Source organism: Lutjanus erythropterus, chromosome 2 (assembly GCF_056507025.1).
Source record: "Lutjanus erythropterus isolate fLutEry1 chromosome 2, fLutEry1.hap2, whole genome shotgun sequence".
Lineage (NCBI taxonomy): Eukaryota > Metazoa > Chordata > Actinopteri > Lutjaniformes > Lutjanidae > Lutjanus > Lutjanus erythropterus.
Genome location: NC_139318.1, coordinates 29,422,703 through 29,566,881, shown reverse-complemented (window position 1 = coordinate 29,566,881; position 144,179 = coordinate 29,422,703). Strand labels below are relative to the sequence as shown.

At 39.1% G+C, this 144,179-nt stretch overlaps 2 protein-coding genes across 4 annotated transcripts; both read right to left on the bottom strand.

Moving 5' to 3' along the window:
* Positions 1–22,417: 22,417 nt before the first annotated feature.
* On the bottom strand, positions 22,418–29,204 carry park7 (parkinson protein 7). The gene is made up of 6 exons (XM_084736623.1): positions 29,005–29,204; positions 28,364–28,465; positions 28,108–28,167; positions 25,167–25,236; positions 23,292–23,378; positions 22,418–22,927 (listed from the first exon to the last, which is right to left on the bottom strand). Exons 1-6 carry the CDS (start codon positions 29,092–29,094, stop codon positions 22,767–22,769), a joined length of 570 nt encoding a protein of 189 aa, XP_084592749.1. The 5' UTR covers positions 29,095–29,204; the 3' UTR covers positions 22,418–22,766.
* Positions 29,205–70,075: 40,871 nt separating this feature from the next.
* pax7a (paired box 7a) lies at positions 70,076–132,325 on the bottom strand. 3 transcript variants are annotated; one of them, XM_084736635.1, is made up of 9 exons: positions 131,852–132,325; positions 130,272–130,507; positions 128,921–129,065; positions 128,417–128,545; positions 106,597–106,796; positions 93,587–93,752; positions 91,582–91,775; positions 75,568–75,817; positions 70,076–72,689 (listed from the first exon to the last, which is right to left on the bottom strand). In XM_084736635.1, exons 1-9 carry the CDS (start codon positions 131,937–131,939, stop codon positions 72,574–72,576), a joined length of 1,524 nt encoding a protein of 507 aa, XP_084592761.1. In that variant the 5' UTR covers positions 131,940–132,325; the 3' UTR covers positions 70,076–72,573. The 3 variants fall into 3 exon arrangements, with proteins under 3 accessions (XP_084592761.1, XP_084592770.1, XP_084592778.1); XM_084736644.1 differs by having other exon boundaries at positions 128,936–129,065; XM_084736652.1 differs by lacking the exon at positions 128,417–128,545.
* Between the last annotated feature and the right edge of the window lie 11,854 nt (positions 132,326–144,179).

Here is a 144,179-nt window from a genome sequence, read left to right as displayed (position 1 = left end):
CTGGACAACCCTGGAGCAGAACAGACATAGCCTGGGTCTGTGTGAGGGATATGCATGTGCACAACACACTGAACTAAACCAAATAGAGTTAGCCTAAGGTGTATCATGTCAGCCTAAAATAAACAGTTGGCACATTTTGGGTGCAAAAGTCAGTGATTAGGATGCTAACCAGGCAATACAGCGCTGAAGTTTCTCAAATGTAACAGTCCAGAACCAGCACAGAAAAATCCCACACAGACAGTTCTAAGGCTTCAGACTGAGGCTTTCTAATCAATCTCAAGTACTTGCAGCAAATACTGACATGACCCCAGTAACTCAGCCATCACGAACAGCGAAATGTCTCATAAGTCACATACACGTCAACAAACACAACAGTCAGTGCTAAATTGTTATTCACACCTGAAATATTGTTGCCATAATTCACATAGGCTGTACACACAGTGTTGCAGTATATCATGATAAATGTGGTTTGGTCTTTGTCAATCACATCTACGCTTGCAAATCACCACTGACACATGCATTACTTAAACAGAAACCCTGAAAAATGGACATGGCACCATAAATCATGATGATTGCACCAAATCTGTGTAAGATCAAGGATCATCAGAGAAACAAATCAGGTGGGGGGGGATACAGCTCCACTGCCTGTCAGCACTGACCTATATGATCTAAAAGTAGCTTGTATGTGAGAAAACATGAGCTGTGCTATTCAGGACCATCAGCTTGTGATGTTTGTGGTCTGTGTTGAGAAGGAGGCTACATGCAGACAGTAGCTCCCTCTTCCTTACTTGCATGTGAAGATTTTCTTGCTTTTATAGCGGAGGCGGGCCTCCTCCAAAATCAGCTGATGCCAATACACCTTTATGAAATAAAACCTTTGGAGGAGAATTGCAGAGGCAGTATTTACATAACATATCCAGTGAGGGGAAGCTATATTTCAAACAGTCATCTTAAGGATTTTGAAAAAATATCTAATTAAGATTATTTTGACAGATATTGCAATTGCCATATAATTAGTGATATTAGAGGGAATTATATTTTTTACATTATTATTTTAATTTATATTGAAAAATCATTATTATCATCATTAAAATGATTATGGTGTAATTTTTGCTCAGTTCTATACTAAAAAAATGTTTTTATAAGTCTGCAGAATATGATGTGTAGGCCAGGACATCTCTGTAGCACAATTCTGTTTAATTTAAAATGGTATTTTGACACATATTATGTTTGCTTCGTGGTGATGAGTCAAAGCAATAAATTGCAGTTAGGTCACCAGGAGAACCATTTGAATTTTTGCTGTCAGATTTTACATTTGCTTTGGGAGGTGGTGAGGTCAGGTCATGGGTGGTGGATCAAAACTAACTTTTTTTTAATAGAATAAAAGAATAACGGACACCATAGTTTGCAATATACAGACAAGAAAACCTATATTCCTGGAGTCAAAGAAAGAGGGATCATATTTATCATATTGATAAAATTAAGGTTACAATATTTGTCATTAAATCATCTCAAAATTAACTTACAAGTAACACAACTCGTGCAACTGACTTGAATCATTGCCCAGCTTTACTTAGGGTTTTCCTTTTTCAAACCAGTCAGGTGACAAACTTTTATCCTCCAATTGCCTGTATTTTTCCATGCTTTGGGACCATATGTGTGACTGAACAAAAGACATTTCAACGCAAACAGCCATTACAGTAATGCTTAAGGCTGTAAATTAAGCTCTTTGTTAGTCAATTTACAAATTATCCAGCATTGTGTGGGAATATTTCTGGGAGTTTTTACCATTACAGTGATTTATTAAGGTCCAAGAACATACAATAGACTACCTGCCAGTCAGAACAAGGGCATGGTATAGTAGTTAGGACTGACCACTAATTGTTCATGGAGCAAACAGATAAAATTAAATCAGCAGCTGTTTAAGCCTGATATTGTGTACAAGAAGAGACTGGAACCGGGCGGTTTTCAGCATGACCAGCCCTGACCGGTGACCGGCTGGTCAGCATTATATCCGATTCTGTGTCCATTATTTTCACACACAAGTTCTGCACGATGGTCACGTCATGCACGCAGCAGACAAACTGACCGTGATATGACACCCACCAGAGTGCTGATCTCAACTACACACTCATACACATGCTTGCATGAAGTTGGTATCAGCGACACATTCTGAGAATAAGATAAGGAGAAGACAGAAAGTCTATAACAAGACAGAGCAGCTGACAATGTCGCAGAACAGCCATAAACTTTGTAGCTCCTCAGGCTAATGTTAGCCTGCAACAGACTGCTGTTCGCAGAGGGACAGTTAAAATCTCACCTCCTGTTCTGGCTGAAGAATAAACAACCTGTGTTGTTGCGTCTCCTCAAACATTTTCTCATCCAGACTTATTTAACTTCTGCATCTGTTTGCCTCACAACAAAGTTTTACTACAGCAAACTGTTGCACCGCGTCAGTCTCGGGTTTGTTTACATCTGCTTCCACAGGAGATCACGTGAAATCACGTCCCACAAAATCCTGTGAGATTCCATGATCTTGCGAGATCACGTTCCCCCTATTCCTAATCTTAATATAAAACTATAATAAGGCCTGGTTGTAACCTGGAGGACTTTGGAGAAATAAAAGTTGCAAAAATGTTTGTGAATGCTGTCAATTACAGTTCTAAGAAAGACTGAAAATTGGAATCGACCAAAATTGGAATCGGCAGGTCAGACCCTAAAAAAAAAAAAATAAATAAATAAATAAAAAAACAGAAATAGACAACAGAAGAGCCAAGTGAATAAAGTATATTTCTGATGGAATGTGTGTGCCCACCAGTAACAGTTCAAGCTCAAGGATGGATCTGTACTGGCTATCCATGAACCAACTTCAAACTAAAAAGCTGTAAGTTTCTTCCATGCGCTACACTATGTTGTTTTACTGTTTATTTTGTAGGTGAACCTGGTGAACTTCATGTTAGAATGTTGTTGGGGCTACACTGGAACAATGTTATAGTCTTGAGGGACAGATAAGTGAAACTGTGTGAATGTTAAGACTCACGTAAAGTCAACAAGAGTAGTAAGTTAATGCTCTTTGTGGAAGTTTATACTATACCACTAACTCATCTAGCAATAGTTTTGCTTTTTTTTGTTTTACGGAAGCTACTCTGTGATCCTTGCCAGTATGTGTCTGTGTGTTGTTAATTGATGTAAATTTGACAGACTCTGACAGACCCCAACTTTGATTAGTGTCCATTAGTGGCAATATTGGCATGCAGCCTTTATCTTGTCTGTGATCTTCTCACCTTCTTCATTTTTGAATGCAGGGGGACCTATCTTACGCTGATCTAAAGCGCAAGTAGAAAGCATGAGGCACTATGGATTTAATTTTTTCAAGGTGTGTCCAAATCCACTTTTGCTGTCTTGTGCCAGGGGTGCAGGGGTAGCCTGCCCTGTCCTGCCCTTTGTACCACCAGCGCACAGTGGGATACACCTATCAGATGTGCCCAAGTGCCCTCATTAATTCACCAGCGAGTTTAGACCGAACGTGCAATAAGCCCACCAGAAAGTCGGCTCTCATCACCTTTAAGAAGCAGGTGTGCCAGGAGCACAAGCGATGGCAGCATGATGGCGGAGGAGACAGATCTCCTGATTTGAGGAGTGAAAGCACGAGAGTGCGCAATATATCATTCGCATTTCCTCTTCCCATCGTCACTCCTCCGTCTCACTCTTAACACTACTGTGAGTGTAGGAAACAGAATTTCTTAAGTTTGAAGTGCACAAAATTACGCATGGTATATCCAACCAGCTCTGTCAGAAGCACACATACCTTTTTCTCTCTGGAACGGGCTGGTCTCATGCAGTCTTATGCATTCTGCTCTTTAGAAATGGCATAGCGATTCATTTTTCATCTCACCGATTTCAGTCATCACACGTCTGTATTGATATTTTACTGTGTCACAATGCATTGTTACATCCCATTATTTTGCTTTGGACGACCACAGGCCTATATATCAACATGCAGAGAGCATATTAACCACAAAAAACAAAACGTTTTTTGTAGTTTGACCAACTGGTGGAATTAACATTAATTAGTTACAGGTAAACTTGCAATCAAGATATGTTGATATAAAGTTGATGGTTGCAAACTAAACACCCATAAGATTAAAAACCAAGTTGTCAAGTACTGTAATAATGTCTTGAGTTGTAAAACTCAATATAGTGAGACTTCTAGACCTAAGTTCAGTTTAGTCTTTATTGTCCTGCCTGGAATTTGGCTTGTAGCATAGCAAAAGTGAACAGTTTCTGGACCTTGATCAGCAATGTGTGTAGGTTCTTATCTAATATCCTGCTTTGTGTGCTTTGGGCTTTTTTTCTTTTCTTTTTTTTGCCATGGCTTCGAACGAGGTATCAAGTATAGTATTTTTTAGAGATGTACCGATTTCAATTTTCTTGACTGATTCCAAGTTTTTTGAAGGGTCTGGCCTGCCGGTACTGATTTTGGCCGATTCCGATTTTCATTCTTTCTAAGAACTTTAATTGACAACATTCACAAACATTTTTGCAACTTTTCTTGTAAAAATTAAATTGGATGTTCATAATAAGACATTCACTATTATAGTTTTATATTAACATTATGAATCTGGTGAATGTGATCATCATGGAATCTCGTGGGATTTCGTGGGACATGATTTCATGTGATCTCCTGGGGAAGCAGATGTAAACAAACCGGAGACCGACGCGGTGCAACAGTTTGCTGCAGTAAAACTTTGCCGTGAGAAAAACAGATGCAGAAGTTAAATGAGTCTGGATGAGAAAATGTTTGAGGAGACACATCAACACAGGTTGTTTATTCTTCAGCCAGAACAGGAGGTGAGATTTTAACTGTCCTTCTGTGAACAGCAGTCTGCTGCTGGCTAACATTAGCCTGAGGAGCTACAAAGAGCTACAAAATGGCTGTTCTGCGACATTGTCAGCTGCTCTGTTTTGTTGTAGACTGTCTGTGTGTGTGTGTGTGTGTGTGTGTGTGTGTGTGTAGCTGTCATCAGCGCTGTGGTGATATCGCGGTCAGTTTGTCTGCTGCGCGCATGACGTGACCATCGTGCAGAACATGTGTGTGACAATGACCGGCACAGAATCAGATATGTGCCGATGACTGGTCAGTCACCAGTCAGGGCCAGTCATGTGAAAACTGGCCCGATTCCGAGCATTGCTGATTAATCGGTGCAAGTCTAGTATTTTTAAACTTGTGTTGTAGTTTCAAATTCTGGTATCATTACAACTCTACTTCAAACCATTACATATTCCTGACTAAATAAGAATCAAAGTTAAAGAATAAAAACTTAAAATGTAGAAGATTATGGCAACTACGGAGAATGATATCACACCTGCTAAACAAATGTGTGATAGATTCACTGAGTTCTTGTGTGTGTGTATGAGTGTGTGTTTTTGTGCGAGTGTGATGCCCCTTGGGAGCTCCAAAACAGGGCTAATGAAGCTAGACAGGCCGCTAAAACTCAACTGCAGAATGATTACTGAGCTCAGTTTAGGAAACACCCCCACTGGAGCATCCAGCAGACCAAGCTGCAAAAACTGCAGAGAGTCAGGACCTACATTAGTGATCAGGCTGAGTGAAATGTCAAACATGAAACAGATACACACCCCTACTTTAAAGCTGCAGTTCAGAATGTTTCCATTTAAATGGGAAAAGTCACGCACAGATTTGGGCAATATATCAATATTATATTGTATCGCAATATGAGATTTGATATTGTGATAGATTTTGGATATTGTCATATTGTGATATGTAATAAATGCAGCTTTTAAAGGCTACATTACAGTAAAGTGATGTTATTTTTTTTTTTAACTTACCAGACTCTCTAGCTGTTTTATTATCTGTCTTTACCCACTTAGTCATTATATTAACATTGCATTAAAAAAAAATAAAAACTCATTGATTGTAATATTTTGTAAATGCACCAATAGTCATCCTTTCAGTATTGTCGCAACATGAACATATTAAGTCAAAAATATTGTGATTTTTACACATTTTATCACCTTGGCTACTTCCACCTTGGAGTACACAACATGTCGTCAGCCACAACCTACACTATCAATAATTATCAATATCGTTCCATATGAAACTTCATTATCATGATAGGTTTGTCAACTATATCGCCCAGGCCTAGTCCTGCACTCTGTTATATTCTAGTCCTTGCCAAAGAAGTTCCCAAAATTCCACCAAATAAATCTCTCTATATTTCACAGAACTGAAGGGGGAGCAACTGTAGCAACAAAGTGGGCTACAGTAACTAGGACCATGGCCAAGTCTATAGTGGAAAGAAGCATCCAAGAAAAGTTTCTGAATCTCTAGATAAAACATGACAAACATGTTTCTGCAGCAGAAAATGCTTTCATGGGGCACCCCTGTAGCTCAGTTGGTAGAGCGTGTGTCCCATGTACTGAGGCTACTGGTCCTCTGCAGCAGCCACTGCAGAGAGAAACTTGAATTCAGAAGGCAAGCAAGTGTATTTCTCTGCTTATATAAGAGAACATTCCATTTCTTGGCATTTGTGAGTTTATTTTGTTCATTGGGCGTAGTGAACGGACGCTGCATATGTAACACAGTGAATTTGCAACTTGTGCACGAGCAGATGGGGGGAGGTGGGAAGGGGGATGAAGATATCGCCAACTGCCGATGGATGGACTGATAATGGTCGAATGCAAAATTTTAACATATCGCCAAGGGAGGTGGGGGCAAGCTCATGTGTAGGAATATGCTGCACCAACACTGTTTGTGTAATTATTGTCATTGCCAGAAGGTGGAGACAAAACTGTTCTGGCTGCTTGGTGACTTGTGCCGCACTACTAATTACCTGAGTAAATCACTCACAGTGATATGCTAATGCTTCAGGCTAAACTTAACCTTTTGATTTTCAATTATCATTTGTCATTTTTGTAACCAACAAAGCCACGAATTCACTGTTTTAACCCTCTCAAGAAAATATTGTTTTTTGTTCTAGTAAAAAAATTCATGTCATTTCCTCTGAGTGCTTTTTTTTTTTTTTTTTTTTTAATTTTGGGGTTTGAAGATAAAAAGGGTTTCTGAGTTAATCAATGATCAAAATGAAGTTGTAAATTCCTCATTTAAAGTTTAAGCATTCAGGGAGGGTCGAGTTACACTGTTTAGGTGCTGACTGCAGGTATGCTAATGTTAGCTGCAGCTGCTGTGGGAGACTGGCTTTGAGTCAGTGAAAACGGTGCAGTCTTTAGCTGTTAGATGTACTGTATTTTGTGTTTGCTAGATACATTACCCTCGCCATCTTTGCATTTCACATTACATTTACTGCAGCAAATGTTGTCTGTGTTGAGTTCTGAAAAGTGTAACCACACCTGTGACTGCTTTTGGCTCGCTATTGTCCTGACTCACTGTGACTTTGCTGCTTGCTCTAACACCACTCCCTCTTTCTCCTTTCTTCTATGCTATCTATTACTCTCTCTCCCAGATGTGCTCTCAGGTACCAAAATGCTGCATAAATTGATTTTATGTGAACTGGTACTCAATAGTATTGACTTCATTCAGTCAGCACCCTTTGGCACCCAATCCTAAGGATGGCATAAGAATCATGTATTATTTGCTCTCATTTACCCTTAACCCGGTGCATAGTTTATTTTGTGATGAATAATACACCTTCATTAATGAGATAAACCAACTATTCATCAAAGTGCCATCTAGTAGGCAGTGGTACAGCCAAATGGTTAGATTTTTTTTATATTTAAATTGTAATTTACAAAGCTAGTTATTTTTATATCTAAAAGTGCCAGTAAAAGCACATGGTGAGTAAATATGACCCCATATACTTTAAATTTGGATTCATAATGGCAGGCACTAATGCCAAGCCAGCAGTGTGCTGAATGCATGAAATCTTGTCACAGACGCAGTGTATTTTTTCTCCTTTAACTGATGCTATGTTTTCTCATTTCTTTTTTCTTTTTTTTTCTAACAATCAGTGGTGGAGTTACAAAAGGTTGAGAACCCCTGCTATAAACTAAAGCAGCACTTGGCTTCAACTAGTTTGTATGCCAAATCTGGCCAATTCCCAAAAGCATACAACCTCCGAGGAATTAATTGACGTGACTGCCATCCTGTTTTTTTAATGTTCAAAAGATAGGTCTATGGTTCACATCCAGCATTTAATTGCACCATCAGAGAAGTAGGGTGTCCTTTATATTTCATACCAGCATTCAACCAAAGGACTTTCCAGATGAATCTATCTTGCCTGTTGTCATGGAATGTCATATCATTTCTTTGAAGACATTTTATTTCAAGTATTATTGGTTGTATTCTTTGTGGTGTCTTGCCATTGCCTTTCCGTAAAATACAAGACAACAAATACAAAATAATAAGAAACCTTATTACTGTGCCAGCATTGTCACATTAACACCTGTCCCATCGTAAGCCTATTTGTTATCAATAAGTTAGGTCTTAGTATTAACAAAACAATCTAACTTTGTAAAGAGTTTGGCCCTCTAATGACAAATTAATTGCAGACATTTCCGAAAAAGCTGTGCGTTCTGCAATATGGATGTACCAGACTAGTCAAAGGACACACCGGCACATGAATCTGCCCTTTTCTGCTCGTTACAGAGCATTCAACAGCTTATTGCACCAAACTGAACCCCTGCAGCCTGCCTCTCCTGTGCTTTTGTCTTGGACCAGAGCCCATGGGCAGGCAAACACACATACTGTATGCAAAGCTGCACGCACACACACACTTATATGTACAAGCACACACAGGCATGCAGAGATACTGGCCCACAACAATCAGCCTCAGCATGAACACCCACACACAAACACACATTTAAATGACACAGTAACACATTCGGCCAGGCACAGATGACTGTCACAACCTCTCAGCAACACATATCACAACACTGGGAGGACAGTTAAAGCGTGGCTGCAGGGTGTTGCTGGCTATGGTGACTGCAACAGATGGAACTGCAGCAGCAGCAGCGGGGCAGGTAAGGTGAAAAAGACTCAAACCTCCTGCATGAATGCGCATGTGTGTGCATGTGTATTTCTGCGCCAGCTTGCACAAGTCTTTCACCCTGGCTATTTTAAGGTGGTTAATTCAAAACGACAGAGCATGCATTAAACATGACAGACATTCAGACAGAGGAGAGTAATGGAGTAGAGACAGAAGACAGAGAGGAAGAGAGCGCAAAATACATGCCAGTATAATAAGGTATGCAAAGATGGTTTTCAATGCAGCAGCGGCAGCACTATCTACTGCACTGACAGCTCTGAGACAGTCACAGAGATCTGGAGAGGTAGATAAGCTACCTCGCTAGCATAATGTGTGACAATGTTAAATGCTCCTGCTTAAAGATAGTATGGCATTTGGTCCCCTGTAGGAACAGATGAGCATGATCATCCCGACTCTCACTGACAGAGCAAAGTGACAAGAGGCAGGAAGAGAGAGGGCTCAGAGAGAGGGAGAGATGTAGCCTCAGACCTAGCGCGATGAGGCTCTTAAAACACCCACCTCAGTCTGCTGCTGATTCCTGACGCAGTGAACACAACCAGGGAGTAAATGCAGAATACAGTAGCTGTGATGGAAGAGCAGCAGCCAAAAAATCCAAGATACTGAGCAGGAAAACGGAGAGAGGAGAGGAAGAATGATACAAGACTGGTGAATGTGAGATCCTGTTGTGACTGAGATTATATGCCTGTGTGAGAATGAGCATGTATGCCTGACACGAGAAGGACACAAATACAGAAAGGACAGAAAAAAAGTGACACAAAACAGACAAGAACAGGGACAGTGAATGGGGAGAAAGAAAGAAAGAAAGAGAGAGACAGAGAGAGAGACAGAATAAATGTGTGAGCTTGAGAGTCACTGAGCAGAGCAGATGCATTAAAGGAAATGCCCCTCCCTCTTTCCTCCACACACACACACACACACACACACACGCACACACACACATGCACGCGCACACACATACACACACACACCTCCCTTTGCACTGTCAGCATTCGAGTAAGCATGCATTCAGTGAATCAGAGTGAGCTGTAAATGGTGAAAGAGAAGAAGGGTGGGCCAGAGGAAACAAGCAAGCAGCATGTATGTTCATTTTAAATTCAATGACGAGACACTCCTTTCTCGCACTGCAGAATTTGTGGTTCCCAAGCAAGCTGGCTGTAGCTCACAGAGAAAGGGGTATACTGTGTTACAATCCTCTATCATACCAAAAGGTAAAACTGAAATGCACAGTATGTAATCTTCACTGCAAGCAAAGATATCTGGCAGGACCTGGTCCAAGATCCAACAAGTTGCTCCTTACATGCTGAACTGTCTTTGAGCATGCTATAAAATACCCAGCAGGTACAGGTCTGTTTACTGGCAGTGCTCCCTCACCTTCATGCAGAAGAGGGTCAAGTGAGAGGATAACTTCCCTACAAAAATCAATAATTTGCTACATAATATGTGCTACTGTACATCAAATCTAATGAACGCTTGTATGAGTAAGCTGTCTATTTCACTCTACAGTTTAGTTTAAATCAAGATTCAAGATCAAGACCAATGACACTTCCTGCTAACCAATTTCTATCTTCAGCAGGCCCCACCTTGCTGATAGTATTTGCAAGTATGGCTAGGACAAATCAATGAGCTGTGAGACTGCTGCTTTCACACAGCAGGTATGGAGATTCCACCTAATATTATTGATGTTAAAACAACATTTATGGAACTGAATGAAATGGTGGGCAGGGCAGAAAAGGTAAAGATAAACTGAAATGTCTTTTTCATGGAATTCTGTCATTCCTAGCAACCCTAGCTGACTTTAATGCTAACAGAAGGGTGATTATGATGGGCGCAGAGAATTCCAAATTTGTTCAAAATGGTTTTCAGTACAGATTAGTCTCTGCATCAGGTAACTGAAAAAGTGTGATGAGCAGGTTGGTGGGCTCAGAGATGATGCCTTTGAGTGGAACACAGCCCACATCCCATCATGGGTTTCTGACAAGGGATGTCTAAAAAAACTAAGTAATTTAAATGATTAAACATTGACCCAGTATCATTGCCATTTATTAGAAATGGACAATATGAGAGCCCCCCCCAAAAAAATGAAGCCAAAGCATCTCAATTGCACCCTGGTGGCTAGCTGCAGTGCAGGTCATAAATCCTGTCTCTCCAATGTTAATAGATAGGACGTGGGCTGAACTAATACATATTAAAGTACATATCAAATAAATGGTTCCCAAAAACAGTGTCATTTTAGGTAGCTCTTACCATGCTGATGTATGTTCAAGTGTTCATTTTTCATAATAGTTTGATTTAATTACTTATTTGATGCTATAAAAGGCGGGTTTCAAAATTGACAACTGAGAACTGCTTGCTTTTGAGTCAGATGGCTGTGTGGGCAGGAATAGAAAAAATGTGGCTCCAACCACACTCACTAAGGGCAGGCTTTGGCTCCAAATGACATCACCAGGACAAGATAGCAGCGCTCACATCTGGGATATTTTGGCTTGAATTTTGTACAGTGGGAGGAAATGGAGCTGTACATCGTAAAATCAGCATGATTTGGCAGTATTTTGATTTAGAAAATAAAAATAAACTTCCAATTTTGCCTGGACAATATAGCTGAAAAGCCTATCATAATAGTTAAATTTAAATCGGTAAATATTGATAAGATTGATATGAAGGAGGAGCGGCTCTACTCTGACCTCCCTCCTAATGTCCAAGGCCCTCAATCTCTAATAGTTGTTGTACAACTTAAAAAATAATAATAATAATAATAATTAAAAAATAAAATAAAAAAGCTGCCACACCAACTAGCTGTCCTGTAGTTTTTTATCTGCACTCATTTTGCATGCTGTTGTCTCACATGTCAGTCATGCGGTTTGTTGTCTCACGTGTAACTCCATGCTGTTACATGTCGATGGGGCTACCGAACAACACACCTGTTAAATCAGGCATGTCCAAACTGTTCCATAAAGGGCCATGTGGCTGCAGGTTTTCATTCCTACCAAGCCGGAGCACACCAGGCTCGACTCATTTAATCAACTGATTTCAGTCTTCAAACAGCTGATTAGTCGAATCAGGTGTGCTGTAGACTGGTTGGATCAAAAACCTGCAGCCACTCGGCCCTTTATGGAATAGTTTGGACATGCCTGTGTTAAATGAATGGGTGTCTGTGTGTCATTCTTAGCATACACGAATATGACAGGCTGTTTGCGAGCCAAGGCGGGAGCACCAAATTTTCATTTCTGGGTTAACTATCCCTTTTCCACACACAAAATGTTTCACCTTATAAATTAATAAATTGTGATAAATTTTGACCATTTTCAATTTTGACTGAAGCATAGACATGATTATCTGAAAACATTTTCAGCAAAATTTAAAGAACAAAATATATGAATGATTGTAATGAAAAACTATGAGAACTACTACTCTGCCTAGCTTGTGGCAAGTGATTTCTAAGCACTTCTACTCCTAAAAAGCATTTGCAATTGTGATCTATCTCTTTGGTTTATGTTTGTTTTCAATGTGGTGTTCAGATCAGTTTCCTTTAGATTTGTATTATTGGATTTGCCTTACATGTGTGTGTACATGTTTTTGTGTGTTGCCCAGAGCCTGAGGGGACAGCTACAGCTTCACTGTTGCGCACCACTGTCCCTGGCCTTTCTCTCTGAGCTCAAGCCCAGTCACGGCATCTCCAACTTCTGCTTCCAGCCAGACTATGGCTCCACAGTTTGCTCCTCTCCAATTGTGACACCAAGCATGGTAGGGTATCTGCAAGATATTTTGATAGGCCACAGCAAGAGATCTTCACCCACATCCATAATAATAACTACAGTTGCCTAAGAGTTTCTGAGAGTTGAAGCAAACCAAAAGGAGTCCATTCAGTCCTCCCAAACAATACATCTAAAGCATTTAATGATGGCTTTGATTAAATGGCTAAAATTATGCTGGGTGACTGATTTTGCACCATCTGTGACTGGGGGTCAACAAAGAAAAAAATGAACATGACCATGAACACTGCACTGTACACTACACTACAAAGTCCACTGTTTCCACAGATCCACAGACAACAATAAACACACTTCCAAATATAGCCCTCCAAAATATCCTACCTACCTATGACTCCATGTTCCCACTGAACAATGTGAGGATTGGCTCTGTGCTATCAATACAGAACTGCAGTCTGCATGTGACACTTGTGTGGTGCTGTGCCAGACAGCTACATAAGGAAAGGATGATGCTCCTGTGATCATGCCAGGTGTTTAAGTGTTTGTCCTCCTCAATACCCACTGGGAAGTTTAAGAAGCAGTTGGGACATTTTTTAACCCATACCTTCCTGCTGCCATTGCAAACAAAATATGTTTGCCTCCACTCTATATTGCTGACATTTCTCAGGTAGATGGGATGCCACCTCACCAACTGTGTTGATGGCTACACTGTATTCAGACTCTCATTTCTCTATTTTTCCATTATTTTGGTCATGCAGGGTATGAAGAGAAGTTATTCACATTCTGTCCAGTTCTCTGTACCACAACAGCTCAACATTGACCTTCTTTATAAGCATATAAAAACTATGAGACACTGCAGACCATAAAACAGCAAAGTAATCTATCTAAAAGTTGTCAAGCACACTATATTTTGTTAATCATAAGATATTCAATGTCAAAAATACAGTATCTAAACTGGATTGACTTTAATAATATTAATGTATGACTACAATTATTTTAGATGTCCACTGTACAGCTGTCGTTTGTTATCCCAGTCAAATTGAAGAGGCAAATCCAGGCAGAGAAGAGGGACTATAAATTAGCAACATTACAGTAATATTCATCCTGAGTTCTGTCAAATTGAACAGGCTGAGCTCTGCTAACCTGTCCAGATTCACCTGTGTGAAAGTTTGACCTAATTTTGACTGGAACTAGGCAGGTTTCAACATTAACCATGGCCAGAAAAGTTGCTCTGAGGGCATTAAATATTCCATGTAGGATGCCCTGAGGCCACAAAACTTTATCCACGTGCTGCAAAAGTCTTTCCAAACACAATGTTACAGTTCCACAAACATCCTGACTCTTTTGCACCTTGTAGTTAAACATTCTTTAAAAACACCTAAAAACACCTAACAGTATTAATGTTACCAACTGTATTGATTCTCAAAACACTGTATCCTGATATTGTGAAACATGGGAAGATTTGTGACAGTGGTTCACTTTGTATTTAAACCCCAAACCACTGATTTTATAAAAAAGTAATCTTTTTAACTCAAATATTGTACATATGGTGGTTTGTTCTTTATAAAATGACAGTTTTCCTACAGTTAGATTTTTTAAAAATAGCAATATGTCACCTTGCTTAGTAGGGGTGGGAATCTTTGGGCACCTGCCGATTCGATTACGATTACGATTCAGGGGCTACGATTCGATTATAAAACGATTATTGATGCATCTTTATGTATATTGATGCACTTTTTCACAAACATTTCTTTTTGTCTCACTTAATAAGCATTCGTCACTTGCAATTTTTAAAAACAGCGCATTTGTAATAAGAATTCATTTCGATTATATTTTATTAAACTATTGGAAATATGTGCAAACTGGAAAGTACCAACAGTAGCCACTAGTAGCCGCAGCAACAGCAGCCTGCCGTCTCCCCGACTCCTCCGTCGGGTGGAATCGAGTTACGGCTTCTCATGTTTGTTGTGTTGCCAAAGTATTTTATTTTAGCTCGACACAGCTTACATATAACGTGGCTCTTGTCCAGTTCGCTTCCGCCGTCGACGTTGTAGAAGCCGAAGTGTTTCCACACGGCTGCTTTTAAATTAGAAGGAGCTGTTCGGACCTCATGGCGAGGTGGCTGCCTGTCGGCCATGTTTGTTTTCCGCTGTGCGCGTGTCACTCCAGGTGCGCGTCCCAAAGTGTCCCGGCGATGACGCGTACCGCGCTTCTTAGTTCCACATTATTTAGAAGCTTCTGTATCACTTTAATTAACAGATTTAAATAATCGAAATTTGGACGTTTGTGAATCGATTCAAATTCGTCCACGTCCGAATCGCGATGCATCTAAGAATCGGAAATTTCCCCCACCCCTATTGCTTAGAGTGTCACATTGAATCATAACCCATATAGTGATACATATTGGATCACCAGTCTTGCAAATACATAGCCCTATGTTTGCCACAAATCGATTTTCTATTTTTGGAGCTGTATACCCCTCCTTGGTCAAGTCTAGGTGGGAACCCTTGATTTGCAAAACTCTCACAAGATTTGTACTTGTTTCTGTTAAATCACTCAGCACAATCTTTCACGTCTGTGTGAGAAGAGTCAACCAGTTCAATCGGTTGAGAAGAGTCAACCAGTTAATTTGTGTCTCAACTAAACAAGATATTTTTATTTCACTAGAATTGCACCAGGTGTCCACAGTTTAAACCAGAGGAGCTTGCCTGCTATAATGCTTAGTGCTGAATGATGTCATCTTAGGCTTTTGAATTATGATCACTCTAAATCCAGTAGTACAACACTAAACATGCAGTTGGTTATACTTTCAGTCCTGTATTGAGTTGACTCTGAGGTCCTTTGGGTATTGCTGAGGAGAAGGCCATTAGGCTTTTAGTGCTAAAGTCTCTGCACGGTCTCACAGGGATTACCACACAGAGAACAGAGCCAGTGACAGGCATTAAGTAAACAAAATTACAGGCTCTAAGGAATTAGTCTGTAACTTCTTGTACAACACAAAAAGCCATACAATCCTCAATCAGCTCCTGACCTGGTAGATGAGAATCTAAAGGGTCAGTATTGACTGACATCTCAGACTGACAGAGAGAGTGGTAATGTTATCCTAATGCTAGAGCCTAGTTTTAGATGCCACTATGCTTAACACACATTCAGATAATAGCAAGACAATGAAAGCAGGGGAAAAGCCTGAAATGGAGAATTCATCAAGGACAATGATTATATATGGATCCTGAGTGGATCTGTGTTTCTTGACAACACAATTCTCAAACACAAAATTAAGATGAAGGCCTGAATCTTGTACCCACATAGCCCCGAGCCCTATTTTGTTTATAAAGACATTAATTACAAGAGCTGAGCAGACAACCTAATAACAAAATGATACGTGTAACTCTGGACAGCCAAGTTCAGCATTTCTCATTAACCTTTGCATTGAAAATGCTCCAGATTAAAAAAGCCTAAAGTATCTATGCAACTACCTTGTCATATTCTCCTCCAAAGATAAACTAACATAAATTAAGTCTGTACTTTGCATTTGCAGATGCCATCATAGCAAATTTCCAAGCCATGTCTCAAACAAAGTCCCCCAGAGTAATTAATTGGCTTAAAGTGGTTGCTAAAAACATAAACATTCATACTCATCAGTTTAAAGCATATGATCTAACACTGTCTTCTAAAAAAACCTGAGGCAGCAGTACCAAAATAGTACAGAATAATTCACAGCTACTTTTCTTCATAACTTTGGAGCAGAGCTTCAGGCTGATTTGATGGTGTGATTCTGTTTCAGTATGCCAATGAGCACATTGGTATAAGTGTTTAGGCAGTTCATTATTCAACCTTGACATTGAAGCTGTTGATTTAAAGAAAATTAGTTGGTAACTATTTTAATAATCGAGTAATCGTTTAAGTCATTTTCCAAGCAAAAATGTCAAACATTTGCTGCAGCTTCTCAAATATGAAGATTTGCTCTTTGTCATTTATGATTAGGGTTGAGAATAAAATCTCATGCCAATACAGCACTATGTCCCATTTGATCTAGGGATGCACTGATACTACTTTTTTTTTCAGACCAAGTATGAGTACAAATATTTACATTCAGGTACTCACCGATAGAGTATCAATACAAGTACTTAATGTCATTACAGTTCTTACAATGAAAGATTTAAAGACATATTTTATTTTCATCAGGTGTTCCTTATTTTCTAAATGTAGCAAATTTTGTTGCGGTTTCCCACTGCTTGTGTAAATGTGGTTATTGTTCACATACATTTGTTGGTTATTTGTATTAAATTACTGTTCTAATTTTGTGTTCCTTATTTAGCTACTCAGCTGACTGTGTAATTGACATATTTCAGTAGGAATAATTTTACATTATTTGCAGAATTAAGTTTACTGTTATATATGACGTTACACATGATAATTATTTATACTAATTAGCTCTTATTGCCTAAGAGCTAAAGTTCCTACCTGCCATTATTTAGGAGGGGCAGGTATGAGTGTAACAGTAGTGTGTTTACCCTTTTCTAGACCCAAAATAGTCAAGTTGGGCACCTGTGTTTTTTTCTTCACTTTTGGATTAATTAGCCAAGGCATTCAACTAGCTTATGCCTGGTGGGACTTCCTGGACAGCGGGTGCATCTACAGGTGCATTTTAAGAGTTTGCTACAGTTTTACATGAACTGAATTTTACAGGCAGCTGCCAAAGTCGCTGCAGTCATTAGTGCATGATGTTGAGAACAATGATTCTCTCGCTGACGATGACAGTGCGAACAAGAAAAGAGAGTAAGCATTTGCAAACTCTTTGAAATCTGCATTGTGTTGTTTCTGTAGATGTTTGCCTGTGTTGAGTGGCTACTTTTTGTGTAGTGGTGGTATTGATTGTGTAGTATCGGAGTAGTTTTCTGAGTATGAGAACTTGAGGACAATACTGGTCCAATAACCTACGCTGGTATTGGTATTGGTGCATCCCTAATACATCCAGTACCTATCGGACCAAATCGCAACACAGATTCATTTTGGTGTCACTTGCCTGAGCTGTCAATTGAAATAGTTGCACAGTTAAAAGGCCAAGTTTAATGACCTAAAGTGTGGCTGTATTTTACTCAAAAATTATTCCAACAGCAGGCAGGATGTTAAACTAATGTTTAAAAACAAAAAAACTAAACAATTAATCAATTAATTATGAAAAGAATATGCAGATTAATCAATAATGAAATTAATTGTTGTCTTATTACAAAGTTAAGTATAGGAGTCGCTGGCCTATAGTGGCTCCAACCGCACAATCATCAAGAGGTATAATTCAGATTCTACAATGGTTGAAGTGCCAGAGATTGACAAATCTATCCATTCATTGCTGATGACACGTAAAATGTTGATATCTGATGAAATCCCAATTGCATATTACCTTTTGAAATTTATCTGCCAAAGCAACTCAGGCAAGTGAATTCAGTCTTCATTGTCTGCAGGCCAATACAAGTAGGGGATCTAATCAGGAGATGCAAAGTGCAGCACTCTAATTGCATCATTAGCTAAACCAATGACTCAGTCACAGTGACTTCAGCCTCACCCTCCCCCCACCACTCCTTGCTCTGCCCCATCCAGAAATAGGGAGTCAAGCCTCAAGCTCTTTACTGTACAGCTGCTCAAGCAGAATAATTCTAACATGTTATGTGCAACAGCGCAAAATGTTAACGTTCCAGAAATATCCAACTGCAAAACATAGCATTAATGAGACTATGCTATACAACTGTCATCAAGACACTATTTAAGCACTGATCTCCATCTTCCAGGGAGTGGCAAAGATCCATTTTGAAACACAGAAATGAAATATATTAGCTCAGGCACACTATCTAGTGATGTTGCCTCAACATGACAGGCATAGCCCCATCTCAGATGTTGAAGACTGTCATAGGGCAAACAACTAGCCTGAACCATTTCGCAGTCTACCCACAGGTAACAGTCATACACAGGCGCACACTCATGATTTTGATTTTGATTTTGATGTAATGTGATTTTAAGAGTAAACAATGCTTTCATGATGCACTGTAATAGGAGCAGAGCCTCACAGTCTTTTTTGTCTCACTTTTGGTTGGTTGTACAATGGTGGATGAAAAAGCCACTTGAGTTGCCCTCCAATTTGGATGACCCCTCACTTGCTGTGGTTCTGCATGCTTTGCTAAGAATGACTAAGAGCCGGTTTCTCAGCAATTGAAAATGCAGCCTAGCAGAAAAGAACATGAGTTGTATTTCCTGTCTCCGTAAAGTGAAAGATGTGAAGGTGACACCTCTGGTCCTTCCTGGTTTAAGAGCTGAAATGAAAATGAGAGCATAATCTTGACAAGCCTCGTGTCAACGAGGATATTGCTCTAACAAAGACTTCACATACAGCACACTGTCATATTAAAATATGGCACTGAAGTCGGTGTTTATGGTTTTATTTAGTTTACTTTAAATGAGCAGATGATTATGAGCATGAGGAAAATGAGAACTAAATTCTGATTATGGCTTTTTGAGTATGAAGTACATGAAAATGCAGAGTAGTGGGATTGTGACCTGAACTGCTTCACAGAGACAGAATTCCTCCAAAAATTCAGGATATGAAGGGACACTTTTAACTACATCTGTGAGTGCCAAGACATTTCAGGTGAGTGAGTGATGTAAAAATCACATGAATGCCACTATGAGTGTTCACACTGAAGTTTCATTGCAAAGAAGTCTGACCTATGTCTGATTTAGGACCAATATTTCAATACTGGGCAAGACACATACTAACCAGGGATATTTTGAGCATCGACCACATTTTCCACATTCTGGTAAATTTTCATGCACCAATTTGTGCCTTCTCTGCATCGATTTATAGTGCACATTACGGCTGCAACTATGATGCAATGATTATTGTCATCATTGTCATGATTATTGTCATCATTGATTAATCTGATTATTCGCAGCCTATAAAACATCACAAAATTGTGAAAAATGCTCATCTCAAGTTTCCAGAGCCCAAACTGACATCTTCATATCACTTCTTCTAAACCTGAAACACTCTTAATTTACTGGGAAGAAGCAAATCCTTATGTCAACAAAAGTTTGCCTTTTGGTGGAAAATTACTAAAAAAGTCAGTCAATTATCAAAATTTTTGGTAACTAATTGTCTTAGTATTGACTGATCTATTTATCATCTCAGCTCTAGTTGAACCGTCTTCATTTAAATAAAGGAAAACACTTAATTCAGGCATCTGATGACAATTCAAAATATAATGGAATATAGTACAGTAAGGCTCTCTGACAGGTGGTTCATCAAAATAACAGTCATCTACCTAATATTGCAGGGTGCCTATCCCTCCACCCCACCCCAAAAATATATATATTGTGGACATTTGAAAGTGGCCCAAATCACAATCACAAAGATCATACTGCATGTGATTTTTACTGATCTGTATAGTTATGAAAAAACAGGTTTGAGTCACACATAAGGCACAGAAAAAAGGTTTGGGTCACTTTTGCACTTTTATGTGGACAAATCATTCAAATAATGACAACTATACCACCGTCACCTTAACTTCAAAATTAAGACATTTAGTGCTTGTGTTTTCTAAAGGGTATGCACAAAAAATCTGTCTTTGTTTAATATTTAGTTAGTTGCACGTGTTTGACAGTGTTTTTTCTCGTTGTCACGGTGACGCCTCGAACTGACGGAGGAATGAACCTGGCCTCTGCCGCACTGTGTTAGCTGCAGCACAGTCTGACTGCGGCTGCTGCTGCTGCTGAGGATGGAGAGCTTCTGGAACCGACGTCTCCATGTCGGGTCACATCTGCAGAACGATCATCTTTCAGTGTTAACATACAATGTACCTTTGATTTCACTGGCATTCGTGTGTTAGTCAGGCTGAACGCATGTTTGAACAGCGAACACGTAGCGAACTAACGTCACCCCAGGCGACCGTTACTCTGTCAATTTAAAATGTTGATGTCGTTGATGTCAATCTATTATGCCATGAATTGCAGCCAACTTGAGGCTCACCAATCACCAAGCTAATCACGGCTAACATAAATAATTCCTAATATAAAACGCCCACTGTTTTAACCATGTTTTAAGTCTTGCCCGCGCTGCAGTCGTGGTATTGCTGTCGTGGTAACGAGCGGTTAAAATGTCATGTTAATTTCGATAACCGTAAGTGGCTAGTTACCGTGATTAAACGTTGCGTAAACTGCTTTGCCAACATAAAATAGCTGACATCAAAATATCTAACCGCTATTAAACCCATTTCGCCAGAACATTGCCGTTGATAAAAGTGTAAAATACCCGACAGAACACTTAGCAGTCACAGGAATTGCTCTTACCTTTAGCGAAATCCTTCTCTTCCTTTTTGACTGTGAGAAGCCCCTCTGGATTTTGTTGCTCTGACACACAACTACCACGCGCTGCATCAGAGCCCCGCCCTGCTGGCTGCGGGAGGGCTGCCATTGGTCAGTTGGAATACAACTGCAGCCAAGCCGTGGCTTCTCATTGGCCAGACCGCTTGCCAATCTATTTGGATTCTGCTTCCCGCGTTCTAGGCAGAGCACTGCTCACAATACATTATATTATGCAGCCTATATTTAGGGTGTCAACTACCACTGCAAGCATGTGAAAACAAGTCACAGTGACCTCCAGTATTAATATACCCGTTGAATATAATACAGTCGTTTTCAAATTGGGGTCCAGGGATCAATAGGGATCTCTGAGAGAGTTTTAGGGGGTTGCAAGCAAAAAGAGGAATTGAATATCTACATTTTTATCGGGAGAAGCAAGGGAAGAAACAAGTTTAGCTGTTTTGATTGACTGTAATTTATAGTGGTCACAGCTGCATCTTAAGTCAAATTCAAGCATTTTTCAAGCATTTTCAAGGTGCACTTTGAAGCTTCACCAGCACCTTACAGTTGTGGTAAATGACACATTCATATACATATGTATTTTGCATAATAATTGGGTTCCATTTTATTTTTTAATCTTTCTCTCTCTGATTTATTTTATTTCTTTATCTAAAAAGCAAACTATTCAGTCAAGAGTGACTTATTACAAAGTTACTGATACACTTAATTATTGCACTTGTTATTGTGATAATGTAATGATTCCTAAAAGCACTGTAGTGATCTGCTGCATGCAAAGATTCGTTGCAGTGGGACAGTTTTTGTTGTTTAAACTCCTGAATGCTAGATAGCAGTGTTATCTATCTTCACTGTTCTGATAGTATAAACAGTAAACTCAAATTCTATGAATTTGGTGATGTGTTCTTTATACTATGACAGTTTTTTTTTGAAAATTAGATTAAAAAAGCAATGTATTACCTCTCTTACAATATCACAATATATTAAATATAGCCCCTGTAAAGTGATACATATCATATCTTGCCAATAAACAGCCCTAGTGTCAAGCAGTTTCAGATATTCTATCTAAAATCCATGCACTTTCAAACTTTGAAAACATGTCATAAAATTCATGTGTTTTCAAGGATTTCCAGCACCCACAGAATCCCCATTATTATCTTTAAACCTTTTTTTTTTTTTTTTCAGAAATTACCCAGGGGTTCATTAACACAAAATCCTCTCAAATTGGGGCATCTGTGATCTAATGTGTAACTATTGTTGCGGTGCTTGAAATTGGGGAACCCCTGTTATAATACATTTGTAATATAAGACAAACAAGAGTTTCATCACATTCATGTTTTAATGAGTGCAACACTGCAAGCAGTCAACAATTTGAGGAGTACAATGAAACAAAATTAATTTCATCTCATGTGGAAAGCCTGTGCAGTTATTATCCATATTGTAATCCAATGATAAATAACAGAAAGGTGCCTTTCACTGCCAACTAAGACAGACAAAAGGAAGACCACTACCTTTCAGGACAGAAACATCCTTATGTTCCCGGGGGAGAATGATTCGTCACTAGTGACTTTGACTCTTTGTGCCAGCTACATTGGGTTAGCTGTGTCAATAGTGCCAGACTTACATAGCAGTTAGTGCTGCTTGCATTTCAGTGAACATACAGCTACAGTCAGTCTTTCGTAATAAGAGGAGCTTTGACTTGAGTTGCAACCTCAGCCCCCATAAGTTCCTCTACGATCGTCAGGGCAAACTCGAAACTGGTTCCTGGCCCACGGCTGGTGATGTAATGTCCATCCTTCTGTACTCGAGCCTCTGAATATTTATAGTGGTCTAAAAAAAGACAAAGAGCAATACCATAAGGATAATCACAATAGAAGAGCTTCAAGCTACTGACTGAAAGCCTTTAAGCACTTACACATACTGTAGATAATCTATCATCATTTCAACTGACCCAGTTCTAGTATGTTCTGTCAAATTCACGCATCCGCTTTCACCTGAGTAGTGTGCTCTCCTTTACTGCATAGTGACATGATTTTCTATAGGCAAGAAAGAGCTAGTACAGCGCCATCTGCTGCCTGTTACAAGCAATTACAACTTCTCCTGTCCTGAGTTAGAGCTGCAAATGTTAAAGCCACAACATTTCAACAAATTTACCACACTTCTGTTTGCATTAAGTTTTTTTTCTCTTTTTTACCTCCAGCCATCATCTTCTCCTTCATGGCAGGATGTGTGGTGACCGTGCTGCCGTACCCGATGCCATGTGCCAGAAGAGCAGTGGGACCTGCAGAAGGGCAAAGCTTTTTAAGGCTCATTTAACAGCTTCCTGTTATAAACTGACACTTAGGAACATGTTCTCGTGCTTGTGTCAGTCCAGGTTTTCATCTTTATGCAGTTTAAGAGGGTTTAAAAAAAAAAAAAAAAAAGGAGTCACGGGTAAAATCAGGAGAAACACTGTATCCTTGAATCACTTCCCTGAAGCCAAATACAAATCAAAATACAGAAAATGCTGCCTTTAATATTAAGGATTACAGTTTGTACAAAAAATGAACATCGTAAGTACAAAATATTTGATGACAACACTATGTCCTAAAGGTGTCCTCTCAGCTGTACCATTGTTTCTAATAATAACGCACATACAGTATACAGTTTCAGCCTCTCCCCAAAGACTGTGCTGCACCACACTGAAAAGAGAGGAAAAAAAGGAGAGGCTGAAGACATTGACTGCTGCTGCATTAACTTTGGCAATGTCCTAGCACTGCAGTGAGCTCATCCAAAAACTGTTAATAAATAGAAAGTTATTGATTATGCTCCTTGGCTGCCTTCCCATGCAGTCTAAAGATTACACTTTCCCCTGGCAGAACAGCAGACTGCCCGTTAAAGCTGAGCTACTCTTGTTACAGCCCGTCCCCACCCAGAGGACGCCAGTCTGGGAGGAGGAAAGACCTTCTGAGAACCAGAGTCAGACAGCGAGGCAGAGGTGGAGAGAAGGGAGATAACAGCCATATTTCTAGCATCTGGTAAATCCTAAAAATAATGCATCTTTTATAGACTAAAAAAAGAGAGGCATATAATAGTAAACTTACCCGGCTAGTCTTTTTTTTTTTTTTAACACTCATTATTGTTCTGGATTTTAATCAAGTCCTTTTTGAACAGAACTTTTTCACATGCTAAGATAATACTTTTCATGTTAGGGCAGAATAATGAGCCTTGCAACTGGCCCTCTTGCTGGCAGGTTCATTAAACTGTATATTCCTGTGAGGATTTCAGTCATTTTCTAGGACACCCTTCAATCCACTTTGCCGCATTGGTCCCCGTCCCTATTCAGAATGTCCTTCCAGTGTCCTTTCTCTGCATACGGAGGCTGTCAAATGAAATGTCAGTACTCGTGGGTTCACTCAGGGACAGTTATTAATCAAACCCTCACCTTTTCATTAAAAATGACAAAAAAGGGGTCAGCCATGTAAGGATAAATTAATGAAGCATGTCAATGGTTAATAGTGTATATTTTTCAAAAATATGGTTATGGTGTGTTAAGGGCACATCCAATGACTAAAAATGCAAGAAAATCCACTGAAACCACTGCCATGTGCATATAAAAACTGCACCTTTTTTCTGTCCAAGATCTTTAATTCTAGTTTCCAGGCAAAATCCAAATCCTATTTACTGGCACAACATTAGCTTGGTATGTTTAAAAACACTATATCATACCTTTAGTGTTATTTCTAGTTAAAAATGGTTACAGGTCACATGGTAGCACAGTGCACGGTTTATTAATTTATGCCATTGGATTGTCAAACTGGTTTGATTTGATATGGAAAATGACTGTGAGTACATTTACTGCTCAATTACTTATGAAGATGCTATTTTAGAAAGCAAGCATGAGCGTGAACTGCACTGTGTAGGTTGGGTAATTTTCATCTAGTTGATTGAGAGCAAAAACATGGTGGTCAAATTTGAGGTCATGTCACATTTAAACTTTAACCCACAGAAAGACGTCACTATTAGAGGTTGGTCCTGTATAATTATGAGTTTTCCTGTTTTTTGGGTTATTTTTTTTCACAAACTGTACCTGCACAGATGGCTGCAATCAGGCCTTTTCTGTCATCTTGAACCTTCAGCACCTCTTTCACAGCAGGAGACTGCAAGAGAGCAAGAAAAGCAGGTGCACAGTGAGTCATTTGAGGCCATGTGATTGCACAGTGTACATGCTGACTGCGGTACAAGCACTGAAATAAAACAGCATTTTTTCAAACACATCAGAAATAACCATCACTGCTTCAATAAAAACACAGATTTATTACACAAATAACATTTCAATAAACATGGTGTTTCCTAGATCTATCAAATAAGTTTGACTTTCATAATATCAAATTTTACTTTCTGAGAACACTACACAAGTAAGCAGACATCCCTGTGGCACAGAGGGATACAAAATAATAAAGAATATGTCAATAATTTTCTTGTACTCTCAATTCTAAAGCCCCAAAATGTATTTTTTGGAAGGATTCAAGTGTAAACACTGATACCAAATAACAATACATGACATATGAACTAATCTCTTAATTATTAACGATGGTGACACATTGTAATATTGCTTTTAGGATCAATTATTTTCCATCCATCCGATTTCTATACCCTTTTATCCTGTTCAGGGTCAGAAGAACTGTAGTCTATCCCATCAGGCACTGAACAATAGGCCACTTTATCTATACAAGCTTATCCTTTGCAGATGACATTGAGCAAGAGGTGGGGGACACTCTGAACAACTGGCCAGTTCATCACAGGGCTGACATATAGAGGGAAAATAACCATTCATATTAACATTCACATGTATTAGAAATTTAGGGTCCTCAAATGTCGTTGGATTGTTGGACCGAGCCAGAACACTGAGAGAAAACCCACACAGACACAAGGAGAAAATGTAAACTCAACACAAAGAGGCTCCAGCCAGCTGACAAATTCAAATCCAGAACCTTCTTGCTATGAAGGATATAGCTTCAAATAAACCCCAACACCCCAAATTATAAATGCATGATGCTCACAACATAAAAATGTTGTATTCAGCTTTATACACTGTATTATAAAAACAAATACAAATATAAAATAATTTGGGTTATCAAATAATTATGCCTGATTCAGTGCATTACTGTGACAGGATAAATCAATTAGGGCCTTTTAATTACCCGTATTTTAGTGCATTGAGTGTTTGCAGAAACTCTCACAGGGATTGGCCTATCCAGCAGTTCTCAAACTGTTTTAGTTTAGTTTAGAAAACTCTGCTGTCCTAAAAGAGGCAACTTACAAACATTGCGTGTATCTTATGTATTACATTATGTGCTTACGTAGGTCAGTAAAAACATTGACACAACAATGTAGAACAAATATAAAGCAGCAACAACAACTAAACACACCAATAGCAATCCAACCCTCAGTCAAGGCAATTCAAATCATGAATAAATAATGATTTTTTTGACAGGTCTAAATAGTTTTCCGCAGCTTGTTCCTGTGGGTTGTTTTCGAGTTCCCATACCAGCAAACAACACAATAAGACAAGATGCTTTGAATGATGGACTTAGAAAACAGAGTAAGAATGACGTAATCAGCATTAAAAATGTCTATATTTCTGAGAAAGAACATTTGTTTCTGACCCTTCTGAAAAATAGCACTAACACATTGATCCAAATTAAGTTTATAATCTATTTTAAGGGCCATATACTTGTACTGTGTCACCACCTCAGTCTCCTCTCTTCCAATTGTGGTGGAGGTGGATGGTGTTTGTGCTACAGTGCCATCAGTGACTGGAAGTTGAACTGTGAGACAGGCATTGCTGAACAGACGTGATAAACCAAGGGAAACTGTAAATCATATCTAAACTCGAATGAGATAACAATAACAAGCATGCTTTTGTGCTAGTGAGGCTATGATAATGGTTAGAAAGATTTATCCATGTAAGTTAAAAGGCTCTGAAAACATACTTTCTCAATCAGTTTCTTACTATTAGGCTGGGATCCTACATGAATACAAAATGTTGCACCAAAGTTGGAACTTTTCATTTCTCACTGGTTTGAAGTGGATGGGTCTCAGTTGGAAGGTGATATTCTCAAGGATACAAGGTGATTTATATATCATTTACATAACAAGATTTTGATGTAGTTCCTTAGAATTGTTTGCAGAGATAAAAATATATAACAAACTGTTGGTTGGTTGTCACTTGCAGCTTTCAATGAAATCTGATCAAACCACACCTACACCGTCCTGAAGGTGGCAGTCTTTGAGTGGTAAACTCTTAACAAATTATACACCAAGATGTTTTTTATTCTCAGCTTTCACTTTGATTGCAGCATGTTTAGACAAATTGTTTAATTTTAAAGAGAAATAGTTAAAACAATTTAAAGCCTGAAAGGTTTTCAGTTGATTCATGATCTTGATATTGTTATTTAATGAAAATAAGATTTAACTTGGCTTGTTTTGTTGGTAAATTTCACATTATTATTAACTGTTTCTAAGAATATATCATTATTATTGCCTCTGCCAAGGAGGTTATGTTTGCTGGTTTGCTGGTGTTGGTTTGTCTGTCTGTCAGCAGGATTACAGAAAAACCACAGGCCCGGTTTTAAGGAACCATGGAGGAAGGGTGGAGCATGGGCTAAAGCAGAACCCATTATATTTTGGAGCGGATCCGAATGACAGGGAAGATACAGAAAGTATTTTTCTAGTTTATTAACATTGCGAGACAGGCCATTTAGACTGTGCTCTCTGAGTAACCTTCTAGTTTTACATGGCATTGCAGGCATGACATTTCTTCTACTTCTAAAAGTAGGCATCATGACAGAGAATGTTTGAGAACCACTGAGCTTGTCTATGGCCCTGCCACCAAGCAGGACCACAGCAGCAAGGTGTGGCACAGGTATCCCATGTTGTGAGGTTGCAATGGGAAACTCATGTCATCACGGCTTCAGAACATGACAAGACCGATCCATCTACATCCAGTTTGTCCAAATATTTCTCACCTCTGCCAGATTCTGGGCCCCTGGCATTCCTCCTGGCAGAAGCACCACATCATACGGCCCCTGAGAGACAAACCAAGATAAATAAAGTGAGACTGCAAGGTTTGAAATTCCAAGATATCATCCACCATAATTTAAATAATAGAGCTATTCATTCTGAAAGTATATAGATTCTAAAACACAAAATATGGCAATGACTGACTTTAGGCAACAATTTTAAATATAATGACGGTGTTAGAACACAGTTGCTGAGCCCAACCTGTTTGCTGGCATCCTCCAGACTGGCATCAGGGCAAATGACGACGTTTCTGCTGCACTGCACTGGCTCTTTGCCCGTCAGTCCTGCCACCGTCACTGCAATCTACAGGTTTGGGCATAAAAGTACAGCATTGGCATAAAGGCAAGACATGGCATCCTGTCTGTACTGTATATGGGAGATGGAGGCTTTTATTTTGAAAGCTATCAAATGGCGGAGAGGTGCACTGACGCTGGACTTTGACATTTAGCTTGGCCTCTCACTGCACTCACTTTACAGGTTGTGAGTGCGCCAACAGTTGACTAAATAACTTATTAAATAGCAAAAATCTTAAACTGTGAACTATCAAGTGGCGTAGCACCTTACTGCTGCTGTTACTTCGGCAAAGTTAGCAAGCTGGGTTGTATTAACGTTAGCGTTATTGCTTAACGCTGTGATTTCCATCATTAACTCAGAAACAGTAAGACTGCTGTACACAATTAAAACATTAAAATCATGATAGTGTCGTGCACTGACTGAGTGGGTGGCTAACATTTATATAAATTCAATTCAGGCTATCTTAGCTGGCTAAATGGTACTGGTCAGTGGTAATGTTAGCTAACGTTAGCTAACTGCTAACATACAGCACGCAGACAGTTACAAACCCCGGCTCTACGCATGATGTCCACTGGGATAACAGTTTCCATCTCTTCTGCACCTTTAGACAGGATTACTAACGCCCTCTTGCCTGCCATGGTAAGTTTGCAGTTATGCTACTGACAAGTGCAAAGAGGCTAACTTTAGTGCGCAAGTTCAGCAGCAACTGGCATGCTCTGCAGTGAGGTTTTGACAGGAGCCGGGTTGCCAGGTTGCGTTCGCCTATCCCCCTTATGAAATACGGTACTCCCACATTACCCCTGGAATCCATAGAGTGTATATGCTGCACATAATACTGCAAATACTCGACCAAAGTAAAACTCCTGCATTCACAACCAAAGTATGTGAGTATTATCAGCTAAATATACTCTTTGTCCAAGTTTTACTATTATATATGTTTTTGGAGTAATATTACTCTTAAAAGTAAAACTCTTAAAAATCACCTTTCTCAACCTGTAAAGGAACAATCTTCAGTTTATCACAGACATTCAAAATCAGCACATCTGAAGACACATGGTTTTCGCTGGTATTTAAAATTGCAATCTGAAAAGTAAACAAGTAACTACAGCTGTGAGACAGATGTAGTGGAACACAATAAAAGTGCAATAATTGCTCCTGGGATGTAGTATACTAGTGGAAGCCTATAAAGGTATATAAAATGGAAATGCTCAAATAAAGTACTTTAAAACTGAAACACATCAAGTATGATTCCTTACCTCAGAAAATAGTGTTCATTCTCAAAGCAGTTTTATGAACCGGGGGACATGAACTCTAAAGTTAATACAAATAACACACACCTGGACTTGGTGAGAACAGAAAACAAATTCACTATGTTCCTGCATTCTGCAGGGAAACATTACTGGAAGTTGAGCAGCCATCTCACAAGCCAGTTTGGGACTGTGAGGATGATAAATGGGAACAACTTAGCTCCATTATTATTTATTTGTTTTATTTTGTTTTCAATTGTACAGTAGCACTGTATCTACATTGTGATCTATGTAATGTTTATAAATAATGTCTTTTAATCTAAATTAGATACTGGAAAGTGGATTTTTAAAGGCTGTTGTATTAACAATAGTTTGGAGCAGGAAAAAGCTAATAGCCGATTCACTCAACATTAATCTGACACTGTTGGTTAAGAACAGTCTGACTTTATTAGAGACTGGATAAGTGTTGCGCTGAACATCCAAGTCAAAATAATAAAAACCCAAATAAATAAATGAATAAATAAATAAATCTGGATGGCATGAATAATGCTGTACAGTCTTATCCTCATAACTGATGAATAAAGCCGTCTCATATTACGTTAACTTTAACTTACTGTCAATATAAATTATCTAAGGTACATTATGACACTATGTTGTTTATGGAGCCTCCATGCATAATGGTGATGTACTTCCCTGTGTGACTGGTGGAGGCTGTACAGCCACCGGCCAGAGCGTTTTGAACAAATCCTATTAGCATAGATTAATCAACCAAACCCATTTATCAGTCGATGTCTAATCAAAACACTCTTTTTGTTGTTGTTGTGAATTTCATAAATACCTGACTCATGGTGACACCACAAATTCATTTAAAAGTGGCTAAATTTCTTGAGTAGATGTTTTCCAAAAAACAAAAAACAAAAAACCCACCAACCCTTAATTCAACTCACTGAATGACATTATAATTTTTCATAAAAATGTGTGATGCCATTTTCAGTGGTCATTTTAATAAATAATAAGCAAGGGACATCAGCTTTAAAAATTTATTTTCCAAACCTCACCAGTGTCTAAAGCCTATATCTGCCCCTTGAGAAAAAATAAGCACCCGTATAAGCTACCACTAGACAGCTTGTAGTTTGAAAATGGAGCAGCCTTGGGTTTTGGGCCATTTGGGCCATTATGTCCACGCTTATAAGATAATATTATCATCTATTATTATAAAAGGTTTTTCAGTCCAAGATAGTTAGGCTACAAGCTGCCATCAAAGCAAGGTGCTTATAATGGTCTTTAATAACAGATAGTACACTCTTTCATCCAGTAGGTGGAGGCATTAACCAAAGATTCTGGATGGGCTGTCAGGGGAAGCCTGAGAAAGAAGTTGACATTAAACAGTTAAGTTAAGCACTGACTTGAATCCAAAGGTAAAATGTTACTCAGACACTATGGAAATAAAACCAAAAAGCTATTTTTAAAAAAACATCCATGTAGCCTCCGAGTTAATCACAGGCTTATCATCAGCTGAAAGGTGCAATTCAAAGAGCTAATTCACTAACATGATAAATATGTTTTTGAAAACAACACCAAGACATCAGGTCACCAAGTTCATCCAAGTTCTTGAAGATCTGTCTGAGAACTTCTGCACCAAAACTCTTAAGACATTTAGGGAATCATATTCCAGTGTAAATCCTAGACTTAATGTCTAGGGCTTTAGTGTGCAGGCACCCATCCTAGTTAATGTGCCTCTGTGCATTCTGCTGCTGAGATTCACTTTCATATTTGTGCGACAAACTAGAGCCCAGTGAAACGGCATATTAGACAAAAGCGTAGGGGGTGCTGGCAGCAGGTTGTTTATTGCGTGCCTGTGAGTGAATCCAAGAGGCAGCGGTGATTACCAACATATGCAGCTGGGGATCAACTGAACCAGACCCGCGGTGGCACTCGAGCTAATTTCCATACATTAATTCACTTATGTACATTTACTAATTCCTCTCGGTATGTAATCATAAAGTGCAGGATCACACTGAAGAAATATTTCAAATTGACAGTAGCAAGGATGACAAGTGATGTCTGAGACACTGAAAACAAAGAGTCTGACTAACAACTGACAAATGAAATTATATAACTGTTTACACATGGCCTCTTTATACATAGATTTTTATACAATTAACAGCAGAATACTTTAAAACAATGACTGTAAATAAGGAAAACATATTCAATAAGACAGGCAATTTTCTATATTTTTATTATTGTCAACAAATCCCATGAAAAGACCAAAACCATCAATAAATGGATCCCACTAACAAGCATTGTCTGTGTAGCCAAAGCCTGATATAGCTTATTCCTTTGTGCCATAGAGCTCTATTGTTGTCCAAATACTATTAAAAACACATATATGTGTATTGCACTGACAAGTTCCTTTATTACAACAAACACGGGCACTGTAGTTTATTCAGTCACTCAGTCCCACATACACCATCCTGCTACCAGAAATACTCACCAGCAAATATTAATCCACGCCTGAAAATAGTCCCCCACAAAAGCACTATTTTCTCCTGTTCAAATAAAAATTGCTAAAAAAACAAAAACAAAAAAAAACAAAAAAACTGTCCTGCTCTTTTAGGAATCACTGAGCCTGGGTTGCATGAACAAAGATTAATTTTTAAACCTGTTTAAATCCATGGCTAAACTTTAAATTATGTTGCATCAAACTTTAAAACTAATTTAATAAGAAAGATTAAGTTCAAGCCTCTCTTTAAACTTCACTTTAGTTATTCCGCTGAACCAAGATCAAGTTTAATTGTTTTCCACCACAACTTTAAACTCCATTTGAAAATGTGAATATGATGGCAGCCCTTGCCAGTACAGTTCATTGAAGAAAGATAACTGATAGACTCAAACCAGTTGAGTTTTATTTTTGGATTGTCTTAGTTTCACTCCAGTTTATCCATTAAAACGGTCTACAAGTTGCTGACAGGCAGTCCCTGTTGTTTTATGCATTGTTTGGTCACACTGCTAAGTCATCATAGGAAGGCTAACAAGGCTAACAAACTTTTAGCTACTTAGCAATAATGTAATGTATAATAATGTAATAAGTTTTTATGGAGCTAGCAAATAATATAATGTTTTGTTAACTTTTCTAGCTAGCAAGTGAAACATATAGTGTTCTGTTGACTTTTTAAACAGTTAGCAAACAATATAGTGTTTTAAATAACTTTTTAGCTACCTAGCAAGCAATCTAAGATGCTGTTAACTTTCTAGCTGGAAAGCAATTGATAGTGTCTTTGTTCATTTTTTACATAGTTAGCAAACAATATAGAGTTTTGTTAACTTTTTGGCCAGCAAGCAAACTGTAACATTTTGTTAAGAAATACAGAGGCCTTTTATATCTACTAGGACCCAACAGCACTCAAATTTATTTACGTTTACTTGGGTAGGCAAGCATCTCCATCTTATTTATTCTTATTTAGTTATTATTTATGTCTTAAGTTGGAAACAAAGCTTGGGGCTGACAGAGTAGAGAAGTTGGAAAGTACTGAGAAACAAACAAACACTTTTGGTTTTGCTCTTGATTTGTTGACAATGAGGAAAATGTAAAATAATACCAGACGTATCTTTAGAACACTGCAGAAGCATGTACAAGCATGCACAGTAGTAAATAAGCAGAATATACAAGCTGGCGTGGTCCATAAGTGTGGAGTGATAGAAAACGATCATTCAAAATATGTACATGATAAAGTATTGTCTGCTTGTTCTCTCTGGGATATGTGAAACTGGCCTGTGGAGTAAAATGGTGCACATCAGTGGATTCCTTTGCGTATTATTATTTCTCCTGTGCTCCCTCATGCCTGCATCAGCCGGCCTTGCTCTGCTTTATCTGGCCCTTGACAGAGGTCTGCTCCAAAACCTGAAGGGCTTCTGGAATCGAACCTCTGAGGAGATGAGGATACAGAAACTTTTTTTTTTTTTTTTTTTTTAAGACAGGGACAGAAGAAAAAAGAAAATCCTCAAACTGAAATGAGGGAATTCCACAAATTACCATTTGTCACAAAGTAATCCTGTTACTATTGCAAAGAATATGGAGCTGTGTAAACATGGAAATAGACTGCTAATATGGATGTAGCTTACAAGCAGAGACTCTGTTCAGTTGAGATATAGAGCTGCAAGCCCTGTTTCAGATCCCCAGTAAGGAAGAGAGCCACAAAATTTAAAGTGGTTACAGAAAATTTCCTTCTATGGGGAGAGATTAAAATTTTTTAGATGTTTTTCTGTATTTATTCTTTGCATTGCTGCATTTCAACTCATTTTGCTTCCTAACCGGTTACTCTTCCCAGTGATCTAATGGCACCATTCAGAGCTTACATCGCTGCAGTCAGAAAACTGATGAATATTTAGGAGCATTTTATCTTCCCATCTGTGCACAGGGCTTTATCTTGTGTCTGTTTCACACATTGTAAGCCACTGAGTGCATGGATTGAGTGACAAGCATATAATCTTGATTGCATCTTGATGCTATTACCTTATGCTGCCAAGTGCTCAGGTGACAGCTGGGGGACAGTGAGGAGATCTGGGGGAAAAGGTGACATTGGATTTTATGCACCTGTGTCGGCACTAGTCAAGTCAGCGGCCGCACGCGGACACAAGATGGCGCCAGTTGAGTTAGTTCAACTCGGAGCAGGAAAGTTCAAAAGAGAAGCCAACTGTATGTGAGAGAATATTTTCAACAATAATCTCTGAAAAATAATAACAAAGAAATAATACAAAACAAAAGTTGACTTTGTAAGGCTGTAACAAAGAAAATGCTCTTTGTTAAATCATCTCAAGTTTTTAAATAATAATACATTTTATACTTTACAGGATAAAAACAATCAACAGGAAGCATGGAGGTGCTAATCATAAAATATTAAAACCAATGGCACAATCAATAAACAATGAACAGAATAAACAATTTGACATAAATTATAATAATGAAACATTACAATAAATGAAAATAATAGCTAAAACAATAAAAACAGTTGGTCTAGGAAAGGTAAAGTGTGAGATTACAGGAAGGTTAGCTAAAAAAAAAAAAAAAAGAAGAAGCTGTTTTAAAGGTGGAATCAGTATGATTGATCTGAGCAGTTTGTAAACACACCTGAAAGAGTTTCATTTATCGTTGAGTCTCATTGTTGGGATGTCAAATATCACATTCGGGGTTGGTAAAATGTCTCGAGCACAGCAAAATCAAGGAAATACAGGGAGACGGAAGGGTGTCTGCAGCAGGGAATCAGGTTTCAAAATAATGGCACCATCAATAAATTGAATAAGTAATTAAACATAAAATACATTGCTGAAACATAAAATAAGTAAAAATAACAGGTAAAACAATAAAACAGAGATAGACTTAACCATCTTGATCTCTGGAAGGTTGTTCAAGGGTAGTGGAAAACACTCTACTACCTTTTGTTATTAGTTTTGATTTGGGGACCACCAGGAGAGAAGCATTTGATGACCTGTATTGTATATATCAGTGGTTCTAAACCTGGGGGTTGGGACCCCCAAAGGGGTCACCAGGTATGGAGAATTAAATAAAATATTGTGTCTGCACCAAATGAGAGTCAGGAAGAAACCCTTAATGATTTTCAGTGTAGGTAACAGGCACTAAAAATGTACATATTACACACTGTAAATTCTAATAAGTTAAGTTGACTAAAAAAAAAAATAGAAACTCATTAGCTTGTGACAAGAAAGTGAAAGAAGTTTACTGTGTCAATTTCTGAATTACTGCCACCAACTTACTAAGAAAAGCCAAATAAATATTTGTGAACGAAACAAATATGAGGACAGAAAGTACTGGGAACTCAATGTAAGCAAGTGGAATTAAAATACTCATATAAATTAGGTTAAAGGTACCACTCAGTTAGTAAGGACAGTGTTTGCATTTACAGAGCAGCTGGCTTCAAGCAATGTAACAGCCACCACATTAATACGTAAAACTATAAACCAGCACAAAAATAACAAGTAACAACATAAACCACCAAGTTCTGAGCTAAAACAAACACTAACTGAAAGTAACACTTTAATTTTTTTAGCATAAAATAGCAAACTTAAAGGCATAATATTCAACTTATTCCTAAAAAAAACCCCAATGCATAGACTCATAAACATAAACCCTTTCAATCATCACTTATGACCCACAAGAAATGTGTAGCGATGTCAGTATCTGCAGAGACCCTGCATGCCCTCTTCCTCTTTTTCTTTCTCACTATTTTGCTGTACTCAGGACACTTCACCAATCCAAACCATCAGTATTTAACATCCTGAGAATGAGAATCACCTATCTTTCTGGTGCGCTTACAAATAGCTTGGACAGATCCTACTGATTCTACCTTTAAACTACTCACTCCAGCATGCATGATGGGAAATGAGGGCCGTATTTTAGATAGGGGAATGGTTTTTACATTACATTGTCTGTACCGGTGATATAATTTGCCTTTATTTATGGAGTGTAATATGCAATATGGATTTTTTTTTGTGCTGGTTACGAACACCAACCTGATTATTCTGGGGGGTCGTGGCTTGAAAAGGTTGAGAAGCAGCGGTATATATTTCCAACTAAACAGATAAACTGGACAAAGATGCGTTTGGATTTAACAATTTGAGTTAAATGCTTTAGAATGATCCAAAATTCAACGCATGACAAATTGTTTTCAGCTCCAGAAGCAGACTTACAAATTAAGGCAGCACGTTAATGTGTTGTTTAGATTATTGAGTATGTGTAACAACATGAACCAGAATTGCCTCACAGTCATTTTTCTGGTTGCAATAATCTGCCTATCCTCAAATTATGCCCCCACCCGTACACTATTTTACGGGGGAAGGGGGGGCAAAAGTGACTCTCCTTTTTCTTTATTCTCCGTCTCTGTCTCAGTGAGTATCAGCCTGTTTTGCTCTCAGCCTGCCTCTATTAGATGCCTTAATGCTGTACAGCGTGGCCTATCTTCAAACAGGAATGCTGATGATACTGGCCCTGCAGCGGTGCTTCCCCCCCAGCCCCGGCCCCGGCCTGCTCCTCTACACAGAGGGCAATAAAGACACAAGGAGGATTAGTGTTGTGTGCCTAACAAAGTGGTTGCCAGAGAGTGAGAGGGCCATGCCCATGGGCTCAACTGCAACCCCGCTCAGCTCAGCTCCGCTCCGCTCAGCTCGGCTCTGTCGAGGTCCCCCTCCTGCTCGGGCTTCCCTAAGGTCCGCTCTCTCTCAGGGAGCTCTGTGGATGTGTGATAGACTCTGAGTGGGTGAATTCATGTTGATGCTAAAGAGGCAGAGGACGCAGACAGATAATCCATGGCTTAAGCAGCGCTGTAGTAACTTCTTTCCCCCTTAAACAAGGGAACATATGTGCAAACAGTTAAATTTAATTCAATCACATACTTCGTGCGCTGTGCATATTTTTCCTGCTAAAGACTTTCCCACAGTGAACTCAGACAAAAAGTTACAACTCTTTGACTAGCAGGCAGTTTAAAATCACCATCTCTAAACCCACAATCATGTAGTTTAGCCTACACTGTAAAAAAAATCAGGGGTTTAATAAAATCAACTAATGCTTTCTCATTAATTTAAGTACACAAATTTTACTTATTCAAGCTAATTAAACTTAAAATTTCTAGTATTTATTTTCAGAAAACTTATAAACATGAGCTCTACACTGTAAAAAGTGTATTTCATTAGTAGTTGGAGTAATGTAATGTTCATAATGAGTCATAGCATGGCTTTCTACTTGAAATTACACCCTGTTCCTTTAACCTGCTATTCATATTTTAGTAGCTGCATCAGTTAGGTTTCCTTCATTATTTTCATTTTTTTGCATCTGATGTCATGATGTTCACGTGTTTTTCGAGATTTTTTCCCCTTAAGTGGAGCCGCCACAATGCACGACAAAATTACATTTATAAGATTAATATAAATATGGTCCACATGAATTGGTTAAATTGTGATGTTTCAGTTTTTGTGAAACAAACTAGCTACCATTAAGTCATGGTAACATTTATATTAATTACGTTTTATTTTTAAGAAGCTAAAATAATACATTATGGTTGTTTGGGTAAAGCAAATAATTTAGATGGAAAACTGGAAGGTTTTGACTTTGACTTTGCCTAAAATTTAAGTTGGATTAATGCAAACCGAAGATTTGAAAGCAATCAGATTATTAAGTACATCTGACTTTCAGCAATTGTGTTAATTTAACTTCTTAACTTGATTTGAAAAACATTAATTCATTAAGTTGAATGAATGTACTGTACTGAGCTCACCCAACTCATTAAATTATATTTCCAATGAAAGATGATCAGCAAACTTCCCAGCATGCATTGCTTGAATGTCAATCACTGATATTAGTAATGTTTGTCAGTGTGACTGAGGAGTTGTTGGTTAAATTACAACAACTAGTTATACAGTACAGTGTCCTTTAGATGTGCACAGAGACATCATTATTTGTATCTGTATCTGTTCAGCCAACAAAATGATCTGTCTTTATATTTGTATTCAGATAGAAGACCAAAAGTGGGTGTGGCTTATACCAGAAGTCAGCTTTAATCTGGCAAATGTTTTATTTTATAACGTAATATTCATTGGCAATGCAGCTATTGTGCCCACAAAACATCAGAATGATTTAATATTGGCATATAACTAATTCTGAATTATATTTTTTATATTATACGTTTTATGAACTGCCTGACACCCACCAAAAACTCTAGTAAAGGATATACAAGTTTAAAAAGTGGAGGTGAATAATCTTGCATTAAATCAGTGATTGATTAAGGTAGCTGTAACCTTTTTTTCTGCGATAATAACAACATTGAGCAACTTGAGATAGAAGACTTATCTGTTTCCATCACATGATTTGTGCTTTCCCAAATAATCGGGTTCAGGAGCATCCCTGGTGTCTTTCTGTGTTGATCTGTACCATTCAATGGCCAGTATACAGAGCATATGCAGGATAAAAGGCCTTACAGTATGTTTATGGATATCTCTCCCACTATAACCAGTGTGCTTATACAAATGGAATACCATATAATTGTACAAGTGTGATAAACAGAGGTGCTGTGGTCTTGTAAATGTTGTCACATTAGATAGGAGTGTTACATCTGAGATTACTGTGGAGGAACACGTCCATGTGGGCGCAGGCCTGCGAGGACAGTAGCCTCTGGTTTGATGGAGAGCCGTGTACAGGACAGGACAGGTGAACCAAACAGCTGCTACCCCCGTTTTTCCTTAAAAACCCCAGCGTGACCGATCAGACCATGGCTCTCACACATAACGGCCCCGCTTTTCACACGGTAGCTGTCTCAGGCCACGTTACACACGTCTTTTAGATGGTCCATTTTGTGTGTTGGGTAATGAAATTTACGCCGGAGACCCCCAGAATATGCAGACATATGGTGGCTATTAATGCTCCTTTCTGCCTTTTTTTCAGCTGCAGCAGCCCCTCTGCTGCCAAACAGTATGGTCTGTTCCCGCCTGTCTGTTTTGGGTCCTCTTCACTCCTCAAGCTGTTTGCCTTTTACCTCTGTCACGCCAACCAGGATTCACACAGCAGCATGAACCGCTGTGTGCAGAAGAAAGGCCAAGTTCTGCTAATACTTGGCTAAGTTTACATGTTCATTCACACTTGATTATGGGGGAAGCCCTGCGTTCTGAATGGTTTCAGTATGTCAGGGAGGCACCAACAAGGGAAGGGCTTCCCCTTTAACAGTAGATACACAATGGGAATCCAATGCTTAACAGAAATATTGTAATAATATTTTAAAAATTTAAACTACTATTGCAGGAATTTATACCAAAAAAGAGCAGTTTATATGATTTTTAGGGAAATAAAAAGGAAACTTCTACTGTTCCCTGTTGATAAAGACTGCTTTATAAACTTATCACACCTTTATTAGAGCAGTTTTATTCCTCTGTGGTATTACCTCATGTATTTACAGCTCAGCATAATTCACGGTGCAACAAATTTAGCAAAACATCCTGATTCTGCTCAGGTTTTTTCCCGCTCAGGCCGCTGGATTGATGGCAGCAGTACGCTTCATTCTTTGAACAATGTACCGAAGCAACACCGCAAACCAGTGGTAAAATATCCTTTTTCCATTCCTTGGTAATGGAAATGGATGCTCAATAGTCTCCCTCTGCAAAGTATTATGGAGGTAAAAAGGCATGCAGGTGTAGTCTATTTTTACCTGCATAAGCCTTTATAGATTAACACAGTTTACCAGTCCCTGCTCAGCTTCCCATACACTACCCTAACTCTGAAATTAACCGGATTCTACTCACTTAATCTCCTACTTTTTTATATAAATGCATACTACATTATCTGACTCAATGTCTGAGACGTTTCCAAACAATTTTCCTTTAAAACTTCTTCAAATTGGTATGAAAACATTCCCACGAAAATGATGGCTTCTTTATTGTTGTCGAAGGGGGTATTTGCAGCTCTCGGAGTGTAATTTTTCAGGGTTTGTGGAGGAGACAAACTACCTATAAATAAATCCTATGCGATCTCAATTATGTCTGTTTCCCCCCCCCCCCCTTCCCACCATTCCCACACTTTTGATTTCCACTTTAAAAGCAGGAATGATATATCCCTATGATTGGAAATGTTCAATGCACTTCTGGAAGTGGGTGCACTGTCCTGTGCAGATAAGGTTGCGAATGCAAGATCTGTCTCTCTGAAATAGAAGCCTGACAAACAGTGCTGTCTCTCCCAGACACAGTGGGAGAGGAGTGTGCTCGGATGGAAGCCTTTGAGACCAGCCTTTTTAATATCGGCGCCGCTGTAACATCAGTAAGGTGACATTTCGGCAGCACCATCAAGATCCAACAGTGGCCATGCTGCTTCGACAATCAATTATCCATGCATAACATCCCACCAGTGTGTGCGACATGAATCAGTCCTGGACCAGGCTTCTCCTCAGCCTTGATTCTCAAGAAAAGAGAGACCTTTCATTCGACCCTTAAGAAAGAGAGAAATGCTCTGTGTGCTGATAAGGGAGTGAAGAGAGGAAAGTAATAAAATAAAAAAAAAAACGGGTAAATCAGGGCTGATATTTATTTGCATTATCTTGAAAGGAGCTCAAATTGGTTTTATTCCAGTGACTGTGAATTGTGATCCAGAGAGGACAATGACCATCTCCAAGCAAAAGCCAACATTATGATTGAACGGGCAGAATACATTCTTTGTATTGCTTGCTGGACTACAGGGATGAATGCATATTATCTGTGGCCCAAGGAGAAGGAAATACATTTCACAGCACATATTGCTCATATCAGTTTTTGAGACCAGTTTAGTTGTTATATGATTGTTATCAATGTAGTGGCTGGACGTAATTTACTTCCACAAATATCTGACATGAATGACATCTACTCAGCGGACTGCGAGATCTTCCTGTGCTTCTGTTCTTCCTCGACTCACAATGTGTTGTTCATAACAGAGCGAATGGAGGGCATCTGAGAGGGAAAATAAATTATTGTGCATACATCAACAGGCCCTTTAGGCCTAAAACCATTGGTACTGTGACATTCTGCTTCATCATGGCATATAGTCAGGGATGGGTAGGAATGAGTTACAAGTAATGCACACAAGTAAAAAGTTTTAAGTTTAGTTTTTAAAGCAAATTCTTCCTTTTTTTTAAACCGTAGTACATTTTTGAGCCAGTAATCTACTTTTTACTTCGCTACATTTGCCATATACTTTGATTTCAACCTAGGGTGCGGGTCCATCACAATAAATTATGTCCATATAAATGAGCCTATGTAATTGAAAATATATATTTTAACAGAAATCAACTCCACTTTTAAGATACTTTGTACATAAACACAACACTTTGAGAAAGATTTGTTTATGTTCCACCTAAGCTGCTCAGTGATCTGGAATATACACATTATTTTCCTATTTTGGGGTAAAAACAAGCCCTGTAAAAGTGCAGGTGTTCTGTCGATTTCTGCTGCCTTGTTGGAAAATGCTACCATAGCATGAATCAATACCAGAGTCTCTATTTTTTGATTACAAACTCTATTATAACACCTTTATTTATGATTGCAGGTGTAGTGTACTTCGATAGACCAATATCCTTTATCAAATAATGCTCCCACTACAGAGTCATCTTATATTACACCACTACTCACTCCATGTACACTGTAAGAATATGGGGAGCATGATGAAATACTCTATTAACTGCTAAGCAGCACATCTTGATAGGTAGCACATATCATCAGACCATCGGGTTTATGTCTGTGGCAAACACTTCATCACAGATGAGTTAATACTGAATTTCACCACTGCCCCTCGCCTAAGTTGTTATAAGATCTGTGCTCTTGGTTACAACTAGTCCTCTGACCATGATACAATGATGACAGAGAAAATCCAGAACAAGAGGCAGAATTTCCCCAAGTGTTATTTAGGTTTGCTCAACAGCGCAGTGTTATCGCCATTCCTTAGGTTGTTTTTGCTAATTACTTCATTTTTGAGAAATGACGCAATTTGGTGCAGTAACACGCAGTCTAATGTTATCTGTTGATGTCACCTCACTGCCCCATGGGCAACTTTAGGGTTTGAGCAAGCTAGCTGCTGCACGCTAGTCACAGTTATATAATCTTGCAAATTAATTCCTGCAGTTTGACCATTTATGTTTCGCATGTAGTGATATCTTTACCTTCATAGCATATCAGTCAGGCAAATTTACATACAGCAGCAACACACACACACACACACACACACACACACACACACACACACACACACACACACACATACACACACACTGGCAGGAAAAGCACAGCAGAGCAGAACTGGCTGACTTCTATACAACAACAAAGCTAATGCAACAGAAAAAGCTGCGGTATAAACTTTGATATGATATGATGAAAAAAAGCAATACGAAAAAACAGTTACCGTAATCCAGCCTACTACTTTTTTTATGTAATTGGTTTGGCTTGACTCTTGACTGTCAATATTTGCATTGCTTCAGCCTGTGGTAGTAGTAGCCACATTAGCTGGTTAACATGCTAACACACAGGTTAATGAACAAAACAAACACTAAAATAACATAAAAGTTGGCAAAAGTTACAACTTCCTAGTTTGAAGTCAGGTCACAGACAGCTGGTATCGATCCATCATCGAGCTTGATAGACTATTGGCCTTCATGATGCATTGATTCATTAATTTAACCTGCATTTAAGCGTAACGCAAGAAGGGAAAAAGGAAAAACACATGAACTTGGAATATGGTATCTTGTCACTTCTTGCAGTTGGCTTGTCAATGTGTGCAGCATTTTAAATTGCAGTTATTGCAACAGCCTGACTGCTTATACTAAAGTGTTTCACATCTGTATGTGTTTAATGGCAGCAAATGGAAGTATAGGGATGTCATGATGTCTTGAAACAATCCTGTGGTAAAAAAGTGAGATTTCATCTGTCACTTTGATGGCTGTACCACACATATATCTTATAGTAATCAGATCATATTGAGTTCTGACTTCAGTCTGCATACAATATGTCTGATAACTGTGTTAAGTGTAAGATTTCTGGTGCTGAAACCTCACAGTGAGTGAAGTCAGAGTCGGAGGACCCAGTTTGGCACAGCAGTCTACTCCCTGAACCCAGAAGCTCTCTCCAGTGTTTGACAAACAGCACCATTCCCCCGCTCGCCTTCATTTCCATCTGTATGCTATCACTTGGCTGTCAGCGGCCGGATTGGCCTGTAGTTCGCAGGATGAAAGGGAGAGAGATCCTGTTGAGTGAATAATCTTGCCAGTTTACAGAAGAGAGTGGATGTCAACTTGACAGACTGTGAGTAGCACACAGATTTGGGATTCATGGGCAATCCCATAGTCCCTTTAAGTCCGGATGTGTGAATGTGAAATCAATAGTACATCCATACAACAGTTTGTTTGCTGGACCCTGGAACGCTTTGTGATGAAAATAAGAGTCATGGATCTTCACCTTAAGGATTGAGCACACAGAATAGAAGACTATAAACATGAGCTTTCAGCATGAAAATCCTGATCTTTTTTTTTTTTTACTGTAAATGAAAGCATGCACTATTCAAATACACCTATTTATCACAACACAATGCAATTTAAAAACATGAAACCAGTGTGAATGATCAGGTGCAGCGTTAGTGTTAATATGAAATCCCTCTTGTGTTAAATTCCTAATTATGTTCCCTGTGAGTGGGTTAATTTTAATTACCATATTCACCTGTAAGGCTTTAAATTAAGAGTGTCACATCCTGAAGGTAAAGCTCGCCATTTCCTCAGGACTTCATACACACCACATACAAACCACTTCATCCTCAGACACTATGTCACCATGATCTGTATCACAGGAGATATTCAGTAGGTTTCAATGGCACCTTTATAGACGTGTGCATCATCAGCGTGTACATATAACATAGCTGTCTGGGTTGGCAGCGCCATCATGCCCTGCTGTTTATTTGATATGCAAAGGAGTGCTGTGGAGCAGCTCCACGGTCTCTGCTAAAGTACTTTACTCCTCACATAACCCAAAGTGGCAGCAGCAGCATCAGGATGAGCTCCAAGAGCGAGGTGGCTCCCTCTCAGTAATTTATAATGCACTTAACTCCTCTACCCTGTTGATTGTCTGCATTACCAAGAATCAAACACGAGGCAAAACAAATAAAAAATGCCACTTTTTATTCTGCTTTAACACCGTCGAAAAGCACAAGTCTTTCATTACGTTCCCGCTCATTCACATCATGCAGGGTCTGTGTGTGGAACAGAAACAGGGATTACGGTGGCAAAGGCACACCACTTCAAACTGCTTCCATAAACACCATCAAAGAATGGTGTCCTGAAAAAGAGCGGGTGAAAAAGAGTGAAGAGGGGGAAAATAAACACAAACGTGTCAGTTTAACTGCGATTTGTTTGGAAAAATTCCAAAAATATCATTATTAAAACCACGACTGCTGTTGTGACTCTAACTAACCACACCCTTCATACCAGTGCGACAAGCCTTCCCAGAATACCGTGCTGCTGCCTCAGACCAGGAGTCATATGGACTGCCCACGGCTCGGGGTGGAGACCATTATTAAATGTGCTCTGTGGAGGGCCTGCAGGTAGCTCCCAGGATCAGACACAGGGAGAGCAAGAGGGGGCTGTTTGGCTTAAGTGTTTTTTATTAGGATAGATGGAGACCTAAGCTCCATAACAGAGCTTCAGCCCTTTCTCCCAGACAGGGGCCCTCTTTCCCTTCTCCACTCCACACAGGCACATATCAAAACAGCGGCCCCCTCGCAGACACGCCGCTCAAAAATGGCATGTTCTCTTTTTTCACTTGGCTCAGCTTTCTCCTTGTCAAAATACAAATGCTCTCTGATGGAATTCTGCAATTTCCTTTATCATCTGCAACAAGCCCATTTCTCCACTGTTAAGCCCATAATTATTGTCACTGAAAACAAAACTGCGCAGCGAGGATTGACAGGGAGACCATGTGTGTCCTCGCATGTGGGTGAAGTGTAAAATTAATTAGTTTATTAGGATCCCCATTAGCTAACACCATGACGTCAGCTAGTCTTTCTGGGTTCTGACACAGATATCACAAGTTTACAACAATTTTACACATAATATGCATTCAACAACATATTACCTATAAAAGAATTTGTAATGTGGACAGGGTTAAAAATCTATTTTAACCACTTTATAAAAGCTGCTTTATCGTACCATCACACATCCTTTTCTGATGGGAAGCCAAATATCGCTCTCTCTAAACCAGCCAAACTCCATGGGCAAAAACACTCATTTTACCTTGCCTCTACCACTGCCTTGATTTTTTAGTTTTTGTTTTGTATGTGAATACAAACTATCCTTTTAAAACACCAAAGTCACACAGTTACATAAGCAAACTAACAGGTTGAGTCAGGTTGAACCTGCACAGCAGTTCATTGCTTAGCTTCTATGATGGTACTCATCTCTGCTTCTCCAAACTGGGGGTGTGTTGACAGCCATCTACTGTCGCTAATACTCTGATTTTTCGATAAGTAGCTCATACAACCCTACAATAATTAATCCCAACTATCTCTTTAAGTGGCTCTAGTATTTGTTTCAATGATTTGGTAAAGCGTTCTGTCCTGTGACTGCTTTGTAATATATAGTAGATTTGAGGAGGCTGTCCTTGGTCTACACTGTGAAAGATATCCTCAACTGAACTGTCTGGACACATAGTTGTGTTTGCTTCTGATGTACACTACTTGGCCAGAGAAATACTGTGGTTTCTTCTTCTTTATTAAAGACAGCCCTGAATAGAAGATCAGGAGACTTGATTGTATCTGTTCTCCACATTAAGACGTGAGGGATGTGTGTGCATTTGAGTAACATTACTGTGCTCTGAACAGTGGAGAGCTAATCTGGGGGCTTTGTCTTGAGCGAATTGGAGGTTTTTGTCTTTCTTTGCTGTGGATGGCCAAATGACTGAACAGAACTAAATGACAAAACTAAAGGTTGTTACATACCAACAACATTTCCTGCTCTTACCAATTTTAGTTACGATATTATCCACATGTTCTGTCAATGTAAGTAAATGTAAGGGGGCAATTACAACACGGGTAAGGTGTAACATACTCAATTCCTGCAATTAGAAACATGATGACACTTACTCTGCATATGATTAGTATGGTTCTCCCTTTGCCTGCAGAAAAGGACCAAAATCATTTCACCTTGGTTTTCAACAAAAACTGATTTGAACATGTATAAACTACACTAATATAGGTAGGTACTAATACTACTAATAATAACCTAATACTAAGGTATAGGTACTAATATAAGTATGAAAAGATAAATATTTTGTCAGCGCTTCCTTCTCCCATGATGGCAATATGTATATATATAAAATAGAAATAGATACCTGAAATGCATATGATACCTGACATATAAAAGAATGTGAACCATACACACTGGGGTGGCCTCGTAGACAATGAGACTCATCCTCACTCCACCATTCATTTTTTATGATGATTCATTATTTATTCACCCATTTGCTGCCCATTTTGTGTGTAGCATAAAGGGAACTTTATGAACTAACATGTCATTATACAAGGCCTGTATAATAAATTAACCTTTAAAAAAATCAAAAGCAGGCTAAAAAAAAAAAAAAAAAAAAAAACAATGCACATTTTAAAATACTCTCAAACGGTTGGTTCAAACTAAGGTTTTGCCTCTCACTGGACAGACAGCCAATCATACTTGAGGATAGCACTTGGGATGGCCAAGAAATGTGAAAAATATTCCAATTGTCCCCGGCCTCCCCTACTTACGAGAACTTGCGAGACTCTGCTGCAGTTCTCTGACTGTGTGTCTGCACTCCAAACACAAAGCTAAAACACATTAGTGGGCAACTGAGCCAAATCTGAGTTTTGGCTCCACCCCTGCTCTGTATTTTTTTCACACAATGCTGCAGCACATATTAGAGCCAGCTGGCCTGATGACATAACTTCCTCTTGCAGTTGTAACGATATGGTGACATGTGTAAAGCTGCTTTTACACTGCCCATCACTGACACTGGAACACCCTGAACATCTGCTTCCAACAAGGATAGTAAGGTGGGGAAGAAGAATCTCCACAAATGCCTCCATCCCTTAATTTGATGACCAGGAGCAGTTGTTAAAAGTCTCTTTGATGGAAGAAATTCATGTGAATGTCTTACAGACAGCAGCATGTGTCTTTGTTACAGCAGGTTTATATGTATTATGTCTACAATCAAATGTATAGGTTGATATTTTATAGAAGATACCTTGTCTTGACCTCACTGTTGTCATCAGAGGAATTCTGTGAACTCAGATGACAAAAAAAAACAAAAAACCATCTGGCTTGCCATCACTCGAAACGCTGTTGTTATATGTGTGGGAACTACAATGGTCTCGCACTGGGCACAGAGGAGGAAGAAAAAGAGGGAGGAATAGTAGGAAAGAGGGATGGATTCACTTGAAAGATCCAGCTGTTAGGCCGTCCGAACCCTGGGAAAGTCTGATACTGTTTTTAATGTATGGCTGATCACCTCGCCAGCACATCAGGCTGACTTATAAAGCCTCCTAAAAAATGTATGGAACAGGTGGACAGAGAAGTTTGGCAAAGGGTGAAAGAGGCCGAATGCCAGGTCTGTTCTCTCTGCCAACATTATATGTTGCTTTGAACCCCCATTTGTTTAACCTCCTGCAGAGCAATAAATCACTTTTATTAGCACTTTATAATAACCAACTTTTAATAAAGAGAGTTAATTAAACTTCACGTTTTTAAAATCTTACTGTTAAAAAAAACTTTAAGATAGGCGAATGTTTATATTTCCTTATTAACTTTACAACTTACAATACAATCAGTTGCAAGTTTATAATGGCCATCCACATAAGTATTATGAACATGAGTTGCAACAATAACCATCCAGATAATGTTTATAGACAACACATTATCACTCCCAAATCTTCAAAAATGGTGGCTTGTTCATTGGCTCTATGCCCTTCAAACTATGGGTAGGTACACCTGTCAGTTCTGCACGTTCAGGGTCTCTGGTCAAGTTAGCAATTATAAATATGCAATGTCCGAGTAGACTCTTTTAACACTGGCACAAGACCTACTTGGGTAGGTTTAGGAAAATATTGCACTGGTTTAAAAGTTCATATATGTAATGTAGCAGCTTGATTCCACAGGGAAGGCTGCATCATGTTATGTCCGTGCCGCGGCCGCCGGAACTGATTGTGGTCTTTGTACACAATGCTCGCGATTCCATCAGAAGTGCTGAAATGCGCCTCAGGAGCGGCTCTCCGCCCTGCTTTGCAAAGACTACGCGCTGAATCTATTTTTGATGGATGCCGCAAGTAGAGCAGAGAGTAGATCAAGCGGGCAGGAAGTCAGACACAAGAATGGCATAGAGAATCAGGTTTATTTTCAAAATAAAACAGCGTGTGCAGACCTGTGATCATATAAATAAAAGAAGTAAGACAAAGACAGAAAAGAAACTATTTAACTTTGAAGCTTACTTACCAATGGTAGAAGCACAAAAATCAAGGAAAATGCTACTGGTGGGGCATGAAGGTGGAGTGGAGGGCGGATCAAATCTGTAGCGCAGACATGGCGTGCCCAGTCGAAAAAAGGAGTGATATACATGCCTTACATTCCTATACTTCAGGTATTATAATCGTCAGTTGCAACTTTAAAATAGCCATCCAAATAATGTTTATAGAAGTTTTACAAACTAATAATTTATCATTAACTTGATGTTGACTGATTATTTTATATTACTGAAATTTCACCTTGAAAATCGATGATTTGGCTCATCAGTCAGTGATAAAAATGATGGTGATGATAGGTGATGCGCTGTCAGGAACTTCCACCACCCCAGTACACCATGGTGTGTGCAGGGAACATGATGCGCTGCAGTAGCTCCACAGTGCGCTAGGATTTTATACCTGAACTAGTGGGAGAACGGACACTCGTACTTTCTCTGACTGTGGAAATCTGATGTTTTCACATCTCAGATTACATAAAAAGGCATTAAAATGTGAGTCTTCCTGGTAAAACATACTAATGTAGACTGATACTGGCGTTAAGTGTCATTTGATTTGAATCATCAGATCTTCATATTGAACAGCCAGATACGATTCAACTGACAGACTTTGGAGGCAGGTACAGCCTTATATATTATATAAACTACTAATATAATAACATGATTCAAAGCATTACTGATAATTAGTCATTTACATAATTAATTAGCATTTATTTGTTTGCTAACAGTAAAATAACTGTTAACAAGAGTTTGGTTAACTATCAATTTTCCATTTATTATGATGGATACTATAAAGTTCCTGTTAATTTGTCCACATTCTTTTATCTATTAAACAACAAACCGTTGACACATTTATTCCTTCACCTTTAATGCATAGATTTGTCCACAACTTGTCCCATGCTCTGTATGTTGTATGCAGTAGTTTGTGTCAGTGCAGGCAGGTAGATATGAAAAACTCATTCCAAAGCTTTAATGTGGTGCAATGCGGGTGAGGACTGTACAGCAGTGTGTATATTGACTTCTCTGTTTCTGTAATGTTTCATTGAATAAAACAAACAGCCAGCCCCTCAATCCAGTTTTATCCATAACCTCTGAAATGAGACTTTATGTTTCATACAAACGGCATCTCGGTTACATCAATAATCCTGCAAATGAAATCGATTTCCCCTCCCGCTCTTCCAATTCTGATCACAGCTGGGTTCCCCATATGGAGTATTAATGGGGTGGAGCACCCTGAGCCTGATCTAAAGCTGGAGAATTCTGGGCACACCACAACATCAAATCCCACTGTAATTACCTTCATGCAAACACAGGGGCCCTCTCAAACACAATATGGGTTGAAGATTGGGATTTGTGTGCATTGTTTTTGACGCTGGAATTGATCTTGAAAATTGTTTGGTGCAATTTACCAAGATGCTTAAGAAAATTGAAGAGCACTGACTGTGCGGCATACAAATATCTTGTTGTGATGAGCACAATGTACGAGCTCGAGGTGGCTCATCTACATTTCTGACAGCAATGACTTTCTGGTACAATTCAACAATGGCTCAGCATTGTGTTTTCCATAAATTCAAATTACAGAGATCATGAATCTTGACAATCGTCACTCATCTTTTTTACTTAACAAGAAATTCTCCAAATCGAAAATGAAACCATTTTTTACACATGCAGATGGCTAAGCAGCTGGTTCTTCTCAATTAGCTTACACATGTATTTGAGCCCAGTTTTGGCACAGCAAATGAAATGCCATTTTGTCACTAGATTATGCTATCTGACATAAGGCTATTGTCTTAATTCCCTTAGGCTGTGGTGGAGGGAAAAAAATCACTAAACATTCAGAGGGGCCAGGCTCTATCCTGTCTTACAGACGTCGCTATCCCATCATGCACACCCCAGCCTTCTCTCTCCAGCAGGTGGGGGTGGTCATGCACCACGCAACACGGTTATGGGTTTAAGTCTGAAATCTACATACTGAAATGACTTCAGCTCTCTCGCACAATGCCAAACTTGCTGGAAGTCTGATGAGTTTATTTCATCAATTCCAGAAATGCTGCAGAGAGAGACAGACAGAGAGGGAGAGACGGACAGAGTGAGAGCAGAGAGTCTATTTCTACATACAATAGCCTCTGTCCATCATCCTCCGAGGATGTGTGTGTGTGTGTGTGTGTGTGTGTGTGTGTGTGTGCATGTGCACTTACATCCCCTCTGCATACACAGATGTGTGTGTGGAAGTAAGTTTGATGTGGATCCTCTCTGCCCTCTGAGTAGCACAGTGACTGCTGTCCATCTGCTCCGGGGTCTCAGGTGTGTGTTATCTCCTCCCGTGCCCCTGGGAACTTTCAACAGATATGCCAGTCAGCCTGGGTTGAACTGCTCTTGTAAATTACTCACTAAACAGCCCTGCCCTGGATTCTGCATTCGGGGGAAAATCAATTATTTGACCCCCCCTTACATTTCACAGTCCATTTTCAGCATGCTGGGGCCAATTACACCCAGCAGAAAGACTACTCTTTATGTCATTCCCACGATGACCTCCATCTTGCAGCTCCACACGGAGCACTGTTAATGCACCAACTACAAGCACTTGTGCCACGAAGGAGCGTGCTAATGCACTGGTTACCCACACTTTAGCCACACCAAGCAGCACACAAATACAGCAGCTGAGAGGCAGCAGCACCGCAGCCGCACACAGCCGGCTGTAGTACTGTCTCTCGACTGGGAGGTGATCATCCCGTGTCCAGTGCACTGAGCGAACGCCACTGACGGTTTGACAGCCCTAATGAAAGCTGATTACCAGGAGGCATCTATTAATTTGTCCTTAATCATGACAAAGAGAGTCTGTGGCTAACAGCTGTGAAATGGCAGCCGCCGCGCGGAAATGAGGCTCAGGGAAAGGCCGGGGACAAGGGGTTAGGCCCTGCGCTGTCATTAACTGGCTGCCATTGTGTGTGCTCGCTCAGAGCTTAGCTACAGGTAACTCAATAAGATAACACAGACCGCGCTCTGCCCTGCTCTTTGTGAAAGGCTATTGCTGTGAATCCTGGGCGGCTGAGCAGAGAATGGGAAGATATTGGTTTGCATGCTCCGAGCAGGAGTTCTTATGATCCAGGTGAGAAGCTGACAGTAACAGGTTTAAGCTCTGTTCCTTCATCTGCTGGAGGGGCGCCGAGGGAAAAGTCAATCACGGACAGAACAGGCTGCTGAATAAGGAACTGAGCTGGCTTTTCAAAGAGACACAGTGCAACAAATGTACGCTCAATCAAGCCCCTAATTTTAGATTTCTGAATATGAAGACATAAATGACAAATCTGTCCTCTGTTGGATATTGACCAAAAATAAAACAAAAACAAATACTGACTCCAATAAACACAGATTTCATGCAGGGAGGGCACATCATAATGAAATCATCATATTTGAATATTTACAGCTGTGTCAAATCCTGGATGAAGCTGCAGCTTTGGCGGGTTGGTGGAATGATGCTCAGAAGAGGAGGCCTCTCATATGAATGATCTGCCTGCCCAGAGTGGCAAATGTGGTTTATAGGACCCTTATGAGGCTTTGGGAGGGAAGATAATTGTAGTGTGGGTTACAAAGTCTGTGATATAACAACACCACAGAGCATTTAACCCACAAAATGATTTATCATGACACTAATGATCTTTGAAGTTCTGTCCCGGAAATAAAGACAACACAAACACACACACAAGCAACTGGTGAGAGCACCTGAAAACCAAATGTTTTTCTTTATTACCTAACTGGGAAAGATTCTGCAAGATTGTCTCATTCTCTCTTTGGCACAAGAATCAGCTAAAAGTTAAAATCTCATCGTGTCACTTTTCCCATTTTGTTTTTGCATCAGACTGTATTTTTGTTTGTTTGTTTGTTTGTTTTCTTTGCAGGAAATGAAAGTTACAGTTAGCTAGCTAATGTGAGCTATGTTCATTTTGTGAATTTGGGTAAAATTTCATGTCTAACATTAATCTTTGATGACTTAACATAATGCCATCCTCAACACTGTTCTAAGTTTCATAATTGCAGTACACCCTAAACATATTCAAATTTAAGGCTGCTTGTACTTTATGAACCAGGTACTTATTACTTTATTTGAGTTGGTTTCTCAAATGGGCGCCTCATACTGAAGTAGACTCTACCCACAACTGGTGTTGGCAACCATCAGCTAGCCATGTGGACATCATCTACAGCTTTAGAGACTTTTTCAACAGTTTGGCTGTAATTGTGCATTGCATAGGAGTATGACAGTGTCCTTTCCAGCTAGCTGTCAGTACTTTTTTTTAGTGCAGATAGATTAATGGTGGTGACTATTGTCTTATGAAGAAAAAAAATCCCAGGTAGCCACATTTGTTTTGATTTATATCCTAACTAATGTAGGCTCTATTTTGTCTATCTATGCGTGACACATATTCCACTGTGATAGGTCACTACCTACCTAGGCAAAGATTTCACTGCATGTTACTGAACATCTGAGATTCCTCCAAAGACAGTAGGATGTTTTTCATCTTAATTGTGGCAAAAGCAGTTTAATCACGGTTAGTGTGCCTTATTTGAGAAATGTCAATCAAAATGGACTGGGTTTGTTTGCTGTTTTTATTTCCTTCTGATATTAGCTGGATCACTGGAAACTCAGCTTGACCAAATGTCAATGTATCACTTATGTTAAATAATCTGAATAATCCATTTAATTAGTGTACAACAACGGGCAGATCTGTGCAGTGATGCTTAATCTGTTCTGCTTTGGAAGATGTTTGACCTTATATACCTCCTGTTCCTGACTGATTGTCGCCTCTTTCTGCATCACGTCTGACCACAACTAGCCAGATACATTTCGAACAGTTGCATGCACATGACACACATAAGAGATTTGCACAAATTAGTGCACAAATGTGTAGAGCTGTGTTTCCTTGTGAAGTTGGAACTGGTGTTTTTCTAGTCCTTTTCAACATGAATGACAGTGAGTGGTGTTTAGATTTAAAAAAAGGCTCAGGAGGTGAACACTTTTTTGAGAGCCATTCAATTGTAATATGCTGAAGATTGTGTGAAATAATAAGTTTGATTATGTACATGTTCATCCACCACAGTGAGACAAGAGATTAAATCTCTTATTCTGTCAGAGTCTGATATTTAATATTTAGGTTTAGACATAAAGACATTATACAGGCATAATGTAGATGCTAACTAATAAGATTATACTTATTATGCAGGTGAATTCTCTGCTTTACATTTCAGTGGTGTTGCACCAGTCTAAAAACATTCATTATGACTGGGGAAAGACTGCAGGGCTCGGATGTAACATGACAAACAAGGCAGAACATTTCGTTTGGCTTCGTACGAATTAATCAGTGGAAATGGGCAGACATGTTGAGCAAACAGTCATTTAAGACTCTGCTGAGACACTGATGGAAGCCATGATTCAATTAGATACTGAGCTCTTAAAGATGCAACAAGTCTTTTAGCTCAGGAGGGAGGACAACAAGCACAGCAGAGGCTTCACCAGAAACACACAACAGACTCACAATCACACTTTTCCTGACAGCGGGTTAAATTATTTGATAGATGAGAAATGATAACAGCTGCAAAAATAATAATATTAGGGTAAATTGTGTATTCAGGTAATACTTTATTTTCTATGCAGATTAATATTGCTGAAAAGGGTAAAATTGCACCAATGTGCTATTTTAGATATTTCTGTAAGACCTTGTACACATGTGTATCTTGGTCACTTGGTACATTATAGTGTTTTTATATTTCACTTTTGTTACGTGCATTTTGTAGCTCCTTTGGACTGCATCAGAAATTGGCATTAAACCTGTATGACCACATAAAGGAAATGTTACCTCATGTTACCTCAGCGTCTATGTGATATATTTTGTTGAATTGCTTACATTATCCTAAGAATAGTTTAGGAGGGTCCCATGGTAACATTACAAAAAAAACAAAAAAAGACGTTTGTCAAACTTGATACCATGCAGCTTATATTTTAAAGGAGAATTTGAAAATGTAAAGACAGTTGTCAGGGCATAAAACCAATGATATGCTGATCTTTACAAATCAAGACTCGATATGGCACAGCCGGCAGTGTGGGAAACACCCGATGACATGTCAGAGAGTGAGGAAGGAAGCCAGAGAAAGTGACTAAATGCAATGTGAATAAAACTTTCATTATCTTGTTTGTGAAAATTACGCCTGTCTGATTCATGTAACTTTCATCAGGAAAGGTGTCTGTTTTGCAATGAAGGCAGCAACTCCCATGATCCCACGCTATTTCACGACATCATTAAACTATGTTTTTTCTTATTGTTTTCATGTGAGGGAGACCCTGAGCAGTAGAAATTACATACTGTGTGTGAAATAACAGTTCTTTTGCCTGACATGTGGTAGTTCACTTCCCCTATAAATATTTGCATCCTGCAGTAGAAGAATTACTGTTAAGTATGTGATATATGTTTCTGCATTGTCATGGTTAACTGACCCGGGCCTTTCACCTTCTCTGCCAAGCATGTGAGGAGGTTCAGACTGTGTAATCGGAAAGATTATAGGACCCTCAGTTTGACCTTGTTCTCTTGGGTATAACTCAGACAGTTTGAAAGACGTAAAAAGCAAAATCCATACCACCACTGTTGTGTGGGGTCCGTTTCTGGGCACCTTTATTCTAAATAAATACTCAACAGAGGCTGAAAGTGCAATTTTGGATGTGCAATGTGCCACTTCCACAAACCTGCAGGACACTGTAGACATCACAAAATCAAATCATGTATTAGAATTTGTGTGCTACAGAAATACCAAAATGATAAGTCAAATACAAATTTACAAAAATAATACAAGAATCAAATTATATGTCACTATCATTGAGAACCACTCAGCATACTCATCTGATTTAAATATCAGTACATCAACATAAAACATTTGAGATGTCAAAGAAATTGTTGACTTTTCTTTAAACAGACGTAATTCTGCGTCAAAGACATGAAGAATAGTTACTGTGTTTGATATATCATTATCCATCCCCTCTCTTGTCGAGTAAATTTTGAGCCTGCAGTTGGCCATTTATCAGACAACTGCAAAAACATTCTCATCACTTAAGTGCTCGTTTGCGACTTATAATCCATTGGCTGAACGTACATGATCAAGTGAGGCATTTTAATGGTAAGAGAGAACTCATATCTCAAGTGAAACAAAACAAAGGCATATTTACAATTAAAATTCAGACATAATGCGTCTTTCTAAGAATCAGTTGATGTTTCATTAACGTTCTATTATTACATCCTTTAATTTTGACTACACTGAAGAGACTGAATGATGGAGGAATGCAGCTTGGTAGAGTATTTCTGTATTTTTGTTTGGCATTTGGTGGGTGTTGTCAGTTTAGGGTTGGGGCAGCGGGGAGTTGAGAGGCACCGCCGGCCTCACGCTGAGTCCCCTGGTGCTGCCCCCTCTCATCTACGAGAAGAGTCTCTTCTCCCCTGCTAAGTTTGCAAAGTCCAATTTTCAGCTAATATGGAGGTCGCAACAGCAGGCGCAGAGGGCGTAGTAGGACATAATGGCTATGGGATTGTAAATATTGGTTTTAGAGAGACACAATTGGAGGGCAAGCGGAGAGAAATTTCCATAGAGTATGTGCTAGCACCATTGGAGGCCTCGGCGCGGCAGAATAGATTTTCCATTCTAGTGTGTCACATTAGATTTTCGGAGGTGCTCAGTGGCAGGTACATGTCATTAGTAACACTTTAGCACAGTAATGAACCTTTTTATTTATCCGGTGCTTCTCTCATGAATGAATAAGGAGCTGCTCCCCAACTGTGCCCAGCCGTGAGGAGCAGACAGAGGAGGCAGAGAGGGGGAGAGAAGGGGGGAGAAAAAGGGGGGAGAGCCCGGAGCACCATGAAGTCGAAAAGGGGAACGACGTGGAGCCCTGGGGAATGCTGAGGAGGGTTAAATGATCATTATAGTGACACTAACACGCACACACACTAACACACACATGCGCTCACATATGCATCAGTGAACAAAAGAGCAATACACACACATGCACATACACACATGCACACTCCCCACCTCCGCTCCCTGGGGTCCTGATCTGACACTCTATTTACACACACATTTACACAGTCTACTCCCTCCTTTATAAAGCTGACAGGTACTTAAGCGGTACATTACTCCGAGGAGCTCAAGCCTCACGGCGGTGTAACCAAACTGTCCATTCACCGCTAGCCTTGTCTCACTGTTCATTCAATAATGGCCTCAGAGAGAGAAATGCACCAGTAACGAGCAGCTTGTAACCGGGCAGGCAGACACTAAGCATCAGGAGACTTTTTAAGATGGCCCCGGCTCATTGGGTGGAATAGAAAAATCTGTCAGGGTTCAGCAGCTTGTGGAGACACCGAAAGCCGCAGTGGAGTCTCGGCAGGGTTGGGATGGTGACTTTAAAAATGTATACTGATAAGAGTTACTAATTACCAGTCTAAGGCAAGTTAGTTCTCTCAAAAAGTAACTGTACCTACATCATAAAAGTAGGTAATTACTTGGGAAAGTAACTTTTGTGTTACTTTTAAATGTCCACTTTAATTCTCTTATTAATGCAAACATAGTTATTTTATTGTGGGTATATGATTTTAATTGAGCTATATTACCTTACTATAGTTATATTATTTTAGTGTAGCAATATTATTCTAGTGTATTTATGTTATTTTACCTATTTTATCATAGCTATATTATTTGAGAGGAAACTGTCAGTTTTTTATTTATCGTTTTACCCATTATCACTAATAGGAGTTATTAATACTCCTGACCAGCAAGTTACTGAAATTTAGTAATTAGCTGCAGTCACTAGGTAGTTCTATCAAAAAAAATAATTGAATTACTTTACCAGTTACAGCACTATAAAAGTAATTAGTTACTTGGGAAGTAACTTTTGTGTTACATTTAAATGTCTGCTTTGATTCTTTGACACTGTGACACGCATAGTTATATTATTTTAGTGATAGGTGACAATTTTTTCTTTATCATTGCACCCATTATCACTGATAGAATTTATTAAGACTCCCGACCACCAGAGGGCAGCAACAACTAGCATCTATCTGTTTACGTTTATTGGCATGGCATGGTTTAGCAAGTCGACCGACAGGAAACTAAATATGTTGACCAAGTGTTGCTGCAGTAGTTAAAAAATAATTCTGTGAGGAACTGTTTACATTATACTATGATGGAAAGCAAGCTCACATCACCTGAACTGTCTTACACCACTGTAAGGTTGGGTGACCATGGCTCCTACATCTGGACATTGGCTGCGTTTGTCTGCCAAGTCTGCTTTCCTCTGCAGTTTCAGGTAAGACAAAAGTAATGAGTAACAAGCACCATGCACAGTGTGCACACTGGTGGTGCTTTATGGTTCTTTATTTTAAAATTGTAAATGTTAGAAATTCCCATTTTTATTACATGTATTTGTAATCTGATTACATCTTTTTGGAGTACAGTTTCCTTTTTTTGAATCCTAAATATGTAGTCCTGCTACATTCAGTCCATTACTCCCCAAGCCTGAGTCTCAGTCACCTGGGAGCTCAGCTCTCCAGACCTGCAGAGACCAGTAGAGTTGCTGGATGACCTTTGTCTGCTTCTGTTAGTGCCTCTTGTTCCTGGTGCTGCTGCATCAGAAATCAATAGTACAAGAAGATTTATCAGAGTCTAAAAACCAATCAGTGCATCTCTGTCTTAGGTCAGTGACTTTAGCCATTGTTATACAGGTGGCAGACCTCAATCTTAGCACCTCCTCCTCAGCTCCTTTTAGATCCCAGCCTGGTGCAGTGAAGCGGTTAGAGTGGCAATGGCTGGCGTGGTCAGGGCCCCCATGTCACCCCCTGCATCCTCAGTGTTCATTTCCCTTTCATCTTGAGTGTGAAATCGCTGCCGGTGCAGCACTGACCTCAGCATTAAGAGGTCAACTATTGAAATCTGATGTGCGCCTCTCTGGCTGAGGGACTTCAACAGATGGAGGGAAAGAGAGGGAAGGTAAGAAATGGAAGGAGAGAGGAGGCACTTAAAAAAATGAATCATCTCAACAAGTCATCCATTAGCTCCTTAAAGAGTCTTTAAGGGTTACATTGCTCAATGTAATTTTAAGATGTTGTAAGTTTAAGCCATGTTTTTATTTAAGTTCTGTGACTGGGCTTTAAAATGTATAAAAATGGCCAGACAAATGTTATATATTTTGTTGAGTTGTGAACTTACATTGTCCCAGGTGTTTCCAATAATGTTCTAACGGAGAAATCCTTAATGTATTCAAGATAATGGTGCATTTCATACAAGCCAGTAGTTGCTGTAACTTCTGTGAAAACACAGGATACATTGGGTAGGTCAGATGGTGAGGAGAGAAGGCAGCAAACTTGACTAAACATAATGTGAATAAAATTTCAATGCATTAATTCAACATGATTTCTGCCTGAGTCATGATAGATTTTCGTCTGCAGTGGTGGTTGTTTAACAATGAAGGCAACTCCTATGATCCCTCACTACTTTATAATATAACAAAAATTATCTTCCATTACAGATTGTAAACAGAATATAAGTTCTCCTGCCATAGGATCTCTCTCACATTAAAACAATAGAGATAAGGTCCCTCTCCTCCCAGTGGATCACAATGGGACCTTATCTCTGAAAAAATATGTACAGTATTCAGTGGCAAGAAACAAATATTTTTGTGATCCTGTTTGAATTACATCATGAATTACTCATATGATGTTTGTCAATTTGTCTCTCTCTTCACAAGCTAACATTAGCTGCTCAAGCTATGATGCCTCTGTGTTTTTGTGTTGGGATTTAGTCACGCAAGCAAGAGGTCTCACTCATTCTTTAGCTTCCCAGCTGATAAAAGGACCAGGAATCACTGGACAAAACACTTCAGCTCAGATAATGTTGCAAGGAACAGCAATGTCAGTGACGATGATGATGATGAGGACATATATTGTGCAAGATGAAAGATGTAGTTCACTGAAGTGCTTCACACAAAACTAAACTGCAACAATCACAAATTGTAATGTTCTTGTCCTGTAAAATTATCTTTTAAATTTACGAAGATCAAGTGTGTTATTCTTGGCACAAGTCAGAGAGGAACAAAAGATATCTCATCTCTAACCATTGATTGCTATTCATATTTTTTTTCAAAGCACCCATGAGGTACTTTATCTCTCTGTGCAAAAAAAGACAGAATTTGATGACCTTGCGAACTAAGGTGGGATTATTGGATATGTTGTTTTCATTGTTAGACAACCACCACTGCAGATGAAAATCTACCTGACTTGACTGACATGGGTGCATTTTTACAGGCGGTAATGGTTTGCCGACTTCCTTCCTCGCACTCTGATGTGTCTTGTGTTTTAATACTGAAGTGGCTAGCAGGAAACACACTGTTACCATGAATAAATTAGGCATTTCTCAGGGTTTGACCATTGTTGGAAACATTTGGGATAATGTGCATGCACATCTCAATAAAATATATAGCATAGGACTAAAGAAGAATCGGTTAGAGGGGCGATAAATAGTTTCTGATTCATCATCCGCTTTATCCTGTTTTGTTTCAATTTTGGAATTAAGACTAAAATGAGAGTAGATAATGTTAAATCACCAACTGTAGAGAAGTGAAGAGAAGAATTTGAATATTGCAATCAATATTTGTGTCAGTTTACTCAATGTAATGTTTAATATTTGCGTAGAGCTTCTTCGTTTTCATCTTAAAATACTCCGACTCAAGTTAATACATGAGTAGTTTGTTGCAGGTCACATGTTACATCCTCATTTCTTGCTAGAAATATTATGTTTTGCTTTCATATTTTTCCTCACAGTGAAGGGCACTAATATCTCAGAGTAAAGAAACTCCAAAACCTTCAAACTTTGCAGCAGCTTTTGGCAGCTTTCTACATAAATACATGCCAGAACTTCCTGTCTCCATGTGTTTCAAACATAAGGTTCTGCATTTAAAGTCAATTCGACACCTCATCTCAGTATGAATCCCCTCCGAAAGCATATGTGATATGAAGCGTCAGAGAAGTTTGAGGTCTTGTCTCATATTTCCCATCGGCTACACTTTCATCCCTCTCTCTGCAGCAGACCACCCCTAGCAACCCTGCCCAAATAAGGTGTTCTGCCTTCAATACTCCCCTCTCTGAAGAATCTGAGGAGTTCAGAATCTGTCGAAACTTTGGATCTCAAACACAAACATCTTTTATTCAAAGGGTGTCTGTAATCACAAATAAATAGCATTTCTAGCGATGAGCACAAGGCACAAGAGAGAGGGAGAGGAGCCTATCTCAGGAGCAGATAACTAGTAGATATGATTCCTTAGATAAGGAGCAGTAATTTGGCTTTTAGAGATAGCTCCGGGGGCTGCTGTGCTGAGCTGCGCTGATTTACTGTGTGTATGGGAGGTTGTTTTTTTCCACATTTTTATCTCTCCTGTTGAAGAGCTTTTCATCTCTGATGATTTTCTCTCTTTTTTATGTATTTCCCCCAGAAGGTGAGATCACAAACCCACAGAAGGCAGAGTGGCATGTTTTAAAGCGATGGACAAAATACAAATATTTGAAAATGTATTTCATGGTAATTATGTCAGGTTTCATGGCCTTGGCACAGTACTGAGGCACAGCCTGGATGCCTTAATTTGTATAGAAACTGTAATCATTTGTTCATTTCAAGGTGAAAATTGCATTTTTTAATTTAAATTGTATCCTGCGTGATAGGCTATTATCTAGAAAAATTGTCGCTGTGTATGGCGGTCTATGCCCTGCCGTCACGCCTGTTTAGAGCCCACCTCTCCTGAGAAAGGGCTTATATATGAATCTCCTGACTGAATGCACCCAGCTTGTTCTTCACTTAGGGCCGCCACTGCACTCATTTCCATTTTTGTTATTAATATTAATTAGTTTGAGAGCACTGCTCAGATTTTAAATGTAAATCAAGCTCGGCTTCACAGTGATTTTTATCTCGCTCCGATTTCTTAGATTTACAACTTTACTTAGACTTTTTTTTTTCTTCTCCTCTCGTTTGTTAAAAACTGCTTTAAGGGAGGTGTGCTATTTGTGCATGCATGTGCACACTTGCAGTTGCAATATTGGACAAATAAATCAAGTTAAATGTCATAAAACTAATTATACACTGATCAAATGCAACAAATGTAACTTTGACACAATTTCTGATAAATCAGACGACTTTAAAATAAAACAGTTCCACATTTGACCACAATACATGACAGATTGTCTATCTATAATACCTGAGAGGGTTAAGAAAGAAATTCTAAATACCTATAATCTTCAGGGAGGTGTGTATTTGTGCATGCATGTGCACATTTGCTTCTGTAACGTTGCACAAATATGTCAAGTTATATCTTAATCATCTTAATTAAATCTAATCAAGTGCAACATAGGTAAAATACTTCATGACTGGGATACATCAGATGACTTTAAGCTATGATTTATTTATTTTCATCTATTTAAGTCTTGCTTTTTACTCATACATAACAAATTGTCTATAATACCCGGGAGGGGTAACCATGAAATCCAAATCACCTAAAATGTTCTGAAAACCTCCCTACACAAAACACACAGTTGGGCAGGGGATATGTGCACACCAAACCTTGTGTCTGTGTTTGCAATATTAGACAAATAAATCAAGTTATATTTCATATTTCATTTAAATTACAACTATCAAATGCAACATAGGTGGAATATTTTATGATCTGGACACATCAGATGACGTTATGCTATGACAATACCTCATCTGAGTTCTTACTTTTTACTTATACATGACAGATTTTCTATCTATAATTTCTGAGAGGGGTAACATGAAATCAAAAATCCCCAAAATGCTTAGGGAGGTGTGCACTGGTGTGTTTGTCTTTGTGCATGCATGTGCACACTTGCATTTGCAATATCAGACCAATAAGTCAAGTTATATCTCATAAGCTTAGTTAAAACTGAACAAATGCAACATAGGTAAAATATTTTATAACTTGGACACAGTTTCTAATAAATCAGATGACTTCAAGCTATGACAATACCTCATTTGAGCTCTTACTTTTTACTTATACATGACAGATTGTCTATCTATAATACCTGAGAGGGGTACCCATGAAATCCAAAATACCTAAAATGTTCTGAAAATAAGATTTTCTCCCTATGCAAAACACACAGTTGGGCAGGGGATATATGCACACCAAGCTGTGCGTCTGTGTCTGTGTCAGTGGGATCCTTGAGGTGACGAGCACAAAGCTGCGGCTCAGGTACACGGCGTATGCTGGCATAATTACAGGATTTGGAGGATTATTATACTGTAAGTGCTTTCATGGCGACAGCTGGGAGCTTTTTACTCCCCGTGACACATAATCTCAAAGAATAAAACCAAGACCCCCAGAGCATCTCTTAATCATTTCTTAGCATACCTGCACACGGCTCTGAACTCTCTTTCTGAAGACAGATTTGTAAAATTAGAATATAATTATCATATCGGGTGTAAATCATTCTAAAGTCATGTTTTCAAACACATATTTTCTTTAAAATGGAGGCCTGTTTTTCCCTCACTGGTCGCTCTTCTTCTTCATGGCTTTTCCCGACTCTTCAGCAGCAGGTTATTTATCACAGCGTGGCCAGCAGGTTCAGGAGCCCGCTCCTAAATTAGATCTGAATCAGAGCCTCTATTCCATGGCTCAATCTGAAAGCGAGTATGACCAGGCTGACTTCTCTATCGCTGCCTCCTGAGCGATAGGGCCTCCTGGTCTCTACAGCGAGGCTCAGGAGTTTCATTTCCATCCCTGTGATCTAAACAAACCCATTACCGCCAGCCAGTTATGCACAGGGGCAGTACGCAAGCCCCGGGCCTGAGGACACAGCCCACGGCTAAGCCACCGTGGCACGGAGCCACCTTCAATGGCCGTATGTCCATATAGAGAGAGGAGGAGAGAGGAGGAGCGCAGAGCCCGGGCCCCTGCACTTTATCTAAACCACTCCAGAGAGGCGAGTGGAATCGGCTCTTGTGGGCTCTGTTTATCCTCTGCTCCTGTAGTCAATCAATTAGGGGATCAAAGGAGGAGATGAGGGAAGTGTCACAAAGCTTCTCCCACACACCACTGCCTGAGCTGCCACCTCGTCCAGTCTGAGTGACAGCAGACCGGAGGGAGACAAAACTCTCGGGCCGGCACCTCAGGAGACGAGCTGGAGCAAAGGGGACAACCATAGCACATGCCAAGGTCTAATCTGGACAACCAGAACACAAACTTTTAGAGGAATATATGAGGGATGACACACAGCAGGCAAAGAGCCACCTAACAATGCATATTAAATATACTGAGAGGATCCACCGAAGTCTCCGCGCAGTGAACTCGAAAATCTGCTTTAGAATCAATTCAGCCAGTCGATTGATTCCCAGAAACCTCCACAGACTTCTGTATTTTCACTCGAGAGGTTAAAAGATGGATTTTATTAGAGATGCACAACATCGGGTTTTTGCTGATATCCGATATGCTGATATTTTCCAACGCATTTTGGCCAACTGCTGATGCTGATATTGATATATGCACCTATTTTTCTCAACCTAATTGCAAAGAACGTCATCTGTCTTGTAGGTACAGATGTTAATGATTAATGATTAATCAATTAATCGCTGTCAAGAATTTAACCAACTGAAAATGTATTAATCAATAATGTATCGATAGTCAAGAAATAGTAGTTACTGCACCTCATTTTGTCTGGTGGAGGTATATGATTAATAAAAAAAAGGGGAGGAAAATTATTAATAATTAGTCAATTAATTGATTGTTAGCATTTTTAACTGTCGGTTAAAGCTACCACAAGGAGTTTTTATTTGGTAAACAGTCTCACTTTAATACTGATGCCTCTATATGACCAACATAAGTTAACAAGAAGATCGAATATTTCTGTATAGTTGCTCTTCATAGCTGCCACCAGGTCAGTTTCACTATTTTATATCAGTGTGAAAACCAGTGTTATCTGAAATTAGCACAAACTTTGAATTTATGCTGTACATACAAGCAATTGCTTATGTTCCCACAATCAAATCAAGTCATAATCAAATCATAATCAAATCAAACCAGATATAATTTCAGTGTTATATCAGTGTTTAAACTGAGGCCTCAGTTACCAATTCTTTTCACTGTAGATAAAACAAGCCTGTGTTTACATTTTCTCAGGCAAAGTTACAATGAGTAGTATGTTAGCCAGATAAAAAGAATCAAGAGGAGATTTCAAACGATATAATTTTATTTTTGACATATTTGTTTTGGCATTGAGGTGGAAACACTACTGCTTTTCTCCACAGGGGCCCCCAGAATCAACAAAATATTAAAGTGTAGTAGCTTTAAAATAAAATACAAAATAATAATATGGGAAAATGTATTTAATTAAAATACCACTAAAAAGATGAGCCCTGCTAATTTCCCACATCACACATTTGATACTGTGAATGCAGAGGTGCATAATGGGTGGTTTCTGCCCGTCCTCACTGGAAAAACGTCCATGTAGGTTGTCTTTACAAGCAGCTTACTTACATTTATTACGATGTCTAGTTGCAGTAATTATGAAGGAAGCCGGTGTAGAGAGAGAGATGTCATTCATGTTCATGTCCCGTGAGAAACCAAAAGTCAACGTTGATTTGTTTAAAGATTGAAGTTACTTAAGTTATGTTTTGTAAATGTCACTTACGAAACGTAACGTACTTACTTTAACCCAAATCAGGATAGTTTCTTGAACCTAACCAAGTAGTACTGCTAAACTGTTTCACAATGTTAACCATGTGTTTAAAGTAATGTGACTTATGTCTCAATTACTTAAAGGCATGATCTGTAATTTTTTATTGTAATAAACGATAAAATGGCCATAATATGTAATCAGAGATTAAGGAAATATGGCAGGTTGAAATACTTGTTCTACGACAGCAAGCGAGCTCCAACTCCAGATTGTGTATTTTCAGAGCCGTGGGCTTTTGTTTTCAGGATAACAGGCTTAACTTTACTTTGACAAGTGACAGTGATAAACAGCTGATCAACTTACAACGCAGGACTCTGCCACTTGTAATTGCTAATGTACAAAGTAGCACTTGTCTTGCGCTCCTGCAGTGTTCCTGCAGCCTGCCTGAGCTTCCTTGAGTCTGAGAAGAAGAGGGCGGGGTGAAACAACTTACTTTAACCATAGACGGTATATCAAATAGGATTTCAGCCCATTTACCATCCAGTCTATTCGTAATTTGGACTGCAGGACTAATTTTTGGATGCATAACTGTTACATTTTGCTCCTTTAAAGCCCAATCTGTCTGTTGCTGATACTCTCCAATGATCATTTTGGGAGTCCTTGGTAATTAGCCTATTCTGTCATTTAAGTGTGAGGACATGTTGATGGTTTCTGTAAATATTTTTGCCAGTTCTAGAACATGTGTTTGCAAATCACAATCAAATTGCATCAAACAACATAGCAGCTGTTTCCTCAAAGCTACTGGTCGCCAGGAACACAAATGAAATTCGGGAGTTCACAATGCACGCGCCCTTGGACCTGACAGGACGTGACACGATTAGGCTAATTGTTGTAAAGTTTTTTTTTCTCAGAGTTTTAAACCTGGGGATGAAAATGTGTCTAAAATAAAATGAACAATTCAATAATGTCTTTTTATGTATTTCATTCAAAAATACAAACTCTTAAAGTATTCAGTTACCTAATGCATCTTATTTTTTTCTTCCCAAAATACAAATGACAAAATACTCAAAAGTAATTAAATATGTTGTTTAAATACATCTCTGCTCCCCACCAATCTGCACAGACTTGCATATTTTTTCCTCTGAACATGTCAGCATTAATTTGACACATTGACAACCTGTTTTCTAACCTTGGATACATGTATGTAATATTTTAATATTCTGCTCTGTGCTTTTCCTCTGACACGTGTCATTGTGTGTGTGTGTGTGTGTGTGTGTGTGTGTGTGTGTGTGTCCCTGCGCAGGGACTGCAGATGGAAATCAACTAGTGAGAGCTTTTCTCTTTTTGTATTTTGTACGCGGCCCCTGATATAAATAAACTTAACAAACTGAACTAAACTAAAGAGCAATCAACCATATTCCTGCCTTATTGACATGCTTCTCCAGAGCTTTTTGTTTTTTATTTTTTTTTAAATGTGTGTTTTGTAATTAGACACTGACGAGAATTTCCATTTGCATCAAATTTGCCTGAGCCTGGATGATATAATGTGCTGATAACGCTGCAGTTTGTAGCTGATTTGAATCTGTAAATCTAAAGGGAATACTAAATATTCTGCGTCTATTTATACTCGCTGAGCTGTTCAAATCTCCCAAATATTTAACAAAGTATGAAATATGAGTGATAGTTACCTCATGATAACACAAATAGAAGTTTATTCAGATGAGTACTTACTTTATTTAGCATCAAATTCATCGCCTAATACAATTTGATGTTAATGATGTTAATACTTGTGATTAGTGATGCCTTTAATTAGTTTCATTTAATTGCAAATGAACAGTAAAGTATTGGTTATTATATTGTGGTATATAAAATGTAAATACATGTCTCACAGCAGCACAGTCTGGCGTGATTTTCTGTCTTTACTAATTTACAGCAGATTATGTATAGACATTTTATAGCTGCAGTGACATGTTTAAAACCTGTCAGGACTGAATGAACAGACCTAAGGCGTGTTTGACATACCTCCAGCAGTGCTGATGGTAAAAACCTGAATGAGTTCAACTGTTCTGATGTGTAATACACAGCACAGCGGATGCTTCCATACCACACTGGTTAGTTCCCCTGCATTCACACCATACCACAGAGATTTGCAGACAACATTCCCCGGCCGGCCGGACAGCGCTGCTGGACAGCCAGTGGACACAATGAATGACTTCCTACAGCTGCAACCAGACACGCTTTCAGTCTGTCCGTGTCTCTGTGAGTCTGACGGGGACGTCTGAGCTCTCATCACTCCCTAATCACATCACCAGCACTGGAACAGTCACTGGTGGCCCGCTGGCTCCACTAATGTACTCGAACACACACAGAGGACACACACACACATGCATGCACAGGCAATGTGCATACGCTCATGTATGCACATACAGCATGTGTGCACAGGTGCACTCATAAACTTCACATTATAGGGCTATAACCAAGAGTTATTTTCATTATCAATTCATCTGCTGGCCATATTTTTCTGATTACATTTCTGTCCTAATAGATGTCAGTAAATACAAAATAATACCCATCACGGTTTAACAGAGCCTGAGGTGATGTCCTTACATTTCATATTTTGTTAGACTGACAGTTTAAAATTGAGCGTCAACGATTAATCAATTAATTACCAACTATTCTGATAATCATGTAATCATTTCTGGAATCAGATTAATGAAGAATAATCGTTAGTTGCTTCCCTAGTTTAAAACTCAAATATATTCAATTCACAGTGATATAAAACAGTTAATATATCTGCAAATTCTTACATTAGAGTAGCTGAAACCAGAGAATTTCTTAATTTTTTGTAATCGATTGATTGTGGAATCACACTGCAACAAATGATTATTTTCATTATCAAGTAATTTGATTAGTCTTTGAAAATTGTAAAAATGTTCATTATGATTTCCCAGAGCCCAAAGTGACAGTTTGTCATTGCAATTTTTTGTCTGACCGACAAAAAACCTAAAATATTCAAATCACATTAATATACAACAGCTAAAAGCAGCAAATTCTTATATTTGAGAAGCTGAAATTTCTGTCATTTTTGTTGAAAAAATTGTCTGTTCTAATTTTCTGTTATCACACTACTTCACACTAGGATTGGAACAGTTGTGTTTATTATTGATTAATGGCATTTCTTTAATTAATTGTTACATTTAGGCTTTAATAGATGTCAGAAAATACAAAATAATATCCACCACAGTTTCCCAGAGACCACATTGCATTTTTGTTAGACTAACTGTCCAAAACTCAAATATATTCAGTTCAAATTACGCTTTTTTACACTAGGGATGTCACTAATGATTATTCACATTATTGATTAATCCTCTGATCTTTTTCAGCAGTGAAAAACAGAAAAAATCTGAGATGCTGAAACCAAAGACTTTCTGTCATTTTTGTTTAAAAAATTACTTGAATGATCAATTTCAAAGAAATAATCAAAGAAATAATTGTGTTCAATCAATTTTCTGTAATCGATTGGAATCTCACTACTTCACACAAGGACTGCAGCTGACAGGTCATTTTCGGTTCATTTTTTGATTAATCTGTGCATTATTTTCACAATTAATGATTAACCGTTTATTTGAAAATGTCAAAAAAAAGAAGTAAAAATTTGCTCATCACAGGAGCATGAAAGCAGAGAATTTCTGACACTTGTGTTTAAAGAATGAATAATCAAACAATTCTAAAAATTGTGGTCGATTAATTTTTGTAATTGATCAATAAAGTAATCACACTACTTCACACGAGGGTAGCAACTGACAGTTATTTTATTTATCGATCAGACTGCTTGCTGCTGCTTTGATTATTATATTCATGCTCTAATAAATGTCAGAAAATGCATTTCCCCAGAGTCCAAGGGAATTTCTTTGCATTTTACAAACAAACTTAAATATATTCAGTGAACAATGATATCCAGCAGTGCAACGCAGCAAATTCTCCCATCTGAAAGAATGTGAGAATAAAGAATAAAGAATGAATTTTATTTATTTGTTTATAAAAAATTGTGTCAGTTAATGACTTCACACTCAGGCTGCACCTAATGATTATCTGCTGACCTTTTTTTTTTAAGTTCTAATAACTGTCAGAATATATGATTCTTGTCTTGTTTCCATTAATCAATTGATTATAAAACATTGTGTCAATTAATTGAGAAATCACACGACTTCACACTAGGTCTGCAACTAATGATTATTTTAATTTTTGACTGATTTGCGGTTCAGTACTTTCACGATTAATCTTGCAAATGTTACAAACTTGGTAAAACGCTCGTCTCAATTTCTGAGAGCTCAAAGTGACGTCTTCAAAATGCTTCTTTTGTCCAAGACTCTCAGAACCTCACATTTAGGAAGCAGGAACCAGCAAATGTTTGACATATTTTGCTTGAAAAATGAATAAAATGATTAATCAATTATCAAAATATTTGTCATTTAATTGTCTTTTGATCGACTAATTGACTAACTGTGGCAGCTCTACTTCACGCACACACACAGACAGTAACATATGGTAAAAATAACTTGAATCGACGTTTAATACATGTTAAAGAAAACAAGCATAACAATCGACACACAATAAAAAGAGACAAAAGGTCAGAATCAGTTTTGGATCTTTAATTGATAACAGTTACGCCAGTGTTACAGTAAACACACCAACAGGCTGAAGGTAGTAAATACCAGTACAAGTTTCCCACTACTCTAATACTTCATACAGCAGAATAAATTATACCATGATAATATACACACATGCGGAACAGAAAGAGGAGTAAAGCAAAGCACAGATGTCAGAAAGCAACTAAACAGGTTAAGGATCAAACAGACGGGAGCAGGGGGATAAAGGAGTTGAATGCTTTAAATATCCAAATGTTTATTGACGCAAGTGTTAGAAATGGGTTTGATACACTAAAGACGATTCTAAAATTCTTCCTTTTTAAAATATACACATGAGTGAGGCGTCTAAGCGGTCGGAGCAGCTGGAGCTGCTGCTGCTGCGATTCAGTGCGGAGTCAGCGTTACTTTGACTTTGTCTCCTGAAGTCTTATTATTATTGGTCCACAAATCAAATGTGACTCGATTCCCAGAGCAGAGAGGCTGTCTTCACCAGCTTCATCATCATTATCATTATCATCATCATCACTGTGCTGAACCGTCGGCGGACTCCCACACCAAAGTCTCAGGGGTCCGTGGTCCAGTCGAGTCTGTACGATCAGGTGGTCAAAAACACCCTCAAAAATTTGTTTCGTCCAGCCACCGTTCAAATATACAGCAGTCCTGTGGTCCAGGGAGTCTGTCTTTCATTTTCCATCCAGCTCAGTTTTATACAATCTTAATTGGAACATTTTTAATGGAATTTATTCATATTTTACTAATTTATACAAATTCATTCTTACCTGGGCCCAAAAAAAAACAGAAACAAAACTTTTGGTCAAAAACAATTAAATACAATTAAAACAAAGAAAAAATAAACAGAAAATCAATTAAGCCAGTTAAGGAAACTCAAATCAAACATTTACTTCCACAGATCCCTCGCTTACCTACCACTCAACATAGTTTTGTTTTAGTATAAAACATACTCTTTATAAACAAACAATACACAATCTGCTCCAGCTACTGTACAGTTTTCAGCTTTTAATTAAAAGGCGACTAAGGACCGAATTCTGTCTGTGTACATTATCGTCATCATCATCACACATTGGTCCTGATCATGTCAAAAAGTCAACTATGAGTGCTACACAAATGTCTCATATCCACTATTCTTTAAATTTTTTCTTCTTTTTTGTACATTTCAGTGGAGGATTAGAGGAGGGGGAACCAGAGAGGGGGGCCAATCAGTGGTGTTACCTGTGCCCTTTCACAACTGACTGGATTATATGATTTTCCAGAGTGCATGTGAATGGCACAGCTTGTGTACTTTTTAATCTCATAACAGAAAAAGCGTTGGAATGCTTGTAGTATATTGGAGGCTGAGGAATGTTTTGGGGAATGTTTATTTAGTCTGAGCGAGTGGAAACCAACTGAAGGTGCATTTACAAAATGTGCTAATTAGTCTATAAAAACAGAAAAACTGGCTGGCTAATGGGAAGGGTCACTGTGAATTAGCTTTGACATTATTTTTGTGTGATTTAATCTGCTTTACACTGTTAAAGTCATGGGATTTGGGAGGAGCAGGAGAGGGTGGGGGGATTGAGTTAGCCCTCCTTGGCAAGGTCCATATTTCTAAACAAAATACATTAATTTCCCCAATCCTGTTTTTGCAAACAATGCCCCCCTCCCCACGGACCGCGGCTAAGGATGGGATGGAGGTTAAGAGGGGAAAGCTATTGGCCGCCAAAACGCTGCTTTAATTCCCTGCAGAATCCATCCGAGCCAGACTTCCCACAGAGTGGCCAAGTTCTTTAGGAATGTCAAGATGAATATGAAAGTGGGGAAGGTCAAATCGCTCACGAACATTAGAGCTCGGGGAACAGGCAGGAGGAACAGCAGCTTGGAAAACAATCATCCTCTCTCTTGTGTGTGACTGTGCCGACACGCAGAAAAAAACATGCACACGCAACAGACACACTCGTCTCAGTCATCCACACTGTGTTTTTACGCACCAACATCTAACAGAGAAAAGAGATACGAATGGAATCAAAGAACAACATAAATCACATTAACCATAATCATATAACAGCAACAATAATCTTAACAATATCAAAAAGGAACAAGAAGAAGAGTCGTTCAAATGATATTGGCTTTGTTAACTACTATGAACAGCAAGGTCAAAGTACATGTTGTTGATGGCTCTAAATGTGTGCTGGACTGCAGCCATGACAAAGAGGAAGCCGGGCCAAGGCGGCCGACTATCCTCGGGTGTTCTTCTGGGGGTCCTGTCTGGGTTTGGGGCTGGGGTAGTAGGTGGGCAAGGAGCAGAGCCTGGTGGTTGACAATGGCGTGAAAAGTTTAAGTTCCGTTCCCCGAAGAGCCTTGTCACACCCGCAAGCGTCCATGGCCGAGCAGCAGAGAGGCGAGCTGGGGTTTGGAGTCCAGGCTTGATGGAGCATGGAGGAGAAGGGCGGCAGAGGAGACGGAGGAGAGCGCTGCAGGATGTAGTGGCTTTAGTAGGCCTGACCCGTCTCCACCTGCAGCAGTCCCAGCACGGCTGAGTGGTCTCCGAGTTTCATCCTCCGCTGGGTGGACAAGCTCACGTTCTTAGCCAGGTAGTCTACGGCAGCTGGACGGAGACAGAAAGGAAACATCAATGTCTTTTTCACTTGCCTGGTTGGACAAGTCCATTTTTACTTGCCTCTTTGAAAACCATGCACTTGTGTGATGCAAAAAGCCGTATCAAAAATTACAAAAAATAGGGGTTAATTGGAGACACATTACAACAGAACTGTACTGTAAACTAAAGTGAAATCACAAATCTGCTAAAAAACAATACATGAGCCAGATCTACCAAGTGAAGGCCAAGATTAGTACAGTTCTGTTGTTATGTGTCCCTAATTACCCCCTAAAAACTCTAAAGAAGTGTTTAATTCTAACGAAGAACACATTATTTCTAGTTTGCGTCTAATTTATTACAAAGTACAGCTTATTACATCTTATTAGAGTACAGTAAGATAAAGTGTGATCCAAATTGTTTTACTTATTACCACAAAGACCAAGCTTAATTGTCATTTTTAATCTAGGACTGCAATATCTATAAAATGTCCATAAAAGTTTTTCAAAGTCCAAGTTGATGTATTTAAATAAGGCATTGTAAATAAGATAAGGTTAATTTACATAGTGGAGCATTTTACAATATGTCATACACAAAAATGTCATGGTGGTTGTTAAAGCTGTTGTGTAGTGATCGGTAGGACACTGTAAGATACTATAATGATTAAAGTAGGTCTAGATTATGTTAAATAGTAAATGAATGCTATTGTGAGGAGTGTGGGCATCCATGCATGCACATGTACTCATGCCACCCCTGCAGCAGTCAGTGCCACACTCGGGCCACCCCAGTCAAAAAAGTCTGGACACACCTCATGGTTGCCAGATTTACTTGCCCGACACGGCATTTCACTTGCCCGTTGCCAAGCAGGCAGTCCTTATTGTTGAGCCCTGCACACACGTCAGACAGGTGGTAGTTTCCTGAGACATATGTCCTATTCACTCTCGTTTCATTTCTCTGATTAAGGCTGAAATAAGTTGTGGCAGAAGAAGCGAGTGAGTCAAATGAAAAACAATTCACACAGAGGGAGAGTGAAAGATAAAAACCCCTCCCCTGTCCCTTGTCTGAGGTTGGCACGCCGCTGGCACGGAGCATGTGCATCCTGGTAAAGTCTCCATGCTGTCACTCAGACGGGTCCCCGTGTGTGTTCTGTGTGCCAGTCTTCATTACACTTGGCATCTCTGATTTCATGCCCTCCACACTCCACATGGCCGATCATTTTCATCCTCAGACAGCAGCTCTCTCCTCTCTCCTCCATTCATTACCCATCTACTGTGCTCAATCACCATCTTAATTAACCTCACATCAGCTCACATCCGCACTGCCATCAGTTTCTCGCTGCTGACAAAATGCTGCTGCGCACACACACAGAACGTGATGGGTTGGCACGCGCTCACGTGCAGCCACGCACCACAACACAAACACATTTTTTAAAAAACAGAACAGCAGCAGTTGCACAATAATACACCAGATCAGTACTAGAAGCTGCATATAAACACAAACAAATGTGGGCTAGCTGGCGCTGTCTAGCTTGTTGGGGAAGTGTGCTTCATTTTACCTCTTATGAATGGCTGTGACAGCATCAGTCAATTATGCTAATCTAATAAAGCAAACTCTTTCCTGCCCCGAGGGTGTGTGTGTGTGTGTGTGTGTGTGTGTGTGTGTGTGTGTGTGTGTGTGTGATGGAGAACAGAGAGAGAGGGAGAGAGGGAGAGGTGGGCAAGAGGACACTGTGGCCCCTGAGGGTGTGCCGTTCTTTGAAGTGGCCCTCTCCTCTTTCCCATCCAAGTGGAGTGGGGTGTGACTAAGGCAGCTCTCTATGAGGATGGTGGTGTAGGTGGTGGTGGTGGTGGTGGTGTGTGTGTGTGTGTGTAGAGGGGGGGTCTTTATCAAGAGCACGTGTCTACCTCCACCAGCCAGGGTGCAAAGGTCAGGAGGCTCTCCTGCCTGGGAGCTGGCCATCACTTCATAGACTTTTTTAAATCTAGTCAATTTAAGAGGAGGATAGAGTGAACTGCTCTCATTTGGACAAAAGTCATGCAGGAATTTAGTGGATCGACTAATCTTTTCTCGTGAACTTAATGTAAATATACAATTTTTATTTATTCAAGTTAATTATACTTAAAATCGCTAGTATTTATTTTCAGATCACTTCAGAACTTATACACACAATTTCTTTTAAGTTGAAGTCTTTTAACTTGAAATAATGAATTGATTGAATGTACACTGTACAGAGTTCAATCAACTCATTAAATTAAGTTTCTAAGGAAACAAAGACTTCCCAGCAAGCATTATTTGATAGTTTAAACTCTCCTGAAACCCTTCTTATTTATAGCTTAAAGAAAACTTGAATGATGAAAACGTGCTGTGTGTCTCTAATATGCTCATGAAAACATACATGAAAGTTAGAACTGAATATTTAATAGATTCACTGGGAGCACTTTCAGGTAATGTCTTTGCACAAATGCTGGAACAAAGTAGCTCAAACTTGAGCACCTTTCTTTGTGTGAAATGAGGTACTGACTTCTCAAATTGACAAAATGAAAAAGAAAATCGCTTTTGTTTGTTGTGTTTCATTTCAAATTCAGTCACCTTAAATTGTAATAAACTCACTGGGAGCTGTTTCACATATTGTGTTTTTGCCGATGCTGGAACAAAACAGCACAAAAATAATATCATATTTATTTGACTAGAAAACTATATTTGTTTTGAATCATTACAAAACTATCTCAACTTGAGATCAACTTCAGTCAACTTAAAATTTTAAGCCTGGACACTACCTTTTTGAAGTTAAAACAAATAGTTTACTTTAACAGTGACATAAAAAAAAGACAAAAGCAGCTGTTTATGCAACATGATACAGTATATTAATGTTACTGCAGGTTTTACTCACTCTGGCCGTATTGGCTGTACTGGTAGCCTGCAGTGACGGGGTCCACGCTGTAGCTGGTGGCGCTGTAGGTGGGGGGGCAGTATGACTGGGAGGAAGCCAGGCTGTCCACACTCTTGATGGTGTCAGAGCGCTGGCTGCAGCTGGCTGAGATGGGGTTGGAGCTCTCCAGGCTGCTGTGCAGGGGGGAAATGGAAAAGTCGTGCTGGGGCTGGGAGGGTACGGCGCTGGGGTTGCTCAGGATACTCATCACCTGGGGGGCGGAGGGGGAATGGAGGATGTTAGAAATTTGGAAAATTGAGGATCAAAGCATTGACAGAGTTGAGGGAAAGTACTTTTTTCCTGCAAATATAGAGCCATCCTAGCACTTCACGGTGAAGATGCCAATAGAAATACACCATTTCAACTTTGAAATAGGGAAAGGGAGAAACTTCCCATCTTTTTTTTTTTTTTAAGAGCAGGGGGACGGATACAAGGAGGGTGATGAGGTTAGAAAAAAGAGAAAGGGAACAAGAGAGACTGTTTCCATTAGCTGGCGCTGCCAGTAAGTGTTCTGCTGTGGGACAGAAGGGTCCCAGGGTGATAATAGACCCACCATCCGTGCCAGACAGCCCCTGTCCCGGAGCCTGAGGCCTGAGCCCGAGCCTACAGCACAACAAGCACCAAGGGAGTCCCTAATCCCTCGCCCCTAGCCTACCCATCTCATGAATAGTAATGGAGTTGGAACTGGTAAATGATCCCCTCAGATCCCCACACAAAGTAGGCTCCACAAACCTTACTGAGGGGCCCGCTGATACTGCAGGTTGAGGCTCGCCTGAATATCACACTGTGTATATTATTCATAGTGCATAAAAGCTTCCAATTCAATATTCTAGATTAATGTAATAGCATGTGACATTCGTCAGAAGAAGGTCTCAAAATATGTTAAAATGGAGGAGATTACCTCTAGTGCTACTCCAGTCTGAAGCACAGCGGCCCAGAACACTGTGAAGAATTTTGTTTTCTTATGCTGTGAGTTTCTTTAAGTGAAAAAAGAAAGTGGAGTGTGTGTGTGTGTGTCTTTGAGAGAGGGTGGTAGAAAAGGGAATTGTCCCACACATGCTTCCCTCCTATAGCAGGGAAGCTTTGCCTTCAACATCAGGTTCATGTTGAGTTTTGCTATGCTGCACTGGCCTTTGGCCCCTTGACTGCTAAACCAATTAGCCCATCATGGAGGTGGTTACACAGGGGTGATGCACACACGCAGACATATGTTTGCATGCATGCACGCACACACACGCTGCAAACATAGAGGCAATGCAAGCCAAACAGTCCACAAATGATGCACTACGCCACGAGTATTCCACTGAGGGAAAATTAACCATATTCTGCAAATTAATCATATCTTTAGAGAGGGCCTCCCAGGAAATATAAAGCACTCGGAGCACATCAGAAACATAAAGGCTGGTTAGTCATTTCCACATGTTAATTCTATCAGTATGGAAACCCCCACCCCGTCCCCTCCACATCTGTGGACAAAGCATGTGACATCTATCCATAAGAGGGAGATTCATGGCCCTCTTCATGCTGGACACATGTGATGCTCCCTCCCATATGGAGGCCGAGCTGTTGCACACTCTGAGAAGGAGAAGGATGAGAGGAGGACTATGTCCTGATGAGAGCTTGTTAAGTGTCCTGAGAGAGACAGCTGGAGGGCATGAGTCCATTTTAGTCATTGGTTAATTGAAGCTTGATTACATCGCTTCCTTATGAAATAGAAAAGCTAACAATTGGGCCCGAATATTATTCATGCTCATAAAAGTTCCTCAAAAGAAAATGACTTCTTATCGTTGACATTGTGGCAGTTTTGCTATTTTAGTGAATTAGGATTGGCTGGACGCTTTAGAGTCTAACGAGTGTTGTCATCTGTGAGGACATCCTTCAGTTGTCCATCCCCCAAAAGACAGAGGAGTCTGTCTAAATGTTCTGAGGTTTGCTAGAAGGGAGAAGGTAAAGCTCTTCTGGAGTCAGTCAGACAGTCCTCCCAGTCTGATGAAGGGACAAATGACACCATGTTGGATTGAGGACAAAGTTGTCTTCTTTCACCCACATCTAAAGTATATTATGTTGTCAAGAGGTCAGTTTTAACTGCACGGCTTTGTCACTTTGATGTCCCCATAAAGTTATCTCGCTTCACATTCAGGGGTTAAATGATACTTAGTCACATGAGCTCATAAAAACCATTTGCAGCTGGAGACCTTCGCATATTTCTGTCACTACATGCTATGTAAAACAAAACTTTAGAGGTCTTAAATTCCACTGAAGGGAAGTAATGAAGTAAAAATACTTTGTTACTGTACTTAAAAACAGTTAATGTATACATATATATATGACATGAACACAGCTTGACAGACATTAATGGACTGTGGCTTTGAATTGACAAGCTTGTTGTCGATGTAATATCTGATGAAGGTTCACTAGATGGGATCTGGTGCACCAGGATGTTTTAAATTACAGATCTCATTATACACACAGGTGCATTAAACAAGATTTGTGGAGTTTGAATGAGTGTAAAATTTAAGAGCTGAGAAAAAACACATTATTCTTCCTAACATACTCTTTAGACTCTTGCAGAGAAGACTTCCTCCTGCTTCTCTCCCTCCCTCCTCTCCTCTCCTCTCCCCCCACCTCCCTCTCTTTCCTTGCATACAGCGTCCTCAGCAGCCCAGAGTTCGTTTGTTGTTTGACGTTGTGTGAGTGCTGGTTTGGGAGATAATGTGAGCCAGGACCTAGTTTAAAGGACAATGCTCCAGGGCGTTCCCTGCCTCTCCCACCCCCCTCCTCCCCTCACCCTCTCTTCTCCCTTCTCCTTTTTCCGCTCCTTCTCTACAGATAGATTACTTTATAAATAATAATAAAAAAGTAATTAATTCTCTCAACTTCTGAGCCCTCCAGCCTGTGGCGAAGTGAATGGGGAAGTGTAAATTGATACAATGTGCATCCTTTCAGATAAATAAATAGCGCACTTGAGACACAAAAAGAGGCCCTTTCATACCTCCCTAATTTCTTCAACAGTCAAATTACATTTTTTTTTGTCTGCGTGAATGTTTGACGAGATGTTCTTTGTTGGATTTCTTTTCCAAAATGAAACAATGTGACAGAAACACAGCTGAGAGGAACACTGTGAGTGTTGCAAGGAAAAGTGTAAACAAAAAGAAGTCAGCAAAGTAATAGAGTGCAGATGTGCTGCAATACCTCTATTTTTCTTTTTCTTTAAAAAAAACAAAAAAAAACTTGTTAGCGTTATCGTAGTTTAAGAATTTAGTTCTAATATTTTGTGCAACATTGAAACATGCAGCATTTATGTCCTTTTATGCTGTGCAGTTTGGACTTAATGTACATGTACAAATGCAACTAAGGCTGCAACTAATTATTATTTTCATTACCCATTAATCTGTTGATTATTTTCTTGATTACTCGGTTAGTTGTTAGGTCTATAAAATGTCAGAAAATTGAGGAAAATGTTGATCACAGTTTCCAAAAGCCTGAGATGATGTTTTCAAATGTTTTGTTGTGTCTATCAACCCAAAGATATTCGGTTTACTTCCACAGAGGAATAACAAAACTGAAAATATTCACATTTTCGAAGCTGGAGTCAGAGGATTTTAGACATTTTTTTATTAAATAAAAAAAGCTCAAAATGGCTAATTTATTATCAAAATAGTTGCCGATTAATCTTTGCAGCTCTAATTGTGACTATTTGCCACCATTCAACCATCTGCGATAATAAGTGGGTACATGACTTCTTGCATTTGACTGAAAAAACACAAATGCACAAATGTAAAGACAGGAAATGGAGCAGTGAAAATATGATAGCCTATAGAAGGAGGGTGAGGGGGGCAGAGGAAAGAAGAGAAAGTGATATAGAGTGAGTGAGAGGAAAAGTGGAGGCTTTGGGAAGTACAAAGACTCCTGTAGGACTGCGCTGGCCTGAGGGCTAGCCTGCCTGGAGAGCTGATAGGAGCCCCTTCTGTTCCATTCCCGGCGCCAGCGCCAACACACCCCACTCCACAAATACTCTTAATCTGCGCAAGACTGGATTAGTTCCTCTGTCACCGATAGCTCCCTGTTCTGCCCAAATCAAAATGCCCCCAAGATGTACCTTTAAGTTAGGCAGAGGTCACCGGGGCAGACAGGGAAAAATGAGCACTCCAAATGTCTGTAAGTTATCTGAGTGCTGCAGAATAGCATCTTGCACCTTAGCAGATCTGCCCGGCTGATACTCGCTTACAGCAGGGAGTGATTAAAGATCCACAGTGATGACACTGAATTTCAGATCAATATTTGAAGGCCAGTCCTGAGGGGGTGATTACAGGAAGAGAATGGCATTTAATTCTGTGACCCAGGAGTCACACACATCCAGTGTCTGGAGAGTGCCTGACATTGACTGCCAAAATATTAAATAAATATATTTGTCTGTAAACATATTTACAGAAAAAAAAATAGATTAGACAACACTGCTGAATTTAGGCTATAATATGTAATGTTTCTGAATTACAGTGTCCATAAATGATAGACCTGCGTTTTCTTTTTGGTTTGTACTTAACATTACAGGGTTCAACATTAACACATTCTTTTCACTTGCACAGTCAGGCAAGTGGGTCAGAAATCTACTTGCCCAAAGTCAAGTTTTCTTTGCTCAAATTATTATTTGTTATTGATTGCAGTTATTAAATAACAACAAAGACTTAAGTTAACGTCGTGTTTAATCTTGAGGATGCAATGTCTACAACGAAAAATAGTGATGTGTCCATCTCAGTTTTTCAAAGTCCAGGGTGATGACTTTAAATGTCTTGTTACGTCAGTCCCAGATATATTCATTTTAATATGATAATAAATGAGGAAAAGCGGGCAGTCTCTACATTTGAGATGCTGAAAACAGCATGTTCTGCCATTATGCATGAAAAATGACTAACAATTAATCAATTATTAAAATAGTTTTTTTTTTTTTTTTTTTAAATCACTTGACCAGTTGGTAACAATGCGTTTCCTATTGGATCCTAGTTGCAATAACTTCTGGCATATGTTGGATATGTCAGAGAATGAGGATGGAAGTTGGTGAATATGACTGTGACTAAACATGAGGTTAATAAAACTGTCATATTACTTCATCCATGATCATGATTTTGGCCTGAGTCATATCAGATGGATTTTCATCTGCAATGGTGTTTTTTTAACAATGAAGATAACAACTCCCATGATCCTGCTCTACTTATGATATCATCAAACTATGTCTTTTGTTATTGTTTTACTGCAAGAGGGATCCCTAGCAGCATAACTTACAAATTGTGCCTTTAAAGCAAAACTTTAATTGCTCCAAACCCTCATTTTAAAAAATCTGAATTCATCACCTAAAAATCTGAAACAACAAACATGAAGGAGGTAAATAACAAATAAAAATGTCACGGACTCAATCCCCCCCCCCACCACCACTAAGTCAGTCGACTCCTGCTCCCACAATGTTCCACCCTTCCCCCATCCCCTCACATGAGAGGGCCGGCCCAGCGGGCAGTAAGGCCCCTCATCTGAGCAGACAAAATGACTATTTAAAAATAACAGTGATTGCATAAATTGAATTAAAGCGTTTTGGTCACGGTGGAGGTGGCGCGAAGGGTGGCGTGGGGCCGCAGCAGACAGCCGGGATGGTGGCAGGCAGCAGATGACGGGCTCTGGCCTGCATGCCACTGCGTTAATTGGCCGCGGCACATTAATAAAAACTGAAAAGTGTCTTCCACCACCAAGCGCCATAGGATGAAGAGACAGAAGCAGAATGAGAGGTAGAATGGGAGGAAGGGCAGGAGAGAGGGTGGGGGGTTTGGTGCTGGAGGGAGAGAAATGGGCCTTTGAAGAATGTGGTGCATATGAGGGGTTGGGGTGGGGTGCTAATTGTGTTCAATTAATTGGCTGATTGGCACTGACAGAATCTGGGCATTGACAAGGCAGGCACAGATGAGGACGATTAGTGGGCACTGGAACAAGCTGTCACTCCTCACAACATGTTAGCCACCCTGCGCCTGTGTCTCCTCGCCATGCGCCTCATGAAGCTGTTCAGGAATACAAAGGATGCTAAAACAAGTGGAGATGAAAGAGAATTCATATTTATTTTCATAAGTGGGAAGTAAAAAAGTACAAATACTTTGTTACTGTACTTAAGCTGAGTTTTCAGGTGTCTGTACTTTACTTCACCACATATTAACACAAATACTTTCTACTCCTTACATTTTCAAATCAGGCTGGCTACTTCAATTCATTCAATGCATTTTAGGGAAATTGTTAATTATTTTTATTTTGCATCACTGTGTACTGCCTTCCTACAAAAAACCCCCTGATTTCAACCCAGATTGTGGATGTCAATGCATGTCATGCGTGACAAACGTTGAAAATAAGGTAAAAGACGTCACAAGATGTGACAGACATAAGAGAGAGACTCGACACGGTATTCGCTTTAGTATGTTGTGTTTTTGTTGATGTTTTTTTGTTAAAGGCAGCTATATGTGTGTAGCATCCAAGACAATCTTCCCTACCGAGACAATAAAGTACATTGTATCATATCATATCATATTGCATTGCATCACATTGTAATTTCTGACACACAGAATCAGCCATTATATATCATACTTTGAGTACATTTCAATATATTCGAAAGTATACTGTATTGTATCATATTGCATTGCATCACATCTTAGTGTACTGTATCCTAATTTATGATGCACAGAAACAGCTGGTATACTGGTATGTCATATTATAATTTGAGTACATTTAAATTAATTATCAAGTATGTTGTATCGAAATTTTCAATGCACAGAAATAGGCTTCAAAGAGCACCTCTACTTTTTACCTTATCCGCACTAAGTATCTGTACTTCTACTTGAGTAAAGAATGTGTGTACTTTTGCCATACCCATGTACCCCTTGTATCTCTCTTTGCAAATTTTCATTAAACTAAATCCTCTCCTCCAGCCCACTTTAACTCATGCTAGCCTTAATGTTGAAGAAAGCACAGCTGCTCGAGCTGGAGAAAAGGTCCCCCCTCCCTGCTAAACATCCCACAGTATAAGCTATAAACTTGGCCCCACACTAACCAGAGGTTAATATGCCGTCTATTGGACTGCAATTGGAGAACGTGTGGGGAGCAATCCTCTATTCTCTGCTAGTGATATGCTTGAGTAACTATGGGATGGATTCAGCCACTGGGAACAAGAGAGGCCCCTTCAAAGCACGCACACACACACAGATACACACATGCATACACGCGCGCACACACACACACACACACACACACACACACACACACACACAGACTCCAACTCTCCGCACCTTGCACCAACGCCTCTTCTAAATTAAACGGCAGATTTTCTGATTCCATGAGAGTGGTTTTTTTCAGTGAGGCAGGCAGAGGGAGCAGCTCCAGAAGGAAAGCGAGGCGGATCGAGGGAGTGAAGGAGAAAAAGGGGGAGGAAGAAGAGCAAGAGGAGGAGGAGGGTGGGGGTTGTTTGCTAAAAACAGCAGGGGCCAGGTCTAGTGAAAAATGTCAGGTCAAATTGTTCTTGACAGTGTTAATATCTGCACCTCATAGCCATAATTACATGTAAATAAATAGTGAAATAGCTCTCAGCTGGAGACTGAGAGGGGAGAGCTGCTGCATGAGACAACCAGCTGAGGACCCGACCACCTCCCATATTCTCATCTCATTGTCAGGAGGAAGAAAGGAGGAGAGAGGAAGAGACACGTGCAATGAAGCATGCTGCCAATAGATACTCATATTTCTAACCTTTTATTTTAAAATACAAAGGCTAAGAAAACTGTGCAAAGGGGTCATGGGCACAAGGCACCAAGAAACCAGTGAGGGACATGCAGGAGGAGACAGACAGGGGGAAGGAGGGACAGAATGAGAAAGTGTGGGTGAGAGAAGAAGTCAGAGAGAGTATTAATCACAGCTATGCACCTGTCAGAGTGGCATCTGGAACTAAAAGGAACCACATGCAGCTCGACAACATCCCGAGACCTCCGGCTAGCAGGACAGGTTCACAGCAGACCAGGCCTCTGTCTTCCCCCAGCCGTCCCATAACCCCCTGCACCCTGACCCCTGACCCTGAGGAGAAGACACAGGGTCACCCAGCGTATTTCCAACACTTCACCTGCACTGCAGCCTGCTATCATACTATTATTATTATTATTATTATTATTATTATTATTATTATTATTATTGTCATTATTATTTCCACTAGTTGCACACATCAGTATTAAGGCAGCCCTCACTCTACCTTCTAAATATTTTATTTTGGGCAATTTTTGAAAAATCTTGAAAAACCTATTTAAAACCTACATATAACATCTATATTGACTGCTGACTTCTGACTCTTCTTAACCAGCCGGTAGAGGCTGCAAGTCATCAACAACCACTAGGCTAAAAACAGGTTAAACTGGTCTGTTGCAGGCAACATTTTAGAGTTTGTCGTGGCTCAAAAATTGACATCCATAGAAAAGTTTAATTTCATCTTAAGATGAATGCATTTGCAGATCTGCCTGGCTGCTTAAATAAATAACACAATGATCTAAATAAACAACAATCTTTTTAAGAGGTTTGGACTTATTGTCCCATTTATTGTTCCCTTATTTAGTTCATACAGTTAACAGGGTGCTTGTGTACAATACCATTACACTATTCTATGCCTCCTCAAGAAAACTGAGGCTGTACTGTACACTATTTAAAATTTGTGTACATCTAGATAAGAAAACTTGCACTATACTATACTGAACGCCTTATTCAAAACTTTGCAAATCTCTGCTGGTTGCAACTGGCAGTTGTGTTTGCATTGCAGTAGGTGCTTCACCATCTGTTGCTTGGCAGAGATCTGCACTCTACTGAGTGACCTCTTCTAGTTATTATTATTATTATTATTATTATTATTATTATTATTATTATTATTATTATTTGTAGTAGTAGTAGTAGTATTAATATTAATATTATTATTATTAGTAGTAGTACTAGTAGCAGTAGTATTAATTAATTCATTCATTTATTTATTTTTTAAATTTCAGCATAAGTCACCTTCAAATTGTGTGTATATGAGGCTGGAAGTCTCTGCAGATGAGCGTGAGGCACAGTGTACGTCTGTGTGTAATAGGTATTTTAGATAGGATCGATGTCTGTGCCTATACTTTAATAAAGGCAGTACCACTCTCCACCTTATAGGCATTTCAACTGCGTGGGACACACAGCATGTGAATCAGTCTCAGTCATTTTCCTCCTTAAATCCCCATCTTCTAGGATTTACTGAAATTCATATTGGCTGCCTCTGCAAGATAAATGTAAATCACATTCCCTTATATTTACTATTTATCAGGATGCAGCAGCTCACTTTCAGCAGGAAATATCTCTCACCCGCACACAAACACCCTTGCATTTAAATAGCATTTTTATTGTCCGCCATAGCCTTTCATCTGGGCGTAGGGAGAAGAGCTGCCTCTCCAGGGGAGAGAGTTGGAGCAAGAGAGGGAAGGAAGGTGGGGAGGAGAGAGGGAGAGAGAGCAAAGCACTATTGGCAAGGCATCATGGGATGACAAAAAGCCAAATGGAGGGAAGGAAGGTTGGTAGGTGAAAAATAGATTATGAATAGCTCCGAAAGCTCCGACCAAAAATATTTTGGAATGAAAAAGAAAATGGCTTCACTCGGGTGCTCGGGAGACCTGGAAGATGGAGTGAGCAACAAATGTCTCAGGTATACAGACGGGTAGCAAGTGGCACAGGTGGAAGTAACAAATTACAACTACTCGAATCATTACTACTCAGAGAATCAAGGATGCTTTCTTAATAGTTTATCATGGCTATAATAATATGATGCACATTTTTAGCAATGTTAGCGGTGTGGCTCTAAAAAAATTTGTTGAATTGCAACTATTCAAATTACAGGGGTAAGTGTACTTATGTGAATACTTTTTCAAGCCTGTGATTTTGTAATTTTAATGTAATTTACTTAGTTTACCACTAGTAGACCTACAATTTGAATTAATATCCAAACTAAAGTTGTCAAAATTATCAAAGAATTGATACGTTTTTAAAACCACATATTTAAAATGATACAATATCCATCAATTATGGTATCAAAAGTACTTAAGATATAAATAAATGACCTAAGTGCTCATTCAAGACCTCAGTTCAATTCAGTCTTTTTTGTCCTGTGCAAAATTTGACTTGTGGCAAATCCAGACGGTGTTCACCGACTTTTTCTTTACCAGCACTGTGTGCAGGTTGTTAATTTAAAATAAGAAAAATGTATACTTTGTGTGCCTACGACTCTTTAGAGTTATTGAGTGTTCATTTATATTAGTATTGTATTGTAGTTTAAACTTTTGGCTATCTGGTTGATTACAACTCTAACCCAAAACAATTTTTGTTGCCAATAAGGATAAGCGTGTCCATAAAAACCATGACATAGATGAAAAAGTTTAGACTGAAGATTTGGAGAAACAGAAACCTCTTTGACTGAATGCTTGCTGTTGATAATGCATTAAACAAGTAGAGTTAAAAAGTAACTACTACTCTGAGTACTTCTTGAGAAGAATACTTTTACTTAAATACAAGTGGTTTTACTTATAGTTCAGTAATATTTCAAATTGTTTTTGTAATTAAGTTGTGGTGACAACGGAATTCTTGCCTGGATTATGTTCACAGACAACATTTCTTCGAAATAAGACATTTATATAAAATGCTGGATTCAGAAGAACATGGTTAGGGTGGATCATGGGCATACAGAGTGCAAGACCTGGAAACTCCTGTGCTTTGGTTAAGGTTGGAAAACATTGTGACTTTGGGTAGGTTTAGGCAACTATAGCACTTTGATAAATGAGACAGGGCTGGATGTGCTCTGTGAGTGGCACTCTGGCTCTGGCTGCCATTGAGTTTAGACTCACTCCTATTAGTTATGTCATACTTCATAAAAGCTGCAGTCCATGCAGATAAAAGTCTGTGGAAGCTGCAGAAACAAACCAGGATACACTATCATACAGAAGACGAAAGCTAACGCAGCACGAGGCGGACCACGATGTGTGCAGGCTAAGGTACATTTCTGGCGTCACAGACACAGAATCTTTCCTCAGAGTTCAAAAGTGTTGCAAAACAACAGCAAACACTAATAATCTGTGCAGAAACAGTATAGCCAGTGGATATGATTTACAGTCCCTGGATTTTCTTGGCAGCTGCCAACAGCAGGTCTCTTTTTTCTGAAAGCCTCTTACATCTTTTTTTATACTTGCCAAATTGAAACAGTATTTGTTTTAATGGGAGTTCTAATTAACCAGTATGTATTCCCCCTCTTGCTCTGCGAGTGGCTGAGCTATGAATGCAGGCTATGTGCTCATCCCCTTTGATTTGTTGTCAGTGGAGCCTGCCAGCTGACACAGTGCCCGGTGAGAGGCTTAATGCCCAAGTTTTAATAATGTGGGGGACTACATGAATCTCCCCCTCTCATTGGTATTCAGGTGCAGAATGTCTTGTTAGAAGTCAGGGAGGGAGGCGGAATGAAGCCAGAGCACCAGATTGTTCCGTACATTTTCCCCTCTCCATTTTTTTTTTTTTTTTTTTTTTTTGGCAACGGCAGAGCTTGCTTCTTAAAAATAATTCATCCCGTTTTTAAAAGAAGCGTCTGCGCTAGCTAATGGAAGAGCAGCAGCACAGTTTGGAGTCTCCCCTGGCTTATCTCTCTCAGACAGTTGTGGGGAGTCGCTGGTGAGCATGGTGTCAGCGTGCGTGGTACGGTGCAGCGCCGCGCGGGCAGGCAGGCCTGGGGACACAGATCAAAGGGAGGCAGGGGTGAGAGCCGCTCTGCCTCTGATCCCGTGTACGTGTGTGAGTGTGTGTGTGTATGTATGTGTGGAGGCCCGGCCCACTCACACAGCCCAAAGGCCCTCCTCAGATACACACACACACACACACACATCCTTGTCATTCCAAAACACACAACACTTTCATAAAACTGCAAAACAGAAAAAAAGTTCCTCACAAAACTTTGGGAACTTCTTTCATCAAAAATAGCAATAAGATCTCTGTCCACCGTAACTACTTGCCCTGTCACTGTTCTTGATCATGCTCTGAACACCATACAACATCACTGCAAAGCATTCAACAGTGCATTTCCTTCACCTGGTGTCATTATTTCTAGACATTTCTCTGAGGGGTGAAACCCGAGCTCTGCCACTGAGCTCCTCTCCTCTCGCATGGCTTCAGCTCCCCGAGTCAGCGCAGTTGTTTTCTTTCCTCTCCCAGCAGGTGTCCCTGTCATGCAATAATGAGGAATTCAGCCCAAATGTCTCCCCACAAATGCAACACCGTTTCAAAGAATCATTTGAAAAGTGTCTGAAAGGCTCTTTAGTGCTTCCTATTACCGGATTTTCTTGAAAATATACAATATTCCTGAGAGATGACTGTAAAAGCATGACCACTGCAGTTAAAGGAAAGCAATATTTGTTTTCTAGTAAAAAATATGCACAATTTTAAGCATCATGAAGGTCATTTGAAAGGTCTAGACAACAAATGAAATACTAAAAATGAAGGAAAAAGCAGCATAAGCTTAAATCTTTAGGTAAAGACAGAAAAATACTGGAATTCCTGTCCTCCGTGCCCTTGCCTTTCCTCCTTTCCAACACCTGCTGTGCCACTAAATGAAACAAGACCAACAACAAAACACACTTCTGGTTTCATACCTTTTGCCCAGCCATGCACAGCTTCACTCTCACCACCCCTAATATGCTGCCTCCCTCGACCAGCCAAAACACGTTGTATATCCCCACAATGACAGCAACCAGTTTGAGTGTGCATGGCTTTTCCACCGCCTGTAATGGGAAAATGTGTGCTGTCGGGATAGGTTATGGGATTGGGATGGACGCGAGCTCCTGTCGGGACTGCTGAACGCTGCAGGATTCCATTACAGACTTGGCACCTCGCCACCGCAGCCCATTTACTGGGAATCAGAGAATTTTTGTCAATCTTTACAGCAACAGCTAGGCCATCAATGCCAGACACTTGAAGAAATAGCTTGCACATACCAATGCACAAGCATATCTCCTGCAAACAGATGCTGTCTGTAACTTACAATATCAAATTCTCATTTCCATCTCGATAGAGAGTCTCTTTGTGTTGTTTCTTTTTCCATTACAGGGAAAAGGAAAACAGGAGAGTAAAAACATGCTGTATATCATGAAAAATAAACTGTGAGGTGTCGAATGCAAGTCAGTAATTTTCCAAAGCCAAAACTCATTTGCCATTTGGGTGAAATTTGTTTAAATGCAAAGACAAAAACAAGGTCTGACTTGGACATGCACCCACAAGGGTTGATTTTTAAACCCAACTAAATAATCTCTTAACTTGTTGCACCAAATTTTTTAAACTATAGTTTAAAATTAAGAAAAAATAAATTTAAACCTCTGTTAAAACTTTAAAATCCTGTTTAAAATGTGATCCAGTATTAACTTTAATCTTATACTTTTTAGCATATTTAGCATAGTTTGCAAACAATGTATCATTTTATTAACATTTTAGTGAACATTAGCAAATAAACTGTAACGTTTTAACTTTTTAATTAACATTAGCTAGCAAACAATATAATGTTTTTTAAAATAAATTTTAGTAAATATTAGCTGGCAAATAACATAATAGTTTTGTTAGATTTAAAACATTTTTTAGCCAGCTTGCAAATACCTTAAAACTTTGTTAACCTTTTGGTTAACATTAGCTAGCAAACGATGTAATTTGTCAAATGTGTAATTATGTATTGATTGTATTGTTGTGTAAGGTGTGTCTTTACCCCATCAGCCACTGCCAAAGACAAATTTCCATTTTATGTGAATTTAAGGGACAATAAAGTAATTTGAATTTTAATCTGAATCTAGTTTTTCAGCCAGGAAAGAAACAATGTGATGTTTTGTCAGTGAATATGGATTTACCATTTAATTTTGGTTTAAATCAGTAAATTAAAATTTAGATGATTTAATTGTGCAACAGAGCTCTGCTTGATTTGATTGGGAATCCTGCTTGATTTTTGAATATACTAATTTTAAACCAAGTCTAACTATGAGTAGAACTAATCTTAGATTAAATAAATCTCTGTTGGTTTGAGTTTATTATTGTATGAGTTTTCTGTGCTGAGAGTTTTATGTGGATAGCTGCATGTTTGTGCAGACAGTGAGAGAGGTGGGGGCTGTCCAGCCCAGCAGGCCGCTGCACCACAGAGTGAACTCTGATTCTGCTGTCAGTGGGAACATTCATCTCCATGCTGAGAGACTGATAGGAATGCCACACAGCATTCTGCATGCATTCAATACATTTCAATTCTGTAGAGTGCAAACATGGTGTGACACATCAAAACATCCAACCACATGCTTTTTCCCCCTCGAAAAAAATAAAAAAATAAAAAATAAAATATGAAATCCACATTCTAAGTTCTCAATAAATAATTTTAAAACTAAACAAAATGGATTCCAGGTGTATTTTTTAAGACTTTAATCAAACCCACTTGATAGAGTAATTGAATAGTGAAAATCCATGCTGTACAGTTGCCCAAAGGCTCCTGTCCTAATCCTCACTATGACAGGAAATGTTTAATATCCCAACACATTCTTGAATGCCTGTGAAGAGAGGCAGAGAAAGCGACAGTGCGCCCCATGCCAGTATTAGAGAGAGCCATTAATGAAAAAAAAAAAAAAAGCGACTCCATGTTCCTGGTGTTTTTCTGCAGGTTTGCAGTGAGAGCATTAGCAGTTAAAGCCCCTGTGCCACGATTAACAATCAAACACGCTGTGAGCCTCCATGTTATCCTCCGTCGCTCCAGCAGGAGAGAAAATCTCTTTTTTGTCACAAAATCCTTAATTCTTTCTTCTCTGAAGAAAGAGGGTAATACCAAGAATGTTTCCAATCTGCTTTGAGAAATATTTGAAGAAAAAAAAAAAACTCCCAATAAAACACGTGTGAACGACGGGGTAATTGTGGACAAATGCAGCATTGAAATTCATTTTCAACTCTTTACACACCATTTCAATCTTATTTTCTGCCTGTTAACCACATCTTGTTGGTGAGGGTGGGCAAGACTGGCCAGTATTGATGGGTAATTGTGTATAATTCACTCCGTACACACGATTTGCATCAATACAAATCATTTTTCATTCTGTGCTACTTAAGGCTCAACCCTTACCATAGAGTCGCATTTGAACGCTCATTAATGGAGGTGTCCAAAGAGGTTAACATGTTAAATCCAGTGCTTTTCACAAGAAGGAAGCAAACAAACCCACACATATGGTATCTCACGTTAAGATGGCACAGAGGAGAAGATATTTCTGGGCTTTCTGGGCAATTAGGAAACCCAGGATCCTAAATATCCTGAGTAATGTTCTTTTTCATCGTGACAAGAGGGCACAAGAGCATATGAAATGGCCAGCAGGGTAACAAAACCTCACATTGCCTCTGTCACTCTGCCTGAAAATCATGCAGTTAAAGAGATGATGAGGAAATTCACACATAGCACTGGAGTCTTCCAGCTGCAGACAATTACGTGAAGAAGATTATGGGTCTACATTTATAAGCTTTAGCTAATTATTTCATCTGCATGTGTTCTCACTGCGCTGCGCGGGATTTAGATGTCCCAGGAAAGTCGGAAAACCGCTGTTTGGAGCAGCTTGAGTACTTGCGGTACTATCAAGATGAATTTTAATTTGTTGATGTTAATCCAATTGTTTTACAAATGTAGCAATTTAGAGTAGCTAAAATAAATCCAGGGCTTTGGAAGGCGAACATAAAAGCCCACACTGGCAGTTATTTTGCTGAACATGCTGTTTCTGAATTTTAATTTCAGTCAAATACAATTACATATGCTGAAGAGTGAGAGGAGGAGGAGGAGGAGGAGGGGAGGTGGTAGACTGAAGGATGTGAACACTACCTATATGTGAGAACATTATGCATACGTAATGAGATCAATTTGTTTGGACTGACCTGTGGGGAGAGCCCATTGCCGACTGGGTTCATGTGGTTGCTGGATGCTGAGGGGCTCATGAAAGTATCGGAGTAGCTGGAGAAGCTGTGGCGATTGGATGAGAGGCCGTAAGCAGAGCTGCTGTCAGCGCTCAGACCTCCCTGGTGCATGGAGGATGGAGGCAGGGGTTGGGGTCTGTGCAATGTGCTCCCCTCTGACACCAAGAACAACAACAAACAGTGCACGGGTAAGAGAGAATCAAGGAAAAAGGACTAAATATTCTGTGCTGAGATGTGTCAAATGGGCTAAAATTGAGGCAGAATGTGACACATAGGTGAAAGATGTTAGGGGAAAGTTTATGGAATGTAAGACACTGCATGGACACTTTCACACCAATGAAACCCCTGTGCAACAATAATTTATGTTGGATATGTAAAACCTAAATAGAACATAGAAATAGAACTACACTCTACATGGAAATGTAGTTTGGTTAAACCACTTTTGATCCAGATACAAGAAATTCAAAGGAGAAATATGTAAGTCCCCGGCATTCAAAATAAGTACTGCAGTCCAAATAGTTTGGAGCCATAAGAATAGATAGATAGATTAGAAAGTTTACCAGTATATTAAATAGTTTGAATGCCTATTCAATACATGAACTATGGTAGTTTCCCTCCTCCATAGACTCTTTAGCTCAGGCAGGATGCCTGCAGGATGCAGGGACACTAAACAGGAGCGCAAGATGAGTGCAACATTATATTCTGACAATAACAAGTCATGTCGAGTCTTATACTTTAAATTGATCAGCTGTACATTGAAAGCCCACTGCTCAGAAAATATACACTCAAACTGGAAAGTGGAGTTCAGTGACTGCTTGTCTAAGCCTGCCAAACTCCAATTTAACCATTATAAACCTCTTCTAAAATATTATTGATGATTCCTTATGACTCATAAACACACACGTAATCATTTGACGAACATTCAGCATTTATTTGAAATGGGAAAACAAAAACACTTTTTCCAGGTAATGTAAATTTCAAAGGACTACATGGTGGCTGTGCTGTAGTTGTTGGAGAAGCCAGTATTTCATTTTGGCATGTTTTCTTAATCTCTCCGATGATATCCCACGGTCATTTTATGATTTAGTACAGTAAATATATAACATATTTCTCCTTTAAACTCAAAGTTATGTTTACATTGGCAAACCAAACATATCCATGTGTGCATTTTGTTTTCTCATTGTGGGTTTAATAACAGTCTGACAAGTTATTTTAAGACACTGAAAGAAAATAAAGGTTCCAGAAGTGAAAGAATGGATTAATGCACTGGTGGAAAAAGTATCATCTGAATGTATCTATAGTAGAATAAGTGGTGATCAGGAGGAAAAGTTGTCTTCCACGGGTCTAAATAGATGTCAGTATTTTCTGTGACTGTAAGATCCTGGAGTATGACTCAAGATATATGTATGACATGCTTTCACTCTGTTGTTGTTATCTGTTTTTTTCTTTCTGGATTCACGTACTGAAGTTTGCCTCCGTATAATATAGAAATTGTGCCGTGTATTTCTATATCCTGGAAACAAAAACATATGTATGCCATGTATAAAGTATTTCAAGAACTAATGGAAATTAAAACTAGAATCCTCAAAAGCTGCAGAATTAAACCTCATCAGTAAGTCATACGTCATACATTAAGTGTCCTTCGTACAAATTCTTTACTATAGAAAAATGTCTCAGAAGTGACCTGTGCTAATGAACAAGAAAATAACTGGAGTCTTGTTTCTGTCAGACTGTGACAAAGATGTGATTGTAAACATAACGAGTTGCTGCATGGTTCTTATATTCTGCACATGCTTCATATATAATTCATAATGTTATTAAAGTGAACATAAAATATAGATGGCATACCACAAATAAATAGGACTAATGTAATCTTTACTAAGATTAGATTAAACTCAAAGTACAGAGCATGTTTCAGACAGAAATATTTTGTGAGGCTGCATGCATGCAGAAGTATTGGTCTTACCCTGCGATAGCGTGGTGCTGGGGTAGCTGGAATCTGGTAGCTGGTATGTGGGTAAAGTTGGCATCCCTGTGGGTGGGAATCCTCCGGGAAGCAGGTGGTTGAAGGCTGCTAGCTGATTGGCCCCGGCCTGTTTACGCCATCGAGCTCGCCTGTTGCTAAACCACACCTGTAAAGAGGAATGCACACACAACTTGAAATCAAAGCTTCAAACTCTTGGCTTTTTTTTTTCTCACTTTCAGATTATTTGATGTGGTTGTATGAGGTACTTATCGATAGTCAGTGTATTATGGCTTTTTTTTTTGTGGTGTTTTGTTTTTGAGAGAGCTTTGGAGATATCAGCTGTAGACATGTCTGCCTCTCAGATATAATGAAACTAGCATTAAACTCCATTTGTGTTTGCACTATGACTATATGACTGCAGTAGACTCTAAGTGGTTTAGACTGCTGGCTGCTGCCACCTGTGATTAATCTGCCAGTTAGCATGAGTGGTGGTGCTGGTGGTGGTTGAGAGTCTGCTGTCCCTGTGGGAGCTGCCATAGAGGCTCAGTGGTCCGTCCCTGTTGTTCTTAAGGGCCTGAAGCTGTGATCTGTGTAAACAGGCTGCCCTAAGCCCCCTTCAGAGGGAAGAAGTCATTTAAAGGTCAGACACGGGCCACTGGCCTCCACAACACACCTCGAGTATGTTTGTGAAGTTATTGGATGATTTGACAGAGACACAGAGACACCTTCACTTATATACTACCACTGTGCTGGTTGTTATTTAAGCTTTAAAAGTCAGTTTAAAGAGTAAGAAAGTGTTTTAACTTCTCAGTCAAGACACTTTGGAGTTCTATGGCAGCAAAATGCTCCCAAAATGAACAGCACCAAATACCCCTGAATGAAAAGGGGGAAAAAATAGGACTCTTTTGAAGCACAAAGATTTACACATTTTAAAAAGGCTTCTGCTTCAACAAAACATGAATATAATCAGGCCCTTTTGAAAAGAGCCAGCAACCTGTTCCATTTAACCAAGACAAGGCCCGGGCTTCACTGTGTGCTAAGGGTTGAAGGACATTGATCTATGCCTCGCACAGGCAATTCATCAGAGTTTAATACACTGTCAGCGCAGTTCATCTACTGTTGTGTTTCAAACGGCCCGGGCTATTGTGCAAGCACATGAAAGAGGGGGACAAAAGCCCCTCCATACGCCACGGAGAACAGTGGACACAAAGAGGGGGCGTCCCTTTTAAACAGGTCTTAAAGAGGGACACTTTCAAGGGGACTTACACAGCGACATACTCGCCGCTTTTCGGGAGCTGCCTCTTTTTGTACACACAAACATACATATAAACTCGTATAGGGCTACAAGGGATCTCAGCCCGATGGAGATCTTAATTTGAATGTGCTTTTTTTTCCCACACAGTCACTGCCTCTGCAAAGACCAGGTTATTTTTTTATGCCTATAGCTCCGTTTAGTCTTGAGAAAGAGATCTGAGTGCAACAGGCGATGACTATGTTGGGCAAACCTCAATTATGCAACTGGAAAAACCAACAGGAAATCTTTATCTCAAGCCCGATCGCGTCTAAAGACCCCCGTTTGAATCCCTCAATCAGCTATTCCAAAACAAATGTGGTGAGTGGCTCCAGTGAAATTTCTGCTATTGGGAAGTAGTGGAGCGTGGTCCAAGGTCTGAACTAAGCTCCTACTGGGCCAGACAAACAGCTGCCTGGCCCATAGGGAGGGGGCACGGGGGGCACACCCCTTTTCTTCCACACACTCCCCTTCACCCCACCCCGCAGTGCCACTTCACCTCCGACCTCATCCACTCACCCCACCCCTCTTTTATGTTCACTTTAACTTCCTTCCCCCGTTGTCATCCAAGCTGAGGAAGGAGGTGTTCCATCATGGCAGACACAAAACTCCTAAACGTTGAAGTCTGCTTTTTGTTTTCACCATTTGCCTTGTTTCCGTGTTTTGCGTTTTGACTTCATTTTCTGCTGTCTCCCACTTGTAACTTTACTAATGTTTTCAGTGCGTATGCAGATTTACTTGCAGCTGCTAAACTATAATATTAGAGATTTCCTTTGCAAAAATAATTTCTCTCATAAAATATAACCCCATGGTTCATAACACTGTAGCCTGAAAATAAATATATATCTATAACATGACTTGACTTGACTTAATGACTTAAGACTCGATTTATCAAAATCAAAGACTTGGAACTTGACTTGGACTTTAACACTGTTGACTCATGACTTCACTTCACTAAGAAGTATGTTTCAAAAATGTGTGCCACAAACCAATTGATTTCCTTTTTCTTCAATCAATTAACCTTAATTCATTCTCAGCAAGTCAACACCCAATTCTCCAGATCAACTTGAACCAATCCCACAGCATCCCATCACATGTAGGAGAGAACCATGAAGAACTTAAGTTACACTAATGAGCTCCAGCTGGGAAACAATTAATTAATAAAGTAATATTGTAATGTAATTGTGTTTGCATACAAAAACTATGCAGTAGTCAGCAAAAAACAAGTTGCAGTATGCAAAACGTGCAACAAGAGATGCAATAACTTGCAACTTTGTTTGACATTTGAAGTTGCACAAAGAGCAAGAATTCGAGGATCTATTGTTAAAATAGCATTACATTTGGTAATGAGTGTATTATGACTTGTTTAGGACTTGAAAAACAATAATTTGGTCCCACCTCTGGTATGTCTGGTCATAGTCCCCTCAACTTCTAGAAAATCTTACATATAGGAAAGTAAGTGGAGAGTATCCTGATAATTTATTGGACATTTTACAGCATTCTTAAGCTTGAACAGACTTGCTTCAATGTGAATACACTGAGCTCACCTCAACTACCAAACAGGCTGCAGCTCTATTGAGTTAGTGTGCACATAAGCAGTGTGTCCACTTTAATATATTATGGGAAAGACTGACAGACCGAGTGACTCCATCCAACAAGCGTCAGGTTCTCAGCATAGACTGGGATAAACACGTACACAAGTGGTTAGGCACATGAACACAAGTGCCCATACGCTATCACACACATGCATACGGTACAAGCACACACACACTCACTCTCAGCACACAGCCTAACACACACAGCCTGAAGCTGAGGATTTGAGGCTGCGCTCTGGAACCTGATCACAAAGTCACCTTGGACCACAGATTCTCCTCTGCTCTCCCCAATCCGTTTTAATTCTCTGCAGTACAGAGAGCTGCAGCGCTCCTCCATGTCTCCCCTATCTACCTACAAGTGTGCCGCCGAATTCATGTGGCTCACTTCTGTTTCCTTTTCACGGACTAAAAGGTTTCCCTGGATGCGTCTGCGCGGCATCTCCGAGTGGTTATGTTGAGAAAGTTTGGGGAGGCAGGGAGGATGGAGGAGCAATAACCCGTCTTATAAGTCAAGCTGCTTGTGAGACAAAAGAACAAGGCTTGAAGAAGACATCAGAGGAGGGTGAAGGTTGTTGAAGAACTGGAAGGAGGACTAGTCTAGTTGCAAACCTCAAACCTGCAATTGCATATCAAACCCGCAATAAGCAGCCGACATGACAGTTGCATTTTAAGTTTGGTGCCCTGCTTTTATCTTCCTGTTACTCTCAGTCATCAAGTGGTATTTTACTTTTTCTAATCACTGATCAGTGTTAATAAAACAGACTCAAAACATAAACATGTGACGCTGCACTGCAGTAAAAACTTTTCTTTTTTCTTTTTTCATTTTGACTTCTTTTTCCCGTAGTCTCCCACTTCAAACTTTGGTAATGTTTCCAGCGCATATGTAGATTTATATATATCATTAACATTGCAAAAATAATTTCGCCAAACTTTTTCAGTTCTAGACCTGAAAGAGAAATCTGGTGTCTTTCTGGGACCCAACTTTACAAAAATACATTATAAGTTGCCATAATATCTACAGTTAAAATGTTACCATTAGTTACGTTGCTACATTGTTAAAAACGTCGGACTGTAACAGGTATTCTATGGTACGTTGCTAAAACATCTCCAAAAACTGCTGGATATGTTGGGACAATATGATAGCGACGTTTAAATAATGTGTTAGTGATGCCACTCTGGAATTTCACTTGTTAGGCTGCTACAACGTCACATGTTGCAAAAGTTACGTTCTTGCAGTGACTTGGTGTTAGTAGGAAGATTTCTAAACTACTGTTAAAGAACACAACAAACCACCTGATAATTAACTTGTGCTATTGACTGAAATGCTGGAGGACTGTTGAGGTGTTGACTTCATATTTTCAGTGTAATGCGGCAACTTTAACAGGGCAAGCAACAGGCAAGCTCCACCACATTTTCTTTGCAATCATAACGTTTCCCACACAGGGGTTCCCAAACATTATGAATTGCCATAACGTCTTCATTTATAAACTACTGATAAAGAACATAAACCAACAGGTGTTGAGTCTGTATAAACAGTGTAATGCAACTTCAACAGGGCAAACAGGAGCTTGTTCAACTTGAGACCCGAAATGGAAATGTGGTGTCTTTCCAGGACCCAAACTACTTACAAAACCAATAATAGTTTGTATTAACAGTATAATGAAACTTCAGCAGGGCAAATGGAAGTGGATCAAAATGAGGCTTCATACTAAAACAACTGCAGTGTTGGCCCACAGTTTCCATTGTGCCTGGACTGAGTTCAGCTTTGGTGCCTTGCTTTAATTTTCCATTCACTCACAGCGATCAAGTGGTATTTTGCATTTTCTTATCGCTGATCGGTGATAATAAAACTCCAAACATTGTAAACATGTGACACTGCACTGCAGTAAAAACCTCTCTCTTGTTGTCTCTCTTAAATAGGATCACTCATATTTCAGAATTCCCCGTGCAGACAATCCTCCATGAATTATTTTGTCAAAGACGAGTAGAGCACTGAATGTGTGACGCCTTTCAGGAGCCAATTTGCAACATTCGGTAGATGAATACCAAGAGCCGAGATAATGACAAAACAAAATGTGCTGCTGACTTCATATCCACAAAAACACAGAGGGGTGATGCAACCAGCCTCAACATACAAATCCTCTTCTGTCTCATACCACGCAATGCCCCCCCCCCCCTCCCTCCTTCTCCTCCTCCTCCTCCTCCTCTTCTCTCCTTCCCCTCTCCTTCTTTCCCCTCTCTCTTCCTCTGATTCCCTCCCTGCTTGCCTTCCAGACTGGCACTATGCTAATTAAAGTAGCTAGGAGTGTGAATTTGAGAGGAGAGTGGGATTAGCTTGATAAGTATCAGGAGTACAGAAGCACTGTACCAAAGTCATTTAAATTCTAATAATAAGAAACTGTTAGAACATTCACACTGATGCATTGCAACAATTTCTCCCCTACAATCTACACAAATCCTATTTATTCCTTTATGAAACATAAACCCATACTGGCGGGAATACAGTTGCCTGTTGGGTTTGGTTGTCACCACTCAGCTCCATTGTGATTTTCCTCTCTTGCCGCTGGTACTCAACTGATATTATAACAATCAGGAAACTGCGTATTACCTCCTGATACTCCCCTATGGGATTATATTCTCACTCACTATGTTGAAAACTTGTTTAAAGGCGTCAGTGTGAGTTTGAAGTCGCCTGGTACTGGTCCATCACATAAAGAGCTAGTATGTACTAAAACAAAACCTGGGAAGGAGCCATTATTATACTACACTGAATTGCAAAACTATACTTATGCACCATATTACATGGAGCTTGTCTAAACAAGTGTGTATTTCCTCACACAGAATCAATCACAGCACTTAACACATCACTCCTTACACTCTCACCCTTCAAAACCAAAGGCCGAGATTTACACACCGCCGCACTGTCACCTCTTTCCCAGCTGCCTGCTCCATGTAGTGCTGATATGAAGGCCTGAGCAGTGGTGCTGATGTGGTTTGTTGCTCTCAAATCACAAACAAGGTTTTGTTGTGAGTTTATGGAAATGGAAAAATTATTGTACATGCTGCCTTTTTTGTAACTGTTGATTGTATATTGTATACAGTTATTGTTCAAATGGAAATACTGTGCATTTGATGCTTTTTTTTGTTAGACGTAGAAAAAAAGACGATTTGTATAGTTTTGCTTGCAGCTAATCACAGCAAACCTTCTTCAATTTAATGTAAAGTGTAATTGGTCTGTGGTGTGGTGAGGTTGAGCGGGGGGTATTTGATGGAGTTCGGTGTTCCGAGATGCCGTCAAAATGTCAAAGTATGGCTATACTACGTGCCTGTGCCATCTGATAAAAATCAACACAGATACTGTTTGCACCTGGGTTGGAACAGACCAGTGTGGCTATTTAGCCAACGTGGTTTGAGTATCATCATGGGAGACTATTTACGCCCAATGGGCAGAGACAAACCATGGTCTTTCCCTAAACCTAACCAAGAAGTTTTGTTTCCTAAACCTAACCAACTAAGGTGTTTTGTTGCCTTAACTAACCAAGTAGTTTTGTTTTGTTTTGTTGTAGAACTACAACTTAAAACTGAAAATAATGATAAAAAATGCAAATAACATGTACCACCGACAGTAATTTCACACAACTGTCAAATCTTAGTCTCCTGGGGTGCAACGCAAACCCTGCTATCCAAAAACCTTGTGTTTAACCCGTTCATCCTCCACAGCCTCCTGTCAACAGTGAATTTGTTCATCGCCAAAATAAGGCAGCCGGGTGTGAATAGCCAAATAGCTGCAGGGTACAAATAGATACTATAAAAAATTAAATTAAAAAAATATGGAAGGATTATTTCAGGAATGCTTCCATTCACATGATGCTATTGAATGAAGCACTCTATTGGTGTCGGTATCACTTTAAAGATACCCAGCCCTGTGCACTTAAAGCTATGAAGGCCAGCACAGAGTATCCATATAGGTCTTTTACCAGTGCTCATTCCATGCATCAACAGACCAGCACAAGCCACAGATAAAGAGAGAAACTTTTTACCAAATTGATTTGCACGCTTCGTAAAAAGCAATGCTTATACCTTATTAGATTCCCCTAAGTATAATAGCTACATGCAGAATGTTTATTGGTAATGAAAGAGGATCTATGTGACAGATTTGGTAAAGTGAGCCGGAGGCGGCGTGCTGAGATGATGAGCCTCAGCCGAGACTCAGGAGTCACTCTCTTAAAAACTTCAGTCTAAATAGAAGAGAATGTAATTTGCTTCATCTGTGAGCGCTGATTTACAGCGGCCTGCAGCCCATTGCCTGAACGCACCCCTTCCCCTCCTTCAGTGCCATAACCCCACCTGGTCCACCCCTCAGAGAGCGAACGGACACAAATGATGCTACTCTTCTCTAATAGCTTGCTGAATGGCTGTGCTGCCTGCTCCTGTTAAAACTGAGGGGTTATCAGATGGAAAGTGGCAGTGCACACTGCACCAGTGGAGCACAGACTGAAGGTAGACTTGGCAGTATCCCCTCCCACTGAGACAGCCTGGAACTAATTGCTGAGAGATACGGATCATATCCCACAATTTGTCAGTTGGGGTGATAAAACCATTGCAGGGCTCATGGTGGTGAAGGAGCAGCGCTGGTAGCTCTGCTGAAAGGGGCAGCGGGGCTGATAAAGATGGATGGTGAAAGGGTCTTAAAATGGCAGGCGAGGGCAGACACAAGGGAGTTAGCTCTGTTTATGAGTTTAGGTTGTGAGTCAGCGCTAAGCCAAACACTCATCACTTCCACAAGAATCGAGCAGTTTAATTTACAACTCAGCTTTGGACTGCAGCGGCTGAGTACAGCTACGTTTGAACCTCGCGAATATGCTTCACTTCTGCATCCGACCTGAGCAAACTGCTCTCCACATTATCACCATGTTTAATGACAAACGGATAACAGTGAAGCATGACGGCAGACACAGATTCAAGTTAAAATATGAGTCTGTGGGAGCACCGACACCCCCTGCCTATAGTTTCTTTCTCATGCAGCCACAAACACCGGCTAGTGTGTGAGCGACATCTGGAAGATGCGTCATTGCAGCTGTGCTGGAGAAGCTTTGCTCTCAGGCCAAAGGGTCTCCTCTCTGTTGCCCTGTGATGGGCCTTTTGGGCACCTATGTGAAAGCCCAGCTGGTGGACATTTACAAACAACCCCCCCCACCCCCACCCCAATGCACACACCATCAAACTCACATTTAAACAAAATTCTTCCAGATTTAGTTTATCTTTATTATTTACATCAGAGTACTGTTGCCATGCCAGAAAAAGTAATAAGAATGATGTTATGATGTGAAAAGTTTATTATTATAACAAGATGTTTTTCATTTTATAACAAGAAACCATTAGGTTATAAGGACATTAAAACTTGTTATAGCAAGAAACCTTTCTTTTTATAACAAAATACTATTTTAATTTTATGTCATGTTATAATGTGAAACATTTATTGTTATAATAAGGTGTTTTTCATTTCACAAGTCATTTTCACATTATTATCACAACATGTTATAACAATATACTGTTTGTGTTGTTATAATGTGAAACGTTTCACATTATAATGTGTTATTACAGGATTTTGTTAAATGCTTGATTCTGATTGGTCAATTACAGCATTTGCTATGGATGCAGTTTTGATCATAGACTCTGCGGGACCGATAAAATCATTTTTACATCAATAAAATAATCTTTAAATTAATATTTTGTGTCAAATTGTTGATTTTTTAAGTTAGTGACCATGTAATAATCAGGATAATATACTCTGTCTGGCTTTATTTTGCAATAATGACCTTGTACATTATCCCTTATAACATGTTATAGCATGATAACTAAATGAACTGAAGATAAATAATATATTGTTATAAGTACAAAAGTTTCTTGTTATAACATGATAAGTTTCTATGTTGTAATTACATGAAAATATATTATGACATAAACTTGTCATGTTATATAGATGTAATATTGTTACTGTATTTATTTAGAGAAATGCTACGATAAAACTGTCAGACACAAAAAAATGAATTCCTATATTCCTTTATAGACGCTCACCAAACTGCAGCGCATCTTTGGGCATTATTTATTTTGGCTACCAGATCCCCTCTCTTCATACCCTTCTCAGAAAATTAAGTTTGAGTTGACCTTTTGAGACTTTCAAAGCCTTTAAGAATTAGATTATGAGGAAAACAGCATTAACAAATTATAGCAATGACTCAAATTCCTCAGGTTCTCACATGACATCATTTAAGTCTATTATCTAACAGCAAAGACACAGCAGTCACTCCGGTTTCTTTTTTCTCCTGTTTTCATGCTCGGATATTTTTGTCAGGATCCATAAATACACAAGTGCTAATAAAAGAATGGATTTTGTTACTGCCCTACATGATGACTCTGAATTTAACTAGACTCGTGTATTTACTTTACCAAAAGCTTTAAAAATGAAGCGAAACGTGGTTTGTACAAGTATGTGGCTGTAAACCATATTATGATGGTGGAACTCGACATTGTGTCAAACTAGATTTCAATGAAAATTATTGATACTTTCTCTTCTCTTTCCCACCTTCTTACACTAAAGAAAATCCTAACATATTGTCTTATAACAGCCATGAGAAAAATTTCTCCTCCCTTGAGTGAGGCATTAAACACTCAGACATGCAGGACATCCTTGCATGTTGGGAGGTTTCAAGATGGACAAAGACATGTGTGGAATTAGTTACCCCAACTGCATGTTTGTAGTGTGATGAACAGTTAGCATGCGGTGAGGAGTTTGGGGGCTTCAGAGGGAGTGTGAACGACTGTGGTAAGAGGAGAGGGGTGCCCCAGTCCCCCCCACCCCCACTTTTTTTTTTTTTTTTTACTAGCGGCTGATTGATTAATGTTGTTGTCGGGGCATAGGGTCCCTAGAGAGGATGAGGAACCCTGTGTGATATGTGGAAGGTTTTACAAGCAGCGGCAAGCTTGAAAGTGATGGGATGAGATCCTGGCCAAAGGCCGAAATGAGAAATCCATCAGGAATGCATTCCCTTTCTCTCTTCTCCTCCTTTTTTTCTCCCTCTCTCCGTCTTTGGAAGAACAGCTGCTGCTATAACTCTACTGTACATATCTTCCCTCAATCTTACATACAACCACTGGGCACCCGGGCTGTCAGACAGGTTCAGAGTCTGAGGTGTGAAGATGGGGAGCGTCTCTGTCCAACATCTCGAACAGGCGGCAAAACTCCCTTACATGCACAGAGCAATATGGTAAAAAAGGGCAACCTCCTCCTGACAGACGAGTAAAATCATCGCCGTGAGTAAAAGAGGGGCAATATTATGATGTTTTTGGAGTGAGCACCTTCAAGCGTGAGTTCAATCAAGTGTGATGCTGTTTGCTGTGGAATTACTGCATTTGCTGTTCAGGCAGCACAGATCCCTGTGAGGCCTGCACAAGGTGAAACACAGTGTGAGTCTCTGTTTGTTAATGTTTCTCAGCCCTGAGCTGCTACAGCACATTAATGTTTGCAAGTTTGTGAGTTTTAACAGTTAACATAGATTAAGTACAATTACACGTATTTAAAAGGATAATTCAGATTATCTGATGTGGGGTTTTATGAGGTACTTTTTGATAGTCAGTGTATTACCTACATTAGATGCTGCTCGGGATGTCCCCAAATTTGGAGACTTAAAGAGTGGCATCAGCAAGAAAACTAACCAATAAACTGCTGTGAACAGGGTTGTCAGCAACAAAAGATATTTTAGCCACTAGAAAAAGTCAACAAAAAAAACAAAACAATATCAAGTTTAAGTGTATGCTAAATTTAGAATAATTTTACCACTTTACTTTGTCATCAGACAGATGGGAAACTACCATTATACAAGCCAAATATTATTCTCTCCAACCCAACCAAACTCCATAGGCAAAATCACTAATTTCATCTCGCAGAACACTGGAATTGCTGATCTGCTGCTGCCTCGATCGTTTAGTTTGTTTGTGTTATTGTGTGGCTTCGGTGGATCAGAACTATTATTTTAAAACACCAAAGTCGCACAATAACAAAAAGCTAACTAACAGAACGAGGCAGTAGTAGAAGAGTAATTCATGCACTCTACGTGGTAAAATTACTGATTTCACTTATGGAGTTTGGTTGATCTAGAGAGAGCAATATTTGGCTTATTTAACATTTCCTGTCAGAAAAAGCTATCTGACAGCAAGGTATAGAGGTGAAAATATTGTAAATACAGCGTATACTTAAATTAATATTGATTTTTTTTAAGTTGACCTTTTTTAAGTGACTAAAATACCTTTTGCTGCTGACCACTCCCACAGCAAAACATTGCTTAGCTTATGTGCTGGTGCTCACTCACAACTGACAAGTGTCTCAAACAATCCCACTTCAAATAATCCAGACTGTCCCTTTAATCCACTGGTTCACCCAAAATGTAAAAAAAAAAAAAAACAAAGAAAACAAAACCAACAGATTTTATCATCTCTAGACATTCAGATAGTTCTGGTTTTATTTGTCCATTTTTAGAGATATCAGTCTTTGAGATTTCTGCCTCCACAACAATACAATGACTGTAAATTCAGGCGCTCACTGTATTGAAAACTGATATTTTAAAAGTTATGAGCAATGCAGAAACAATTTCTTTCTTGTTTAGGATCATCAACAAATGTCCCTAATGCTGTGTTTTGGCCATAGTTGAAATTTCGCTGTCCAAGTGTTGAAGGTGCAAAGCATTAAATGTAAACAAAACGGCTGGATGTGACAAATTTCTTTGGCAAGTGTACACACAGATGAACTCTCAGCAGTGCAGCCTCCTTGCATGTACGAAACCATAATCAGCTATCTAATAACACTGGTGACATATTTTGACATCAATTTACATGCAAAACACATACTTACTAAATGGCAGTACGTATTAGGGTTGCAACTAACAATTATTTTCATTGTCGATTTTTTTCTTGATTAATCGATCAGCTGTTTGGTCTATAAAAAGTCAGAAAATAGTGAATGTTGATCACTGTTTCCCAAAACCCAAGATAACGTCCTCAAATGTCTTGTTTTGTTAAAGATATTCAGTTTACTGTCATAGAGGAGTAAAGACACCGGAAAAAAGAAGCTGGAATCAGAGACTTTTGACTTTTTTCTCTTAAGAAATGATTAAAACTGATTAATGGATTATCAAGATAGTTGGTGATCAACATTAATTCTTTCTTCTAGTATTATTATTTTAATTAAATAAAGACGAATATACTTTATGTTGCCTTTTAATTGACGGTTTGCTATTTACAATGTGCACTTCCATGTGTGCTGTCATTGTTGTGTGATGTCAGACAGCTGCTTCTTCATGAAGACAGGGTTGATGGATTTGTCCCGTGTTCACAAGCAGGTACTCTGACTTTGAGTGGCGTTTCATTGCACTTTTTGTAGTATAGGAGGTTGGAAAATTTCCAGGTCCGATTTGCCCCGAATGGAGCGCAAGTACTGGAGACCTCAACCAAATAAAGAATCTTTATAAAAAAAAGTTGCGTGTTCTTTTGGTTATTCAGATTCTGGAAAAAGATGTTGCTGTTAATCTTTTAAAATGCAAATTCCTACAATTGTATTTTGGTGAAAGCAGATATCTCATGATCATCTGAAACATCATGAATAGCTAGATGCTACATCCATGTATTCATGTGTGTTAAAGTCCAGATGAAATGGCATTTCGAGATAATCTAATTTTCATATTGTTAGGATTTCCAGGTAAAACAGGTGGGATGACATTGGGATGTATTGATTTGAACATAGTGGGTGTGTCATGCTATTGTTAGCTACATAACTAATGAATCTTAGCTCTTTAACACTAAAAGGTGAAGACTGATTGATGAGTGGACATCATGATGTTTTTAGTTGAAACTGGTTGGTTCTAGCCTAACAAGAAGAAAACATTGTTTGATTTTTTATATCAGAATACAATTGATTTTTGGGGGGTAAATATTGTTAAATGGGCGCACAATATGCCTGGGGATGTGAGGTTTAAAAGTGCATTTTTTTCTCTTTAATAATTCAGGTAAGCCAACATGTAGGCATACTAACAGCACAATGTCTCACTGGTGCTGTTACTGGTATGACTAACCTGTACTCTCGCCTCTGTGAGTTTCGTCCTCTGAGCCAGCTCCTCTCTGGTGTAGATGTCTGGGTAATGTGTCCTTTCAAAAGCCTTCTCCAGCTCCTCCAGCTGCTCAGCGGTGAAGGTGGTGCGACTGCGTCTCTGCTTCCTCTTCAGGGGCAGGTCAGGCTCCGAATCTACATCTGAACCATCATCTGTGCGGTTACCTGAGGTGAAAAGAAAGAAGACAGAGGGCCATCTGTGTGATCATGACATGAAAACAAGTTAAGGAGCATTTTGTGTGAATTAACTGTGGGGTGTTTGCAGAAAATAGCATCAAAATGTGAGCTGAAACTGATCAAGAAGGAGCTCTAACAGCATTATCTGCATTCTGGAGCCTCTTTTGTTGCTGGAGAGAGCGGGACTGGCAACACAGAGGCTTCAAATGACAGCCTCTCCTCTCTCAATATACAACTGGGAGAATATTATCTTAATCTGTGGATATTTATTTAATATAGAGGAGGCCCTGATACACAATCCTGCCTCTGCGAGGGGCCCCAGAGGCTGTGAAGGCAGAGGGCTGAGGGGGAGCGGGGGTGTTGGTGGGTAGAGGGGTTAATCTGCACAGGCCACCTTGCTGCTCCTCACCCTGCTTTTCTCTCTCATTGGCCCAGGGCACACTGCTCATACACAGCACAGCCAAAGTGTATAAAATAGAACACAATATCACACCAAAACCATTCAGTCCCATGTGTTTCCATCTGCTGTCATTAAATGAATTAGAACATATTTTACATTACTTTTTAGGCATTCAACTAAGCTGAATTTTTGCTCGAGGAATATAGATACAGCACAAAGCTGTACAATCCGGGCCGACAGGGAAATTTTTGACAGCAAATACGCATTACCATTGCACATTACCATTATAACTGAATTTAGAAAATTGCATCATTTTCACCTCCTCTGCATGTCTATTCAAACTACATGGCCCTTTTCATTTCATGTCATAAAATTCATATTTTCATAATTTCCTCATTGAGACATTGACAAGGCGGCGTGATGTGCCAGTGTTGCTCCAGGCCTAGTTGGATTGCATCATGCTCAGTCCAGAAAGTGTGGGAGAGGGAAAATAAAGGGAGATATTGAAGGAGAGGGTGTATGAAGAAGAGATTTCGGCTTCTGACAGAGGCCCCTTTGCTATTCAGCTCAAACGAAAACTATAATGCTCACCTGAATGTGACTTCCTACCGTCTAATTCATTGTTTTACAGCCACGATCACCGTTTAGAGCTCACTCCACAGTCAAATCTTTCGACATAAGTGGACAAAAGAATACTCAAACCTAGCCTCCAAATAACAACTGTGAGAACAAAAGAGCAACAGAGCTGGCGGAGTCTCAAGGCCAGCTCCAGAGTTTAATTAAACAAGGAATTATGGGATTATATGGAGACTATCATTACAGGCCACTCTATGAGTCTTCTACGAACATTTTTTGTCCCCCTGAGCTCATGCTCAATGATTCTCTGCGGATTACATGTGGCCGCAGGACATGAGGCCGCATTCATTAAATCAATTCTTCAGTCTTATCCTTTTTAATAAAGATTGATTCTTGAAGCACAGACTCACTCTGCGCTGCAGAACACCCTTGAACATACAAAGTTGAATATGTACATACACCACATATCCCTTTGTTGGTTTTCATGAGGATGCGTATATCCATTTGCTCGGTAACTCGCCATGACGACACTTGAGACCGGCCCGGCAGTCTTGCAAGATCACTTTCCAAAGTCACCTCTGTGTCCTACGGGGAGACGTGGGGGCCAGAGTAGACATACATACTCGAGGGGGCTCTGAGAAAGGCACCAAAGTCTTCTCTTCCTCCTCAAATTATTTTCGGAGGCACTTTAATTTACAGTACACTAATAAGACATAACAAGCCATAGTTTTTATCAAATTAGACAAAAACTAGAAATATGTTCTTAAGTAGACCCTTATTAGACTTTATTAGAGGGTAAATAGGGACACATACAACATCACTGTACTGTAAATTAAAGTGTATTATTTCTCACTGTTAGAGGGTAATTTGGGGGATATTACAACAGAACTGTTCTCTAAACTAACCTGAAAACACATATCTGCTACTTCCTTATTATAAAAAACAATATGTGAACCAGATCTGCCAAGTCAAATTATAGAGGTAGAGGAATGTTTTGTCTGTGGGTGACACTTGGAAACAACACACTTTAGTTTACAGTACAGTTCTGTTGTAATATTGTACTCTAATCTGACATCACATATCTGCTATTTCCCCATTTAAAAACAATATATAAACCAGAACTAACTAAGTAACCGTAACTAACAAGTAAGTGTCTTTGTCTATGGGTGACAGTGGGACATAACGCACTTCACTTTACAATTCTGTTGCAATGTTTCCCTGATTAGCATCTAATAAAGTCTAATAAGGGTCTAATAAAGCATCTATACTGTCTAATTTAGAAAATATCATTCCTAGTTTTTGTCTAATTTGATATAAAGTATGGCTTGTTAGGCCTTATTAGTGTATTGTAAAATAATGTCGAAGCTTATTTTCTTTTCGTCCTCTTTGTTTGAGGCACTTTCACGGAAGTTATTTTGCAAGTAAACCAATGCGGCAATCTGTGTCACATTTAGCATGCTAAGAGACTAATGACTGATAAAGCTCAACAGACAATAGCTCGTACCACTGCTCTACTTTAAGCCCTGCAGAGCCAACACATCTGCTCTTGTACATGAACCAGAAGCACAAGGTCAACAGCCCTCCCTGTAATGAGTAAGGCAAAATGGAAAATGGCACACGCAGCATGGGGCCAACTGGGATTGGGGTTGGACGTAAAACTCATCTATATGCTGACTACATTTGGCTGACAGAAAATATATTGAAACACATGCCTGCTCTCCATATTGATGTCAGAAACTGCAATACAGTAGAGTTAAAATAGTCTGTCCAATGAGGAGATGACTTAAAAATTGGCCTGAATACATGTCAATACAAACAAGCATGTATAACGACAGAAAGCATCAATTTTTCAGTCTGTTTTCTGGACAAAAAGGCCATTAAAATCTAAATTTCATGTCTCCTTTTCCCCTCATACATGTGCCAATGTTAAGACATAATAAGACTCAGCGAACAAAATCCCTGCAGGCCTGTCGAGGTCAATTCCTTAATGGCCCGCTCGGCACAAAAAGGTACATTCTGATTAGACGTTTGCATAATATGACTGTGGTAATGCCATTCACAGGTTCATGGGATATTGATAAACCACTCATGCCTTGTCTCATTACTTATCGTCCAATTAGAATCTAATTATGTGCCATCCAGTGGGCATGATTACTGCTGTGTACTCTCCTCCAGGGGCCCTCTGAGGTTTTTCCCCCTGATATTGATTTAAAATTGAGCCCATTATAAATAGGAATTAATCAGGTTTACTCACTGCTTTGTCTTGGTAAGTGCTTGATTAAGATTAAAAATAACACTGGGTCTGAGTAGTTTGAGTAAAAGCCACCTTAACCTAAACTGCAATGAATGTCATGACTTATGAAAGAGGTAGTTTCAATACAGCAAATATTTTAAAGATTTATTTGAAGAGGATAAATCTATAACCTATAAATCAGCTGTTCTTCATATAATACACCTTTTTCACGGCTGCCATTTTGACTTGAGATAGTAAACACAGGTTTTACCAGTGATACTAATTAACGTTCCAGTGCTGTAGGATCTTAATTAGTATCATTGGTAACACCTGTTTTTACTCCACTACTTAATTTCAATATGGCTGCCTAGACAAAGGTCTATTGATAAAATGTGAAAAGGTGATCAAGGCAAAAGCTGAGGTTAATGCTATGCTCTATGCTCATGTCATACGAGATGAATGGTAGAGATGGGAAGGATTCCCCCGCTGATGACTTGCTGCAACAGACTTTAATTGATGTGAGACGACCATATTTGCTTGGTTTTCAAGCACTTCTGCATCATTCAGAAGCAAGTCAGGTAATCTGCAGGTTTCAGATACATGTGAGTCATAATTACGACTTAGAAGTTGACGCAAATACTAGTTCATCTCTGCCAACAAAGATAAGATTTGTGTCCCAAAGCCATGCAACAAACTAATTGTATACAGTATAAACTACATACTAATCCTTACTGTGTACTGTTTTGTAGTTCACCTGCCAACTTCACTTGGAGACAACAAATTGACAACATTTTTTTTTAGCTGTTTCACCCTCATTCACAATCAGTTTGATTTTTTGTTCCAACTATGTGCAGTAATAGTTTACATATTGTAACTGCTGCTGAAAACAGTAATAGTTCACAGATTTGCTTACACTTCCGTACACTTTACGTTGTCTGTTTACACTGATTAAACATTGGTTGATTCCGTACTAGAAATAATCCCTGAAGATGTGGAGAACCACCAAATTATTTCACCCTGGTGTGACTTTGCTTTAATTCTGTGCAGACCTCTAGATAAAACAGAGTTCTTCTTGCTCTTGAAGGACTTGTGCTGCTAGTTAATAGTTTTAAGGTCACTCTGAGGTTTAAAGCCTCCTCTCTCCCCTGATGCTCCTCTGCTGACCCCGGCACAGACAGACTCCTCAGACCGCAGGCAGATGGGATCCTCATCATCACCCTGTTTCCTCAAAAATCCCTCCCCTCCTCACATCGACCCCCCCTCCTCTTCCCTACTCCTCCCTCTCTTCTTCTCCCTCCAACCTCTCGGACTCCTCAAGTCCTCCACCTTTACCCCTGAGACGCTGAGGTAATGCTGATTAAACAGACAGCTGTCCACTCAATAACGACAATTAACCAAGTGATCTGTGAGGTTAAAGAATTATGATACATAAAAACTAGAATAAACTTCAAATCAACCTGGAGGTCATTGAAAAATGCTTTAAATACTGCAACTGTTTTGCTGAGGTGGGTCTGAGAGACAAACAAGTCACTATGATGTTGAATAAGTGTTGACAATAAAAGATTATAAGCAATAGTATGAGCCCCCCAATTACTGACATTACTGTAAAAGTGGATACATTTAAAAAAAAATGGGTACTTCGATCCAAAGATGCACCAATAATGGGGGAAAAAACAGCAAAATCCACCATAGATACAAACATACTACAAAAGTAAACACAGCAGCAGTACTGATTTATTTTTGTAAATGTAAATGATTAAATTAAAAGATTTCACTCTCTCTTTGCACAAATAAATGGCAACAATAATCAGAAATTGGTGATTTCTCTATTAGATTCAGTTAAATTCTCAAAAAAAAGCCTAAAATTGCGCTTAATCTGTCTTTACGGCTTGCTCCAAGCATGAATTACACCAAAGAAGGTAAAAAGGTAAATAAGCTTCAGCCTAAAAATGGATAAACTAAAAAAAAAAAAGTAAATATCTGTACTTCGATCCGGATGTCTACCAATAAAGGAAAAAATCCACCATGAAAACAAATAGAATAACAAAAATGAAACACGGCGGCAGTACTGTCATGGTTTTTTTTTCCGAATGTATGGGTAAAAAAAAAAGAAATGACTAATTTTTGGGGCAAATAAAATGTAATAATAATCAGAAAATAACTATTTATGTATTAGAAACATTAATAAAAACATCACTTGTGCAGGTGTCAGGTGTATTTATCCCTCCTATCTCACCTGTGAGCAGCATTAACCTAAAGTTAAGCAGTGCTCATCCTCGTCAGACTGTCTCTGATATCATAACCCATGGCCTCAATATCAGCCATACCTTTGCAAACTATCCAAGACAGAGGGACAAAAACAGACAGGGCTTTGGCAGTGCAGCATTAGCTCATAATGGCTCATTTTGAAAAGCATATTAGTTCCAGCATAATTACAATCAGGCCTCACGCTCTGTGTTTTGCAGGCATTCACAGGACCAGCCTCTGAGCACCGAGTCACACCAGTTGACTGTGACTGACAGCAGATTTAGTTTAAAATGCTGTTTTTTCCTCCCTCTTTTTTTCCCACAGGACAAAAATAACACCACGTCTTTTCTCCCTATTTATGTTGACTTGTTTATTTTGTGCCTACCTTTTGTCGTAGTTGATACTGCAATTATACTTTTTGTCAGTCAGAGGGGGTGAATATCAAAAGGCCTAATTATGCAAACAGGCCTATGATAAGAGGCATCTGCCTGAGATGGGATCTGCTATCTCTGACATGCATCTGTCTCTGCGCTGTCTTCGGGGCTCCAGGCCTGCATATAAACAGCCCTGCCTGTCCCCAGGACTGCATACGATTCAACCACCAACACTGGAGTGGAGGGATGTTTCGGGGGCGGGGGGGATCGTGCAAGCAACATCAAATAACTAACAACTTCCCAATTTGCATTTTTCTGAGAATGGTGCGGCATCTCTGTTTAATGCACTTGCCTGTTCATCCCAAAGGGGTTGCCAAGTTAAAGGAGGCATGTGATTCAAGGCATTTACCGAAGGATGTATCTGAGATAGGAACCTTATGTGAATACAAGATAGACGACAGTGATAACCAGAATGCTTTAAAGACAAATTCTCTATGAATAATCTTTTCCTGTAGTTATCTACCCTGCGAGTGAAAAACAAAACTCTAAAAGTGAGCACAGCCTCAACATTTATTCACATACATTAGATTAAAATACGCAGCTTAACCCACCAAATAATTTGTTTAAAAAATAAGGCATATGTGGCGAAATCAAGTTAACTGTTTACTTGGTTTGGTAACATGCCAAAAGGCATCATCAATTTCTCCTGGTTGTCAGTGACCTTCTCTGGGCCATAATTTGACATTTAGCTGAAATTGAATCTGGATGAGATGTGTAACTATACATCAGGATATTAAAACTCAACCGTCTATCTGAAATAAAATCATTCTCAGTTCACCTTTATGGACAGATGTCATTGGATTCAGCTTTGTCTCATGCCTATCATGTCAATTACCAGTTTATAGCAGCTGGCTGAGGGCCAAGGGTGCTTGTTCCAAAATCTATTTCAAGTGAGGAAGCAGAGGTGAACAAGAGCTCAAAAAATTGCAGATAACTTGTACACACTAATATAGAACATTTTCCTAAAAAAACAAAACAAACAAAAAAACAAAGTCATATAAACATAATCCCTTTCAATCATCACTTATGACTCTGGAAGTGTGTGATGGTGGCTACACCTGCACAGATCCTGCCCTCTACCTGTATTTTCTTATTTTCTCATTATTTTGTCCTACTCAGGATACTTTACCAACCCAAAACATTGGCATTTGATGTCCTGGGAAGGAGACTGAACAATAAACAATTTTTCTGGTGCATTTATGAACCTTTAAAAACTCCAAACAGACTAAACAACTACCTGATGAAAATGGAAAAAGGCCGCCTTGCTTTTGCTACCAAACACACCGCCTCTCAGTGTCGGTGTCAGGAGTTTTAGGCTCTTTTGCATTAACATTCCTCAGGAAAAATTCCAATACTTTTCTTCCCTTGTCTCTCGGACAGAATCACATTCTTTAGAAAAGGAGTAGGGGGCTTGAAAAAGAGCAGAAAAAGGCAAAGGGAGGAAGAAAGATGGGAGGCTCTATAATCTTTGGCTCTCACAACAAACAATTAGCCCCCTTTTCTCTGTTTGAGGTGGGGAGAAAGTGGGAGAGAAGGAGGGAGGTGGGTGTGGGGGACGCAAGAGAAAGCAGAGGAGACAGGGAGAGAGAAGCAGCGAGAGCGATGCTCTTTTATGGCTCTTGTCATATGGATGAAGGCGCGGCGCGTCCATGAGAGCGCACGCTCACCTTCAACAACAGGGCGTCCACTGGGCCTCCCGGCCTTTTCAGCCCAGAGAGACGAGCTCCTCAGGGGGCCATTAGAGCATGAATAGGGGCCTGACAGCCCTGTGCAGCTCCGCAGGGCATCCATAAACGCTGACATATTGACTCCCCATGCCTCTGCACTGCCTGAGTGTGAAAGCGTGAAGGGCTTGAGGGGTGGGATTCTTTTTCTTCAATACACTAAACTGACTAAAACTAGGATATTAGCCACAATATTAATGTTTGTTTTTAGCACTGATATAATCTGTTCCTGTGTGAAGCAAAAACAGTTGTTCTCCAAAGTTTTTTTGTTGTTAATATATAAATTACTGAAAAAATGTTTAGGTAGGAGTACTTCCTGGTTTCAAAATGAATTTGTTTGAAATCCCCTTTGGATAGCAACATGTTTACAAAAATAACAAAAAAACTCCAAGGCTCTCTTTTATTAAACAATTTAAATGCCTCTAGCATGACCATGCCATGACAATAAAGACATATAACTGTTTTAAAAGAGAGTGCCTTGGAGTTCTTCATGATTTTTCTATAAATTAATTTAACCCTGACCTTACCCCTTTGAAAGACTTTTTTTGGTGTGAATATCAGAAAAAAATGCCCTTCTAACATTGCAAAAATTGTCAATCATGTGAAGTCCTCTCTAGTGTGACCCTGTCATGACAAGAAAGACATTTAAAATGTTTTAAAATAAAATGCCTTGGAGTTTTTTGAGATTTTTATACAACTTAAATTAACCCTAATGGTAACCCTAACCCTAAACCTAGCTGGAAACTCTAACCCTAACCCTCTGAGGGAATGTTTTGCTGTAGATATTAGGGATAATGTACTTCTAACATTACAAATATGTTTGTCTTCATCATTCACCCACTGTGAAATCCTACATTTCATGATCATATATGAATTGGTTTAATAGATTATCATTTAATTTCCCACTGTGGATGTTTTTACGAGAAAAAAGCCAGAATAAAGGGTCTGTCAGAGCCACATGGACCCATAAAGACTTAAGAGCACACAAAATGTGTGAACTTTGTAAAGACGACTGTTGCCACTGAGCTCTGCACCGGGTTTCCTCCTCTGTCGAGCAGAATGTCACTGCCTGAGCTTGAGTCTCTGCTAATTGAGGTCACAGCGAAAGTAATGAAATTAACAGAGAGCACAAGAAAGTAAAAAGGAGCCCATGGGGGTCTCTCTGCCAAATGGCACTGGAGCCAGAGCCTTGGTCCCCCAGCAAAAAGCTCTAAAAAACCTACGCAGGAAATCAAACAGTAACGTCTCAGGGCTATGAGCCGAGGTCTCCTGGAGGAACAAATCATTTTCTCAACAAAGCCAAAGAGAGATTACTGGGAACAGTATAGGAATGCACAGCGGACATTTTTATGTGCCCAAGGGAAGTTTCCTAATTTTCTGGACAAGGCATGGGCAGCAAATATTGTGGAAAAGTTTGTGCGATATAGAGGACACAAGGAAGGAAAGACGAGTTGTGGAGAATGATGGAAACTTTAATAAAACCTCAGGACTTATGTAAATGAATCTCAAAAAAAAAAAAAAAAAACTATACAAATATGTAATTAATTGGCCAGAAAGCTTTGCCCTTACATGTACTTCACTGTTTTGAAAGCTATAATGATCTTTTGGCTGCTAAATTATGTTTGAATACTTACTCTCTACATCAAAACACTGAGTTGTCTTTATAATTGTAAAATATAAAAACAGTATAAATCAAAATTTGAGAGTATGCGCTTCCTGGACTCAAATTGAGGTTGGTTAAGGTACTCTTTGGATAAGGAAACATGTGTACACAAAAGTCACAAAAAACACCAAGGTACTCCCTTTTAAAATATTTAGAGCCATAAAGGCATTTTAAAGTTAATGCATGTTTTTTGTGTAAAAAAAAAAATAATAAAAAAAAAATAGTTTGTTTTAAAACCTTTGAAAAGAATGGCATGAACGGCTCCATATTCTGCGTATACAATGTGAAATCATTTAATATCATTTCAAAAACGCTATTATACTCCTCTGTGTTATGCTGCCCTGAGTAAACAAATTGTTTTCCTTTATATTCAACAATTTAATGAATACTTCCTATGAAGAGCTTTTTCTGGGCACAGTGAAAGCATCACAGTGCTTGGCATTAATTTCTGAGATCCGTCCATATTGAAGGGGTTGTAATGTGGCACAGTAGCAAAGCTTTTTACACTGAGACTACATATTCCCCAAGGAGAGAATGACTGACGATGCAGAAATAAGCCCATTAGTTGAAAATGGGGGACAACATTTGAAGTTGTTATTTTGTCGGCAAGGACAGGAGCTCCACCCCACTGTTTGGACAACCGCTTACACATTTTAACTTGGTGGGGGAAAAAACACATTTCTGATTCGCAACACTTAGGGAACATGTTTATTGTCTTTGTGGTCGTGAAAAAAAGGAAAACACGCACAATTAAAACAAATGAATATTTCAGTGGTGAAGCAGATCAAGAGCATAAAATGTGAAATGTTCTGGCCCTAAGTAGCATAGTCTAATGGCGATTTTTAAACTAGCAGACCATGGTCAATGTTTCTCATTCATCACTGAGGGAGAGCACGGGCGCACTGTGCTAAACGTAATTACTGTTGCACATTATGTGGGCTATTCCTGTATTGTAATAAAATTAGCCAGAAATGCTTTTTGTCTTTTCTAATGCAGCTCCATGGTAACCAGTGGACGGTCGTAATGCAACACACTGTCCCGATCTGTGCCAGCTGTCAGAGTTTGACAACCTTAGGTGGCAAGGCGAATTGGAGGAAACTACATTTCTTTCAATAAATTATGTGGCTCTGACCTGCTCATGCATTGCACAATTTAACATGGACATAATAATGTTCTGATGTACTGTATACTCATTTTTGTGTTGTTCAGCTTTATTTTTTGGCATGAATAACAATGGTTTAATCACCAAGACAAAGGTCCCAGTTATTATTACACCATCCATCTTAAAGACTACCTCCGACAGGCAAAATATTCAATTGAACTGTATAGTTTATTCTATATTCCTCAAGCCGCAGAGGCGAATGTTAGGAGTGGGCTTTAACGGAAATTGAAAAACAGATTGTTGTAATGGCAGAAAAGCAAGACTAAATTGTTTCCTTCAATTATAATCAATCATCATATTTAACATTTTAAGGGAAACAAGTGCAAAACTAAGTAAATTGTGAGCCTAAAAAAAGTTGTTGTCAGGGCTGCCTTTAAATTTTAAATTGACTAAATCTGAAGAGATAAATTAAAGTAATTTTGTAATGATTTGAAATAAATCAACTTTTCTGATCGACTTAAATTGATATTAATTCACTTGTACTTCAGAAAACATTTCAAAAAGCTCAAGATATTAAGTAGAATCAACAAATATTCAGTCACACTGATGAACATTACAAATAAATTTGTTTTCCTTTATACTTAACTCATTATTTCAAGATTGCAAGTTAGAAGAACTTGTGTCCATAAGTTAAGCATTAACTCGCATATTTAGTATATTTATGTTAAATTAATGTGAAAAGATTAGTTGATTCCACTTAATTCTTGTTTTTACAATGTGGCAGGATGTTTGTGGAATACCCACAAAAGCAATTTGTAAAATCAGTCTTCACAGGGTTTAAAAAGCAGGAAAAAAAAAAGACAGCCTTGAAGATGGTTCTGATTTCTCTGCTTTGAAATATTTGGCTGAAAATCGAAGAGGCAACTGCACGCCAATACTTGTCTCCAGCAGACTGATAAGGCCTTACACAAATATACTGAAGAATTACTGGTGGACCTTTCACAAATTAACCGGCCTTTGTCATTACTTGACATTATCTGTCAGCTGGCAACAACATTTATGTTGTTTGGTAGATAACTTATTAGGCAAAATGACTATGATTTGTGGAATTACATGGTTAATTAAATACTGCTTAAAGCTGAAATTGCTCTGTAAACTGTCTGTCCCCTTTGGCAATTCACCTAGTGGAAACAAAAACAAAAAGAACATGAGATTTTACAGTCTTTAGGAGCAATATACAGTCTGATCATCAGTCTATGTTAGCGGTTTGTTCTCTGTCTTAAAGTCATGAATGCTCAGAACCATTTTATTGCTTGTTGACATTGTTATTGGCTCTCTCTGACAACAGGCAACATTGTCTGTAGAGGTCATGAGGTCAGTTAATTATGCTTGTTTATTGCAGCAAAATGTGTGCAGACGACCTGCACCAGGAGATTTGTTTTAGCTGATGTTACCTGAATTGAACTGGTGTCTTTTTTGTTTTTTCTCTTTCTGGGGGCCACGAGAGATGCCAAGAGGACATCTCAAAGCAATTAAATGAGATTCCTGTCTGATAACTATAGTTTTTTTTTCCATTAAAACCTTTAAAAACTAATCTTCCCTGCTGAGAACACTTGTCTCTCCTCGTGGCATGGCCAGGAATCAGCAGTGAGAGATAAATAAATGGCCTTTTTTAAAAACATTGGCCCTCTTGTCAAGACACATATCCACTCGAGAGCAGCAACAGTCCACATGTCAACTCATTCCTTTCCCATTTCCACTGCTCTCTTTGCTAAGACACTCTTGTCTAATGAAGTAGAGGGGCTGCAATCCCAGTGGGCCGAGCGGCAGAGCTCCTGTCATTCCCTGAGTGTTGTTTTCCCTCCGGACAGCCCAGCCAAGTCCACTATCGAAGGTAATACTCACCAATCAGGATTCATTACAACACCAAATCTATGAATGAACTGCCCACCGCGAGCGAAGCTAAACACACAACTGCCCGGGAGAAGAAATAGGCCTCCCAGGGACCCCCCTCCAAACTAAATTGGATTGCCAATACGGCCCACAGACGTTTGAGAAGTCGAGAAAAACAATGGAGCAGAAAATAAATACTCCAAAGCCACAATGATGACTCCACTTGGTAAACTAACACAGTATTGATCGTCTTCTCTTTTTTTTTTTGTTTGTTTAGAAAAGCCTCATCCCTGCTAATAGCTGTCTCAGAGTGTAATCTCTCCCTTGTCCTCCCCCTCCTCTCCTCCCCCTCCACATTCCCTATTATGTGGCTCCTTTCAACGCGCCTCAAATAGTTTAGGTTCAGTGTCGCACTGGGGTACGGGGCATGGGACTGGGGACCAATTGTTTGCTAATGTTGACACCTGCCAGAGCAGGCTTGGCCTATTTGGGGCCCGCCAAGCTGCAAACTGGATGCTCCCCCTCTTTAGCGAGATTAAGTGTGGGTTGCTGGGGTCACAAATCACTGGACTCCCTCTGATGTTGTGAGGCACAGAGCCAGAGACGGAGAGGACTAAAAGAGAAAGCTGGAGAGGGAGGGACAGAGGAGGGAAGAGGGATAAAGAGTGACAGTCTATTGTTTACTGAAAAGGAGGGGAATAATGTATCTTCTTGAGTGTGCATATAGCCAGTGTGCCCCATTCAAAAAAATATATCAACAGTGAAGCCACGTCGCCAAAGCGCACACAGCATTTTTTCCTGCCTTGCTTTCTGTCTCCTTTTGAGTGCATAAATGATCAGGAATATCTGAAAAGCTTTTTGTTTGAAATTTAACAGGAAAGACCAATTGTCACACCCTGCACATAACAGCTTGTGCAATTTCCACACCCAAAATATAGCATTAGTAGTAGGAGAAAAATCGGATGCAAGGTATTAAACCATCTGCTTTTATGATGATTCACAGGACAGACTTTCTGCGCTGATAAAATGGCCTTGAGTTCCTTGAGAATAAATGAACATGACGATATAGCGTACGCCATCGTTTCTGCAAAGAAAACTCCAAGAAAGTGTTTGTTTACCCAAACATAAATTCCTTTTAAGTTTGTTTAAGCACACATATAGACTTAAGCCCAAGGGAAAACCAGCGTGGCCATGACAGACAGTGCCCAGCTCCTCCCCCTCCTCCCCCTTCCTCCTTTGCAGATGTACATTAATGCAAAAAAAAAGAAGAGGCAGAGATCTGAGCTGCAGCAGAAGCACCCTCTCTCCCTTTAAAAACTGCTGCTGTCCAGCCTGATCGTGTCAGTTTGAAGGCCCCTATTCAAAAGTATTCATGCATCTGCCTTTGAGGCACAATAGCAGCTAGTTTATAAACTGTCTGCCCAGGCACCCAAAGGCTTTAGTTCTTATTGTTTTCGGCCCCTTAATAAACTTTTTGGAGGAGTTCATCAACTTGCCTGAATAGCCTTATGCAGCAAAGTCTCAAGACAGAAAATAACAGAAGGGCCTTTTCTCCTCCCTCTTCTTTCTCTCGTCCTTTTCTAGTGGCTGTTCGTCTAACAATGGCGAGAGTAGGCTGTCAGACATCACAGGGCTTTTTTGTACCAATACAAGAAAAAAAGTATTCAATAAAAAGAGAATGCAGCCCCTTATAATGGCAAGACGATTGTATTTTCGCATGTGCACACAGAAGGTATAGGCTAAGTCAAGCAGCATGATAAGTTAAAAAAAAAGTTGTTTACAAAATTAAAATGTTTAAAACTAAGTATGTGTAAGGCAACAAACAAAAATGACAACAGAAATGACATTAATATTTTGCAGAAATTGTAGATCAAAAAGTTAGTATTTAAATTTTAAATGCCCATGTTTGAATTTCTAAATTAAAACACTGTCAAAACGGAGCAAATCTTTATTTAAAAATGTATTTTGCATCGTCTGACACCTGTTAGACAGGCAGCACAGAAATGATGGGATGCAATAAAATGTAATTTTGGCTGTAAGCCATTAATCCACTGTTATACCTTTAAACTCTGTGTAAAAAAAAATTAGCCAAACTTAAAAGTCTTTAATAGATGTCTGCTGTAATTAATTTCATACCTAATTAAAACAAGGCTATACAGTCCATGCAGGCCGTCCTGTTTAGCCCGCTGGATGGCCATAATTGAAGTAATAGCGGAAAAAAAGGCCTGCTTAGAAAATAAAAGCCCGCAGCGGTCCAATTCAACAACTTCACCCATCCAACCACGCTGCTCATCCCACCCCCCCTTCCACCACCTCCACCATCTGACCCAAAAAGGCCTTATTGGCTGCCCCGGACCAACCACCTACTGTTTCCCACCGATGCACTCGGTGCGTTTTAACACCCTAATTAGATGTGACAAGTTCAACGAGCTGGCTTCAGAGGAGGAAAAGCTGGTCAGGTTATGATTTCCGAGTCAGACTCACAGGGGAATCTGTGGACAGCTGATTCCTGTCAGCCTCATTCATCTTCTTCCAGCCAATTAAACATCACTGCTAACAAAGCAGCGGCAAATTTAGGGAATACATTAAACGCTAAAGTGGAAATGTAAATGTTTAGTGCGATGTTCACCAGGCCGGTAACAGCATAATAATAATAATAATAATAATAATAATAATAATAATAATAATAATAATAATAATCTAAAAAATGTGACAAAAATGGCATAAAATACAAAAAACTACTCTTGATTGGATAGCCTTCAGTTTATGCGTGTATAGTGTACTCTATCTGATATTAAAGTTGGGGTTGTTGATGACATTTGCTACAAAAACAATAGGGTAATATGGGGTGTTTTCTAAAATAAAAGGGTAATGAAGCAAAAATTCCCAGAGTATTAACTGCCAAAACTTAAACCATTTGTCAAAACATCAACTAAAAACACCACAAAATCACCCTCCAAATTACCTCATACAGCACGAAATGAACTGCATTAGCCTAATAGACGTGATAATCTGCAGTGTATGCATGTGTATAGTGTACTATCTGATGTTAAAGCTGGAGTCACTGATGACATTTGCCAGAAAAATAAATGGGTAATCTATAAAATGCATAAAACAGGGTGACAGACTGAAGCAGGAATTCCAAGAACATTACCTGTCAAAACTAAAAATATTATCCACTCTGTTTTAACAAAAACACCACAAGAACCACTCTCCAAGTTATCTTTTATGTAACATGAATTTAATTGATCTGTTCAAAAGCCTAATAGACTAGTGTATACGTCTATATAATGTAAATATTTGATGCTCTGCCGTGTATGTATGTAAAGTGTACAATATCTGGTGGTGAAGTTGTAGATATTAATGACATTTGCCAACAAACTAATATGGCAATATCTATATAAAACTGTAATAGAGGAGCAAAAATTCTCACAATAAAATATTTGCAGAAATATCAACCAATTTTCAACACACCACAAAATCACCCTCTAAATTACCACGAAATTAATTGACCTCAAGAAACATTATAAAGTCAAAATAAACTGACATTTTAAAACTGCATTAGCTATTTAAGACAACCCCAAACCACCCACAGCTTTGAGACGAATTACACCAAGAACAAATCAAACAAAACAAATCAGCTGTAAAAAGTAAAAAAAAAATGAGTTAGACATAATTCAGCCACCTAAAAGTACAAAGTTTTTTCTCTAATATCCCACCTGTTGACACGCGTTACACATGAGAATGATATGTGTGTGTGTGTGTTTAAGACAAAGGGAGGGGATGGAGTAAAACTCAAGCAAAACAGAAAAGGAAAAGATGAAAAATTGAGATTTTCTATTGATTTTGGACCACAGCCCTGCAGGCACAGAGCGCAGGATCCCGGAGCCCCATAGTGAAAATTGGCGGAATAAAACACAGACAGAAATGAGAGACGCGCTGAAGCACCCTACTGTTGTGACAGGATACCTGGAGGGCAACGCTTCCTCTTTAATTTGTCTCGTATGGTTTGAGACCCCCAACCAGACATTCAATCCTCAGAGTCTGCGTAAGCCTACTGAATTTAATTCTCGATGGTGAAATTATATGCTATAATTAAATATCATATCATTTAAAAAAAAAAATGCTCGGTGGCATAGAGGCATCTTATCGACTTTGGTCTTCCTCGGCTTCGTCGTTGTTATCACATTAATAGTAACAACATCTAAAATGGGCCTATCAGCATTTGTGGGGGAAATTGCAGGCTAAACAAAGGGCACCTATGGGCTTACAGCTTATATTCTGATATTTTCGAGCAGGAAATGTTAACCTTGAAATGCTACTATCTGCGCCTAACAATGTGTGATCATAACCCCATAAATGAGGGGAGAAATTGAATCCTTTTAAGTTATTAAGCAGGAAAGGATTATAAACTCGTCTTTATAAATGAGCTAGAAATCCCCATGTCTTCCTCTGTACACTTTTAAATTTCCCACAAGAAGCTGGAGAGGAAAGATTGCCCCTTTTCAAGAGCCCCACAAGAGATGGAAAAACCATTTTTGTGCCCAGATAGGGAGTCGTCCCACATGGTAAGCGCCACTTTAATTAATAGACAGCCTTGAGAGGTATCACTGTCAGCCGGGATAATGGTGGCAGAGCCAGTGTTTGTGCTTCCATGAATATTTCTGATGTGATCAAAGTCAAATGCCAGCACAGAATGAATTTAAGCCTACTCCATTTTTTTTATTTAGCCTAATGCTGTCGACACTTAAAGCTCCTGACACTGAAACGTCTCCCCAGTATATGGTAGGCCTACAAGCTTAAACTGCACTCCTTCAAATTGATGCATTACTCATTACTCATAAGCAGCAATGGGTTTCATGTTATTATGTTGCACGGTTTGCTCGTGTTACCTTGCTGGAACCAATAGGCTAATTTGTTACACTGGTAGCCTAGCTCTTCACCGTAAAATATCACGATATGTCATTAACAACAAATTATACGACCATTTTTGAATTAAAAAAAAATATGTAGAATTCAAAAAATGTCACCAGTTCTAGGGGGGAAATGCGTACACATTGATATGTCTTATCTCAAATCTGCTCAGTGTTGTTTTAGCCACCAAAATGAATGGACAGAAGAAAAAACACAGCTTTATAATTTACCTTCAGTCCAGAGGTAAAGGTGTCAGCAAAAACAATTTTTTTGTCCACTTCTGAAGCTTATATTGATAGTCGTTCACCACTTTCGGCCTACTGACTGAGATATAGAGGTTAGCTGTTACTAGCGTTACCTGGCAACCACTTAACTCTCCTTTATGAGCGTTACCTGGCAACCAACGAACTAAGCTAACTACAATTTAAGCTAGCTAATGTGCTTACTATTTATCAATTTTACATGTTTTTTTTTTTTTTTTTAGTTTTGGTATGTCTATTAAACAGCTGTTAAAAGTTGTAATGTGCTCATGACTACCTCAGACACGTAAATCTTGTCACTGTTTATTAAAATCAGCGAGAAGGTTGACGGCTATGTTAGCTTAGCAAGATAGCCTGAATAAACATAATCTGAACACAGCAGATAAAACACTAAAATGTGCTTAAACTCAGTGATGGCAGCCTAGACAGCCAGGATCTTGTAAAATAAAACATTTCACGTTAAAAACTTCTTTTAAACATAATAGTGTCCTAAAATGAGCCCATTAAATTGACAATTTACTGTTTACAGCCTATTATATAGGCTGTAAAATTAATTTAAATATATATATTTGAGTTGTTAAGAGAAGAAATTGGTGTTTAAGATGAGCAAAAAGGGATTAGTAGATTGCTGTTTAGTTAAAAAATTCTTTTAAATATTACAGTGAGTAGGTCTACTTTATTATTATTATTATTATTATTATTATTATTATTATTATTATTGTGCCGTGTCTTTCAGCTCCTGCCCCCTTTATAAGAAATGTAGGCCTACCGATGTAAATTCCAGTGAAATGTGGCTTGAGTGGCTGCGGGGACGGGGGAGGTTAATCCGAGTTTAATGCAGTGAAGCACAGCGCAGGGTCTGGGCTATGATGGGTATGTTATCTCTGCCCAACATTTGGGTCTCCCTCAATTTCCACCCAGCCAAATAGCTGCGAGAAAGTGCAGATGGAGTCACTCTCAATGCCTGAGGAAAAAACGTTATTAATAGCTAAATAACTTCCCCATACTTTCACTGAATCTCTCTCACACACTGTTCCAGATGGATTTGTTTGAAGTGGTCTCTCGCTTCATTCCCCTGTCCTTCTCATTCAGCACGGCTTTAGACCCGAAATATAGCTACATTATATTACCATACACTTAGAGACTGGGTGTGCGTGCGCGAAAGAGTGTGTGTGTGTGTGCGTTGTGCGTTTGTGACGTGGAGAGCATGGAGGGGGCAGCTTTTCACATTTTTCATCACTATGGGCCGAGTTTATGGTTAATAACAGCAGAAATTATTCTTTGTGTGTTTCTTTGTTTGTGTATTTGTGTAGGAAAACAGTTGTACCAAAGGAGTAGAGGATGACGTATGAGGTAAATTAACAAACATTTACAGGTAACTTACAGAAGATACTGAGACAGAAATCGAAAAAAAGGAAAATCTTGACAATTATTTTATCAAATATATTTGGAGATATTTGAAACAAGGTAAATGTCACAATTTATGCCTCAGATTCATTGTAGTAAAAATGGCACTGAAGTGAATGTAACAGTAGCCTCCTCTTTGCCAGTCCTAACCTGTATCTTTGGTCTGTCTGACTTCCCTCACACCTCTCCGCTGCTCTGTCACTTTCCTTCCCTGACGCGCGGAAATAATCCCACCTGGCATCTGTTTAATTACTTTGAGGACCTCAGGTAATCCTGCGATTTGCTGAAGTGTCCATCGCCTGTCTCCACCTCATCTGACAGTGTGGCAGATGGACGCCGGACAGCTGATTCACCTTCTTTTTCTGGCGCAAAACAAAAGGATGCCCAAGTTTGCACAGATGCAGTACAACATTTCCCCTATTTCTTGCGCGTAATTAAACTTTAGCACATAATTTAGCAGCCGTAGACATGACCATTAAGGTGCGCATTCATTTCTGCACTAACAGAAGGAGGGTGGACAAAGATCTCCGCTCAGTGATCAACACACTACTAACAATAATCAGAATAAAAAAAAGGGACAATACAGCAGCGTGTAAAGGTGGAGTTATTTCAGTACATACACCGTGTTTTGCTTGATTTAGCTTCTACTGCATCCTCCTGAGAAATAACTCCATGCACAAAATAAAACATTTACAATACTGTAATATGGTAAATACACGTTTAATAAAGCTAGATTAGAGCTTGGATAAATCCGTGATGTAACCTCTGAGAAAATCAAATACACAGGCCTAATAAACAAATAGATAAATAAATAAAGTCTTAAAATCTGGATAAGTAAACGAAAAAAAAAAATCTCATGAATTTTGTGCCCTGGGCGAGCCACTGTGAGCTCCGCTCTGAGATGAAAGTGAAAAGAAATAAAAGGCTCTATTTAATCTGCTTTAAAACCCCTCTCCACATAAGGGCTGTGCTTCAAACTCGGAGAGTGAGGGGCTGATTGGGGATAAATACATTTCTTACCATGCCTGCGAGCTATTACACCCGGCACGAACACAGCCACCTATTCAGCAACCATCGTTTCCAGTGCTTACTCTAATAAGTATTAACATTATTAGATGCCATCCGGGTGCCGGTAGTCTAAACTGCTTTACGCACAGGGTGCGTCTCTTTTTATAGCAACGTAATTGAGTCCCAATTTAAAACACAAGCAGCGCTAAGAAGAAAATAGAAGCATGGACATTATGTGGATATTTTGTACTAACAGTAGAAAGTCAATAATAATGCAGTGATAACACTTAAACTATCACATTACTCAGAAAACCAGCAGTTTGGCGCGGCTCGGTTGTGCGTAAAGAGCAGACGCTCCAAAAAATGTTGGTCATTTACCGCCAGCAGGGTTAACAGATCATCTATATGGACACCGGAGATATTTGCAACAAAACTGTGACATTTTTCTCATAACATTAATGCGTGGTGTGACAGAAAAAAGAGACCGTTTTCACGCTATCAACCGATTCTTCTCCAACGGGCCATTATATAAAATTACAAAACTATCTACCAGCGGGGCGTACTGAATAATTCATCTCCTTTTATGTCTCTCCTTGCCCTTTGTCCAAACTTTTCTCTCTCTTTTTACCCCATTTTTGAATGAGAATGGACGGGCCCATACTCTCCCTTTTCGCTGTCCTGCTTTCCAGGATTTGCTTTTGTACCTCGGACTCTTCACTTTAGAAAAGGCGTCAATGGAGGGGACGTTTTGCTCGTTGAAGTTCATCTTCAAGTTTGAAAAATTTTTGGCAGTGTCTTTTTCTGAGGAAAAAAGGAGGCTTTTGTGAACTCTTATCTAAACCCCCCCATTCACTCATGTTTGATCATCAAAAGGGGCCAACCTTTAGACTCAGTGCATTTTCAAGAAAACAGTGAAGCACTAAACATGGTAAAAATATGACAATAAAATCAGAAATTTGTCCTTTAAAATATCCAACAAATCTACGTCTACTCTTAATAAATAAATATAAAATAACATTGAATGAGAAAAATCTCACATTTTCTAATTTAAAGTCTGATCGCTCCTGTGTCATGCCTTATTTTATAACAATATATATATTTTTAATATGTAAAATACGCTACAAAAATATTATATATCACAAGAGATAGGCTATCAATACACTTTAATTTATTATAATCTTGTAATTGGCTACTATAGACAAACGCTGACAGCGAATACCTGCATCAAAGCTTCATTTTCCCTCCTCGCAGCATTACTAATAGAGCAAATAATAATATGAACATTGATTTCCACTTTAAGTGACAAGTGGTGAAATGTCAGTGAACTGACATCGATTGTGAAATGGGTCAACTGTCAGCTGTCGTTTAGAGGTCGTTAAATGAGTGAATGAATGAGGAGGAATTCGCTACACAAATTAATTTTCTGCAGTTAAATACCTTCTGCCAAGGCTTCTCATAAATAATTGAGTGAATGAACAACTGCTGGCTCGGAGTTAAAAGCAGGAATAAATTCTCTGCGTTTAGCTGCTGCAGCTCTCGGCTGTGGGACAATTTCCCAAGAGGACGTAAAGTAGGAAGTCTATTTAAAACAATTACTTCCTGCTTACAAGGCTGCAATTTACTCAGCATAATGATAATAATAATAATAATAATAATAATAATAATAATAATAATAATAATAATAATAATAATTTAATATTTCAGACATATATACAAAAGGGCCATATACTTTCTGCTGTTAACTTACATTTATCACCGAGGATGCCATCGATGCTATGCTTTGTTTTCTTTTCTCCATCTTCATCCTTCTTATCACAGTCATCCTCGTCATCTTTTTTGCCAAATCGGGCCCTCAAAACGCGGCTGATGGAGCTCACTAATGGCAACAAAAAGGTAAATGGGTGATTAGCCCTAAAACCCATAAAAGAACCATAAATAATCCTATCATACATTTTTAGAAGGATACCATACAAAAAAAAAGCACAGGAAAAGTTTGAGAAAATGTTTAAAATAAAATAATATATTAAATGAGCAGAATTACACTATAAATGCAATAATAATAAACTTAGGCATATTTTCCCAACAGGCTGATATTTTTTCTTTTCTGGGTCAAAAAGCCATAGGTGTGCTACTACCTGCTACACTGAAACATGTTATTAATATCAATAACTGAGGGGTTCAAAACATGTTTGATGTTCAGAAGTGATGCTGCAGTGTTCGCTCGTAATAAGAAAAAAAAAGTGCAGCTTACCAGATGAAGCCTCACCTGAAGGAACTGTGCTTCTGTCGCACACCCCGTCCTTCAGCAGCTTATCCCGGATCTCCCAGCTGAACATACCCGGGTTTTCTCTCTTGTACTCCTCGATCCGCTTCTCCACGTCAGGAGTTGCCACCTGCTTTAGGTTTGAAGGAGTGTAAAAGGCAAGAAAAAGGGGAGAAAAGAAGGAAGAAATTTCAGACAGTTTTAATTGAGAGGGTATTTTAAAGGGAAAAAAAATGATTCGATAAATATGTCCTAAAAATTAATGTTGAAAATAAAAGACAAAAATATGGGATACGAGAGATTTATTTATCGTTACACAACAGCGTTGTATAGCGAGATTTTGAGGTAGTTCGTCTTTGCCACTCATAACAAACAACATATCAAATTATGTACAGTAGATTGGCTGAAGAGATAAAAAAAAAAAAAAAAAAAAACACATAACACAAAACAAACTATTTTGTGGTGAGGATGACGATGTATTATTTGTAATATTTTAATGGGAACATTATAAAGGCTTTATAAACGAAGTATTTCACACCAAGGAAAACATGTCCCCATGTAGTGTATATATATATGAACAGAAATACTGAAATAGAAAACCCTCATTATTTAGTGTTAAATATTCAAACTTTTGCATAATAAATCATTACTGAGCACCACAGAAAAAAAGTAAAATTAGAGGAATGGGTTTCTGAAAATATAAAATGTTTGGCACAAGTTTTAATTATTTGAGATTTTTCTCAGTTATATATAATTTTGGATATTTATTTAAATATTTATAGAAACAAAATAGGAGCTGCAAAACTTGTTAGAATCAGAAATGATGTTTCAGACGTTTGATGTTTTCATTATTTTTTTTCACGATCATGTGAAATATTAGATAGTTATGTAAATATTTCAGAAAAACAAACAAACACATTTTTTTATTGCAAAGTTTGTTATAACCAGAAAGGATGTTACAAGTGGGCTGTGATGTAAATGTCACTGATTATTATTATTATTATTATTATTATTATTATTATTATTATTATTATTATTGTCGTATATTTCATATATCATTAAACTTCCCAGTATGTGTATATGTATATACGATGTATCATTTACATTTCCAAATTTATATACTGTATATACATATACATACACATAGAAAATAATGTCAGACTTATGGCTAGACAATGTATATGATATCCTCATATGTCGAACATGTTTTTTGTGCTGATTGTTGCTCTTCATCAGGCTGTTAAAACAACCCAACATCAGGTGTCATGCACCTCATGACGCTCATGTATCCTCCCGCCGCAGTGACCCACTGACAGACCCGTTCCTGGACCCCACTCACCCTGGGCTTGCTGCCTCCTATGGCGCCCGGACGGATAGAGCCGGTCTCCTGGTATCGGCAGAGGATCTTGGAGACACAACCGTGAGAAACTCGCAGTTGTCGCGAGATTACGCAGGGTCGGATGCCGTGGTGGGCCATCTCCACTATCTTGTGTCGGATGTGATTTGGCAGGGGCCTCCCGTTGATGAACACACCGCCAAGCTGGTTCACCCTACCCTGGCCCAGAGGGGTGGATACTGCGCCACAATAAACAATAAAAGTCTCAAAAAAACAACAAAAACAACAACACATCCAGTCCTTTTAAAGATCTAAAATGTTCTCTTAAGTGTGGGCTTTAAATGAAGCCAATTCAGTCTGTGTTATATAGTCAAATAGAGGCATGTTTGCTATGTTACTGACTTTTAATGGGACGCAGTTTACGCACATTATCATATTAGACATTTTCAAGAGAGCGTCGTGCCAAATTCATCCAGCGTCTGTCTGGCTGACAGGATGTATCCGAGGCCACTTCACGATCCAATTTCACATTCAAGAGACACTAAAGAGGGTGACACTTCCCACCTTGATTATTCCTAGTCATGCTGTACAAATATTGATGTGATCCTTTGAGTCATCTCTTTGCTGTGTGTATTATGGCCATTTCCAGCAGCAGGACACTTGAACAAATCCCGCAGCTCGAGTAACTTGCGAGCTACGTGGTTTTTGTACATTTCAGTCCAGGGCACTTGAGCACGAACCTGGTGTAATGGGAAAACTGTTCCCATAAATGCATGCAAATACAAAGTGATCTTTTTTACGCCCATATGTTCAGACAACTCGAGTGTGGGCATCGAAGTTTATATGAAAATTACCAATTAGATTGCTTTTTTAGCAATGAGAATAAGAATAAGAAATAAATAAGAAATGTTCCTTAAAATATAACTTAACATCTAATTATTCTGTAATGTGTTGTATTATGGAGGTAAATTAGGCTAATGTTGGGTTAGATACAATTTTATTCCAAAGAATAATTTAAAATACAAGATTTCCAAAGTCTTGTATTATTATTAATACAATTTCTCTGTAATTTCAAAGTCAAAGCATGAAAAACAGAACAGATACATAAAATAGAAAATAAAAACAGTTTAATAATTAATATAAATAATAAATAAATAAATAATAATAAATAAATAAGTCATATTATTGACAGAAGATCTGTCTCAACTTAAATAAATTTAACATTACTCACAAATAAATACAGGCTGGCCAAATAAATTTATAAAAAATAACATAATATCAGACTGAATCATTGGTAATAATGTATTTTCTTTAATAAGGCTTGAGGCTGATTTTCAAAATAAAATCGAACTGATGTTTTCCTGCACCTATAATTCACTTCTGATTCAGGTTGTTAACTTTAATCATCAGTGACTGGAGGTCGCATTTGTTCACCCACCTTTTTATTTCCCAGCATGTCGCCGGTAACAAACTGTGCTCCGTGTGACTATCACGCTATACAAGCTGACAGAGTGGAGCACTGATGAGTTTTGTCACAGCACAACAAGTTCAAACACCAAACACATGTTGACGATTTTTCTTACCTTCCAGGGGGAAGCCGGTTCGAGGGTAGTTCTGGCCTGGCGCAGGGCGCACCATCCGAGGCACTGTTCCTGGTAAAGTAGCCATCATGTAGCTACTCAAAACAAAACAACAAAAGCGGACTCGAAGCTGCTAATCTCACAAAAGTCCAAGTAAAAAAAAAAAACGGAATGTCTTCAAAAATGCTCAAAAAAAGATGCTGTCAAATCCCAATCCCAGGCGGAGAAACTGGACGAGCCCTTCTTCCACCGGGGAGAAAAAGATGATGCTCCTCTGGTGCGATACGAGCCAAAATAAAAAAGAAATAATCTCTTTATAAAATAAAAATCTGCAAAATATAGCAGTTGCACTTGAAGTTGTGTGTGAGAGTTGCAAAAATGCAGTGTTATTCTTTTCCCTTGGTGTAGTTTGGGTTCAGTATAATGTCTGCTGGCTGGTTGGAAGTAGTTTAAGTGGCCAACTTTCGTGCATGTTGTAGGAGGAGACAGCCGAGCGCTCCCATAGGCTCCCTGGCCTTTCTTTTATGGATGAAAGAGAGTGGGTTTAGCCACAAGCCGGCCGACCAATCAGAGCGACACATTCCACTTTTAATTCACTGCTGCCTCCCTCATAAGACTCCACACACCAAAAACCCAGTTCAAAATGTTATTATATCTAAATGTTATTCTAAATCCTGTCTTTTCAAAGAAAGTGTGTCTGCTCCCATGACATTCAGCTGTTCAAACCTGTGGAATATTAATGCTTTTAAAAGATGATTTTCTTTCTTTCTTTCTTTTCTTTCTTTCTTTCGTGATCAGAAATATCTCAAGAAAATAAAAAATATGTCTGCATCTATAGCCCCAGTGGCAGAGCAATAAATTCAAACTGAAATAATTTTGTACAAAATCGTAATCGCAAATTGTTCAAAATAGTTATTGCTCATATAATTTGTAGACAAATAATTAATTTCAGATTAAAATATCACATTAGAAAAATATCTTAATAACTGTTAAAAAAAATATTCTGTTTATGATCAAACTTCAGAGTGCAAACGCCTGTGTCCAAACTTATTCTTCCATGGATGCACCGGTGCGCACACAGAGCTTCGTGTGAATAAAAAAAAAATCACGGCCCGGAATAATTGAGTGAGGACCTGCTGATGTGGTTTCTAAGTGGACAAAATGCTGCGCAAAAGCAGCCCCGCTTGGCGAAGGTTAGACCATAAGATGCGTTTGGCTTGTTAACCTTTCAATTAAGTAAATGTGCGCAGCATGAGCATCTAAATCGCTCCTATAGCTTTTGTGGTAATTACAACATTTGGATCGACCCGCTATTGACGACAACAGGTTGACTTGCCCTCCAGAACGCACAAGAGTAATTGCTTAAAGGTAATTCTTGAAGAAAAAAAATAAAATAATGCGCTACTATTAAACTCGAATAAAAAAGAGCACATATGGCAGAAAAGAAGAGGTGCATGTGTCAACTCTGTGGGCCCACCGTGCATATAAAACTGTGTGACAATTGCCGTGGAAAACACTCCTGGTGGAAGGCAATTTCACAAATAATTTTAGCAACAATTAGGGAGTGTGGAGGGGTGAAATGGCGATTTCACATGCAGATGTGCCGGTGGGAAGGATCTGGTACCCTGCCGAATAGCTATGACCCTCACTCTCCCGCTTTGGTTTGCTTCACATGGGACAGAAAGGCACAAAGAGACCGCCTCACCCTCCTGGGAAGGCGCAAAGAGCACTGGATTAAGTCAAGCATCAATCATGTGAAATCCAAACAATAGCAAATTTCTCTGATGGAAAGCGTGTTCTTTCACAAATATTTCAGCTCTCTGCCTCTCTGAGGCTACAACAGGTATGTTTCTGAAATCACACACAGACACGCAAATAAAGCTAATAATCCCGTCTCTCTGCAAATATGATTGGTTCACATCCAGCAGGTCTTGCCTCTGTTATCCTAATCATTATTAGCCTGGTATTCATTTGTTATGGAGCTGTTAATAATTACACCCAAACAGAAAAGAGTTTGAAGTCTGCAGAGAAATGTTGCATCATTTACAGTACACATTATTATTATGAATTTTAAACCTTGAGTTGCTCAGTTTGTAATATTTTGGCAAACAAAGAGACACAGGTGTTGTTTCACTTGTAGGACTGAAATATTTACTGCAGAAGGCATATATCCTGTATATTCATAATGATGATGAGGATACTTTGCTCTTAAATTTAAAGTTTTTCATGCATCACAGCAGCTCCATTTGCAACATCAGAAAAGACAAAAAATTAAGACAAGAAACAAAAATGCATACATGTATTTATTCTAACTGAAATGTTTTTGTTCATTTTTAGGTATTTCTGTTGATGCTGATAAAGTTTTCATCCAAATAAAAAGTTAAGTAGAGTTTACTGAAGATCAGTTTCCAGATCATTTAGTTATTTAATCACACTATTTTACAGTTGTTTGATTGTGTCCAATTTTTACACCATGTTTAAGGACATTTCCAAAGAGACCAGATGATAAATTAATCAACCTTAAACGTTTTGTAACTTCAGTTTGCTGTGAACTGAGTCTAGAAGCATTAAACTGTTATTACAGCATGCTCATTAAAACAATGGGGTCAGTTTTACTTTCATTAGACCATTGAAAACAAAAAAACAGAAAACCGTACAAAAACAGTTGATTTTAATCTTACAGTAGTTGTTCTGTATTTTATATTTAGGATTACCATATTTGGTGCCACTTAACAATAAGACTACCCTTGTAAATATTTACAAATACTTTATAAATCATAGATAATCATTTTAAACAAGTAATTACACAGTTTTCATACATTGATGTGGACTCACTATTTGGCAACGTCCAATTTCTGTTTAGAGTTACTACCATTTATAACTGGGAAAATGGAGTCTTACTGTAAAGTATAAATGGTGCATGCTGAAAAGGTGAGGGTTGACAGTATTGTCGAATCCTTCTTGTGTGAATCTGGTAGTTCGATAAGTTAATTTGATAGGCAAAATGAAACTTTTTGACAGTCAAAATATGCTGATGGTGGTTAAATGCTCGTAGCTGAACTAATATCTGATGAAGCTGACAGGTATAAATGCTGCTGATGAAGAAGACAAAGTAAGCAATGAGATCTGAGGCGTAATAATAAAATGGGTCCACTATTTGGCAAGCAGCTGTTGCCCTTTTTACCAGTGTATTGTAACAGCTTATTAATGATTTATAAAGTGTCTACAACCAAATTGGTAACCTGCTTATAAACCACTTATAAATCAATTATAAGGGTACTCGTATTTTAAAGCGATACCCAATATTTTCAAATTGCGGTGGCACCATGTCCACTAGTGGGCGTTTACTATCTCCACTCTTCCCATCAGTTGATTTATGTTAGAAAAAGGGCACTTTTTACGTGATCTTCATGCGGCTCCAAACCACAGTTTAGCAGTCTTAATGCGTGAATGCATAATGTTTCTGTATCATCTGACCACAAGTTGCATCTGAATCACACTCGTCCTCATCACACCCTAAAAACTCCATTTGGCCTGGTTGTTTCTGCAGGGTTCAGCAGCTCAGCGACGTCTGGCTCATATAAGAAACTCTGTCACTTAAGTTTCCTCTCAGCTGCAGCAGCAGACAGAAAAACACTTCCTCCTCTCTCCCTCTCTCTCGATACTGTCTCCAATCTTATCTTGATCAGGACCGCTCTTCAAACACTTTCCTACATAGCCTCTCATTATTTGTGTTATGGCAATTACCAAAGTTTCTTTTTTGCTTGTAGGTGAACACATTCCTCCCCCCGCTCTCCTATCTACATGTATTTTCTCTATACACAACGTTTAGCTCTTCACATAGAGGAGCACAAAGACAAAACACCTTTGATGAGAGGCATCACCAATTTAGGCTTTATCTTTGTCTGAGCTGAACAAAGGCGAGAAGAGCAGGCATTAAGTGTACATAAACATATTTTTTTTAAACTGTATTTAAACTTTAACAGTGCCGTTATCTTGCTGAAATGAGGGTGGAGTGTTGAACACAACCAAACAACACCTTTTGTCTTTAGTGAGTAGTGTGCAGGATATGGTTAGATGTTTCTGCAGCAACAGCCAATTTACTTTCTGAAAGATGTCTGTTAGCACTTATTTGATGATAAAACATACATAACACTGCACTGCAGTCATTGTATACATTAAAAGGAGGGATGGAAACACAATAAAGCCCAAAGGCTTATTTCAGTTGTGGTCCACCAGTGTAATACTTAACACACCACGAGATAAAGCAAAACAACAACAAGACAGCATGTGAAGACAATATAATCAACATATAAACAAATAGCAGGCAGCAGGGTACACTGTATAACGTTATTGAGAAATTTAATGGAATCAACAAAGTATAACATAAATCTGTAGGTTTTATTAATCTCAGGTTAATTCAAATTAAAATTTATAGTTTTGATTTTCAGACCACTTCAGAACTTATAAACATGAGCACCTCTGATTTTAATTTTTTTGACTTGAAATTATGAGTTGAATAAATGCACTGTTCAACTTGTCAAATTAAATTTCAAAAGAAAATTCAATAACTTTGAGCCAATTATTTAACCCCAGTTATGTCGACATGCTCCTGATTTTTTTGGTCATTAAAAGCTAAACATTAAAATTGCATCTGCTACACTCTAGTTTGTAAGCATTTCTTAAGGCCACTTTAAATGTATTCTGTGAGGTGCTAAATTTAAGATCTGCATTGCCAGTGTAAGTAAACCCTATGACATGAAAGGGAATAACCTTTTTTCCCCAAAACAAGCCATGTTTAAAGAGGATAGACAATGAAATATATAAAACACAAGAGTTATAAAAACAGAATGTTAAAAAGATAAAATACAAAGTTGATTTCTTAAACAAATACAACACACACACTGTACAGATAAACTATGTGTTAACATGTGTTTTAACTTAAAATCAGTAGAGTCAAGGCTGCATTAAAATTTGAAGTTGACTGAAATTGAAAAGACAAGCTGACATAATTTTGTAATAATTCAAAACAAACCTTTGTAGTCAAATAGATAGCAATTTAGTTGTTCAGTAAGCTTAAGATATTAAGTTGAACCAACAACTCTTTGGTCACACTATCGAACATTACAAACAAATTTAATTTCCTTTTACAATTTATCAGTTCTTCATTTCACACACAGGTTTAACTCAAACAATGCATGCTGGGAAGTCTGCTGATATGTTTATTATGTATATTATGTTGTTTAAACATGATCAACTCATCATTTCAAGTCAAAACAAAGTCAGACAAATACTAGAAATTTTAAGTTTAATTAACTTGAATAAATAAAACTTGTATATTTACCATCAGTTAAAGATTTGTTGATTTCTCTGAATTGCTTTATAATTTTTTGCAGTGTAGTCAAAATTCAGAGAAACGCTGCGTCTCCTGCAGTCTTATGATCCCTGCTGGCCTCACCAATAAAAATAAAAGAAATTCATTAATCTATTTCAATAAGTTCCCGAAGCTTTTTCCATTTCGTGGCATTTTTAATGCTAAAGGCAAGTTCTGTTCTTTGTTGTCAAAATGGCAGATGTTTTTAAAGATACTTGTAAAGATAATCTGCTGTAGTGCTCAATGCAAGAATCATAGTCTGTCTTTTTTTTTCTAATGGTAGCTGGTCTCAACTCATTTGAATTTGAAAGTAATGCATGCAAAATCTGCAAAAAACAGTGGTCCTCATGATAAACTGTGACCCAAAGATTTCAAGGAGCAAGTTTATGAGTACATGAAGCCCAGAAACAGTGAATAATTGACCATATTTTACCATCCTCCTCCATCCATTCATGTTTTACCCACACTGCCAGGCTCAAGGCTCTGGAGACAGTTTCTCGATGCCGCAGCACACTGCCTCACGTCTGCACTTTCACCACAAGTCTTGTTAACTTGTTGAGACATTTTTCACATCTGCTCAGAATTATCCAAATGTGTAATCACTTCCTTATGGGAATTATTTGATCACGATAGAGAGAGAGCGTATAAAATGCGCTCTTAGGAGGAGACTGGCGAAAAGCTTACTTTGTGTTGTAACTTTAATTAAAGAAAGCTGATTTGAGATATTCATCTCATTATGTGTGGCAAAGGGAGGAGCTCTGAACAGGCATGCAGAGGGTCTGACAAGGTGATGTTTGGCTAATAAGGAGAGCCAGGACGCAGGCATTCCTCACACTCATTTGGAACAAGTTAGCCATACGTGTGAACCTTGCTTGAACTCCTGCTGTTCAAGTCTCCTCCTCTCTGGCTCTGTACAGTACATATATGAGAAACACAGAGGTATAATAAAATAAAGTCAGCAAAGGCGAGGCAGATAGTTTGGAAAATGTAATAAATTTTCAAAAGAGCAGAAGAGTACCTCATTTCATACAACCATAAAGACTCTACAGTGTGTAGAACAATGACTTTTTGATATGGACCAAACTGTCCTTCCAGGTCTGTGCAATATATGCAAATATATGCGATCGTGGCATAACGCTGCATATTTATTTTTCTTAATTTGTGTATAATTCTTGAATTTAACGTTTTAACTTGTCACTGTGCTGTATCACAAGTTAAATTCTTGTGAGTTCCTTTAGAGAAACAGTGGTTCCCAACCCTGAATCTGAAGGGTCCAAATGACTGAAGGGATAAGAACCAAATAAAAGATCTGTTACACAACATTTGTCTATTTTTTCTTTCTTTGGTAAAATATCAGTCATTTCGTTTGGTGGTTCTTCATTTTAGTCATTGATGTGCAAATTTAAGTTTGTAGTGGTTGTCTGTCTATGTGAGAGCGTTGTGTCTTTTGTTTTATCCCTTAGAAAACTAAACAAGGACAAGGACTGCAACTTAGCTATGGCTAGAAGTCCTATATACATTGCATCAGTCCCAACTGTATTGAAATGTAACACTGTCTACATGTATGATCCCAACCCATCTCAAATAAATAAATAAAATAAAATTTTACTGCTTCAGGCCTCAAAAAACCTTCAGCTGAAACAATCAGATCACTATTTGGTTCATATGTGCACCTCATCTCCAGAGTCACAAGTAGTCATCAGTTCATTTTGGGATATCAAAAGCCAAAAAGCTGAGGAACCACTGCGTGAGAGCAGAAGACATCCCACAGCAACCGTAGTTTTTCCTGCATCACCACATACTCTCTTCACACACAATGTGTGGTAGGGGAGCGGGAAAACAACATATGTTATGTTGACATCTGAGTCTGGCGTCTGAGTTATGAGTCAGGCAGACATCTATAACTCAGCCAGTGATCAAACACAGCCAAAGGCCGCTTAGAGAGGGCAGCTCTCAACCAGAGGTATCAAAGGAAGGACCAGTTCAGTTCAATTCAGTTCAATTCAAGTCAATTTAATTCAATTCAATTCAACTCAATTCGATTTTATGCATATAACAACAAATCATAACAGAAGTTATCTCAGGGCACTTTTTATATACAGCAGGAGCTTATTTATAAAAATGTTTTTAGATTTATACTTGAACTTGAATTTGATTATTTCCAACAGAGGGCTTATGTTCGAGCTGCTGAGTATAAAAAAACCTTGCGTGTGCAGGTATCAATTCCGCTTAGATAATGCTAACACAAATGTGTTTAGTCCTTAACAGCCAAGGGTCAAAAGAACAAAGCAAATGTTTTGGAAGCCAAGATCGTATAGATGGTAGAGGAGACTGAAGCCATGCAACATGTATTATTCTGTACACTAAATAGCAGGTTGACAAACAAGGCCAAACATGTAGCTTGGGAGTGTGTTGCAATTAATTCCTCACACCTTTAATTGATAATTCCTGTGACTTTGTTCATGAAGCTGATGCAAGGTTCATCACAGGCTTGGGTGCATGTGCATCCCAAACAGTAATATCCCAACATAACCAGCTGAAAATCACTTCTGTCCTCGGGCACAGATCCCATGGAAAATGGAGGAAAAGACATGACCCCCACAACTTTTAAGAACATGAAGTTATACCCTATAAAAAAAATAGATAATGAATAATTTAAAATATATATGAATGGCATACATCACTGTACTGTTGGGTGAAAGATTAACAACCTGTCCAGACAGAGATAAAGCAAAGCACACAGGCAATTTTAATATTATCAATTCACATTAATTGAACTGAACCTTCTAATAATGTGCTTTGTAAACGGCATAAAGCTAAAACAGACCTGGTCTCTACTTGTCTCTGCTCATAGTAGAAGATCATGTAACAAGCTGAAACTACAATCATAATAGACACAGTGGCTTTGCTGTGTCCTTGCTTACGTCAAGTCTAGACTTAGCATAGAGATAAGATCATTTTTCACATCTAAGTAAGGTTTTGTAAATAATTACTTATACATGGTTTTCTGCTTCATACTTCATAAGTCTGTTTTAGAAGTGGGGAGCTTGATCGTGACCATACTCTTCATATTATTTAGAGATCCAGCATTTGCCACTATGAACAAGCACTTGTCGACAGTGGCAGGCAAAAACTCTCTGTTAACAGGCAAAAACCTAGAGCAGGACCAAAAACAACGGTACAACTGTGGCAAAACTGAGAGGACAGCGCAGTCATATGAGGACAACTTGGGGAACAGAAGGCACCGAGCGAATGTTGCCTCCATGTTGCAACATCATCAACAGGCCTATTGGCTCTGCAGAGACAAAAACTCAGTGCAAAGAAGCGAGGTGTTCAGCAGATGACATCACACAAGCAGGCGGACTCAGCTGGATGGGTGCAGGTGGGTGCAGGGGTGGCAGCAGCGGGGCTGGGGGTTGATCTGTGGCAGAGTGGGTGACATCCTGTCATTGCTCATTATAGTGTGAATTCTGTGCAGCCTCAATAACACCTTCACTTGGCACCAGCGGGGCGAGCTGGTGACGTGACACTGGAGATAGATCTTTCTGGAGGAGAGACAGAGTGCAAATGTAGTTTGATCACTAAGGAACAGGTGGAAGACAATGGAGACAGTGGACTGCACACAGACAGACAATCTGAAGTCAAATGAGAGCGGTCTCACAGTTTGAAGCAGAAAGGAACAGGGAACAAATAAGCAGAAAATACAAGGCACATGACAAAGCAATGATGATGACTGTTGTCTCCTCGGCGTCTCAGGGAGTGCAACAGTACCCCTTTATCCTCCTTACACAATACGCTAAGAAACCTGTTGTCTGTGTATCCCAAGGCTCTTATCACCCCACAGCAGAGCTCACCTGTCCTCTTCTGTTTAACGCGACAGAAAACCATTGAAGCACCTCTTTCTGTTTTACTGTCACATGAAATCACACTTTCACCACAACACCAGTTTGTTTAGCGTGTGTTTATGCAAGGATGGCGTTGGTCGTGAGAGTTTAACGCGATGCCTGCTACTCCGAGTTGTGCATAAACAAGCTTCCATGTCATAGCCAACCGCTGATCTCGTGTCTTTGATGATTCGCCTCAGACCGGCACAAACGCATTGAGATAATGCAACATTTTAAATGGTGTATAACTTGTCATGGCCGCCTACGATGTCCCTAAGATAAGGCAGCGTTTGGTTTAGTGTCAGCTTCCTAAGAGAGGGGCATCATTACAGTTACACAAGGAGCTAACTCTGTGTCGCTACCGGGTGTTCAATAAACAGGTTACACTAACACCTAAATGTGAAAGATCACAGATGAACAGATTTCCCTGAAGCGTGCATGAACATGACTGAGACTAAATCAGTGAACGAGCGTTTGGGAAGAATTTGTCCCTGGTGATATTTGTCACTCTACTCAAAATCCCTTCAAAGGGTTGACTAGAAAACAACCAGGAGGTTTTTCTTCTATTAATTGGAACATTTTTTTATTTGACAATTCAAAAACTAATACTACTTTTACAACACCAGTATGTATATAGTGGCATCTAGCGGTGAGTCCTCAGACTGCCGACACCTCGTGTCACTCTCCCCTTTCAAGCGTGTTGGAGAATCTATGCAAAACGTGAAAGGCCGTATCAAGAACCACTGTTAGGTTTGTCCTTTCTGGGCAACTACATGACAGCGCAACATGACCTCTGTAGATATAAACAGTTCATTTTAAGTAAGGAAAATACAACTATTCTTATTTTTAGGTGATTAGACTCACTATAGACAGATCTCAGACTGTCTTCAGTGTAGACTGTTTTTTTCATTTCAACAATATACATCTGGTATATAGTGGAACAAAACATTCTTCAGGGACCATGGTGCTATGTAGAACGACACAGAACCAACCAAGAATATACACTCCTAACAAGACTACATAGACATACACAGACTATATGGGATTAGACTAGATGTTTGGTTGGTCCCAGCATGTTTCTGGGGTCAGGGTCCCACACTGGGTCTGAGGCTGTACAGACAGAGCAAGATTATGCAAAACTTACTGAGTAGTGACAAAAAAAAATGCTAAGGCAGTGCAAACTTTAAAGCCTGTTTAAAATACCTGTTGTGAGTATAAACATTCACAACTGTGCAAATGTTGCAGAAACTGCAAAATTGCAAGGGTTAGAAGAATATAATAGTTATAAGCTGCTGTAAGTGTAGATTTCTTTTATTTAATCTTAATTTTGCCAGACTGTCTCATTCAAATTAAGATCCATTTTACAAGAAAGCCCTGAGAACAAAATCGCTCTCAAGACAACTGCACAATAACAAGAAATTAATAAAAGCAATTGCAAGAATCACAAAAAACATCAGATAATAAAGCTTTAAAATCTCCACGAGGAATGAGATACACCTGTAGTAAATGAGTGATGATGATTAACACTAATGAAAACATATTTAGGAAGATTATACTCCAGTTCTGTCATATTTTACCAATAAATCCACATAAATCTTACACACTGGACCTTCAGGTTTTTTCAGATGTAAACCTGTTTGTGCTCTGTCCAGTGAATTGAACATAAGGAAGATGAAGTATGGCTGCTTTACCATGTAGTCAGAACAAGAAACACAGATTACTATATTTACAATATAAAAAAATACAGTTGTAGAAAGCTCCTTTTATAATGTTGTAACAACACTGGACACTGAGAGTACACTGAAACCTTTAGTGAGTTTGGCTGTAAAGGAATACTGTGGGTTGCTGGCATCATTTCATTACAGTGGCCAGTGTTACAATCCATTTTACACGACCAAGAATGCTCTGTGTGTGTGTGTGTGTGTGTTGTACTTGTGTGAGTAAGTGTGTGTGTGTGTGGCATGTGATAGGACCAAAATGCTTGGGTATCACGCTCTGATGTGCATGCCAAATCCACTTGTCCTCTCACACAACCTACCAGTGTGGCTCTGCCGCTTCAGCTCTGCCAGCAGAGGTCTGGGGAGAGCAGCAGCACAGGAAGCAGGTCACGACCTCGGATGGCAGAAATCACAATGTGATGTGCTGACTGAATGTGACCAAATACTATCTTTAACTAGATATCGTTACCCTGCCTGCCCTCACTGGCTTTTATAATTGCTTCATAATGTAAATTATTACCATTCTTAAAGAGCGGTTCAAAGTTTTTTAACCCAGCTGTTATTATATACAGCTTAATATGCACAGGTGAAATGTTAAAGCATTTAACTCTGTGCCCCGTGCTGAACATAGAAAATGAATAAGTAAAATAAATAAATTGTATTCAAACACACAATATGTAAATTCTGCTAATAGAGGTCTATCTCACATTTGAACAATAATAAAAGACATAGTTTGATGTTGATGTTGTGGTGTCACAGTTTAACAATCACTATAGCCTTAAAATCTATAAAGAGAGAAGTAATGTTCATGGCTGAAGTAATATATTAAGGTTTTATTCACATTATATTTAGTCATGTGCACTTCCGGACTTCCTTCCTCACTGTCTGACATATTCAACATATCCTGTGTTTTCCCAGAACTTGTAGCAACTTGCAACTAGTTAGCAATGGCTAGCAGGAAACGCACCTTGCATTAATTACAGACTTCTCTGTGTTTGATTATTGTTGGATGCATTTGGGATAATGACAGTCCACAGCTGTACAAAACCTATGACATATGTCTTGAATTTTTAATGCAGAAATGCATAACAAAGCTTTACATGAGCATTGTGAACTCCTTTTGTAGCCCACTTCCCTGTCCTTGACAACAGTGGAGAAAGAACAGCTCAGTAACTTAGATAAAAGTTGTAATATTATAATATAAAGATACTCAATAAAATCCTGCTTTCAAAATGTAGCGGAGAGATAGTTTCAGTAAGATAAAGTATGTTACTAATTTTTCAGCCAAATGAATCCTTTCAGATTTACAATATATCAGAGGTTGGACCAGGTCATTGTTTAGCAAGTCACAAGCA

Bases quoted from the DNA above. Each gene is read 5' to 3' on its own strand.
- park7 (XM_084736623.1), bottom strand. From the start codon at position 29,094: ATGGCAGGCAAGAGGGCGTTAGTAATCCTGTCTAAAGGTGCAGAAGAG. The intron at 28,466-29,004 runs GTTTGTAACTGT...CCAAACCTGTAG, and splicing joins ACATCATGCGTAGAGCCGGG to ATTGCAGTGACGGTGGCAGG. The intron at 28,168-28,363 runs GTTGGGCTCAGC...TTTGTCTCTCAG, and splicing joins TGGAGGATGCCAGCAAACAG to GGGCCGTATGATGTGGTGCT.
- pax7a (XM_084736635.1), bottom strand. From the start codon at position 131,939: ATGATGGCTACTTTACCAGGAACAGTGCCTCGGATGGTGCGCCCTGCG. The intron at 75,818-91,581 runs GTCAGTCCAAAC...TCCGCCCCCCAG, and splicing joins GCAATGGGCTCTCCCCACAG to GTGATGAGTATCCTGAGCAA. The intron at 72,690-75,567 runs GTGAGTAAAACC...GTCTCCGTCCAG, and splicing joins GTACAGCCAATACGGCCAGA to CTGCCGTAGACTACCTGGCT.